The 144,179-nt window shown below is 42.0% G+C and overlaps 1 protein-coding gene across 2 annotated transcripts; it reads right to left on the bottom strand.

The window, feature by feature from the left end:
* Positions 1-30,009: 30,009 nt before the first annotated feature.
* GATA4 (GATA binding protein 4) lies at positions 30,010-123,086 on the bottom strand. 2 transcript variants are annotated; one of them, XM_040427190.1, is made up of 6 exons: positions 123,023-123,086; positions 55,275-56,027; positions 35,612-35,778; positions 33,999-34,212; positions 31,818-31,930; positions 30,010-31,717 (listed from the first exon to the last, which is right to left on the bottom strand). In XM_040427190.1, exons 2-6 carry the CDS (start codon positions 55,792-55,794, stop codon positions 31,565-31,567), a joined length of 1,167 nt encoding a protein of 388 aa, XP_040283124.1. In that variant the 5' UTR covers positions 55,795-56,027; positions 123,023-123,086; the 3' UTR covers positions 30,010-31,564. The 2 variants fall into 2 exon arrangements, with proteins under 2 accessions (XP_040283124.1, XP_040283123.1); XM_040427189.1 differs by lacking the exon at positions 123,023-123,086 and adding an exon at positions 60,397-60,501.
* Between the last annotated feature and the right edge of the window lie 21,093 nt (positions 123,087-144,179).

The following is a 144,179-nucleotide window of genomic DNA, read 5'->3' as shown; positions in this document are numbered from 1 at the left end:
CTTCATGCTTCTTTCCTCCTGATAAGACGCAAAAGTTACTTAAGTCCTTTAGGTCGGGGGACCATGATGTTGACCTGGGGGAGCCCTCTGTCCCACTAGTCGGGCACTTCGTGTCTTTAAAGCGGATGAGACTCTCCTCTCTGTCATGCGCACAGAGTGGAAGAAACCCGAAAGGGGTCCGATTCTAACTAAAGATTCAGAACCATGTTTCCGATGGCTAAATCCTTGGTAGAATCGTGGGGTTCCATTCCCAAGGTGGACATGGCGATTGCCAAACTGTCCAGGCGCACTCTGGGTCCTGCGGACGATGGATCGAGTCTGCAGGATCCCCTTGACAGGAGAGCAGAGTGCACACTCAGGAGAGGTTATACGGCAGCTGCAGCTTCCGCGTCTACGGCCATCGCTGCTACAGAAGTTTCTACCTTCCTCCGGTCTCGATTAAACCAGATCCAGATGGATGTGGATCAGAAGGTGTCTCGGAACGACATTCTGGCGGCTTTCAAGACTGTCAACCTGGCGATGAATTTACTGTCTGATACAGCGCAACAACAGCTGAAGTTGGCGGCCAAAACCATAACCCTGGTGTCAGCGGCCCGCAGGCCTTTGTGGCTTAAGCCTTGGGTCGCTGACAATTCCATGTAGCCTTCCCTTTGAGCCCAACCGTTTGTTCGACTCAGAGTTGGATAAGATTATGGAAGACCTGTCAGATTAAAACGGGAAGAGTCTTCCCCAACAGTCCTTTCGGGGGCGGGGCAGACAAAACCGTGGTGGTAGGTCTGACCAGCAGTCAAGAGCCCGGAAAGACTGGGGAGCGCAGCGAAGAGGTTCGAGGCGCTCTCGTGAAGGAGCCAAGGATAAAAAATCCACCTCCTGACTACAGGCCTCCTCAAGGCTCTTGGACGACTCCCGTGACTCCTGCCATCCTGCCAGAAGACTTCCCCACTCCCCTGCCTCATCTTCCCATCGGAGGTCAACTCTCCCACTTCAAGGACATCTGGATCCGAGAGATTTCAGATCCCTGGGTCCTGAATGTCATGTCAGAGGGGTACTCAATCAATCTTCTTTCTCTGTCTCCGGACAGGTTCATCAGAACCAAACTTCCACAGGCTGCAAGGCAGTCGGTTCTGGAGGCTTACATTCAGGATTACATCCACAAGGGGGCTCTGGAGGAGGTTCCGGCAGGGGAACGGGGCTTAGGGATTTACTCACCAGTGTTTCTGGTTCCCAAGGCGTCAGGGAATCTCCGGATGATTATCGATTTGAGATTCTTCAATCGATACGTAAGGAAAGTAAGGTTCCGTATGGAAAACATCAGGTCAGTGGTTCACGTTCTCAATGCTGGAGATGTGATGGCAACCCTGGACCTCAAGGATGCATATTTGCACATCCCGATTCATCCTGCTTCCAGGAAATATCTCAGGATCGCGGTCCAGGTGTCAGGTATCACCAGACACCTTCAGTTCGTTGCCCTTCCCTTCAGCATTTCTTCTGCCCCTCACACTTTCACCAAGGTGGTAGTTTCTGTGGTGGCGGCTAGCACTCCAAGGACTGACCATCATTCCTTATCTGGACAATTGGCTTTTAAAAGCCTCTTCCTTTGTGGTCCTGACCCACCATCTTCATGTAGCGATTTCCTTTCTGTTCCGCCTAAGGTGGATCATCAACTGGCAGAAGTCGAACGTGAGCCGTCGACTTCAGTAAGATATTTAGGCTTCATAATCGACTCCGTTGGGAGATCTCTCCGGTTGACTCCAGAAAGAAGATCCCGAATACAGAACATGGCAGAATTCCTATCCGTGCCTTGGCGAGTTCCAATTTGGACTCTCATGAAGATGTTGGGGCTCATGTCAGCATCTGCGTACGCAGTCCCTTGGCCTTTATGGCACCTCCGGACGCTGCAGTCGGAGGTTCTCTTCAAATGGAATGGCAGCCCCGCCGGGCTGAACTCCCTGTGCTCCCTGTCTTGGCAAACTCGGCATTCCCTCAGATGGTGGAGCCATCTTTTAGACGGGAAGTCTATGACCCAGCCAACCTGGGTCATATTGACAACAGATGCGTCCCAAGTAGGCTGGGGTGCTCATCTAGACGATTCTCCAGTGCACAGATCCTGGTCTCCTTAGGAGCGGCTCCTCTCATCCAATCTCCGCGAGATTCAAGCTATCCGGCTAGCCCTCCTTCACTTCGCCCCTCAGATCCGGGGCAAAGCGGTGAAAGTCCAGTCAGACAATATGACTGCGGTACTTTAAATAAACTTATCTGCGATCCACATTCGAGGCTCCCTCAATATGATAGCGGATCGGTTGAGCCGCGGTCTTCCAACAGTGGAGTGGTCTTTACATCCGGAGATATTCAAGCAGATAGTCCTTAAAGTGTGGAATGCCAGAGGTGGATCTTATGGCAACAAGGTTCAACGCCAAGATGGAGAGGTTTTGCTCCTTTTACAGGGAGGACAACCCCCTGGCAATAGATGTTCTGTCAATATCCTGGAGGTTCAGGCTGGCTTACATCTTCCCTCCCTTTTCCATGATACTGAGGGTATTGATGAAAATTCGTCAGGATCAGGCCTCGGTAATAGCCATCATACCGTTTTGGCCCAAGAGATCCTGGTTTACCCAGCTCATTCAGATGAGTCGGGGACATTATTGGAGGCTCCACCCACGGCAGACCCTGGTGTCATGGGACATTCACCTCTGCCCAGATCTGCACAGGTTCAACCTGACAGCCTGGAGGTTGATCAGTCCCTTCCCAGAATAGAAGGGCTTTCAGAGTCGGTCCTGAGAACGCAGTCTCATTCAAGAGCAGACTCTACTAAGAGAGCCTACTCACAGATTAGGAGGATATTCTCTTCTTGGTGTTCCTCAAAGGAGGTGGCGTCTGCAGATCCGCCCCTCCCCATCATCCTTCAGTTTCTGCAAGATGGCCGTGACAAAGGCCTTGCTCCATCTACCTTGAGGGGTCAAGTTTCAGCCATTTCAGCTTGTTTCAACAAGTCTTTTTCACAGGACCCGCTCATTAAACGGTTCCTTAAAGGAGCTGAAAGATTAAAGCCTACAGTACTGAAACCCATCCCTCAATGGGATTTATCAGTAGTTCTCAGGGGGTTAGCATCTCCCCCCTTTGAGCCTTTGGAGGAGGTAGATTTCAATTGTTTTTTCTTCTTGCTGTGACTTCGGCCAAGAGGGTCTCTGAGCTTCAAGCTCTATCAGCGCACGAGCCCTATACCATTTTTTTGCAAGACCGGGTCCTTTTAAGATTTCTCCCGTACTTTAGGCCTAAGGTTCCTTCTTTCCAGAATATCAACCAGGTGATATCCCTCCCAGTTCTTTCTAGACCTTCTACCTCCTCCGAGGAACCTGCTATACATCCTTTGGATGTCTCGAGATGCCTCCGGATCTATGTGGATAGATCAAGGAGTTCAGGAAAGATGAAAATCTTCTAATCCTGTTTGCAGGTAAGTTTAAATGCCGTAAGGCGTCTAAACCATCCATCAGTCGATGGATTAAGGAGGCTAATGGGGAATCCTTTGTTTCCCAATCTGTAGACCCTCCGGGGTTTGTAAAAGCCCATTCTACGAGGGCTGTAGCTACTTCTTTTGCTGAGAGGAGTCTTCTTCCGCTCGACATGATTTGTAAATCTGCCTCCTGGAGCTCTGAATCAACATTCATCTCCCATTATAGACTAGATGCCAGATTAGCTGAGTATTCGGACCTTGGGAAGACTATTCTTAGTTCTGTCAGGCATGATGGCCCTCCCTAGGGGTTCTTATTGCTATCTCCCCATCTGTGCTGCTGGTAGGACGTAAGGGAATCGTTAATTTCTAACGATAATTTGTTTTCCCTTAGTCCTAACAGCAGCACACAAATTTCCCACCCTAGTAAGACTAGTTTTTTCTTGCTATAACACAATGGGCTGGAGGTGATTCCCTCTTTTATAGGGGAGGTTTAAGTGTTTGATTATTACTTGGGCTCATTAAAATTCCGCCAGTCCTACCAGTCCATGGGGGGTGGTTAACCCCATCTGTGCTGCTGTTAGGACTAAGGGAAAACAAATTATCGTTAGAAATTAACGATTGTTCTTACCGGTAAATGTTTTTCTTGAAAACCATGACGGCACCCATGCGACTAGGACCTCCCATCTAGGACAGGAAACCTGAAGAGATAAAATGGTTCACACCCCCACCACACCTCAGTGATTCTAATAAACAGACCTCCGGTGGTGTGCCAACCACCAAGAACAAAAAGGTTGAAAACAGAAAACAATACGCAAAGTGGTAAAGAAGAGAACCAATATGGAAACTCCTCAAAAAATTTTTAGGAAAGTAACTCTACCAACTACTATATTTTTTAATTTTTTTATATATAGGGAGAGAAATTTTTGGGGTGCCGTCATGGGTTTCAAGAAAAACAATTACCGGTAAGAGCAATTATTGTTTTCCCCTCACCCATGATGGCACCCATGCGAGAATAAACTATAAGACAAAATTAGGCAGGGACTACAGCTTGTAGCACTTTCCTCCCAAAGGCCGCATCTGAGTCAAGGTGCAGTCTGTAATGTCTAAAAAAGGTATGGGGGGAGCTCCAAGTAGCAGCTCTGCAAATCTGGGCCAGAGAAACATCTGCTCTCTCCGCCCAAGAGGCCTCCATAGCCCTGGTAGAATGAGCCCCAAACTCCATTGGAGGAGGCAGGCCAAGGGAAGAATAGTCAAGGGAAATAGCATTCTTTACACATCTAGCAATAACACTAGTAGAAACCTTGTGGCCCCTATATTTACCCTGAAACTGTATAAGGAGATTCTCATCTATCCTCCAAGATGACGTGGAATCTAGGTAAAACACTAGACATCTTCTGACGTCTAGGCACCTTTAATGTGGATGCCTTAAGATTCCTATCTAGCCCTGCTTGCAAAAATTCTAGGATCCTTGGTATTTCTGGAGATTTAAAGGGGTCTGGGCTATGACCTAGGAAGGTAGAAAAAATATATTTTTTAGAGGTAACCGCCTTCCTACTTTTCAGCAAGGTGAAGACCACTTTGTCAGACAATCCCCTTCTCGACCAGACTTACCTTTCATAATCCACACCGAGAACTTCTGGGCTGGGATGAACTAAAGGACCCTGGTAAAGAAGATCCTCTCTCAATGGCAGAGTCCATGGAGGTTGTACTGCTAACCTCAGAAGACTCGAGTACCAGAACCTCTTTGGCCACTTTGGAGCTATCATAATAACAGCGGCTCCTTCTCTCTCTATTTTCTTCAACACCTGTGAAGGCAAAATGGAGGGAATGCATATCCTAACTCTTGGCTCCAGTCCTGTGCTAACCCGTCCACTGCTAATGGGCTGTCCAAATGATTGAGGGAGAAGAATCTCTCTACCTTCCTGTTGGCTCTTGAGGCAAAATGATCCACTGTACCTTTGGACTATCTGTAAAAAAATGTATTTGTTCAGACACCAGTCTCCCTGTTTTATGGAAACCCGACTGAGGAAGTCTGCTATGACATTCTCCTTCCCCTTCAAATGCACCGCTAAAAGAAAACGTATTCTTTCTTCTGCTATATAAAGATATCCTGGCATAGATGTGGGAAGAGACCTTCATTCCTCCTTCATGGTTTATGTAGGCCACCGCTCTTGAATTGTCCGAATAGAAAATAATCTTCCTGTTTTTTATTTCTGGAAAAGCCAACTTCAGTGCCATCTCTACTGCTTTTAATTCTTTGAAGTTGGAGGATGCTTTCCTCGCATTCAAATCCCACCTCCCTTGCCCATACCTGTTCTGGGAGTGGGCTCCCCAACCCCAAGGGCTGGCATCTGTGGTAATTATAGTCTGGTCTGCAAATGTCCATGGAGCTCCTGCTGATAGATTTTCTGGCACCTTCCACCACAACAGAGAGAGTCTTGTCTTTGAAGAAAGGTAGAAATTTTGATCCAAGGAACAAGGGGAGCCGTCCCACGATCTTAGGATGTCCGCTTGAAGATCTCTGGAGTGGATCTGTGCATAAGGTACTGCTGGAATCGCTGATGTCATCTGCCCGAGCACTGCCATTGCCTCCCTGAAAGAACACTGGTAAGAAAGAAAGACTGACCATACTTGTTCCCTGATCGACTATCTTCTTGGAAAGGGAAAAAAAACTCCTTTGCAGACAGGAGTCTAAGGCCTCTTTCACACTTGCGTTGTCCGGATCCGGCGTGCACTCCACTTGCCGGAATTACACTCCGGATCCGGAAAAACGCAAGTGTACTAAAAGCATTTGAAGACGGAACCGTCTTCAAAATGCTTTCAGTGTTACTATGGCACCCAGGACGCTATTAAAGTCCTAGTTGCCATAGTAGGAGCGGGGGAGCGGTATACTTAAAGTCTGTGCGGCTCCCGGGGCGCTCCAGAATGACGTCAGAGCGCCCCATGCGCATGGATGACGTGTCCAATGCGATCACATGATCCATGCGCTTGGGGCGCCCTGACGTCACTCTGGAGCGCCCGGGGAGCCGCACGGGCGGTAAGTACACTGCTCCCCCGCTCCCCGCTCCACTTTACCATGGCTGCCAGGACTTTAGCGTCCCGGCAGCCATGGTAACCATTCAGAAAAAGCTAAATGTCGGCTCCGGCAATGCGCCGAAACGACGTTTAGCTTAAGGCCGGATCCGGATCAATGCCTTTCAATGGGCATTAATTCCGGATCCGGCCTTGCGGCAAGTGTTCCGGATTTTTTGCCGGAGCAAAAAGCGCAGCATGCTGCGGTATTTTCTCCGGCCAAAAAACGTTCTGTTCCGGAACTGAAGACATCCCGATGCATCCTGAACGGATTTCACTCCATTCAGAATGCATTGGGATAATCCTGATCAGGATTCTTCCGGCATAGAGCCCCGACGACGGAACTCTATGCCGGAAGACAAGAACGCAGGTGTGAAAGAGCCCTAACAGAATTCCCAAAAAAACGCAAACTTAAGAAGGAATTAAATTAGATTTTTTCCAATTTATTATCCATCCTAAGTTCTCTAAAGTGGAGCAGAGGAATTCTATATCTTTTTCTAGCCCCTCTTTTGACTGAGAGACTATAAAGAAATCGTCCAGATAGGGCACCAGAGTAATTCCTGACAGTCTTACAATAGCCGCTAATTCTGCTGCCACTTTGGTGAAGACTCTTGGAACCTAAAATACCCCGAAGGGAAGCGCCCTGTATTGGAGATGCATCAACTTCCCCTGAACCCAGACTGCTGTTCTTAAAAACTTTTGGGAGGAAGAATGGATTGTAACATGATAATACGCATCTTCCAGATCCAGGCTTGCCATCCAGCAATTCTGGAAGAGGAGACTCACAGTAGATTTTATCGTCTCAATGCGAAATTTCTTGTAGACTAGGGATTTGTTTCATTTTTTTAGATTTAAAATAACTCTGAACATTCCATTTGGTTTCTTCACCAAAAACAAAGGGGAATAGAACCCTTTGCCCCTCTCTGTCTTGAGGACTGGACCAACTACTCCCTTGTCTAAGAGAGAAAAAGCTTCTGATTTCAAAGCCTTCCCTTTTTCCTGATTTTTGGCATGAACTGTCTGAGTGAAAAAATCTGGTGGACGAGAAAGGAATTCCAGCCGGAATTACAATTAGGATCCACTTGTTCTGAGAAATGGACCCCCAGGCTGGGAAAAACGGAGACAGTCTTCCTCCCACCTGACTTCTGGCATCATTGCGGTTTGTCTTTTGGTCTATTGTCATGAGGTTTGAAGAAAAAAAAAAAAAGATCTTTTTGGAAATGTTTCCCTTTCTCTTCTATCACTCTGCCTACCCCTTTGTCTTTTAAAACTGGCCTGGGGTTTACGAAAAAAATAAGTTTTCTGGGGAACCAGAAAACCCTTTTTTTATCTTAGGCCCCTTTCACACGGGCGAGATTTATGCGCGGGTGCAATGCGTGAGGTGAACGCATTGCACCTGCACTGAATCCGGACCCATTCATTTCTATGGGGCTGTGCACATGAGCAGTGATTTTCACGCATCACTTGTGCGTTGCGTGAAAATCGCAGCATGCTCCTCTTTGTGCATTTTTCACGTAACGCAGGCCCCATAGAAATGAATGGGGTTGAAAGAAAATCGCAAGCATCCGCAAGCAAGTGCGGATGCGGTGCGATTTTCACGCACGGTTGCTAGATGACGATCGGGATGGGGACCCGATCATTATTATTTTCCGTTATAACATGGTTATAAGGGAAAATAATAGCTTTCTGAATACAGAATGCATAGTAAAATAGGGCTGGAGGGGTTTAAAAAAAATTTTAAATATTTTAACTCACCTTAATGCACTTGTTCGCGTAGGCGGCATCTCTTCTGTCTTCTTTCTTCAGGACCTGGGTAAAGGACCTGTGGTGACGTCACTGCGCTCATCACAGTGATGGATCATGTGAGTGACCATGTGATGAGCTGCGCGAACAAGTGGATTAAGGTGAGTTAAAATATTTTTTATTTTTTTTAAACCCCTCTAACCTTTTTACTATGCATTCTGTATTCAGAATGCTATTATTTTCCCTTATAACCATGTTATAAGTGAAAATAATACAATCTACACAACCTTGAACCCAAACCTGAACTTCTGTGAAGAATGCACCGGGACGCATCTGGACCTAATCCGGACACGCTCGTGTGAAAGAGGCCTTAGGCTCTCTCTAGGATGTCATCAAGAGAGGAACTAAACAACCTAGAACCTTCACATGGGAGAGAGCAAAGTCTAGACTTGGAAGCTTGATCTCCTTTCCACAATTTAAGCCAAATAGCACGCCTTGCTGCGTTTGACATGGCAGCTGCTCTGGCAGAAAAACGGACCACATCAGTAGAAGCGTCTGCAAGGAAATCTGCTGCCTTAAGAAAGGTAGGGAGAGAAGATAGTAAATCCTCTCTAGGGGTTTTGTCTTTAATATGAGACTCTAGTTGATCTAACCAGACCCAAGAGGCGGCAATGGCCGGCCTAAGACTTGTTGGGGCACATTTCCAGGCACATCTAAGATAAACGTCTGCTTTTTTATCTAAAGGATCTCCTAAACAGCCCAAATCATCAAAAGGAAGAGCCGATTTCTTTGCTATTTTAGTTACAGGGGCATACAGTAGCTCTGTCCCATACGCCAGCTACTGACACTTCAAATTGATATTTTCTTTTAACAGAATTCGGTATAAAAAAAATTTGTGTCAGGGTTTTTCCATTCTTTCCTAATAAGTGCTTCCATGTTCTTATGAACGGGAAAAACTCTATGACGTTTAGGGCCGAGACCCTCAAAGACCTGGTCAGCAATAGTTTTAGGCTCTTTTACATCCTCTAATTGCATAGTGGTTTCAAGGCTTGGTATCTTCTGGTGGGAATAGAGCCTTCCCCGCTGAATCCTCATCTGAAGAGAAAAATTCTGAAGATAAGACCTGGCCGGATTCTATTTCCTCGTCCTCCCCAGAAAAATATGAATCAGAGTCCATATTATAGGTACACCTTTCTTGTGTCTTCGGACGGCTCCGTCCGAAGGACTTAATGGAAGACTTGACTTCAGACCGTACCAAGGCTTTAATGCTTTTAGATAAGCTATGGGATTCTTCCATAACTAACTTGTCTATAAAAGTTTGACATAGTGGTTTAACATACTAAATTGATAAAGCTACTCTACATCCTCCACATTCTTTATGTTTAGTTTTGCCGGAAAATTTCTTTGGTGTTTTTGCTACCTACAAAAATAAAGCAAATAACACCCAATGTTATTAGGAGAGGATAAATCTCACCAACTGTAGAGTCAAACTTCCCCACTCCTCACGTCCAATACCGCACTTGTGGGCCTTGAGCGTTCCAAGGGATCGGCGCATCCAGCATCATCTGGTTCGGACATGCCCGTGGAAAACTCCAGATCCTGCACAGCACTGTGTGCTCACCAAGGCTGGCTTTCCCCTCCTGCTGCCGACTTGTAACGCGCATCGGCTCCTTTTAACTCTAGACCCAAATACGGAAAACACAAAGAGGCCGGGTTTGACGAACGGACCTATTTACTCCCAAAATTAATATGGCAAATGTACTGATCCCCTGGGGGACAGAGAGGTGAAACTTAGCATTTAATGTAGGTAATTCTAAAATAAGTGGACACTAGAGGATGAGCCTCTGTAACATACAACATGAAAAAACAGCCCTAGGGGCCTAGACTGAACACACACAAACAGTATGGGAAAGATGGTAGAGATAAACAAGAACGTTCTCACCCGGTTGTAGATGTAGACCAAGGGTTCTCTCAGAGGTGGTTGAGAATGGAGACGGACCTGTATTGGTGGATCACCATACTGGAAGGTACCAAGCGTATGTTCCCCGTTGCGTAGTAGGGTGACGGGGTGGGTTAACCCTAGACAGCCCTAAGTATGGGGCAGGGGCTAGTACGCCCTACCTATCTACAGGAGGAACTTGCCCCGCAAGGGGCGTCCCCGTCCGGATGCCTAACCCTGTAGGGGCGGAATCCCTAATAAACCCTATGAGGGTGCTCCCTACGTGTCACGTTTACAATTCGTGAAGGAAAATCATCAGGGGAGAATTGGAAATAACAAGGTTATGGATGGGGCTTGTATAACCAAAGAAAGGAGATGGTAGAGGAGGGGATGTAAGGGTCAGTAAATGTCAAAAATAGGACATAGGTGTGGAGTCAGTCAGACATAAACACCAAAAATGACCGCAACAAAGACCTCCTGTTTAGGGTATAGGTGCACCAGTGGGTGACATCTATAATGGACAGAAAATGACCACAGGATAGTCAAAATCCAGGGGAGGCTTTCAGCAGAGTATGCTCACCTGTCAGCGTCTTTTAAAGATGCAGGAAATCTCGCCAGTTACCCTGTGCCGCCCCACTTCCGGTCATGTGACTCAGGTAAAAGGAAGTCACATGTGCGGTGGAACGCAGGGAAGTGAGCGTGCGTTCCAGGGAGACGCGGTCCGTGGTGCGCGGCGCCAACGAGTGACGTCACACATCATGCAAGGGATCACATGATCAGAGGGCTGGCCACGGAGCACATCAGGCTCAGGAAAGAACGCCCACCGCCCAGGTACCAGAGTGGGAGCGGTCACTGGTGTGTACAGGGGGCGGGATTAAGCACCAGGCAATAATGTTGTCGCAAATGGATGCGGACCAACATGATTGCGGATGGGGCCCATAGTTAGAGGGATCCCTGGTAACAAATAATCATTGATAGACCAAACTATTAGAGGCAGGCTCTCAGAGGACACCGGCCTCTTAGGCGGGGCATTCCCAAAAGACAATATCTCAGGCTAAGGAGAAATTGTTCAACGAAACGGGAATTCATCAGACAAGCCACTGATTTACGTACCAGGTTTCGCCAGCGCGGCTATCCCGACAGGGTCCTGAGGAGGGCGTTTGAATTTGCCCTGAACTCGGACAGAACATCTCTCCTGACCCCTAAACACTGCACGGTGCCACCTGCAAGTATCATCCGCCCCATCATGACCTTTGATAGGGCTGCAGCTGACATTAGATACATCCTCCAGAAGAATTGGGGCATCCTTCAACTAGACCCAGATTTGAGAGAAGTGGTGGGTGATTACCCACATGTCACCTATCGTCGAGGACGTAGCCTCCGTGACACACTGGTGTCTAGCGAGTTCACGCCCCCTATTCTGTCAGGCTCAACATGGCTCAGATCTGACGTGAAGGGATGCTACAGGTGCAGTGGCTGCATTGCCTGTCCCTATCTAAAATCTGGGAAAGTATTCAGCAGTGCGGCCACAGGCAGGGAATACCGCATACATCATTTTATCAATTGCAAGACCCGCAGTGTCATCTACCTCCTGTCATGCGAGTGTGGCAGGGGGTACGTAGGTAAAACCATACAGGAGCTCCTCAGACGTATCGGGGAACACCTTAGCGACATAGCAAAGGTTAAAGATACCCCTGTCGCCAATCACGTCCACAGTGAACATAACGGTAAAGCCTGCATCTCTGTGATGGGCATTGACCGTATCTTGCCCCCTAAGCGTGGAGGGGATTGGGATCGCGCCATATTGCAGCGAGAACTACGCTGGATTTATTATTTGAAATCCATGGCCCCTATGGGCTTGAATGAACAGCTCAATTTCAGCTGTTTTATTTAGACCCTTTTCTTTTCTTTCTCTTATGCCTCTATTATGCCAGTTATATTTCTCCTGCGGCTGGTGTCCTCTGAGAGCCTGCCTCTAATAGTTTGGTCTATCAATGATTATTTGTTACCAGGGATCCCTCTAACTATGGGCCCCATCCGCAATCATGTTGGTCCGCATCCATTTGCGACAACATTATTGCCTGGTGCTTAATCCCGCCCCCTGTACACACCAGTGACCGCTCCCACTCTGGTACCTGGGCGGTGGGCGTTCTTTCCTAAGCCTGACGTGCTCCGTGGCCAGCCCTCTGATCATGTGATCCCTCGCATGATGTGTGACGTCACTCGTTGGTGCCGCGCACCACGGACTGCGTCTCCCTGGAACGCACGCTCACTTCCCTGCGTTCCACCGCACATGTGACTTCCTTTTACCTGAGTCACATGACCGGAAGTGGGGCGGCACAGGGTAACTGGCGAGATTTCCTGCATCTTTAAAAGACGCTGACAGGTGAGCATACTCTGCTGACAGCCCCCCCTTGGATTTTGACTATCCTGTGGTCATTTTCTGTCTATTATAGATGTCACCCACTGGTGCACCTATACCCTAAACAGGAGGTCTTTGTTGGTCATTTTTGGTGTTTATGTCTGACTGACTCCACACCTATGTCCTATTTTTGACATTTACTGACCCCTACATCCCCTCCTCTACCATCTCCTTTCTTTGGTTATACAAGCCCCATCCATAGCCTTGTTATTTCCAATTCTCCCCTGATGATTTTCCTTCGCAAATTGAAACGTGACACGTAGGGGGCACCCTCATAGGGTTTATTAGGGATTCCGCCCCTACAGGGTTAGGCATCCGGACGGGGACGCCCCTTGCGGGGCAAGTTCCTTGTGTAGATAGGTAGGGCGTACTAGCCCCTGCCCCATACTTAGGGCTGTCTAGGGTTAACCCACCCCATCACCTTACTACGCAACGGGGCACATACGCCTGGTACCTTCCAGTATGGTGATCCACCAATACAGGTCCGTCTCCATTCTCAACCACCTCTGAGAGAACCCTTGGTCTACATCTACAACCGGGTGAGAACGTTCTTGTTTATCTCTACCAACTTTCCCATACTGTTTGTGTGTGTTCAGTCTAGGCCCCTAGGGCTGTTTTTTCATGTTGTATGTTACAGAGGCTCATCCTCTAGTGTCCACTTATTTTAGAATTACCTACATTAAATGCTAAGTTTCACCCCTCTGTCCCCCAGAGGATCAGTACATTTGCTAGACCCAAATACACCTAATCCATGTAAGAATGTGCCCTCCCCCTTCCAGCCAATGACCGCATGCGCAGAGCGCATCAAAAGCCCGTGCCGCCATCTTGGAAGTGGGACGCCGGCCACCGCACCACTATGGACCAGGAGCCACCTGAACACGGCCACAGCAGCTCCCCAGTGAGGCTTGAGAGGAGGCAGGAAGCAGGACAGACTTAGGCAACGGCTTCCAGGGAGACTTATGATAGGTCCCATTACAGTATTGTAGACCCAGACCTTCCCCAGCCCCCAGAGGTGAGAACCAAGTAAGAAAGGAGCAAGAGCTCCTCAGGTACCATATATCCGGAGGACAGGAAACCTGAACTGAGGTGTGGTGGGGGTGTGAACCATTTTATCTCTTCAGGTTTCCTGTCCTGCATGGGAGGTCCTAGTCGCATGGGTGCCATCATGGGTGAGGGGAAAATATATTGTTCTCGGGAAGTAGGTTTGGAGCCTCCTAGGAACATTTCACATGTGTATCTTGTGCTGAACTGGTCCAAGTCAGCAGGTTCAGCCAATATTCATCTATTGTCTATGGCATTAGATTGTCAGATGATTTTTCTCATACATTCTCACTGTACTGCCAGCTTAAAGGGACTTTCTGGGAGATATACACTGATAACCTATACTCGGGACAGGATAGGTCAGCTGTTTGAAAACGTACCAGCACTCTAATTAGCACAGCGGCCTTCTTCAGCTTTTTCCTACAATATGACGCCATCGGTCACATGGCCTAGGCAAAGCTAAGACCCTTTGAAGTGCATGTGACTGAGCTGCCATACCAAGCACAGCCGCTATACAATGTACGGTGCTTGGTTTGCCTACTGTGCCTACCGGTGCCTTCTCAAACAGCTGATCGGCCAGGGTCCCGGGTGGTAGACCCCCATTGATCAGATACTAATGACCTATGCAGCAAAAATGTAATTTGTAATGATACATTTTAGATTAAATTACAAAAGGAATGGAAAATGCAAAATTATCACTAGTTGCTTCACAATGAATATTTTAGGCTCTGTGCCCACTGTGTATAATCCCTGTGTTTGTCAGAAGCTGTCATCGATTCAACACCCGGCCTTCACCGGTTAAATTGACACAATAAAGGGCCCTTTTGGTCTCCGTCGGGCCGGTGTATGTTTGTCTACTGCAGGCATGCTCAACCTGCGGCCCTCCAGCTATTGCAAAAATACAACTCCCAGCATGCCTTAATAGCAGTAGGCTGTCAAGGCATGCTGGGAGTTTTGCAGCAGCTAGAGGGCCGCAGGTTGGGCATCCCTGGTCTACTGTATAAGAAAGCTCAGCAGACTGCACTTTCCTACAGAGTGCGCCTCCGGAAATAATTATTCAGTGTGGTGTACAGTACATTCTTTTACAGTGGGTCATGTGTGACATAATATCGTGACCAGAGTCCAGGGCATTGATCAGAAATCTCTGGCACTCCAGCTGTTCTGAAACTACTACTCTCAGAATTCTCCTTTCACTTCTACGGAGTTACAAGAACAGCAAGTAAGTGTGCATGCTGGGAGTTATAGTTTCACAGTAGCTGGAGTGCTTAAGGCTGCTGATCCCTGGTCTAGGGAATACTTTTTTTCATATTAGGCTTGGTATCTGAAGTATGCTTAACTTGACTACATTAATTAAAACTTGGAGATGCCAGGGAAAGAAGCTTGGCCCACACACATGCAAAGTGTGCATTCTACCACTGAGCTACACCGCTTTGATTATGGTGAATGAATGCCTCCGTCTTTCCTGTTGTTGCCTTGTTACAAGCCCCATGTTCTCTTGAGATTCAGCTCTTGGACAGATGTCCCAATATTTTCCTTTAGAATTTGCAGGTACACTGCGTGCAGAATTATTAGGCAAATGAGTATTTTGACCACATCATCCTCTTTATGCATGTTGTCTTACTCCAAGCTGTATAGGCTCGAAAGCCTACTACCAATTAAGCATATTAGGTGATGTGCATCTCTGTAATGAGAAGGGGTGTGGTCTAATGACATCAACACCCTATATTAGGTGTGCATAATTATTAGGCAACTTCCTTTCCTTTGGCAAAATGGGTCAAAAAAAGGACTTGACAGGCTCAGAAAAGTCAAAAATAGTGAGATATCTTGCAGAGGGATGCAGCACTCTTAAAATTGCAAAGCTTCTGAAGCGTGATCATCGAACAATCAAGCGTTTCATTCAAAATAGTCAACAGGGTCGCAAGAAGCGTGTGGAAAAACCAAGGCGCAAAATAACTGCCCATGAACTGAGAAAAGTCAAGCGTGCAGCTGCCAAGATGCCACTTGCCACCAGTTTGGCCATATTTCAGAGCTGCAACATCACTGGAGTGCCCAAAAGCACAAGGTGTGCAATACTCAGAGACATGGCCAAGGTAAGAAAGGCTGAAAGACGACCACCACTGAACAAGACACACAAGCTGAAATGTCAAGACTGGGCCAAGAAATATCTCAAGACTGATTTTTCTAAGGTTTTATGGACTGATGAAATGAGAGTGAGTCTTGATGGGCCAGATGGATGGGCCCGTGGCTGGATTGGTAAAGGGCAGAGAGCTCCAGTCCGACTCAGACGCCAGCAAGGTGGAGGTGGAGTACTGGTTTGGGCTGGTATCATCAAAGATGAGCTTGTGGGGCCTTTTCGGGTTGAGGATGGAGTCAAGCTCAACTCCCAGTCCTACTGCAAGTTTCTGGAAGACACCTTCTTCAAGCAGTGGTACAGGAAGAAGTCTGCATCCTTCAAGAAAAACATGATTTTCATGCAGGACAATGCTCCATCACACGCGTCCAAGTACTCCACAGCGTGGCTGGCAAGAAAGGGTATAAAAGAAGAAAATCTAATGACATGGCCTCCTTGTTCACCTGATCTGAACCCCATTGAGAACCTGTGGTCCATCATCAAATGTGAGATTTACAAGGAGGGAAAACAGTACACCTCTCTGAACAGTGTCTGGGAGGCTGTGGTTGCTGCTGCACACAATGTTGATGGTGAACAGATCAAAACACTGACAGAATCCATGGATGGCAGGCTTTTGAGTGTCCTTGCAAAGAAAGGTGGCTATATTGGTCACTGATTTGTTTTTGTTTTGTTTTTGAATGTCAGAAATGTATATTTGTGAATGTTGAGATGTTATATTGGTTTCACTGGTAAAAATAAATAATTGAAATGGGTATATATTTGTTTTTTGTTAAGTTGCCTAATAATTATGCACAGTAATAGTCACCTGCACACACAGATATCCCCCTAAAATAGCTAAAACTAAAAACAAACTAAAAACTACTTCCAAAAATATTCAGCTTTGATATTAATGAGTTTTTTGGGTTCATTGAGAACATGGTTGTTGTTCAATAATAAAATTAATCCTCAAAAATACAACTTGCCTAATAATTCTGCACTCCCTGTATAATTCAGTATTCATTGTTCCATGATGGCAAGCTGCCCAGACCGAGATGTAGCAAAACAAGCCCAAACCATGATACTACCACCACTGTATTTGTTACCCAGTGGATGTGGATCCACTGAGTCACTTGAACGGATTTGGCTTGGGGCTACTCTCAAGGGTGTTGTTGTCACGGTGGGGAGTGGGGGGAAAACAAACACTGCACAATGTCTATAAAGACCATGCCACTAGGCCTGGAAGCCAGGATAAGGGAGAAGGTCACCTCCTATGCATCCCTAAATACAATCTCTGACCTCCTGACTGTATGAGCCAACCCTCATGGTGGGAGGGCTCATACCTGGAACCGAGGACCCTAATTCGCCCTGATGATCTCTGATGGTATTGTAAGGAGAAAGAGACAACTGGTTCCTCCAAGACACGGAAGAACCGGAGTCTCCCACAGGCCTAGCAACAAGGAAGGAGCAGAGAGCAAGCATAAACACATAACGGCAGGTAAGAGCCCAGCGCAAACGACACGCACTGGAACAACCACCACTTACCTGACACAACGACTCGGTGGAACAACTACAGCTTGCTGACTTGTGGTTCACCCCTCCGGGAAACCATGGAGCCCACTTCCGCCGGCACAGACAGACAGGGGAAATGTACAACAACCATGCTGGACTACAAACACCAAATAGACCAGACATGGAACACCAAATGACATACAACAAACACCCTGTACATAAATTCACACCAAACATCATAAACAGGTGAGGAAGGTTAAGGGTACACGGGAAAACATCGAGATGATATTGCCTAAGACCTTGATGTTCCACAAGGAGGCCCTCACGGACAGGGGACACATCCAGAGAGGAGCAAAGCTCATACAAAGTCAGACATACCACTAACCTCAAGCTCACAACTCCAGTATAAGAAGGACCATGAGGCCACACCCAGCTCCACCTTGCACACTCCTTTAACCCTAAACAAACCAAAATGGGAAGGAACACCAGCCTTAAAAGGGAAGTGTAAAATCATGCTAACAACACGTTGCCGCCAGCAACAAGCATGCACGGCAAAAGTGTCACGGTCCACTACTACCAGACCATGACAGCCGTGATAGTTGTGTTAGTGCCCCCCCTCCCCCCAGTATTTACACAATACAAGGATCTGGACTATGTTGCAGGGGAAACACCAGACCACTACCTCTCAGAGTAGTCTCTGTTACAGTAACTGCTGTTGGTCAAGAGATACCAGTGCAGAACAGTGAGGGATCAGGAAAAATCGTAGTCAGGGAGATGCCAGGGTCAGGGCAGGCTGAGTACATGCAATCCAGTAAACAGTCGAAGATCAGGGCAGGCAGCTCATGGTCAGTACGGAGATCAGGCATAGGTCAAGTCAAGCAGTTCCAAGTCAAAATCCAGGAAACAGGCAGAGTTCAGTACATGTGCAGACAAATATAAAGCAGCACACTTTAGCAGTAAGTAGTGAACTTAACCACTACAGGACCGCCGTACGCAGGATTGCGTCTTTGCGGCGGCCCTGTTATTCCGAGTGGACGCGCCGGCGCGTCATCTCGCGAGACGCGAGATTTCCTGTGAACGTGCGCACACAGGAACTGCAGGTAATCGAGTGGATCTGCAGCCTGCCAGCGGCGATCATTCGCTGGCAAGCTGTAGATCCGATTTTTTTTAACCCTTTAAAGGTATATTAGACGCTGTTTTGATAACAGCGTCTAATATACCTGCTACCTGGTCCTCTGGTGGTCCCTTTTGCTTGGATCGACCACCAGAGGACACAGGCAGCTCTGTAAAGTAGCATTAAACACCACTACACTACACCCCCCCCTGTCACTTATTAACCCCTTATTAACCCCTGATCACCCCATATAGACTCCCTGATCACCCCCCTGTCACTGATCACCCCCCCTGTCATTGATCACCCCCCTGTAAGGCTCCATTCAGATGTCCGTATGTGTTTTGCGGATCCGCGGATCCACAAAACACATACGGACGTCTGAATGGAGCCTGACAGGGGGGTGATCAATGACAGGGATGATCACCCCATATTAGACTCCCTGATCACCCCCCTGTCATTGATCACCCCCCTGTAAGGCTCCATTCAGACGTCCGTATGTGTTTTGCGGACCTGGCCTGATCTTGTGCGCACACTTGCCTTCAGTCCGCCCCACCGCAGTGCCAGAATTTTTTTTTCTGATCACTGCAAAAACACAGTAAAATCGCTGCGGCGCTATAAAAAGATCACTTTTGAGGGGCATGGCGAGTTCATAGAAGATTTTTTTTTGTCACAAGTTAGCGGAAATTGATTTTTTTTGTTTTTGTTTTTTTGTTTTTTCTTACAAAGTCTCATATTCCACTAACTTGTGACAAAAAATTAATTCTCACATGAACTCACCATACCCCTCACGGAATACAAATGCGTAACATTTTTTAGACATTTATATTCAAGACTTCTTCTCACGCTTTAGGGCCCCTAAAATGCCAGGGCAGTATAAATACCCCACAAGTGACCCCATTTCGGAAAGAAGACACCCCAAGGTATTTCGTGAGGGGCATGGCGAGTTCATGTAAAATTTTATTTTTTGTCACAAGTTAGTGGAATATGAGACTTTGTAAGAGAAAAAAAAAATAAAAAATATCAATTTCCGCTAACTTGTGCCAAAAAAAAAATATTCTAGGAACTCGCCATGCCCCTCACGGAATACCTTGGGGTGTCTTCTTTCAAAAATGGGGTCACTTGTGGAGTATTAATACTGCCCTGGCATTTTAGGGGACCTAAAGCGTGAGAAGTAGTTTGGAATCCAAATGCGTAAAAAATGCCCTGTGAAATCGTAAAGATTCTCATTGGAATTTGGGCCCCTTTGCGCACCTAGGCTGCAAAAAAGTGTCACACATGTGGTATCGCCGTACTCAGGAGAAGTAGGGCAATGTGTTTTGGGGTGTATTTTTACATATACCCATGCTGGGCGAGAGGAATATCTCTGTAAATTGACAACTTAGTATAAAAAAATTTAAAAAGTTGTCATTTACAGAGATATTTCTCTCACCCAGCATGGGTATATGTAAAAATACACCACAAAACACATTGCCCTACTTCTCCTGAGTACGGCAATACCACATGTGTGACACTTTTTTGCAGCCTAGGTGCGTAAAGGGGCCAAAAGTCCAACGAGTACCTTTAGGCTTTACAGGGTTGCTCACAATTTAGCCTTGCCCAAAATGCCAGAACAGTAAACACACCCCACAAATGACCCCATTTCGGAAAGAAGACACCCAAAGGTATTCGCTGAGGGGCATATTGAGTCCATGAAAGATTGAACTTTTTGTCACAAGTTAGCGGAAAGGGAGACTTTGTGAGAAAAAACAAAAAAAATCTATTTCCGCTAACTTGTGCCAAAAAAAAAACAACTTCTATGAACTCGCCATGCCCCTCACGGAATACCTTGGGGTGTCTTCTTTCCAAAATGGGGTCACATGTGGGGTATTTATACTGCCCTGGCATTTTAGGGGCCCTAAAGCGTGAGAAGAAGTCTGGAATCCAAATGTCTAAAAATGCCCTCCTAAAAGGAATTTGGGCCCCTTTGCGCACCTAGGCTGCAAAAAAGTGTCACACATGTGGTATCACCGTACTCAGGAGAAGTTGGGCAATGTGTTTTGGGGTGTCATTTTACATATACCCATGCTGGGTGAGATAAATATATCGGTCAAATGCCAACTTTGTATAAAAAAAATGGGAAAAGTTGTCTTTTAGAGAGATATTTCTCTCACCCAGCATGGGTATATGTAGAAAGACACCCCATAACACATTGCCCAACTTCTCCTGAGTACGGCGATACCACATGTGTGACACTTTTTTGCAGCCTAGGTGGGCAAAGGGGCCCACATTCCAAAGAGCACCTTTAGGATTTCACAGGGCATTTTTTACACATTTTGATTTCAAACTACTTCTCACGCATTAGGGCCCCTAAAATCCCAGGGCAGTATAACTACCCCACAAGTGACCCCATTTTGGAAAGAAGACACCCCAAGGTATTCCGTGAGAAGCATGGCGAGTTCCTAGAATTTTTTATTTTTTGTCACAAGTTAGCGGAAAATGATGATTTTTTATTTATTTTTTTCTTACAAAGTCTCATATTCCACTAACTTGCGACAAAAAATAAAAACTTCCATAAACTCACTATGCCCATCACGAAATACCTTGGGGTGTCTTCTTTCCAAAATGGGGTCACTTCTGGGGTAGTTATACTGCCCTGGCATTTTTGGGGCCCTAATGTGTGAGAAGTAGTTTGAAATCAAAATGTGTAAAAAATGCCCTGTGAAATCCTAAAGGTGCTCTTTGGAATGTGGGCCCCTTTGCCCACCTAGGCTGCAAAAAAGTGTCACACATGTGGTATTTACCCAAACCATTATTTTTTACCCAAAATATTTTTTTTAATCAAAGACATGTAGAACAATAAATTTAGACAAATATTTATATAGAAATGTAGTTTTTTTCAAAAAAATTACAACTGAAAGTGAAAAATGTCTTTTTTTTTTTGCAAAAATTTCGGTAAATTTCGATTAATAACAAAAAAAGTTAAAATGTCAGCAGCAGTGAAATACCACCAAATGAAAGCTCTATTAGTGAGAAGAAAAGGAGGTAAAATTCATTTGGGTGGTAAGTTGCATGACCGAGCAATAAACCGTGAAAGTAGTGTAGTGCAGAATTGTAAAAAGTGGTCTGGTCATTAAGGGTGTTTAAGCTAGGGGGGCTGAGGTGGTTAAAGGGGTTCTCCCACAAAAAAATATTCTACAGTTTTCAAACCAGCATCTGGATATGAATACTTTTGTAATTGCATGTAATTAAAAGTTTTGCATAGCAACTGATTTATTCAATAAAATCTATCTGTATAGCGCCACCTGCTGTTTGTTTTGTTTCTTATTTCTTTGTCCGGCTCACTGACATGGCTGCACATGCTCAGTTCCATCCTTCTGCTGCCTGCTGAGCTGTGATAGGGAGAGCATGGACACGCCCTCTTTGCTGCAGTAGAAAATACCCTCCCCTTGAGCTGCCAGCTTGTTATAAATCTAGCAGATGAATGAATGTGGAGATCTCTGGATCCATGTGAGGTACAGGGCTGGTTCTAGCTTTGTTAGAAAGAGATTGTCATGGACTATATGATGTCTGATTTTCATTTTTTACATTAGTCATGGGATAACCCCTTTAATTACCCTTAAGTACCCCTGAGTGACCAGACATTGGCTGGGAAAGATTAAGGTGTAATCTTCCCTGTTCTTCCCCAATCAATGGCTGGTTACCTAGGATACTTAAAGGGGTTGGCCACTTTCTGGCTACTTGTTACCAATGTGTATGTAAGATGACTATATGGCACTTACTAGTCAACCTTTACTGATATTCTGTGTCATTTGCTGTATTTCATAAGCAATGATGGGGTTGGGTAAATCTTCTGTACTGTTTGCATACAGGTCTTGTCCATAAGATGGCCACTGACGGACAGTCATGTGGCCAGACACATCACTCAGCCTCCTCCATTCAAACACATTGCACATGCACTAAACTCCCAACACTGCAAATGCATATGGTGGGTGCAGTGTATTTGTGTGGAGAAAGCTGAGTAATATGTCTGAAGTTATTTTTGCCTGGTCATATGATCCTCCATCAGCAGCCATTTTATGGACAGGACCTACATGTAGACAGCACAAAAAAACTGCCCTTCAAGGGGTCATACTTTATGAAATATAGAAAATGGCACAGAATATCAACAAAGGCTATATTAGTGCCATATAATCATCTTACAAACAAACTGATCAACAGTAACCAGAAAATGGCCAACCCCATTAAGGCACCCTCCTCTGTGGGAGGGTTCCTGAGCAATAGGTTCCAGTTCGCTAGTTCCTTCTAAGGTGTCCTGCTTCACATTTGTCTACTTGTCTACCTGTGTATGGACTTCTGTCTGTTTCCTGGATTTTAATTCTTTACTGCCTGTCCTGACTCCTGTCTGACCTTGAGCCTCCTGTCCCTGACTATGTTTTTGCCTGATCTCTCTGTGTTCCACAGCAAGAAGCATTGCTGGCAAAAAGCAGCCCTACTGTCTTCAAGTGTAAGAAGATAGCTACTATGGTGGCTGGAAACACTGGGAAAAAGGAGAAGACGACCAGTGGGTCCTGGCCACCAGACTGCAGGAGCCAGGGAGCCGAAGAGTAGCGTGGTGGCCATGACGCCACTGTAACATTGTTTAACTGATGGTATGAGAATTTTATGCTGGAATGCATGATTTCCTTTCTCCAAACATAATACTTTTAATTTAAACCAAAAAGGTCTATTTTGGTCTCATCTGTCTACAAAACATTGTTTCAATAACCTTCTGGCTTGTCCAGGTGATCTTTAGCAGACAAAAAAAAGAGAGCCGCGAGCTTTTTGGAGAGCCGCGACTTTCTCCTTGCAGTTCTGCCATGCGCACCATTGTTGCTCAGTGTCCTCCTGAAAGCAGACGCTTGAATATTAAAATTAGCTAATGTGAGAAAGGCCTTTAGTTACTTAGAGGTGGCCATGGCTTCCTTTGTGACCCTGTGGACTATTTATGGTATATTCAGGCGGAGGATTTTGAGCGCGGGTTTCAAAGCGGATTCAGTATCAAAACCAGATCAAATCTGCACTGAAACTGCCTCCTATTGTTTTCAATGGGAGGCTGTGCCACAGTTCATGTGGCTGTCAGTTTTCAAGACTGTGCCAAAAATGTACACGTTCATTCTTGCCGCGGTCACTGGGCAGACCCCTCATAAAGCTGCAGTGGGAGCCTGCTGTTGGTTTAAATCCATTCAATGGAGCTAAACCTAGAGTGTGTCGACATGAAAACTCACAGCAGAAACCGCAGTACATCCTTTCTTTTGGCATGATTTTTTTTTGTAGTCCGCTCCTGGGGAGGGTAATAATGGTCTTGAATTTTCTCCATTTGTACACAATTTGTCTGACAGATTTTTGGAACCCAAACTCTTTAAAGATTTTTTTGTAACCTTTTCCAGTCTGAAGAGCATCAACAACTCTTCTTCTGAGGTCCTCAGAAATCTCCTTTCTTTATGTCATGATACACTTCCACATATGTGTTGTGAAGATCAGATTTTTATAGATCCCTGTTCTTTAAATAAAACAAGTTGCCCACAAAGGGAATCGTCCTATATGAATACATTTTTTACATAGACATATCCATGTTTCCTGACAATATTCTTCTATGCCTTCTGATCAAGAGATCAGCCTGAGCTGGCTTACATCAGAGAAAACTATGGTAGAAAAATCTGTAATGAAACTACTTATCTCGACCAAAGTGGAGAAATCCTGGGAAAAGTTATAATGCTATAATTAAATTACTATTGAGTTGTAAAATCTGCAGCAAGGAAAGTGGAGGCTGGTAGTAGTTGTACTAACGGGATTCACTCCGGATTCACTCCGGTGATCCCTGGGACATTCAGTGGTAGGAGGGCGCACCATTTCTTCTCTCGGGACACACTCTGTTTATGGGGCCCTGTCTGGTAGTTGAGGTGCCTTTGATGTGAATAGGTTTTGGGGTGCAAGATAAAGTCCTGGAATGTTGCAATACAATGCAGATGTTGGTGAAGACAATGAGGAGGCCAGTAAGGGCCAGGACAATCTTAATAGAAGTTTTAGATATTTTACTCCAAGGTTCTGTGTATAGGAGAGTGGGCAGTTTTGTAGTTTCCTCTGAGTTTCTTTACAGATAAGCATTGGAGCTTTTCTATAAGAGGTTCTGCCTGTCTCTTGCAGCTTTCTTCGCTATCAAATTTTTTCTGTGCAACCATGGAGCGTCCCCTAGATGACAAAATGGGTTCTTTCTCGGGTTGCAGATCAATACCCAGGTAGTTCAATAAGTATTTCTACAGTTCCCACTTCAGGGGCAGAATATAACATGTGATCAGGCTGTTTATTAATTAGGGCAGGATATCTGAAACTTTTAGTCCACCAAATGGCAGCAAAGTCCATAGCCCTAACTGTAGGCTTTGTTTTCAATTTCTTGTATTCTTCAGCACACTCCTTTGTAATACACCCTGTACAATCTCTTTAGTTCAGTTTACTTTTTCCTCGGAGGCTGATTCACTTTTCTGTCTGTTGCTGCACTCTCTCAGACAGCCTATCTGGCACACACAGCCTCCTAGTTAGAGGGGTGGAACCAGCCTTACCCAGATACAGTAACTAAGGGGCTGGCTGTCTAACTCCCTACTTTCCATACACAACCTCCAAGTTATGGCTCATGCACATGACTATACCCTACGGCATTTTGCCGGACAAAATGTACTGTTCTTTATAGAACAGTCCTATCCTAGTCCGTAAAACGGAGCACAGTGTGCTGTCCACATCTTTTGCAGGCCTATTGAAGTGAATGGGTCGGCACCTGACCTGGAAAAAAACAGGATTGGATACAGACAAAAACCACGGTCTACTGCATGAGCCCTTATACAGTGCATAAATACAGTGCATTTACCCTTTGCAGTGGGCTTCCAGGACACTGTACAGTCCCTGACAAAAGTCTTGTCGCTTGTGTACAAATTGACCTGAAGTGCCGCTAAAATATATTTCTAATCAAGATTTTGTTACAAGAAATGGGTCATTTTAATCCCAACAGCTTTTGTAATAATGTTTCAGTGCAAAACGAAACTGACAAAAAGTATTCTAATATTTACAGCTTGGTAAAGCCCATTGAGTCAATTTTTGCCAAGACATAAGAGTTGTCGCCTTGTCATATGAGCTTCACCTGTGACTAATAATGGATCAATTAGGTCTCAGGTGTGTATAAAAAGAACCCCAGTACACTAGACCTTCACATCAACTGCAACTAGACCTCTGCAAACATGCCTAAGATTCACCCGGAGACTAAAGTGTTGATTATCAAAAGGCTGAAGACCAGATCCACTGCTGATGTGGCAGACACCTTCAATGTGTCTCAGCGTCAAGTTCAGAGGATAAAAAAAAGATTTGAAGATACTGAAGACGTTTTGGACATGGCCAGGTCAGGCCGTCCCCGCAAGACAACTGCTCGAGAGGACCGTTTGTTGGCTCGAATATCCAAGGCCAGCCCTTTTTCCACTGCAGCAGAGCTCCACGAGACCTGGTCACCTGAAGTCCCTGTGTCAGCAAGAACAGTTTGTCAGATTCTGTCTCGAAATGGCCTCCATGGTCGAATCAGTGCCCATAAGCCAGCACTAAACAAAAGACAATTGAAAAAACGTGTGGCATTTGCCAAGGGCCACAGCCTGCTAAAAGGATGGACGCTGGAAAAGTGGCAGAAGGTGGATTTTTCAGATGAATCTTCTGTTGAATTACACCACAGTCGCCGCAAATATTGCAGGAGACCTACTGGAACCCGCATGGAGCCGAGATTTACCCAGAAAACAGTGAAGTTTGGTGGAGGCAAAATCATGGTCTGGGGTTACATCCAGTATGGTGGTGTGCGAGGGATCTGCAGGGTGGAAGGCAACATCAATAGTCTAAAATACCAAGAAATCTTAGCTACCTCTTATATTCCCAACCATAAAAAAGGCCAAATTCTGCAGCAGGATGGTGCTCCATCGCATACTTCCATCTCCACATCAAAGTTCTTTAAGGCGAAGAAGATCAAGATGCTCCAGGATTGGAGCATATGTGGTGTAGGATGAAAGAGGAAGCATGGAAGACGAAACCAAAGAATATTGATGAACTCTGGGAGGCATGACTGTTTTCTTTGCTATTCCTGATGACTTCATCAATAAATTGTATGAATCCTTGCCAAACTGCATGGATGCTGTCCTTCAAGCTCATGGAAGTCATACAAGATATAAAATTTTGATCTCACAGCACCACTAATTTGCTGAAATATTTTTGGATTTGCAGTAAAGTTGTTCAATTTCTGTATAGGCGACAAAACTTTTGTCTTGCCAAAATTTGACCTTTCTGTCTTGATTAAATGATAAATCTTTTTTCAGTGAAACTAATTTATTTCAGTGCATTAAACATCATTTGGGAGGGCTTTAGCTTTTCATATGAGCTATTTATAACACCAATTGATTAATTAAAAGTCAGGTTAATAGCAGGAGTTTCTACAAAATAGAGAAGCAACAAGACTTTTGTCAGGGACTGTATATATTGTTCTCAAGAAGATGGTTTGGAGCCTCCTTGAACCAGTCCACAGGTGCTTCCTGGACTCAACTAACACATAGTCTACATTCACATGACAGTAGTGTTTTGCGGTCTGCAATTTGCGGATCCGCAAAACACGGATACCGACCTGTGTGCATTCCACAATTTGCGGACTGCACATGGCCGGCACTATGATAGAAATGCCTATTCTTGACCACAATTGCGGACAGGAATAGATCATGCTCTATCTTTTTTGCGGGAGGCGGGAATGGAACATCAAATGCTGACAGCACATGGTCTTTTGCAGCCCCATTGAATGGGTCCGCATCTGTTCCACAAAATTGCAGAACGGAAACGGACCCAGTCATATGGTCGTGTGAATGAGCTCTTATGCAAATTAGCTCCCCTTCGAAAGGAAGAAAACTTTCTCATATCAGCCATACTAGAGACTCCTCCAAAAGGAAGAGCGACCCATTTGTAGACATCTGTTTTGGCGTTCTTGCTCCCCATCAGTACAGAGTAGGGTATTTGTCAGCTGGATAAGATGTCCTTGGTGCAGCTGGGTGGGAGGTACTGGTTCTCCATGATGCGATCTAGCAATTTCTAGAGACTTACTTCAAGAAATGCTCATAAAACTGTTGTCTGCAGATGCATACAGACACCCATCTGCAGACAACAGTTTTATGAGCATTTCTTGAAGTAAGTCTCTTCCTTTTGGAGTTGTGTGGTTTGGCTGGTAAGAGGTAGTTTAAACATTGTCCTAATAAATATCCAAGGTGACTTGTTAGGTTGATCATTTCACCTTTTCTGTATGCCTCCATGGCTCCTGTTTGATTTCATCCTGCCATGATTCCCTACATATGTTCATTGCAGCAATCTTCAGTTTTACGTAAAGCTGTGTCCACATATCTATAGGGTCTATGGACCTGTATGCACCAACACATATGCCAGATATAATGAAGGCTTAAGAGCATTCCTTTAGGCATATCTGAATTGTCTTCTGGCCCAGTGGCTCAATGAATTGCTGTACTTCAGCAGCACCCTGGCACATATTTGTGATGCCACACCAGTGAGGGAAACCAACAGTATTTTTTTTAATTAAAAGTATTTTACATCTATGGTCCTTTTGCCATACACTACAGGGCATGATTTTAAGTTTCTAACCTCTATTTATGATTATATGCCCCATTGTACCTCAGGGGGTACTACAAATTGTATATTGTTGTGCATTATGTATTTTATTGTTTGCTTCTGTCTGTAGCTGCCAGCAGGGAATGATTGGCAAAGGATGACAAGGAACAGAGCTAACCACTTTGTTCTTCCCATCTTGGAAGCAATTGGCTTGACCTGCTCCCTGTTCCTGAGCAGACACGGAGAGGAGAGGAAGCAACCTGCAGAGCTCCTGCTCCTGATACAGAGAGATTTTCTTCAAGTAAAACCTTGAGACTCCAGACAGCAGTGTGGCCTGCTACCATCAGCATTGATGACACTGCTGCTAGGTGTGGAATTACAGCCAAGACACCCATCACCAAACAACCAGTAGGCCAGGATCACCCAAGTGTCAAATTGCCATAAAATAACCCGCCTCCATATCCTTACTGGTGCTAGAGAAGGTGTGCACTTAAACCCTGCTGCTACTTTATGTATTAAAACTTCTATCTTGCATTTAGTAAAAAAGACTTTGTTACGTTTAACTCTGGCCTCATTCTTCAATACTATATTTCCACTGCACCGATCCATAGAGAGGATAGTCCTGAGGGAGTACACCGTGACACAACACTTCATCAGGGCCCAGCTCCTCAGGGGGTAGCTGCACTATACCCTCACCAATAAATACAATTTTTCTGGACCTTACAGAAAAAAGCAGAGAGCAAAATTGTTTTTTTAGTCTGTTTTATTTTCTGAATTTTGGATGGTTGTTAGAAGTAGTTTGCGACCACTTCATGTTGGAACGTTTACCTGTGTGTTGTTTTTTTATGCCTTTTGTCGCTTTATAAATCAACTCAATAAAGGAAGAGTAAAACTTTTAGTTTCACAAGTTCAATAATAAGAAAAACATTTATCATCATCAGAAACCCTAAAGTCATTGAATTTAAGTTACCTTTATGACATACATTCTCATCAATCATGTACATTGATTTGCAATTGCATGTTTAGAAGATGGTGGAAGTTATGACAGAAGTCACTATTATTCATTACCCTGGAAACCTGGACATTCTTTTTATGACTTCCTGTCCAATCACAATAATGTCAGGGCATGGACAGACAACAAAAAGCACATAGCCAGTCATTACTCCCTGTCTCCTTTCATAGCTGATTATTCCACATGATGGTTGTCTACAGAGAGCCATGACTATGGAAAATTCAAAAAGGAGCTGTTGACATGATTCTAAGAAAATCTGATAATTTGCTAGCAAAATGTTACTATATACAGATTAAGACCCGAAAGGGCTGCCTTCACTAGTGACTACATTCCTCAGGCTGCCATATTGGTGGGACTCTGTCTACCCAGTGCTTAGAGCTGAGGTGAAAGGCGTATTATTTTTTTGAGAATTCTTGCTGTATATATGTAAAACAACAGATATTTTTTAAAGGCAAAATTTATTTCTGGAGTGCTATGAAACTTTAAAGATAATTGTCATGGGCAAAGAACTTTACTATATGTAGAAATGTCTCTGCAGATATCTCAGAATCATGAGTTTTACATTTTGGAATGGGAACCTTCTATGTATCTTTTGTCAGTTCAGTAAGACGTTGGTTAAACCTCATCAAAAGAACACTTCTTGAGAACACCACACCTCATTTAGACCAGATTTTTCTGTGGCTGATTTTCATTTCCCTCTATATTATGCACATATTGACCCTTATTTGAGATGACCTCTCCTTTCCGCATTTCTGGTTGGTTGCATGGAAAAAGATTCAGGGCAGGACCTTGGCAGGACAAATGGCAAGCATGCAAGGATGTTTCCTATATGCCTACACCTGGCTATTCGAATAAGATCATGATCTTATAGAGAGTGGCTAATTAATCACCTGTACACATGATCTGACCATCAACATGGAAGTCTAAACTGCGCTTACGCAGAATGATCAGCTAAATACTAGGAGCAATAAACTAGTAAAATTCAACCTGAGAGATCACATTTTGGCTAAAACTATCTGCCATTGGCATCACAAGTGGTTGATCATGTTGACTTCTGAAAGAATGGTCAGATTGCTGTAATTTAAGTAGAAAACACCCAAAGATAAAGAAGTCTTATGTCCATTCTGTCTTCAAAAGTGTCAAACTCTCTAACAGAAAAACTCATTGCCCTCTGTCTTCCCATCTATTTACATTACCGTGGGTCCCTCAAATCCATTGCATCCTTGCAGTTGGCTAGATGTACCTGGTACTGACACTGGCCATGAACTTTCCCATACGACAGAGTCTATTGTGACTGTTTCTCTTTGTAAAAAGACAAGCCATCAAGTGTACAAAGGAACCAAACATGTTCCGTATCTGATATCCACAAGAATTAGAGGCAGCCACCTTGGTGTGGACTAAGCAAAATTCTATGAGAAATTGATCTTTTCTTCCAAAAAGTTATTCCCACCACTTAATATACAAGCTGCAAGCAATTCCATCCATTTTTTCCAACCTGAATGGAGTGTGGTTATTTGCTCAGATTATGACTGGGATGATCGTCGAATGAGCAAGTCACTACCCTCAAAACAGGGCATCATAACAGTCGATGTGATAAAATGTATGCAAAAGTCATATTTAAATAAACTGCAGAATATAATTCTAGCTTCATTTTACTCAGCATTTTACAAAACTACAGATTGACGAAGCTTAAATAACACTTTTTTTCCAAACTTCACTGTGTGGATCTGATTTTTACAGGGTAATTGGTGGCTTCCTGCATGGATCAGGAAACACAACACTTATGGATTTATTACAAAGTTCTTAAATTTGCGCAAATTTTCATGTTTATAAGACGTGCACCATAACTACTTAAGAACCCACTGGAACGGGAGAGACTAAAATGGAACCAATTCTGCCATTTGCTTGGATGAACGTAAGAACAAGTAACCGATTTACCTCGGAACTGGTTTAAAAAAAAGGCTTACAGCAGTGGTAGCGTTTGGGAGCACCCCCTTCTTGGTGAAGAACAAAATGTCCTTTTCTTATTTAGAATTTCATAAGCACTGATTTCCACAACCATAACGATAGATGCAAATGAAGCTGAAAGATTTCCAGACACTTCCAGTGTTGCTCCTTAATGTACAATGTCCCCCCCCCCCCCCCATCCCCTTCAAAATTTGCTGTCGTTTTTCTAAACGGTTTCTGGCAAGCATGATTTTGGTACGGAGAAACATTGATTTTTCGCCAGCAGCTTTTCTGTCCATTCACATTAAATACCGTCCAATGTATAAAAGTCTTTTGCTATAAGAATAAACATTAAATTACTTTGCTAGAAGTTCCTTTCAATTCTAAAGTAGCTGAAACTCTCTCACTCTCTCTCGAGAGAGCCCAGAATTTTTAACTTTTTTATTTTTCAGCGACATCTCCTCTGGCAGTTTTTATTATGATGTACAATGACCAAATCCTTTGGATGATAAACCGAATGTTCAAGTCATGACTGGAGGTGCAGAAGGCCAGAGGGAGAGTTGAATTAAGCTAAGACCAAGCTATTCCAGGAGTCATTTTTGGAGCTGGCTTGAGGAGATGTGTTGACTGAAGAGTGATAGGATTGAGGAGATAGCTTGAGACCCATCATCGAATGAATAGATGACGCATGACTTGTGATAGTGGATAAAGCTGATGCCTGCAAAAGAAAAAAACACTAGTAGTGAGTACATACCTAAAGAACAAATATTGTCAAGCAGACCATTTTACGCATTAGAGAAGCACCAGCATTGTAGTACCTGAGATATTGCTGAATGTCCATAAGGAGGCGACAGTCCGGGTTCAATTTTTATAGGGCGCATGTCTTCTGTAGTGGTAGTAGATGGAGTGGGGTTCTCAGTGCCGTTTGGTCCTGATATGAAAAGCATAAAAAGCTCTTAAAAACAAATACATCACTAAGAAAAAATGCAAGAAGAAGAGTTAAAACACTTAGGCCTCTTTCACACGGGCGTCACGTTTTGGCTCAGGATGCGTCCCGGGTGCATTGCGGCAAACCCGCGCAAGTAGGTACGCAATTTCAGTCAGTTTTGACTGTGATTGCGTTCCGTTGTTCAGTTTTTATCGCGCGGGTGCAGTGCGTTATGCACGCGCGTGAATTTTTTTTTAATGTGGTACCCAGACCCGAACTTCTTCACTGAAGTTCAGGTTTGGGTTCAAGGTTGTGTAGATGTAATTAACATGGTTATAAGGGAAAATAATAGCATTCTTAATACAGAATGCTTAGTAAAATAGCCCTGAAGGGGTTAAAAAAAAAAATTAACAATAATAATTTAACTCACCTTAATCCACTTGTTCGCGCAGCCCGGCTTCTCTTCTGTCTTATTCTTTGAGGAAAAGGACCTGTGGTGACGTCACTGCGCTCATCACATGATCATGTGATGGACCATGTGATGAGCGCAGTGACGTCACCACAGGTTCTGGTGATGGATCATGTGATGGACCATGTGATGAGCGCAGTGACGTCACCACAGGTCCTTTTCCTCAAAGAAGAAGACAGAAGAGAAGCCGGGCTGCGTGAACAAGTGGATTAAGGTGAGTTACAATTATTTTTTTTTAACCCCTCCAGCCCTATTTTACTAAGCATTCTGTATTAAGAATACTATTATTTTCCCTTATAACTATGTCCCCATCCCGATCGACTCCTAGCAACCGTGCGTGAAAATCGCACCGCATCCGCACTTGCTTGCGATTTTCATGCAGCCCAATTGACTTCTGTGGGGCCTGCGTTTTGCGTGAAGAACGCACAAAATAGAGCATGCTGCGATTTTCACGCAACGCACAAGTGATGCGTGAAAATCACCGCTCGTGTGCACAGCCCCATAGAAATGAATGGGTCCGGATTCAGTGCGGGTGCAATGCGTTCACCTCACGCATCGCATCCGCGCGGAAAACTCGCCCGTGTGAAAGAGGCCTTAGGATCTACTAACCATAGTAATTATGAAAAGGGTGTCCATGCCGCCATCACTAAGATACCAGCTGGATACCAGTCTGGAACAAGATGATGGGAGCTAACACTCAACACCAAATTGTGTATTTCTTGAAATTTTTTTGCTTCCATAATTTTTTCAATGAAGTTTATATGTTAGGAGGACATTGTCATAGACCAAATTATTGAATTCTGAAGTCTGTAAACTGAAAAGGAGGTCCTCTGTTAAGGATTGGATGCAAAGAGCATCACTCTGGAGAATCTGTCTTGTCCTTTATTACCTAGACAACCCATTGACCCTGTGTAATGCTTCATTTCCCCTTTGGGGTCACTGTAGGGAAACTGAACACTTACTACCAGGTTTCCCCACATATCAAAGCTAATCCCTGGGGGTCCTGGCCTGGGGATGCTTTGTGATTAGCTTATTGTCAAGGGACTCTTCTAACAAAGGTCAAAAGTGGAGAAACTCTTAAAATTTTGGTCATATGCTCCACCTTGATAAGTCTCCACCTTGTTTTTCTCCTTTGGTTTGGATTTAGATGTCAGGTTGTTTTATTATATTTTATGAATAATGCCCTTTTTATATACTTTTGAATTGAAGCAACTTTCAAATAATTGTTCTCTGCTACAAGAATGTTTGTACAAAAGTAGATAAATTTGCTGACACTGGTGTCCTTCAAATAACAGGAAATCACCCAAGCACATGGAGATATCTCACAAACAGTGTCAGAAGATCTTAGCTACCTTTTACCATATTTGGTGACAAACTGAGAAAAACATGATTGCTTGCTTCTTAAAAACAGTGCCACACCTGGCCACAGGTTGTATTACAACTTCAGTCAATCCAATGCTAAGCTAGATAGAAACCATGGTCAGACATGGTGCTGTTTCTGGAAGAAAGCAACCATGTTTCTCTAAGGGTGGTCAACCCCTTAAAGTTTATGTATAACACATTTGAGTTTTTAAATGGGGCTCATTTTGGACTTCTTTGTACCTGCTGGAGTTTTAGACTTGCTCAGATTCTTTGGTTTTCGTTTCCTTGTCTGGATGCCCTCCTTCTTCATTGCTAGAGGTCTAGGAACACCATGCAACTTCATATATAGTCCACAGGCGTTACATACAGGCTCTCCCTCTGCATTTCGACGCCACAAGGTTGTAGTGGTTGTATGGCAGTTGGCACAGGAGAGGCCAACACGGCGGGAAGCGGACTGCACAAGAGAAAAGTGAGCATTAATAGTGTCCTTTACTGATTGACCACTAGGTGGAAGGATATGTCAATGATGGACCTGTTGATGGTTCAGCAGCTGTAAAGGTAAAGAATATGATATATTGCGAGCATGCAATCACTTTTCAATTAAAGGGGTTATCCGGGCTTTCAGTATTGAGATCGGCGGAGGTCAGACACCTAGCACCCCCGCTGATCAGCTGCATGGAAAGACGGCGCGCGTCTCTCTTCTTGTTCATCACTGCTATCTATGGCAAAGTAAAATAGTAAAAGCCCTGACAACCCCTCTAAAGTAAATTGGGGCAATTTTAAAATTATTGATAGATCCATGTTATCAATCAAGAATATGTTCCTTGCCATTGAAATGCTCCTTACTACTACAGCTGCCCAACAGCTGTCTCCGATGTATGGCGACCTTTAGGTCCCATTCTCACATTAGAGATTTGGTCAGCATTGTCAAAACCAGAAATGGTTTCTAATGGGCAGATTTATACAGATGCAGCAAATGTTAACACTTAACGCATTGAAGAGCATCTGTCAGCTTGATCAACCCTAGCAAACCAGGCATACTGCCTGATAGGGTTGGTCATTCTGAATGCAAGGACCAATCTTTATTGAGAAAGTCCTACTTTTAAGGGGGTTTTCAGAAATTTTCCTCTGGATAGGTCATCAGTATCTGATCGGTGGGGGTCCAGGGTGTTGCCGATCACCTGTTTGGAGAAGGGATCGGCATTTACAATAGCGCCACAGCCTTCTCTCAGCTCACCAGGGTACATTGTATAGTCGTTGTTCTTGGTTTCGCAGCTCAGTCCAATTCACTTCAATGCGGCTGAGCTGCGTCTATGCCATGTGACCCATGGTCATATGGTCTAGGCAAAGCTATGAGAGGTCTGCGGCGTTACTGCCAGTACTGGTACATTCTCAAACAGCTGATTGGCAGGGGTCCTGGGTTTTGGACCCCCACCTGAAAAATTTATGAACACCCCCTTATAAGTAGGAGATTGCAATCCCAAGTACAGCCACCATCCAATGGACGGCTCTGTGCTTGGTAAGCTGTGAGGAGGCCGTGGAGCTCACCAGAGCCCCGCAGCCTCCTTGAACAGCTGATCAGTGGGAATACTGATAATCGGACCCACACCAGTTACATGTTGATGGCTTATGCTGAGAATAGGCCAACATTATACAAATATTGGAATACCCCATTAAAGTTTGCTGGTAATGTTTAATGTGTTAGGTGTCAAATTAATGTTTGCTACACATGAGAATATTGGCTTCAAAATCCTGATCATATCTGCCATGGGAGGATGGGGCCTTAGAGTGCAGCATCAAAACAACAGTAGAATTTTTTTTTGGACAATTTCGTAGTTCCCTAAAATCCTTACCAGCCTTCGTTGGGGCTTGATCAGCGGGCGGTTGATACCATTCATCTTATGATACAGCCCACATGCATTGCATAGGTAGTGGCCTGTACCATCCCTCCTCCAAAGAGGGGTAGACATTGCTCCACAGTTGACACATTCTCGGCCTTCTGAGAAATCATCGAAAAATTCTGAAGAAAAAAAAGGAAGATTGGAGATTGAATTTTTAAAAAGTGAATAATTGCATCCACATACACAGACTGAATATTAGACAGTACGTTAACATTTCCTCGAGGAATGGACGCCATTATTACGTTCCTTGCCACCGAATATGCTCCTAACAACTTCTATGTGGAAGAGAGTCTCTGTGTAAAGTGATAGCTCCTCAAAAAAGCTGTAAATCACTCATTTATTGCCCTCCGGAGAATACTATGGATAAATATTTAGAATACATCGCTATTAAAACCTGTAGCGAATGAAACGCGTTACACGCTCTGTGCATGAACAGTAATAACAAAACCAAATAAGGTTTAATGGTCCAGCCAGTGCGGCTGGTGACTTTACTGTGTATGTAATAGTCTTTTTTTTTATGTATTTTCTTTCCCTTAGGTTTATACTACAAGGCAGTGCAAAATGCAGTATTATCACCAAGCTACCTTTTTGGTACTTCTCAAGAAGATGATCAGTATCAGATCAGTGGGGGTCCTACATCCGGCACCCCACCTCAGTTGTTCCAGGCAGCTGCTGGCAACTATACAGCCTGAAGCAGAAGGTTCGGTCCACTGTCCAGTAGTCATGCCGTGGTACTGCGGCTCCGATCTCATTCGAGTGAGCAGCAATACCCTAGACAGAGTCTTCCGTCCACTATATAGTTTCCAGCACCGGTGGCTGACCAAAACAGCTGATCGGTGGAGGTTCCAGGTTGCAGACCCGCATCGATCTGATACTGATGGTCTATCCTGAGGATAGGCCATCCATATCTAGGTCCCATAAAACTCCTTTAATTAAAGGGGTTGTTTCTTCATTACAACCAAGATTTTCAGACCACCCTCTCAATAAGCCATGGTGAAGAGCCTCAAAAGGTGGTTCTTTATCTGGTGGACTTGGCCTGTCCAATTTTTGGTCAACCATCTCTGTCTTTTAACCCTTTCGCTACCAGCACCATAATGTGCTAGCATGACGCCGCTCGCGCGTGCAGCTGGCGTCATGGCCGGCAAGTCTCTGCTGTTTCAAACAGCAGAGACCTGCGGCTAATTACCGTAATCGGCAATAATGCCGATCGCGGTAATTAAATGCTTTAGATGCCGTGATCAAGTGAGATCACGGCACCTGAATGCGCAAAAACCTTGATTAGTACTGAAGCCCCGTGCGGCCAATCGGGACTTCAGTACATGCACTGAATGCTCTGAATCTCTATGAAGAAATTCAGAGCATTAATGCTGCAATTCTTATTTTGGCCACCGGATGGCAATGAATGCAAAGAAATTGTCATTTTTTTAAATCGCTTATAGATCAAAATGAAAAATTCTAAAACATCATTTTAAAATGATATTAAAATGATCATAAAAAAATCAAAAAAAGTTTAAAAATATATTTTAAAAAATAAATATATAAAAGTTTCCGTATAATTAAAATAAAAATACCTAAATAACAATAAATATAAACATCCTGGTTATCGACGCGACCAAAAATGCCCATAATATTAAAATTAAAAAATTAAAAAACAATACGGCGAAAGCGGCGAAAGCCATTTTTTCATTGCCTCCCAAAAAAATGAAATAAAATGTGATTCAAAAGTCATGCACACTCCAAAATGGTATCAATAAAAACTATGAATTGTCCCTGCAAAAAATGAGCCCCTAAACAGCTCAGTAGACATAAGTATAAAAAAGTTATAATGTCAGAATATGGTGATGTAAAAAAAAAAATTTACACATAAAGAATGAAGGGCATGGGTCAGATTTGCCGTAAACAAAACGCAGTGGGAACAAAACCCATAAAACGGTGGTTGGTTTGCATTTTTTTTTTTTCAATTCCACCCCATTTGGAATGTTTTTACCGCTTTACCCACTACATTTTATGCCATAATTAATGAACTACAAGTATTACTGGGTGTTTTCCCATAAACCTATACATTAATCTGCTCAGCTCCTCCTGCTCTATAACCTGCTTCCTGCAGCTCAGACACCATGTTTAATGTCATAGGTTCCCTTTAAATATATGATTTTCATTGTAATGGAGGCATAGGGACAAATGATTGCACAAACAATCTTATGTACAAAAAAGACACAATTATTGCAAGTGAAGATCGGCCGCTGGTTTCAGACAATTTATCGCCCTGTACAAATGGACCCTTAGTGGGATTCAATCACCGTTGTACCATAAACACAATGGGAGACATTTAAGACAGACGTATTACATGGCGGTCACAATCTACTGCCATCCTATGCTCCACAATTATGAAGCGGCGCAAATCTCTTAATTATTGTGGTGCTAATATTATGGAAAGCTACACCCTCAAGGAGTTGGAGTAGATTCGATTACACAGCAGTTTACCTGTATAATCTCCCTATGTCCTATTTACAGAGGTCAAAGAGTTAAAATTATATTTGACAATGCCATGGTATATGGTGGAGCAATGTTAATATAGCAGCACAGCACGACGCTAGCTATATGATTCACCACCAAGAAACCAAACATGAAGTGTCCTCTTTCGTAGCCTGACACAGACTGGTAGCAGTTTCTTTGCCTGTACTAACATTTTCTTTGTTAATAGGGCCGAGGATTGAGTCTGCCTCTTGTGAGGATCTTTACGGCTTTCAGCTACTTAACAGGGCTTTAAATCCTGCCATTATGGGATTTTTTGACACGTTCCTCTCCTTCATTCCCTCGCCTCCTCCTCCTCCTCCTCCTGCTATGATTATACAAGCAGCAGACAGGGAAGGAAACTGTTCAATATACTACAAATTGCCTGGACATCTCCCTTGGGTTTTAGAACAATAGGGCCCCGGGGGTCAGTCCACGGCTGCACCAAACCATAAGTGCAACAATTTCCCTTTTAATAGGATCTGAATGCTCTGACGGACAGATCAGCTTTATAAGAGGAAAAGACGGGACATCATTAATCCTGGATTTCATTGTGGCGACATACGGGTCATTTTCCTTCAGCTATTGTTATATGGAGGTCTTGTACTCTACATACACATACAGGAGCGACATATGAATTACATTCTATTGATTCAATGACCGCTTACTTTAAATTTAAGCATAATTTATATTTTTGTCTGTAGTAAAAATTTATAATTTCGATACTCAACGACATTAAATTATTAGGTGTTCTTTCAAAACAGTCAGCAAATAGATTGTGTTCCTGAATCAGTCCAAAGGAAGGTAATCAAGTTTCGAGAAAGGATGGAGACGTTGGGTCAAGTTTGAAGGTGTGGGAATGAGTACAATCCTTTGGACTGTTACTTGTTGAGTACCTAATTTTCCATAGATGTTGTTGTTGGACTGATTATTTGCATTCACAAGGGCGACAAGTGGTACAGAACATGAGTACTACGAGTAAACTGTGGATATATTTTCTCAAGTAAGCTTAAAGTTGAGTTATGATGGCTATTTTTAATCCCTTAGTCACCAAAAATAGTCCTTTTTATGATGGTCACTAAGTGGCCCTAGGCTGGTGCTGTTGCATGGTGCTTCTGTGCAGTGGAGAGCAAGGAAAGATTGGCAGAAGCAGATATCCATGGTGTTTAAGTCCTTGGATGCCGCGGTCAATACCGACCACGGCATGTAAGCAGTTATAGAGGGAGAGAGGACTCCCTCTGTTTCCCATCAGCACCCCACAGATGAAATCGAGGGGTGCCAATGTCTGTTCAGGGCCCCAGGTCTGCCTCCAGTATTTTCCATCAGGTTGTGCCTCTCTGGTGACTGTCAGTATAGCACTGACAGTGTAATGCATTTGTACAGCATAAGCCATACAATGCATTAATATTAAGCGATCAACAGGTCGCCTGTTGCAGTCTCCTTGTGGTACTAGTAAAAGGTTAAAAAAAAAAAAGTTTCTAAAGTTTTATTAAATTTAAAGTTAATTTAAGTTAAAAAATACACCTTTTTTCCAATGGAAAAAAAAAACTTCAATTGAAAAATGGTTATTAAGGCCCAAAACAGACTGGCCACTAAGGATGACCCTTTTTTTAATTAAACCCTTCCTAGCATGTATTAGCACAAACAGGGAGTTGCTACAAAGAATGTTTTTTTTTTCTTGAAGACTGTTTTTGTCTATGTAATTGGGACTTGTGTTGACTGCACATCACCCCAGGTAAATGTGCTGCCAACAATATGTAAATCATACATGTAAAAATGAAAGCCAATCGAATGTTATGTTGTTGATTGGCATTGAAATTGATCTGTTAATTTCAATGGGCGCTGAAAAGTCAGAAGGAACAGCTGAACAACTGGTCAATTATCTATGACCAGCCTGAAGGAGACCCTACACATTAGAAAGAAGTTGGTTTCTCATTGAACAGCAGTAAAACATACAATGATCTGGAGAACAATCGGTTTTAACACCATCATCATACACATTTTAGACCATAATGATACCGGGTGATGGGCGAAAGAACTTTCAGGGAACATACTTTTAAAGAAAGATCTTTTGTCCAACTATCAGTTCAAAATTTCAAACACCACCAACCTTTCCAAACGATTATGGTCGTAATCGGTTGGCAAAAATGATTGTTCATTTCTAAGTTTCACCCAACAAACAAAGGTTTTGGTTGAAATTGAGCCTTCAGCATTAAAGTAATATGTATGAGGATCTTAAGGTTACAGGAGAAGGAAGCAGTGAGCAGCTGCTTCCCCCTACTATATCTGGTGCTTACAAGGGGTCTTTTGAGGCATGTGGTCGCTTTAGAGAGGTTCCCAAACCAAACAACTCCTTTAAGGGTTTTTTAAAGTTTTGGACCATACCAGTATTTCTTGCTTATATAGACCTTTTTAATCATAGACAACCCTTCCAGGAATGAAATAAATTTTGCCTTTGAACATTTCTAACACAGAACAATGAATCAAGCCCGAGGGGATAGAACGTGCTACATTCACTCTTCAACATTGCCCCTCCATGCCCTTAGTGAAAGTATAGTCCATTAAGCCTCTGACAAGCTGTTTGTATACCATAGCCAAGAAAAGTTATATCAACATATCACCTCAGCTAAGTGATCACATCGATGGAATCCTGGAAGTCCTTACAAACAAAGAAGGTACCAACCATTACTTATACACGCAACATCTACCACGTTTCCGAAAGCCATTTGTAAGATGTTTAAAATTCTACTATGTCAGAAGCATTCATCTAGGAGTTCTATTCCACTTTTATCTTAACGTGAATATATTCTGTTTACACTTTGTGAGTGCCCCATCTTCGTCTTGCACCTTTACAAGAACCAAAATTCTTTGTGCCTCCTTACAGAAATAGTTTACTTCCCAGCCATGAATGCTACAATGCCCTGAGAGACAGCCAAACACTTCTCAAAGAAAAAGTTGGGTTTTGGATTTGGATGTGCTGAAGGTCAATCATAAGGATATTGGGTTGAAGGCATCAAAGGAAAATAGTAAAATATTGTTTGTTATCAGTGTTGATCTGAAAGTCAGCCCTCCTTCCTTTTTATCTTCTAAACCAACTTGAGCAACAAGGGAAATATTGGCACCTTTGAACTTTGGTGACAATTAAGAATTTTGATAATACCATGAAGATCGTTCAAAACAAACAGGATTGTTCTTCTTGAAGCACACATTTTGAAATCTGTTTTTAGATTTATCATGAGAAGACCTTACTCGTTGTGAATAACAGTTATGTTGGGAAGAGATGGAGCTAAAAGAGGAAAAAGGCAACTACAAGCATAACCACAAAAGTCATGAACAGGAAGGGTGAAGACCCCTAACCCAAAGACTACATCTCACGATCAGCTGCAACTCGGGATATCACATTAAAACCAATAATACGAAGGGAAAACTACTTCACAAATTCAACAGCTAATCTGTGAAAACTATGGACAGATCATCTCAGTAAAAGATCTTCCCAATTTTCTGACATTTCAGAGAAGGTAAGAGCAACAGAATTTTGTCTTCTTCTGGTAGAGTTATCCCACCTACTTATAAATTTTAGCCTTACAGTCACCATGATCTCCATGATTGGAGCACGTAAACAGGTTTGGGTTTGTCCAGGATTAGGAACCATGGTTGCTTTCTCTCATAAACAGTGCCACACCTGTCCACGGGTTTGATGTGGTATCACAGATCAGTCTCATTCATTGCAATGAAGCATGGATCATTCTTTTAAGAATAACTTCGTAATAAGTTGCCATGGTTACTATAATGTATTATGTAACTTCTTCAGCGGTAATATGGTAAGAGGGCAGGACTCTAAAATCAAAGGTCTTTCTTTGCTCGGGAAAAAATATATATTATTCAGATTTCCTAGTTCTTTATCGCAAATCTCATAGTTGTAAATTAGAGCTACTTTGTTTTCATGGTAGATATCCTTTAAAAAGAGTCCCTCATGTCCTTGCTGTCTCCTTGTCATAATCTCATACTAATTGAGAGCTGTATTGTATATCTGATAAACTATTGGAGCTAGATTGCCAACAGAGACTTTAGATAACCACTTCCCATAGTGTCCTTGCTATCTGGTACCATTCAACAGACTCGTAATACATGTCTGCATATTCACATGCAACAGTGGCCATGTTTACTCAAGGTAAACAGGACATAAAGAGCAAGTATGAAAGAGTTAAGAGAATATTAATGCCTAAGGCCGCGTTCACATCTGCATTATGAACTCTGGCAGTCTGTTCTGGTGAAGGAACAGACAGCCGGAGTTCACTGCATCCGGCATAGCCAAATACCACCATGTGCCACCGGATCCCCATTCACTATAATGGGATCCGTCAGGATCTTTAACTTCAGCAGCAAGCTCATAATATAGTTATTTCAGTCTTCAAAATGTACAGGAAAATTACACAAATTGTCACAATACAGAGACAATGCACATAGTGATGTCATAGTACATCCATAATACACACATTGATATGACAGGACAGGGACAATAAACACACTGATGTCACAGTACAGGGATAATAAACACAGTGATGTCACAGTACAGGGATAATAAACACAGTGATGTCACAGTACAGGGATAATAAACACAGTGATGTCACAGTACAGGGATAATAAACACAGTGATGTAACAGTACAGAGATATAAACACAGTGATGTCACAGTACAGAGATAATAAACACAGTGATGTCACAGTACAGGGATAATACACACAGTGATGTCACAGTACAGGGATAATAAACACAGTGATGTCACAGTACAGGGATAATAAACACAGTGATGTAACAGTACAGAGATATAAAAACAGTGATGTCACAGTACAGAGATAATAAACACAGTGATGTCACAGTACAGAGATAATAAACACAGTGATGTCACAGTACAGGGATAATAAACACAGTGATGTCACAGTACAGGGATAATAAACACAGTGATGTCACAGTACAGAGATAAAAAATACGGTGATGTCACAGTACAGAGATAATAAACACAGTGATGTCACAGTACAGGGACAATAAACACACTGATGTCACAGTACAGGGATAATAAACACAGTGATGTCACAGTACAGCGATAATAAACACAGTGATATCACAGTACAGAGATAATAACCACTGTGATGTCACAGTACAGGGATAATAAACACAGTGATGTCACAGTACAGAGATAATAACCACTGTGATGTCACAGTACAGGGATAATAAACACAGTGATGTCACAGTACAGGGATAATAAACACAGTGATGTCACAGTACAGAGATAATAAACACAGTGATGTCACAGTACAGAGATAATAAACACAGTGATGTCACAGTACAGCGATAATAAACACAGTGATGTCACAGTACAGCGATAATAAACACAGTGATGTCACAGTACAGAGATAATAACCACTGTGATGTCACAGTACAGAGATAATAAACACAGTGATGTCACAGTACAGAGATAATAACCACTGTGATGTCACAGTACAGAGATAATAAACACAGTGATGTCACAGTACAGGGATAATAAACACAGTGATGTCACAGTACAGAGATAATAACCACTGTGATGTCACAGTACAGGGATAATAAACACAGTGATGTCACACTACAGAGATAATAAACACAGTGATGTCACAGTACAGGATAATAACCACAGTGATGTCACAGTACAGGGATAATAAACACAGTGATGTCACAGTACAGGGATAATAACCACAGTGATGTCACAGTACAGGGACAATAAACACACTGATGTCACAGTACAGAGATAATAAACACAGAGATGTCACAGTACAGAGATAAGAAACACAGAGATGTCACAGTACAGGGATAATAAACACAGTGATGTCACAGTAGAGGGATAATAAACACAGTGATGTCACAGTACAGAGATAATAAACACAGAGATGTCACAGTACAGAGATAATAAACACAGAGATGTCACAGTACAGAGATAATAAACACAGTGATGTCACAGTAGAGGGATAATAAACACAATGATGTCACAGTACAGAGATAATAAACACAGTGATGTCACAGTACAGGGATAATAAACACAGTGATGTCACAGTACAGAGATAATAAACACAGTGATGTCACAGTACAGAGATAATAAACACAGTGATGTCACAGTACAAAGATAATGCACATCATGATATCATAGCCGAGGCATAACACACACAAAAGGTTATGATGTACACTGTGATGTCACAGAACAAGAAAGAAAAATATGATGATGTCAGCATGATGTCACAGCACAGGAATAATGAAAAAAGCAACACCCCTTTCCATCACCTATAGCCATCACTACTCCTTATGTATGAGAGGAGAGAGGGCCCCTTAATTGTTGGGCCCCAGGCGTGCTTTGTCACGTACACTGGTAGCTATGTCTATATGCTCCTACATAACTATAGAAACTATGGGGGTCATTTATTAAGACCGGCATTTCTATATAAGTTCGGCACATCCACCGCCGGTCTAAATGTAAGCCAGCTTCCTTGCTGGCTTATATTTAGACCATTTTCTACACCTAAAACAGGCCACCCACCCTTTTTTAGACCTGTCACCGCAAAAACGGGCGTATATCTGATAGTAAATGACCCCCTATCTGTCTGTAGTATTCTACGCGGTGGAATTCTGATGGTAGTATTGATTTCAACCTCAAAAACAGCAGCTTTCCATCTAGCATCTTCAAATCCGACAAGTTCCTAAAAATGTTTACTTGCAGATGTCATGATGTTAGCGGCCCTTTCTTGTAAATCAACATGAATTTATGTTTTCTGTTCTTTTCATGTGATGGTGATTAGACTGGCTACATCATCGTCAATCATGCTCCCTTAATGCCCTGGCTGTAAGATAATGGTTTACCTTATCAGAGTGTATGCAGACGGTAGGTGCCCACACACATTGTGGAGCATTCCTTCATGCCTATTGCGCTGACCAACTCTGCCATCCTATAATATAGCCACAGTAGTGTCGGAATGCTCTATCTGGGCTTTCCAAGGTACTAGAACAAGGCAGCCAATCGGACCAGCAATAATAGGAAGACTGGTTGAGCGACCCGCTGACGAGAGGTGGTTGTCCATTGATAGCCAAGGGAGATAGGGGAATTCTTTAAGGAGGCTGTGATATCTACGGTATATATCAGCAGATTTATTATCTATCTATCCATCTAGCTTCTATATATTATCTATCTGTGATCTATCAATCTCATATCTATCTATCTTTTTATCTATTTATCCATCAAATTAATTTCATATCTATTATCTATCTATTGACTATTTAATATCTATCTACCCATCTAATGTCTATCTGTCATCTATCAATCTCATATCTATCTATTCATCACATCAATTTCATATCTATCTATTTATCTGTCTGTCTATCTATTCATACCATATCTATTGTCTATTTAATATCTATCATCTATATACTATATGTCCATCTATCCATCCATCATGTTCTTTCTATCTATTATCTCTCTCTAATTATCTATCTCACATATGTCTATTTAACTATCTATCTATCGATCTATCGTATGTAACACTTTTTATTATCAAGAAACCAACTAAAGTTATGGTGAACAGAATAACTTTGCCAATGTTAGAAAACACAAAAATCAATGGTGTTGACTTGACTTGGGACTTCTGAAGGTATTAGAAAAAAATACTTCCAGGCGTTTTCCAAATCAATTGGTTGAACCTTTTATCTTAAATGACATCCATTATTAGATAGGCAGAGCGTCAGATAAGAGCCTCATTTAGAAGGGTACAATCACTCTGTGGACAGGTTCAAACTCCCACCTGTCCTGGACAGATCAATGAAACTTCCCTGGCTTTGCCCTCTGAAGTTTTCTGAAACGTTGCAGAGCCGGGCTGAACTTTGAGACTTCTGCGTTTATTTAGCGATTATAATTAACCCACAACGAGTTGCTATCGATCTGCTGTGAATGTGACAGGGCTTCAGGCTAATAAATACACAAGGATAAATAGTGCAGTTCTCTATTGATCGGACAAAGTGTGCAGATAACCTCTTCCCTGCCTAGAAACACTGAATTAGACATGATTGGGCCTGGCGCACAAAATCACGGCCAATTCATGAGAAATGAGTGACTGGACTTACAGCGATCAGAGATGGAGCTCTGGTTCTACATTGTTGAGATTGGGTTTAGTTGGCCAGGATTTTGAAATTGATAGCCTATCCTCAGGATCTGTGGGGGTCAAATACCCCACACCCTCAGTGATCAGCTGTTTCAGGGTAGGACCAGTGCCAGAAGAAGACACTGGAACTAGGCAGCTCCATTCAGTCACTTCAATAAGAGCAGTGCCGCAGTTAGGGTACTCTCACACTAGCGTTTTTGTTTTCCGGTATTGAGTTCCGTCACAGGAGCTCAATACCGGGAAAAAACTGATCAGTTTCCTCCTAATGCATTCTGAATGGAGAGCATTCCGTTCAGGATGCTTTAAGTTCAGTCCCTCTTACGTTTTTTGGAAGGAGAAAATACCGCAGCATGCTGCAGTTTTATCTCCGGCCAAAATACTGATCACTTTACATTTAAGTGTTCGGATCCAGCTTTCCGCAGACCTTTAAAAATGCAAAAGAAATTTATAACGTATACGTTTTTCCGGATGACACCGGAGAGACGTATATGGTATTTCAAAGCATTTGTGAGACGGATCCACATCGGGATCCGTCTCACAAATGCATCTATTTGAGTCCAGGTTGCGACGGAACTGCCGGCCGGAATCCTCTGCCGCAAGTGTGAAAGTACCCTTACCAGCACTGACCTGATAAGCATCGGAATGGGAGTTGCGTGTGAACATTCACATGAATATTGCTTCTTTTATTTTTATTTTTATCCCATTCTAAAGGCACAGTTGCACGTGCCGAGCAGCGGCAGATTGCCAGAAAGGAAGCGTTCTTTGCTCGCTCATTGGAGGTGAAGCTCTGCATTTACATGCATCGATCGCCTCCACAGTATGGAAACGATGGATCACTATTGTGATCACTTGCCCTCATACAGCTGCATTGTTTCTGGGCAGAAGATCACTGTTTAGAGAGCCCGATCTGCTTCCCAGAAAGGCTCATTAAGGTGCTTGCATGAACAACAGGATCAGCTGATGAAGTAGCGTTTTGCTCATTCTTCAAGTCATCTGCTGCACTTTTAAACGGGCATATTGTCGGGAACGAGCTTTCGCAGAAACATTCGTTCCCGATAATCTGTGCCATAATCTTCCTGACTAAATCCACCGTTAAGTCTTTACCAAAAAAATATTTTTTGCTAGACAACCCCTTTAAGCAGCTAACAGGGGATCCATGTCATGCAACGTTGGCACTTCACAACCATCTGTTCCAACATAAAGCATAAAATGTACATTTTTTTCATTGTACATAGAATAGTGCACTTTGCTACTGAATGAGTCTGCACTGAAACCATCAGTGAGGCCATTCCTTGTTATTATAATTGATTTATGGCTCAAGCATTGATAAACAATACATGATAAGGTGCACTCCTTGATCGTATAGGTAGGTGTATACATTCATGAGCTGCTGTGGGAACCCTAAGGTTTGTAGAGTTCAGAATCTCCTCAGATTACTAGTTTACAGACTGGTATCATAACTAATACATTATGTCATTAAGAGTCCTTTTACACAACCGACTCCAGGTCATAATGAGCACTGATCGATGACGAAACTAGTTGAAACCAGCCTTTACACAAACTGATGAAAAGTGCATGGGGCCAAATTATTGTATATTATACCATGCCATAATACACCAGGAAACAAACAACCCAGGGCTTGTTTTCTGTTTTTCATTCCCACCCTTGATGGAAAGTTGTTATTTTTGCCCAATTCTCATAGCGAACTTATCACATAAAGGTTACCAAACGTGAGAACAAATATTAACACCCTAAAATAAGGGAAAATGTATCTAAACTCAAACTTCTTGAATTTATTCTACATTTTTCACACTGAAACCAAAAATGTTTGTGTTGACAAAGACTTTGATGAAGCCCAAGGACAAGAACAATGAGCCTTGACTAATTTAGCCTTAACTTTCCTCAAGAAGAGCAAATGAATGCTTGGAAGAGTTGAACAGTCAACGAAAATGACCAACATCAAGATGGAGATGATCACAGAAACCATTAGGACACCTTTGAGAAATATGAAAACCAAACAATAAGATGGGGCATTCTACACTCTCTAATTTATTCTACATTTTCACGCTAAAACTATAAATATTTGGATTGGCAAAGGCTTTCAAGAAGCCCAAGAACAAGCAAGTGAAGCCATGACTAATTTATGGTTAAAGGAGTATTTCAGTTCTATGAAGTTATCCCCATGGAGATCATGAGAATCGGGGCCCCCTACCCCTTGTTGGCCTCCTGAAATGAACAGAGCAGCCCGGTCTTTCCAGAAGCCCAAGGACAAGCAAGTTAAGCCTTTACTAATTTAATCCTAACTGACTGAAGCAGTAAAAGGCATTATGAGAAGATCCCACTCAAGAACAAGTATGTTTAAAAGAGAGCACATTAGTGTGCTATCGGGCGAACCCGCCCAGACTGGCTGGTGTGGCCGACAGTCTAATGATCATCAGGAGCTCCTGACTTTCCCCAGACAGATGATGTCGAGACTCGGGGGAGAGAAGAATCAAGCAAAGTGAATAATTTTTCACAATGCTTTGGTTCTCCTACAAAATAAGCAGCAGCTTTCTCCCCTCTCCTCCATGAATACACATACATGTTTGGCCGAACCAAACATGTATTTATGTATGGAGGGTCGAGAGGGAGTCAGGAGAGATAGCTATTGAATGTTTATCACAGGCTTTAACGAAATAACAAGAACGACGGGGACAAGATGGCGACAATCACAGAAGCTATGAATATACCTTTATGAGATATGAAGGCCCCCAAAAAAAGATGGGATGTTCTGGAAGAACTCTGTTAATATGGTTGCAAGTCAAATATTAAAAAAAGAAATTTGCTGGATGGTAAACTAAAGTCAAGGAATGGTTTAATTTGGCTTTGGATCCTTTGAGAATTAATGTGGGATAAGGATCAGCAACCTCCCACACTCCAGCTGTTCTGAAACTACAACTCACAGAATCCTCCTTTCACGTCTATAAGAGTGACAAGAACAGCAGAATAAGTGTGCATGCTGGGAGCTGTAGTTTCAGAAGGCAGAAGGTTGAAGATGTATGACATTTATGAAAACTACTTCAGCATCGAATGTTTTAATGTTAAAAAACATCTTAAGGCTTGGACACATGGGTGTGTGCTTGCAGATTTCTAGCTGCAAGTCAGATCCCACCAAACACCAAATCGACTCAATGGAAACTATGGGATTATTTTCGTCAAATGTTCCTTCCAACCTCCCCATGCACATGAAATGGGCTTGGCGGAGCATGTGACTTTCTAAATGGGGAGAGGGGCATAAGCTGCTGACAGACACTTCTGGCGGCGGCTTATCTCTCCTGAGAACAAAACGACTGAGCAAAGTCAGGACTCTCCCATATGCTTCAGATGGTCGGCAGCTCTCCCCCTCCCTCCTTCAAATTAGTGGGTTTGGGCGACATTATTGTCTATGGTTATGTTTAGGTTTTTCATTTGTTACTCTATTGCATTTAATGCACTTTGTGAAATTTTTTATGTCACAGAGACAATTTTTTTATGTCAAGAAACGCTTATTAAAAGCCACATGTTGATTTACCAGACCCACCACACAGCGTCTATTCTCTTGCAAATGGGCCCAGTTTAACATAATTAGATTTAACTGGCATTGTTTGTGGATTGCAACAATACACAACAATTATCCAAATGACCCGAGGTGGCCTCTCTTTACACTTGGCCTGCAGGAGAAGAAAGACATTGATAGAGACTTCAGTAGACTTGTTGTTACAATAAGCTTATATTGTCTCTTCGCCTTTGAAAGAAGGACAACCCGGCCACTTTCACACCCCATTAATCCCCGAGCTGCCAGCATAAAACAATGATTCAAAAGATGTAATTTGCTTAACTGCTCTTGTTCACAGGGCTAAAGCCGGCCATACACAGGAGATACCTGTCAGAAGAACACACCTTCGGCTTACAGCTATCTCTCCAGACACTCTCTACGCATGTCCACTCAGCTCGGAGACCATGCATGTGTCCAGAATGGTGACAAGGGAGAAAGTCTTTGCCAGACACCTCATCTCCCTGACAACAAAAGGATCAGGCATATTGAAATCCAACAGCCCACTCCATATCTTTCCCGACATCAGCTGGGAGTACCTCAAAAAATTATGAGCGTTCAGTCCAACCGAATTTATATGGCCAGCTTAAAAGATGGACGTGATACGAAGATGCCCATACACATTAGAATGAAGGCAGCTGAATGAACATGCCAATAGGTCACCCATTTAATCTGTATGGTGGTGTCCTGACCCTCCATGATGGCAGATCTTAAGAAGACACACTAGCTCAGCCGAGTGTGCATATTTACAAGGAAGCCCATAGGGATATTAGGCTACTTTCACACCAGCATTTTCCGTCATAGGATCGAAGGAAAACGCTTCCGTTTTGTCCCCATTCATTGTCATAGGGGACAAAACTGAACGAAACGGAATGCACTAGAATGCGTTCCGTTTGGTTGCGTTCCCATGACGCACACAAAAGCGCAGCAAGCAGAGTTTTTGTATGCGTCCTGGGATGCGAAGCAAGACAGACCCGTCATGACTCACAATGTATTCAATGGGGACGGACTTGTTTTCTCGGACACAGGGAAATAGAAAACTGATCTGTCCCCCATTGACTTTCAGTGGTGTTCATGACGGATCCGTCTTGGCTATTTTAAAGATAATACAACCGGATCCGTTCATAACAGATTTAGACTGTTGTATTATTATGACGGAAGCATTTTTGCTGATCCATGACTAGTGTGAAAGTAGCCTTAAAGGTATATTTACCAGTGGCTCTGAAATATATCCAGACAAGAGTTTTCAGTTCACAAACTGCTTTTACCCACAGTGCCCAAATGTAATATATTTGTATGTGTGTATATATGTATATATATATATATAATTATAGTAAAAAGTTGTAGTAAAAAAAAAAAAAAAACGGAATAAAAAAAATTAGAAACACCATTGAAACAATTAACATTGTCACAAAAAAATACATCAAGGTGTCAGCCCCTGATATCTATAGCCCGGAGAAAGTTTTGTCTGGGTTACACGCCCTTTGTTAACCTTTTTCGCATTTTGTTTACACTTATTTTGCACACGGCAAGAAAAGAAAAATTGCTTTGTACATTCAGTCAAGACGTCTGCAAGTCTGACCTCCTCTTAGATAGAGATATGCTGTACATGAAGTAAGTGCAAACACAGTAAGTGGCCGAGCGTCATGTGAAGTGTTAAAATAAATTTCTGCCAAGAAAAAAAAATTCAAAAAATAACCATAATGGCTGCGGAATATTTTCATACGTTTGACATTTGATGTTTAAAAAATGTGAAAAAATTGTATGAAAAAAAATATTCTTGATTAGGCCATAAATATTTTATTTTAGATTCTGAAGCTGAATGAAATTATTGTAATTGAATGATTAAAAAAAATATTTTTTTTTAAAAAATGTCGCTATTTGATATGGCAAAATCCCAGCAAATTTTTTATTTTTGAAAAAAACAGGAAATTTGATGCAATCAAACACTAGTAAAATATGCTCACATAAAAGCGTATGGAGTGCATACGGTGCCTCCGATTTCCTGCATTGTAGGTGTCTACATACAACATTTAATGAATGCTATATGGCGTCACATGGACTATTGTATGACTGGAGCCGTACAGGTCCTTCTATTCAATTTCTGTGCCATGTGCAAGAGGTCCTAGGCTGAATTTTTTGTTCAAAAATGCTGCATTAGTAACTGCTGTATAATAGCAGTAAAAATTAAACTCATCTCCTAAACGTTCTAACTTACGGAACAAATCTCCATGGGACCGAAATCGAATGTGTTGATTATCAACATTTACGAATTTCACCGACATCTGTAAGTCTATGATGATTTTCACTTACGGTATTTCTCTATTTAATTCTCGATTTGTGCTATTATGACCTTAGATTGCGAGCCCCATCGGGGACAGTGTGATGATAATATCCGTAAAGCGCTGCAGAATATGTCAGCGAGTATAATAAATTATTACGGTTGCAGTTATTTTATACTGGTTGCAGTTACACATAATGACAGATAGGTGGCACCGTTGCAGTTGTCAGATCCTCCATTATATAAACCTATGACGTCTCCTCTCCTGCTCACTTGAAGACAGGCTGATGAAGAAGGGTCTTTTATGGGGGGGGGGGCATCTTGGGGGGATCATTAAACCCCTAGATTGTCAACATGAGTAAGTAACCCAAACAGCCGGGGCTACACTGTGTAATAGTGCAGCCATTAAACAGAATGGGGTCACTCTGCGACCACCGCCCCGGAATCGCCCGAAAAAACTGCAGCGTTGCCATAGTAGTTAATTTTATATCATTACATAATGATGTATATATATAATAATATCTAAATGTATAGAGGCCAGAGATTAGGGAAGGTGAAAGTGTCCTTTGTCAGCATGAACTTTACCCAACAATGGAGCTACCGGGGGCTTGTAACACATCACTTACATGGGGGAGGGGGTAAACTTTCACTTGGATCCTTGTACAAACTCCTAACCACAAGTGTATAGCCCCCAGCCTGGAAATGGAAGACAGTACTATAGGTCATCTACGTATAAGGCCATGGTCACATATAGCTGGCCATCCGGTGTAGTACAGAAATGACAGCGGATGTCACATAGCGCCAGACAGAAAAACATAGCACACAGCATTTATCTGACCGTCAATATCAGGCTGCGGACGACGGACTGGACACAGGTCAGATATGTCCGGCAAAAAAAAAAAAGATAGCAAGACACAACTGATATAGGCCTCCTGCACACGACCGTATAGCTTTTTCAGTGTTTTGCGGTCCGTTTTTCACGGATCCGTTGTTCCGTTTTTTGTTTCCGTTGTGTTTCCATTTCTGTTCCGTTTTTTCGTTTGGCATATACAGTATACAGTAATTACATAGATAAAATTGGGCTGGGCATAACATTTTTAATATATTGTTCAGCAAAAAACGGAAGACATACGGATGCATTTCCGTATGTGTTCCGTTTTTTTTGCGGACCCATTGACTTGAATGGAGCCACGGAACGTGATTTGCGGGCAATAATAGGACATGTTCTATCTTTAAACAGAACGGAAATACGGAATGCATACGGAGTACATTCCGGTTTTTTGGCGGAACCATTGGAATGAATGGTGCCGTATACGGACTGTATACGGAACGCAAAAAACGGGCAGTAAACGGGGGGGGGGGGGGGGGAAACGGTTGTGTGCAGGAGGCCTTATTGTGCAAGCCCGGCCTAAATTGTCATATATGCCCTCAGTTTAATTTCATTACTTTGATATTTTGCATCCCATTCATCAGGGATCATTTATGTATAGAATAATCACACAAATGATAAAAATTGCTGCCTATATATTAATAGAGATTAGTAAATGGAAAGAAATGCAGGGTAACGGCCATGGTTTAGTAGATATACAGAAGAACACACAGTCACATATTTTTCTAGCAAACACAATTGGCAACGTATGAACGTAACGTATTGACGACATAAGTTTTCGATCTATTTTAAATCACTAAATAGTAAGAAACGATATAAACATGTCATAATAAACTGTAGATATAATAAAGCGAATAAATATCAGCTTACATAAACGTGCTGTCAAAATAGGTATAGTAATAAAATAAAGAAAACATGTTTTAAAAATATAAACTGTATGTATATTATATAGAGAGAGACCGTTTCCAAGGCAGTAAACTGGTTCACAGACCAGTAAGTCCATTGACCCCTCTAAAATAGTATGATTATTATAGATTAGCATTAATCATCAGTAAATGATTAATTAAATAATATTACTAATAGAGGGCAACATCTGCATGGAGTTTGTATGTTGTCCCCGTGTTTGCGTAGGTTTCCTCCGGGTTCTCCGGTTTCCTCCCACACTCCAAAGACCTTAGATTGTGAGCCCCATTGGGGACAGTGTGATGCTAATGTCTGTAAAGCGCTGCGGAATATAGTAGCGCCATATAAGTGCATAAAATAAATAAAAATAAATAAATAAATAGCTAGATAATATAATATTTTATAGATAGATAGATAATAGATAGATATAAGATAGATAATAGATTATTTTATATATAGATAATAGATAGATATAAGATAGATAGATAATAGATAGATATGAGATAGATTATTGTATAGGATAGATATAAGATCCCTAATAGATAGATCTCCTGTAACATCCTCCTCTGTGGCCTTCCATCTAGCACTCTCGCACCCCTCCAATCTATCTTCAACTCTGCTGCCCGACTAATCCACCTCTCACCCTGTTTCTCCTCTGCCTCTCCCCTCTGCCAATCCCTTCACTGGCTCCACATTACCCAGCAAATTCTGTTCAAAATACTATATCTTATATCTCGGACCTGCTTTCCAGATACATCCCCGCAAGTAATCCCCTATACTCTGGAAATCGCTAACCCAGCACATCGGACTCTCCCCCAACCTCCAAGAGTAACCTGAAAACCCAACTTTCCAGGAGAGCCTACCATCTGCAATAAGCATGCTGCCAGCATACAACCGGATTTTACTCTCATCTACTGTGTTTTCCCCCTTCCCTTGTAGATTGTAAGCTCTGGCGGGCAGGGTCCTCTCCCCCTCCTTACCAGTCTGTTACTAAGGTCATGTATATTGTACTTGTGTTGTATTATATCATGTATGTGTAACCCCTTCTTAGATGTACAGTGCCATGGAGTTAAAGGCTTTCAAATAAATGATAATATATATATAAGATATATATGAGATAGATAATAGATAGATAGATAATAGATAGATATGAGATAGATAGATATGAGCTAGATACTATAAATATTAGATAGATCTTATACATGTACATAATTCCTCATTTCTGCTGATCCTCAGGTTGATTAAACATGCATATGATATATAAGAGAAGTAGGCACTTACCTATGTTGGGGTGTCTTGGGGTTCCGGGTCCCCCCCTGTTCTGCAGGTTGTGCAGCATGGAGCTGTCGAATGGAGAAGTAGTCCAGGCAGCACCCATGTCCTGGGTGACATAGGCAGGGTAGGGGCTAGAGTAGGTGGCACTGAGACCTCGGCCATATTGCTCTCTTCCATTGCTGGTGATGGCCAGGGGGCTGCTGTAGGAGACTTCTCTGGAAGAGGCTGCAGTGATAGGGGGACTGGAAGAGAAGGCAAAGCGAGGTGACACAGGCTGGTGAGGGGTGGTAGGGTTGTAAGCTGAGCTCTCTGCACCTGCCTGTGCCCACATGTTATGGCCTGACACTGGACTCCCTTGCTGAGCGTGACCACTAGATTGGAGATAAGGAAGGCTGGGGATCATGGAGGACACCCTGGTGGTTGGGACATAGACAGGAGAGGTAGCAGCAGCACTGTGCATGAAGCCCCCAGCCCCTTCATATGATGGGGGTCCATGATTAGCACCCATTGCAAGACTTTGGTACATCCTTCAAGATGGTTCCAAATTCCTAAAGATGTTCTCTAAGCCCCTTGATCCAAGATGTGTCCACCTCAATTTCTAGTCTAGATCTCCTGCTCCTCTGAAGGCCTCAAAGATAAGTCCAATCACCAATGCAGAAGGTTATATCCTTGCAGAGCCATCCCCTTCATCCTCTATCTTCTGTGTCCAAGTTTATTGTGAGGAGACCCCTCCCCTGGTGGGGTATTTATACCTCACACCTACAAGTCAGAAAAGAGAAAAGAATGAGCCACCACATGAAGACATAATGAGGTTAAACAGGGGTCTCTGCAGGTGACAGACACCATTGTTAGGAGTCTACCTGTCCCACCACCTCCCCCCAGACCTTTATTTTGTTAGTGCTCCCCCAACACAAGACTTAAATCACATCAGATCCCAAATATAATCAGATTAATCAGGGAGAAAACACAGTCAGCTCACAATGGGACAAGAGTCTGCAGAGGGCCAAACTGTCTATTGTGGAGCCCTGAATGATTGTCACCAGCAGTGAGAGAAATGCCACACAAAATGCGCTCTAATTATTATTATTATTTTTTATTATTATTATTTATTTTAATTTTCTTTTTTTATTATGTGATCCAGATAAACCTCTCACAAAATGTGGGGTTCTAGTAAGTCTGAAAGTGTCACCAACCATAGAATTAGAATAGGTGTAGTAGTATAAAATTAATTAAATACTGGATGCAATGATAATAAAAAATTATAAAAATAATAATAATATCATCCTAAGTAACAATAATATTTACTATAATACCCCAACAAAATAATATCATTAACTACTAAATAATTCAACAATAATACTGAATGTAATGATAATTAAAAAAAATATATAATATAACAATAATCCTAAATAACAATAATATATACCGTACACTTAATATAATACTACAACAAAATAATATCATTAAATACTAATACAACAATAAAAAAAAAATGAATAATAATGTAAAGCTACTTTGAATAATATCATTAACTACCACATAATAAAACAGCATAACACAGCAATAATACTTAATAATTTGAATATACTATTCATTAAAAAAATATATATAATTGAACAAAAATAAAAATAAAATAGTACAATGTATCAATAACTATACCAATGCTACTAAATAAAATAGTATAATGCTAAATAACTAAAATAATTATTATAATAATAATAATATTCTACTACATAAAAACAATTTTAAAGAAAAACGAATAAAAGTGCAGTAATATTATAGTGGATTTCTGTTAGCATTGATATAATACTGCTACTAATAATATGTATTACAATTTGACAGCTTGAATATTTTAATGATGATAATACTAAACAATATCAATAATAGAGCTACAATCGTGCAAATAATAAATGTGGCAGCAATAATATCTCTATTACTCCTGTTAAAAAGCAATAACAAATCAGCGCTAAAAAACAAACAAAAACAAGCAAATAATAAATAGTGGGGGTTTTACAGCTTCATGTCAGTAGCCTGGGGATACAGCATTTACTGATCACACGCGGGCTGTATATACATACATTTAGGGCATATACTGTATATACATACATTTACGGCATATATATATATATACACACATACTGTATACATCTAAGCACAGTGTATATATCTATTTCTTGTTGGAGGGACTGGAGAGCTATTGAGGACAATTACAGGATGACACAAATGAATGGGATGATTGGAGGCAGCAGTGATAGAGCAGATTGATGAGGTCTCTACACTGAGAAGAAGCAGAAGCCAAAGGATTTTACGCCCCCCCCCCCCCCCCCAAAAAAAAAAAAAAAAACATTCGAGCTCTACAGGGTCTCACTTCCTTCTTCATAGGGTCCACGTGTAATATGTGAGATGTATATTCTACAGGATTACACTACACACGTGTAATATACAGTACTAGAAGTGTATATTCTACAGGATTACACTATAAACATGTAATAATAATATATGAGACATGTATATTCTATAGGTTTACACTACACACATGTAATATACAGTAGGAGACCTGTATATTCTACAGGGTTAATATGAGATTATGTATATTCTATCTACAGGATTACACTACACACGTGTAATATATGAGACACGTATATTCTACAGGATTACACTGTAAACATGTAATATACAGTAGGAGACCTGTATTGTACAGGGTTAATATCTGAGACATGTATATTCTATAGGTTTACACTACACACATGTAATATACAGTAGGAGACCTGTATATTCTACAGGGTTAATATATGAGACATACAGGATTACACTACACACGTGTAATATCTGAGACACGTATATTCTACAGGATTACACTGTAAACATGTAATATACAGTAGGAGACCTGTATATTGTACAGGGTTAATATCTGAGACATGTATATTCTATAGGTTTACACTACACACATGTAATATACAGTAGGAGACCTGTATATTCTACAGGGTTAATATATGAGACATGTATATTCTATCTGCAGGATTACACTACACACGTGTAATATCTGAGACATGTATATTCTACAGGATTACACTGTAAACATGTAATACACAGTAGGAGATCTGTATATTCTACAGGGTTAATATAGGAGACATACAGGATTACACTACACACGTGTAATATATGAGACATGTATATTCTACAGGATTACACTGTAAACATGTAATAATATACAGTAGGAGATCTGTATATTCTACAGGGTTAATATCTGAGACATGTATACTCCACAGGGTTACACTAGACGTATACACGGGTGACACAGGAGGGACTCCCCAGTCTATGTGCAAATGAAAACTTTATATTACTACAAAGCGGTGAAGCAGAAATTCATTGTAAATGTCGTATTGTCATTAATATTATCATTCATCATCATTATAAATATATTTTTAGGAGAATGGACCTAAAAAATAATTCGGAAGCTAGAGAGGAGAATACAATATGACACGTGTTCATTTGTTTCATTATTATTATTAATATTATTCAACGTGTTTTAGGCATTTCCTGGTGCGTTTTTATTATAATTCTATTATCATTATTATTATGTATTTACTTATATTTTGCTGAATGTATTTAATTACACTTTATGTTATTAGTAATATTATTATTTATTTTACATTTATTTGGTATCTATATATTTACCTATATACCCACATAATAAAATCTCTAATAATTATACAATAATATACCAGTTTATATTCAAGACGAATTGTGTTGTTATTATTATTACTACTACAATTTTTAGAAGTGTTCATTATTTATTTAATTATACTTTATTGAATCTATTTCATTTCTCTATCAATATAATTTTATTTATTTATTTATATTATATAAATACAAAATGTTATTTATTATTTTGCGGCTGTCTATATATATATATAAACACACACGCGCTGTATATACAGACATATAATAAAATAATATCTAATAATAATGATACAATAGTATCACAACAAATAATAATAATAATAATAATAATGTCATTCTACTAGTTTTGAATGCTGACCGGTCCCACCACTGAGAAGACCCCTCCACCCGGCGCTCACACAAGGTCCCGGTGGATTGTCTGTTTTGGAGAGGACAGGGGTGACTATTAAACTCCACTTGGCCGAGGTTACAGTGAGGGATCTGATAGGAGTTATCTTGGATTATTCAGTCCTGACACTTGTTACCTGGACCCCCTCCACTGTGTGTGACAGATAAGAGCAGATAGTGGAGGGGCAGAGGTGGCCATCTATTAGGTGGTAAACTACAACTCCCAGCAGGCCTGGAGACACTGGGGGCACCTTCCCTGATGCCATTGCCACGTACTGAAGGATAGGACAAGATATATGGCATTAGTGAACCCAGATGTTTCACCCCCTGCCATCAATCACTCTACAAACATCAGGCACCCCGACCTTGTACTACATGAGCAGATACTAAAGCCTCTGTGCCACCATGCCACCCTAATAAATAATGGGTGCTCTGTACCTCTTCTACCACCATACCACTAATAATTTTTGCTCTTCACCCCTTGTGCCACCCTTACATACAATGTGTGCTCTTCACCCCTTGTGCCACCATTATATATAATCTGTACTCTTCACCCCTTGTGCCACCATTATATATAATCTGTACTCTTCACCCCTTGTGCCACCATTATATATAATCTGTACTGTTCACCCCTTGTGCCACCATTATATATAATCTGTACTGTTCACCCCTTGTGCTACCATTATATATAATCTGTACTCTTCACCCCTTGTGCCACCATTATATATAATCTGTACTGTTCACCCCTTGTGCCACCATTATATATAATCTGTACTGTTCACTCCTTGTGCCACCCTTACATACAATTTGTGCTCTTCACCCCTTGTGCCACCCTTATATATAAATTAGGCTCTTCGCCCCCTTTGCCACCATTGTGACATTTCTGCGACACCCAGTGACACTGGAGAACTTTTGCCATGTCTGTGCCCGTCACTGGGCATTCACTGTTTCACTTTGCACCCACCTGTATCACTGTGAACCCCCTCTCCCTTCCATTAGACAGTCCTGTGGTCCCCCCTTTCTATCTGCCATTAGCAGGACCCCCCAGATGACCAACCTTCAGACAGCTGGAGGCTCCTCTCCCAGTGCAGCAGCAGCAGTGGATCCCACCCTGCACACACAGTCTCCGAGCCTGGCCCTCTCTGCCTGTCTCCTGCACTCTCTCTGCACTCCTGGTGACTGCCTCCTTCTCACTATCACGTGGGATTACAATATCTATTTCACCATCAGCAGGCGCCAGGCTTCAGCCCTGTGCAAAACACAGCAGCCAAAGTCCAAAGCTTCCAGCACTGGAAACTCAAATATGTATCTAAGCTCAAATATGTATCTCTGTGTCCATGGGGGGGGGGGGGGGGGGGGGGGGGGGGGTCCTGCCTGGGACTTCACATCCCCAGGATTTCCTCCATAGATTTCTGGGGTAAATGCTACAGCACCCAGTAGAGAGGCAGGAGAGACAATGTCAGGCCTGAATGAGTGCACCTATTATAAAGCCATTACCTCTTGCCAGGCTCCTGTAATGACTTCATAGAGATGTCACTTGGGGCTCCCAGACAACCTATTGGACATGCCACTTACCTCTCTGCCATGATAGAGAATAGCACTTCTTATTTGACTTGGGCAAATAGATCTTATTTATGGGAGTTCATTATGGCAGGAATCTGCTGCTCCCTGTTATCTCCCAGCTCAGTTAATTAACCTACAATGATAATAGTAATGGCTTCAGAGTGCTGGGGCAGGAGGCCAGAACTGCTCAGGTACACACCGAGGCCCCATTCATTGTACCCAGGTGAGCTTCCTCCAATCAGCACAGTCAGGGGGGGTCACGTGGCTGCTGGGGGCCCTGGTGTCCATAGTGTCTAATGGTAGACATCATATCGAGGAACTAGTGTAACATTAAAGAAAGACATGATTATTAGAGGTAAGTATATAGATATGAGATAGATAGATAATTGATAGATAAATAGGAGATAGATGATAGATAGATAGATAGATAGATAGATAGATAGATAGATAGGAGATAGATAAATGATAGACACATAGATATATATATATATATATATATATATATATATATATATATATATATATATATGATTGATAGATAGATATTATTTAGTCATGACAATAAAGCTGGTTTTATTTAATAGATGATAGATAGCTTAGATACATAGATATAAGACAAGAAGATATATTTTAAATATGTAGCTAAGAATTAGATAGACAGACAGAGGCAGGACTCCAAAATAGAAGAAAGGGTGGTGCCTCGTTTTTGCCTTTTGGATACCTATAGGGTTTACAGTCTTGGATGGACTGCACCCATCTCTTCTCTGACAATGCTGAAGTTGCCTTCTTTTTATAGATAGATGTGAAACAGAGAGACAGAAAAATAGATATGAGATACATAGATAGATTATATATAGATAGATATATAGATAGATAATAGATAGATATGAGATAGATAGATAGATAGATAGATAATAGATAGATAGATAGATAGATAGATAGATAATAGATAGATAGATAATAGATAGATAATAGATAGATAGATAATAGATAGATAGATAATAGATAGATAATAGATAGATAATAGATAATAGATAGATAATAGATAGATAATAGATAATAGATAGATAATAGATAGATAATAGATAGATAGATAATAGATAGATAATAGATAGATAGATAATAGATAGATAGATAATATATAATAGATAATAGATAATAGATAGATAATAGATAGATGATAGATAGATAGATAGATAGATAGATATTAGATAGATAGATAGATAATAGATAGATAATAGATAGATAGATAGATAGATAGATAGATAATAGATAATAGATAATAGATAATAGATAATAGATATATAGATAGATAATAGATAGATAATAGATAATAGATAATAGATAGATAGATAGATAGATAGATGATAGATAATAGATAGATAATAGATAGATAGATAGATAATAGATAGATAATAGATAATAGATAGATAATAGATAATAGATAATAGATAGATAGATAGATAGATAATAGATAGATAATAGATAGATAGATAGATAGATAATAGATAATAGATAGATAATAGATAGATAGATAATAAATATATAGATAGATAATAGATAGATAGATAGATAGATAATAGATAATAGATAGATAATAGATAGATAATAGATAGATAGATAATAGATAATAGATAGATAATAGATAGATAATAGATATATAGATAGATAGGAGATAGATTATTATTCAACTATACAAAAAAAAAGAGAAAACAATACAGGTTAAGGCCTCATGTACACGACCGTTGTTGTGTTCCATGTCCGTTTTTCCGTTTTCCGTGATTTTCTGCGGACCCATTAACTTTCAATAGGTCCATTGAAAACTCAGAAAGTGCACCATTTGTCATCCGCGTCCGTGATCCGTGTTTCCAGTCCGTCAAAAATATATGACCTGTCCTATTTTTTTCATGGACAACGGTTCGCGGACCCATTCAAGTCAATGGTTCCGTGAAAAAACACGGAGGCACACAAGATTGTCATCCGCGTCCGTGATCCGTGTCCGTTTTTTTCCTATAATTTTCAAGGAAAACTTGATTTAGATTTTTTTTTCACTTTTCATGTCTGGTGATCCTCCAAAAGTCAAGGAAGACACACGGAAACAAAAACGGATCACGAAACAACGGAACCCCGTTTTGCGGACCGTGAAAAAATACTGTTGTGTGCATGAGGCCTAAAATACATTAGATAAATTCTACGTAGTCTACCCACTAAGGCCTATTTCACACTACAGTATGTCGATTTCAGTGTTTTGCGTTCCGATTTTCACGGATCCGTTTTTTTGTTTCCGTTGCGTTTCCGTTTCGGTTCCGTTTTTCCGTTCCGTTTTTCCGTATGGCATATACAGTATACAGTAATTACATAGAGAAAATTGGGCTGGGCATAACATTTTCAATAGATGGTTCCGCAAAAAACGGAACGGATACGGAAGACATACGGATGCATTTTCGTATGCATTCCATTTTTTTTGCGGACCCATTGACTTTAATGGAGCCACGGAACGTGATTTGCGGCCAAATATAGGACATGTTCTATCTTTCAACGGAAATACGGAAACGGAATGCATACGGAGTACATTCGGGTTTTTTTTTTGCGGACCCATTGAAATGAATGGTTCCGTATACAGATCGTATACGCAATGCAAAAAACGGCCCGCAAAACGGAAACAAAAAACGGTAGTGTGAAAGAGGCCTAAAGGTTATACAGAGCTGTGTGTACGGGGATATACTGTATATAATCTGCAGAGCTGTGTGTACGGGGATATACTGTATATGATCTGCAGAGCTCTGTGTACAGGTATATACTGTATATAATCTACAGAACTGTGTGTACGGGGATATACTGTATATAATCTGCAGAGCTGTGTGTACAGCTATATACTGTATATACTCTGCAGAGCTGTGTGTACAGGGATATACTGTATATACTCTGCAGAGCTGTGTGTACGGGGATATACTGTATATGATCTGCAGAGCTGTGTGTACGGGGATATACTGTATATGATCTGCAGAGCTCTGTGTACAGGGATATACTGTATATAATCTGCAGAGCTGTGTGTACAGCTATATACTGTATATACTCTGCAGAGCTGTGTGTACGGGGATATACTGTATATGATCTGCAGAGCTGTGTGTACAGGGATATACTGTATATAATCTGCAGAGCTGTGTGTACAGCTATATACTGTATATAATCTGCAGAGCTGTGTGTACGGGGATATACTGTATATGATCTGCAGAGCTGTGTGTACAGGGATATACTGTGTATGATCTGCTGAGCTGTGTGTACAGGGATATACTGTATATAATCTGCAGAGCTGTGTGTACAGGGATATACTGTGTATTATCTGCAGAGCTGAATGTACAGGGATATACTGTATATGATCTGCAGAGCTATGTGTACCAAGATATACTGTATATGTTCTGCAGAGCTCTGTGAACAGGGGTATACAGTATATATGTTCTGCAGAGCTGTGTGTAAAGGGATATACTGTGTATGATCTGCAGAGCTGTGTGTACAGGGATATACTGTATATGATCTGCAGAGCTGTGTGTTAAGGGATATACTGTGTATGATCTGCAGAGCTGTGTGTACTGGGATATACTGTATATAATCTGCAGAGCAGTGTGTTCAGGGATATACTGTATATAATCTGCAGAACTGTGTGTACAGGGATATACTGGGCATAATCTGCAGAGCTGTGTGTACAGGGATATACTGTATATGTTCTGCAGAGCTGTGTGTACAGGGATATACTGTATATGATATGCAGAGCTGTGTGTGCAGGGATATACTGTATATAATTTGCAGATCTGTGTGTACAGGGATATACTGTATATGATCTGCAGAGCTGTGTGTACAGGGATATACTGTATATGATCTGCAGAGCTGTGTGTACAGGGATATACTGTATATAATCTTCAGAGCTGTGTGTACAGGGATATACTGTATATTTTTTTCAGAGCTCTGTGTACAGGGATATACTGTATATAATCTGCAGAGCTGTGTGTACAGGGATATACTGTATATGTTCTGCAGAGCTGTGTGTACAGGGATATACTGTATATAATCTGCAGAGCTGTGTGTACAGGGATATACTGTATATGTTCTGCAGAGCTGTGTGTACAGGGATATACTGTATATAATCTGCAGAGCTGTGTGTACAGGGATATACTGTATATGTTCTGCGGAGCTGTTTGTACAGGGAAATACTGTATATGATCTGAAGAGCTGTGTGTACAGGGATATACTGTGTATGATCTGCAGAGCTGTGTGTACAGGGATATACTGTATATGATCTGCAGAGCTGTATATACAGGGATATACTGTATATAATATGCAGATCTGTGTGTACAGGGATATAATGTATATGTTCTGCAGAGCTGTGTACAGGGATATACTGTATATAATCTGCAGAGCTTTTTGTACAGGGATATACTGTATATGTTCTGCAGAGCTGTGTATACAGGGATATACTGTATATAATCTGCAGAGCTGTGTGTACAGGGATATACTGTATATAATCTGCAGAGCTGTGTGTACAGCGATATACTGTATATGTTCTGCAGAGCTGTGTGTACAGGAATATACTGTATATAATCTGCAGAGCTGTGTGTACATGGATATACTGTATATGTTCTGCAGAGCTGTGTGTACAGGGATATACTGTATATGTTCTGCAGAGCTGTGTGTACAGGGATATACTGTATATGTTCTGCAGAGCTGTGTGTACAGGGATATACTGTATATTTTCTTCAGAGCTGTGTGTACAGGGATATACTGTATATAATCTGCAGAGCTGTGTGTACAGGGATATACTGTATATAATCTGCAGAGCTGTGTGTACAGGGATATACTGTATATAATCTGCAGAGCTGTGTGTACAGGGATATACTGTATATAATCTGCAGACCTGTGTGTACAGGGATATACTGTATATGTCCTGCATAGCTGTATGTACAGGGATATACTTTATATGCTCTGCAGAGCTGTGTGTACAGTAATATGCTGTATATAATCTGCAAAGCTGTGTGTACAGGGATATACTATATATTATCTGCAGAGCTGTGTGTACGTTGATATACTGTATATGTTCTGCAAAGCTGTATGTGCAGGGATATACTGTATATGTTCTGCAGAGCTGTGTGTGCAGGGATATACTGTATATGATCTGCAGAGCTGTGTGTACAGGGATATACTGTATATAATCTGCAGAGCTGTGTGTACAGGAATATACTGTATATAATCTGTAGAGCTGTGTGTACAGGGATATACTGTATATAATCTACAGAACTGTGTGTACAGGGATATACTGTATATGATCTGCAGAGCTGTGTGTACAGGGATATACTGTATATAATCTGCAGAGCTGTGTGTACAGGGATATACTGTATATAATCTACAGAACTGTGTGTACAGGGATATACTGTATATGATCTGCAGAGCTGTGTGTACAGGGATATACTGTATATAATTTGCAGAGCTGTGTGTACAGGGATATACTGTATATAATCTACAGAACTGTGTGTACAGGGATATACTGTATATGATCTGCAGAGCTGTGTGTACAGGGATATACTGTATATGATCTGCAGAGCTGTGTGTACAGGGATATACTGTATATAATCTGCAGAGCTGTGTGTACAGGGATATACTGTATATAATCTGCAGAGCTGTGTGTACAGGGATATACTGTATATAATCTGCTGAGCTGTGTGTACAGGGATATACTGTATATAATCTGCAGAGCTGTGTGTACAGGAATATACTGTGTATTATCTGCAGAGCTGTGTGTACAGGTATATACTGTATATGATCTGCAGAGCTGTGTGTACAGGTATATACTGTATATAATCTGCAGAGCTGTGTGTACAGGGATATACTGTATATGATCTGCAGAGCTGTGTGTACAGGGATATACTGTATATAATCTGCAGAGCTGTGTGTACAGGGATATACTGTGCATAATCTGCAGAGCTGTGTGTACAGGTATATACTGTATATAATCTGCAGAGCTGTGTGTTCAGGGATATACTGTATATAATCTGCAGAGCTGTGTGTACAGGGATATACTGTATATGATCTGCAGAGCTGTGTGTACAGGGATATAGTGTATATAATCTGCAGAGCTGTGTGTACAGGGATATACTGTATATAATTTGCAGATCTGTGTGTACAGGGATATACTGTATATGATCTGCAGAGCTGTGTGTACAGGGATATACTGTATATGATCTGCAGAGCTGTGTGTACAGGGATATACTGTATATAATCTTCAGAGCTGTGTGTACAGGGATATACTGTATATTTTCTTCAGAGCTCTGTGTACAGGGATATACTGTATATAATCTGCAGAGCTGTGTGTACAGGGATATACTGTATATGATCTGCAGAGCTGTGTGTACAGGGATATACTGTATATAATCTTCAGAGCTGTGTGTACAGGGATATACTGTATATTTTTTTCAGAGCTCTGTGTACAGGGATATACTGTATATAATCTGCAGAGCTGTGTGTACAGGGATATACTGTATATGTTCTGCAGAGCTGTGTGTACAGGGATATACTGTATATAATCTGCAGAGCTGTGTGTACAGGGATATACTGTATATGTTCTGCAGAGCTGTGTGTACAGGGATATACTGTATATAATCTGCAGAGCTGTGTGTACAGGGATATACTGTATATGTTCTGCGGAGCTGTTTGTACAGGAAAATACTGTATATGATCTGAAGAGCTGTGTGTACAGGGATATACTGTGTATGATCTGCAGAGCTGTGTGTACAGGGATATACTGTATATGATCTGCAGAGCTGTATATACAGGGATATACTGTATATAATATGCAGATCTGTGTGTACAGGGATATAATGTATATGTTCTGCAGAGCTGTGTACAGGGATATACTGTATATAATCTGCAGAGCTTTTTGTACAGGGATATACTGTATATGTTCTGCAGAGCTGTGTATACAGGGATATACTGTATATAATCTGCAGAGCTGTGTGTACAGGGATATACTGTATATAATCTGCAGAGCTGTGTGTACAGCGATATACTGTATATGTTCTGCAGAGCTGTGTGTACAGGAATATACTGTATATAATCTGCAGAGCTGTGTGTACATGGATATACTGTATATGTTCTGCAGAGCTGTGTGTACAGGGATATACTGTATATGTTCTGCAGAGCTGTGTGTACAGGGATATACTGTATATGTTCTGCAGAGCTGTGTGTACAGGGATATACTGTATATTTTCTTCAGAGCTGTGTGTACAGGGATATACTGTATATAATCTGCAGAGCTGTGTGTACAGGGATATACTGTATATAATCTGCAGAGCTGTGTGTACAGGGATATACTGTATATAATCTGCAGAGCTGTGTGTACAGGGATATACTGTATATAATCTGCAGACCTGTGTGTACAGGGATATACTGTATATGTCCTGCATAGCTGTATGTACAGGGATATACTTTATATGCTCTGCAGAGCTGTGTGTACAGTAATATGCTGTATATAATCTGCAAAGCTGTGTGTACAGGGATATACTATATATTATCTGCAGAGCTGTGTGTACGTTGATATACTGTATATGTTCTGCAAAGCTGTATGTGCAGGGATATACTGTATATGTTCTGCAGAGCTGTGTGTGCAGGGATATACTGTATATGATCTGCAGAGCTGTGTGTACAGGGATATACTGTATATAATCTGCAGAGCTGTGTGTACAGGAATATACTGTATATAATCTGTAGAGCTGTGTGTACAGGGATATACTGTATATAATCTACAGAACTGTGTGTACAGGGATATACTGTATATGATCTGCAGAGCTGTGTGTACAGGGATATACTGTATATAATCTGCAGAGCTGTGTGTACAGGGATATACTGTATATAATCTACAGAACTGTGTGTACAGGGATATACTGTATATGATCTGCAGAGCTGTGTGTACAGGGATATACTGTATATAATTTGCAGAGCTGTGTGTACAGGGATATACTGTATATAATCTACAGAACTGTGTGTACAGTGATATACTGTATATGATCTGCAGAGCTGTGTGTACAGGGATATACTGTATATGATCTGCAGAGCTGTGTGTACAGGGATATACTGTATATAATCTGCAGAGCTGTGTGTACAGGGATATACTGTATATAATCTGCAGAGCTGTGTGTACAGGGATATACTGTATATAATCTGCTGAGCTGTGTGTACAGGGATATACTGTATATAATCTGCAGAGCTGTGTGTACAGGAATATACTGTGTATTATCTGCAGAGCTGTGTGTACAGGTATATACTGTATATGATCTGCAGAGCTGTGTGTACAGGTATATACTGTATATAATCTGCAGAGCTGTGTGTACAGGGATATACTGTATATGATCTGCAGAGCTGTGTGTACAGGGATATACTGTATATAATCTGCAGAGCTGTGTGTACAGGGATATACTGTGCATAATCTGCAGAGCTGTGTGTACAGGTATATACTGTATATAATCTGCAGAGCTGTGTGTTCAGGGATATACTGTATATAATCTGCAGAGCTGTGTGTACAGGGATATACTGTATATGATCTGCAGAGCTGTGTGTACAGGGATATAGTGTATATAATCTGCAGAGCTGTGTGTACAGGGATATACTGTATATAATTTGCAGATCTGTGTGTACAGGGATATACTGTATATGATCTGCAGAGCTGTGTGTACAGGGATATACTGTATATGATCTGCAGAGCTGTGTGTACAGGGATATACTGTATATAATCTTCAGAGCTGTGTGTACAGGGATATACTGTATATTTTCTTCAGAGCTCTGTGTACAGGGATATACTGTATATAATCTGCAGAGCTGTGTGTACAGGGATATACTGTATATGTTCTGCAGAGCTGTGTGTACAGGGATATACTGTATATAATCTGCAGAGCTGTGTGTACAGGGATATACTGTATATGTTCTGCAGAGCTGTGTGTACAGGGATATACTGTATATTTTCTTCAGAGCTCTGTGTACAGGGATATACTGTATATGATCTGCAGAGCTGTGTGTACAGGGATATACTGTATATGTTCTGCAGAGCTGTGTGTACAGGGATATACTGTATATAATCTGCAGAGCTGTGTGTACAGGGATATACTGTATATGTTCTGCAGAGCTGTGTGTACAGGGATATACTGTATATTTTCTTCAGAGCTCTGTGTACAGGGATATACTGTATATAATCTGCAGAGCTGTGTGTACAGGGATATACTGTATATGTTCTGCGGAGCTGTTTGTACAGGGAAATACTGTATATGATCTGAAGAGCTGTGTGTACAGGGATATACTGTGTATGATCTGCAGAGCTGTGTGTACAGGGATATACTGTATATGATCTGCAGAGCTGTATATACAGGGATATACTGTATATAATATGCAGATCTGTGTGTACAGGGATATAATGTATATGTTCTGCAGAGCTGTGTACAGGGATATACTGTATATAATCTGCCGAGCTTTTTGTACAGGGATATACTGTATATGTTCTGCAGAGCTGTGTATACAGGGATATACTGTATATAATCTGCAGAGCTGTGTGTACAGGGATATACTGTATATAATCTGCAGAGCTGTGTGTACAGTGATATACTGTATATGTTCTGCAGAGCTGTGTGTACAGGAATATACTGTATATAATCTGCAGAGCTGTGTGTACATGGATATACTGTATATGTTCTGCAGAGCTGTGTGTACAGGGATATACTGTATATGTTCTGCAGAGCTGTGTGTACAGGGATATACTGTATATGTTCTGCAGAGCTGTGTGTACAGGGATATACTGTATATTTTCTTCAGAGCTGTGTGTGCAGGGATATACTGTATATAATCTGCAGAGCTGTGTGTACAGGGATATACTGTATATAATCTGCAGAGCTGTGTGTACAGGGATATACTGTATATAATCTGCAGAGCTGTGTGTACAGGGATATACTGTATATAATCTGCAGAGCTGTGTGTACAGGGATATACTGTATATAATCTGCAGACCTGTGTGTACAGGGATATACTGTATATGTCCTGCATAGCTGTATGTACAGGGATATACTTTATATGCTCTGCAGAGCTGTGTGTACAGTAATATGCTGTATATAATCTGCAAAGCTGTGTGAACAGGGATATACTATATATTATCTGCAGAGCTGTGTGTACGTTGATATACTGTATATGTTCTGCAAAGCTGTATGTGCAGGGATATACTGTATATGTTCTGCAGAGCTGTGTGTGCAGGGATATACTGTATATGATCTGCAGAGCTGTGTGTACAGGGATATACTGTATGTAATCTGCAGAGCTGTGTGTACAGGAATATACTGTATATAATCTGTAGAGCTGTGTGTACAGGGATATACTGTATATGATCTGCAGAGCTGTGTGTACAGGGATATACTGTATATAATCTGTAGAGCTGTGTGTACAGGGATATACTGTATATAATCTACAGAACTGTGTGTACAGGGATATACTGTATATGATCTGCAGAGCTGTGTGTACAGGGATATACTGTATATAATCTGCAGAGCTGTGTGTACAGGGATATACTGTATATAATCTACAGAACTGTGTGTACAGGGATATACTGTATATGATCTGCAGAGCTGTGTGTACAGGGATATAGTGTATATAATCTGCAGAGCTGTGTGTACAGGTATATACTGTATATAATCTGCAGAGCTGTGTGTACAGGGATATACTGTATATAATCTGCAGAGCTGTGTGTACAGGGATATACTGTATATAATCTGCAGAGCTGTGTGTACAGGAATATACTGTATATAATCTACAGAACTGTGTGTACAGGGATATACTGTATATAATCTACAGAACTGTGTGTACAGGGATATACTGTATATAATTTGCAGAGCTGTGTGTACAGGGATATACTGTATATAATCTACAGAACTGTGTGTACAGGGATATACTGTATATAATCTGCAGAGCTGTGTGTACAGGGATATACTGTATATAATCTGTAGAGCTGTGTGTACAGGGATATACTGTATATAATCTACAGAACTGTGTGTACAGGGATATACTGTATATGATCTGCAGAGCTGTGTGTACAGGGATATACTGTATATAATCTGCAGAGCTGTGTGTACAGGGATATACTGTATATAATCTACAGAACTGTGTGTACAGGGATATACTGTATATGATCTGCAGAGCTGTGTGTACAGGGATATACTGTATATAATTTGCAGAGCTGTGTGTACAGGGATATACTGTATATAATCTACAGAACTGTGTGTACAGTGATATACTGTATATGATCTGCAGAGCTGTGTGTACAGGGATATACTGTATATGATCTGCAGAGCTGTGTGTACAGGGATATACTGTATATAATCTGCAGAGCTGTGTGTACAGGGATATACTGTATATAATCTGCAGAGCTGTGTGTACAGGGATATACTGTATATGATCTGCAGAGCTGTGTGTACAGGTATATACTGTATATAATCTGCAGAGCTGTGTGTACAGGGATATACTGTATATGATCTGCAGAGCTGTGTGTACAGGGATATACTGTATATAATCTGCAGAGCTGTGTGTACAGGGATATACTGTGCATAATCTGCAGAGCTGTGTGTACAGGGATATACTGTATATAATCTGCAGAGCTGTGTGTACAGGTATATACTGTATATAATCTGCAGAGCTGTGTGTACAGGAATATACTGTATATAATCTGCAGAGCTGTGTGTACAGGGATATACTGTATATAATCTGCAGAGCTGTGTGTACAGGGATATACTGTATATGATCTGCAGAGCTGTGTGTACAGGGATATAGTGTATATAATCTGCAGAGCTGTGTGTACAGGGATATACTGTATATAATCTGCAGAGCTGTGTGTACAGGGATATACTGTATATAATCTGCAGAGCTGTGTGTACAGGGATATACTGTATATAATCTGCAGAGCTGTGTGTACAGGGATATACTGTATATAATCTGCAGAGCTGTGTGTACAGGGATATACTGTATATAATCTGCAGAGCTGTGTGTACAGGGATATACTGTATATAATCTGCAGAGCTGTGTGTACAGGAATATACTGTATATAATCTACAGAACTGTGTGTACAGGGATATACTGTATATAATCTACAGAACTGTGTGTACAGGGATATACTGTATATAATCTGCAGAGCTTTGTGTACAGGGATATACTGTATATAATCTGCAGAGCTGTGTGTACAGGGATATACTGTATATGATCTGCAGAGCTGTGTGTACAGGGATATACTGTATATAATCTGCAGAGCTGTGTGTACAGGGATATACTGTGCATAATCTGCAGAACTGTGTGTACAGGGATATACTGTATATAATCTGCAGAGCTGTGTGTACAGGAATATACTGTATATAATCTGCAGAGCTGTGTGTACAGGGATATACTGTATATAATCTGCAGAACTGTGTGTACAGGGATATACTGTATATAATCTGCAGAGCTGTGTGTACAGGGATATACTGTATATAATCTACAGAACTGTGTGTACAGGGATATACTGTATATGATCTGCAGAGCTGTGTGTACAGGGATATACTGTATATAATCTGCAGAATTGTGTGTACAGGGATATACTGTATATGTTCTGCAGAGCTGTGTGTACAGGGATATACTGTATATAATCTGCAGAGCTGTGTGTACAGGAATATACTGTATATGATCTGCAGAGCTGTGTGTACAGGGATATACTGTATATAATCTGCAGAGCTGTGTGTACAGGTATATACTGTATATAATCTGCAGAGCTGTGTGTACAGGGATATACTGTATATAATCTGCAGAGCTGTGTGTACAGGGATATACTGTATATAATCTGCAGAACTGTGTGTACAGGGATATACTGTATATAATCTGCAGAGCTGTGTGTACAGGGATATACTGTATATAATCTGCAGAACTGTGTGTACAGGGATATACTGTATATAATCTGCAGAGCTGTGTGTACAGGGATATACTGTATATAATCTGCAGAGCTGTGTGTACAGGGATATACTGTATATAATCTGCAGAGCTGTGTGTACAGGAATATACTGTATATAATCTACAGAACTGTGTGTACAGGGATATACTGTATATAATCTACAGAACTGTGTGTACAGGGATATACTGTATATAATCTGCAGAGCTGTGTGTACAGGGATATACTGTATATAATCTGCAGAACTGTGTGTACAGGGATATACTGTATATAATCTGCAGAGCTGTGTGTACAGGGATATACTGTATATAATCTACAGAACTGTGTGTACAGGGATATACTGTATATGATCTGCAGAGCTGTGTGTACAGGGATATACTGTATATAATTTGCAGAGCTGTGTGTACAGGGATATACTGTATATAATCTACAGAACTGTGTGTACAGTGATATACTGTATATGATCTGCAGAGCTGTGTGTACAGGGATATACTGTATATGATCTGCAGAGCTGTGTGTACAGGGATATACTGTATATAATCTGCAGAGCTGTGTGTACAGGGATATACTGTATATAATCTGCAGAGCTGTGTGTACAGGGATATACTGTATATGATCTGCAGAGCTGTGTGTACAGGTATATACTGTATATGATCTGCAGAGCTGTGTGTACAGGGATATACTGTATATAATCTGCAGAGCTGTGTGTACAGGGATATACTGTGCATAATCTGCAGAGCTGTGTGTACAGGGATATACTGTATATAATCTGCAGAGCTGTGTGTACAGGTATATACTGTATATAATCTGCAGAGCTGTGTGTACAGGGATATAGTGTATATAATCTGCAGAGCTGTGTGTACAGGGATATACTGTATATAATCTGCAGAGCTGTGTGTACAGGGATATACTGTATATAATCTGCAGAGCTGTGTGTACAGGGATATACTGTATATAATCTGCAGAGCTGTGTGTACAGGGATATACTGTATATAATCTACAGAGCTGTGTGTACAGGGATATACTGTATATAATCTGCAGAGCTGTGTGTACAGGGATATACTGTATATACTCTGCAGAGCTGTGTGTACAGGGATATACTGTATATAATCTGCAGAGCTGTGTGTACAGGGATATACTGTATATAATCTGCAGAGCTGTGTGTACAGGGATATACTGTATATAATCTGCAGAGCTGTGTGTACAGGAATATACTGTATATAATCTACAGAACTGTGTGTACAGGGATATACTGTATATAATCTACAGAACTGTGTGTACAGGGATATACTGTATATAATCTGCAGAGCTTTGTGTACAGGGATATACTGTATATAATCTGCAGAGCTGTGTGTACAGGGATATACTGTATATGATCTGCAGAGCTGTGTGTACAGGGATATACTGTATATAATCTGCAGAGCTGTGTGTACAGGGATATACTGTGCATAATCTGCAGAACTGTGTGTACAGGGATATACTGTATATAATCTGCAGAGCTGTGTGTACAGGAATATACTGTATATAATCTGCAGAGCTGTGTGTACAGGGATATACTGTATATAATCTGCAGAACTGTGTGTACAGGGATATACTGTATATAATCTGCAGAGCTGTGTGTACAGGGATATACTGTATATAATCTGCAGAGCTGTGTGTACAGGGATATACTGTATATAATCTGCAAAGCTGTGTGTACAGGGATATACTGTATATAATCTACAGAACTGTGTGTACAGGGATATACTGTATATAATCTGCAGAACTGTGTGTACAGGGATATACTGTATATAATCTGCAGAGCTGTGTGTACAGGGATATACTGTATATAATCTACAGAACTGTGTGTACAGGGATATACTGTATATGATCTGCAGAGCTGTGTGTACAGGGATATACTGTATATAATCTGCAGAATTGTGTGTACAGGGATATACTGTATATGTTCTGCAGAGCTGTGTGTACAGGGATATACTGTATATAATCTGCAGAGCTGTGTGTACAGGAATATACTGTATATGATCTGCAGAGCTGTGTGTACAGGGATATACTGTATATAATCTGCAGAGCTGTGTGTACAGGTATATACTGTATATAATCTGCAGAGCTGTGTGTACAGGGATATACTGTATATAATCTGCAGAGCTGTGTGTACAGGGATATACTGTATATAATCTGCAGAACTGTGTGTACAGGGATATACTGTATATAATCTGCAGAGCTGTGTGTACAGGGATATACTATATATAATCTGCAGAACTGTGTGTACAGGGATATACTGTATATAATCTGCAGAGCTGTGTGTACAGGGATATACTGTATATAATCTGCAGAGCTGTGTGTACAGGGATATACTGTATATAATCTGCAGAGCTGTGTGTACAGGAATATACTGTATATAATCTACAGAACTGTGTGTACAGGGATATACTGTATATAATCTACAGAACTGTGTGTACAGGGATATACTGTATATAATCTGCAGAGCTGTGTGTACAGGGATATACTGTATATAATCTGCAGAACTGTGTGTACAGGGATATACTGTATATAATCTGCAGAGCTGTGTGTACAGGGATATACTGTATATAATCTACAGAACTGTGTGTACAGGGATATACTGTATATGATCTGCAGAGCTGTGTGTACAGGGATATACTGTATATAATTTGCAGAGCTGTGTGTACAGGGATATACTGTATATAATCTACAGAACTGTGTGTACAGTGATATACTGTATATGATCTGCAGAGCTGTGTGTACAGGGATATACTGTATATGATCTGCAGAGCTGTGTGTACAGGGATATACTGTATATAATCTGCAGAGCTGTGTGTACAGGGATATACTGTATATAATCTGCAGAGCTGTGTGTACAGGGATATACTGTATATGATCTGCAGAGCTGTGTGTACAGGTATATACTGTATATGATCTGCAGAGCTGTGTGTACAGGGATATACTGTATATAATCTGCAGAGCTGTGTGTACAGGGATATACTGTGCATAATCTGCAGAGCTGTGTGTACAGGGATATACTGTATATAATCTGCAGAGCTGTGTGTACAGGTATATACTGTATATAATCTGCAGAGCTGTGTGTACAGGAATATACTGTATATAATCTGCAGAGCTGTGTGTACAGGGATATACTGTATATAATCTGCAGAGCTGTGTGTACAGGGATATACTGTATATGATCTGCAGAGCTGTGTGTACAGGGATATAGTGTATATAATCTGCAGAGCTGTGTGTACAGGGATATACTGTATATAATCTGCAGAGCTGTGTGTACAGGGATATACTGTATATAATCTGCAGAGCTGTGTGTACAGGGATATACTGTATATAATCTGCAGAGCTGTGTGTACAGGGATATACTGTATATAATCTACAGAGCTGTGTGTACAGGGATATACTGTATATAATCTGCAGAGCTGTGTGTACAGGGATATACTGTATATACTCTGCAGAGCTGTGTGTACAGGGATATACTGTATATAATCTGCAGAGCTGTGTGTACAGGGATATACTGTATATAATCTGCAGAGCTGTGTGTACAGGGATATACTGTATATAATCTGCAGAGCTGTGTGTACAGGAATATACTGTATATAATCTACAGAACTGTGTGTACAGGGATATACTGTATATAATCTACAGAACTGTGTGTACAGGGATATACTGTATATAATCTGCAGAGCTTTGTGTACAGGGATATACTGTATATAATCTGCAGAGCTGTGTGTACAGGGATATACTGTATATGATCTGCAGAGCTGTGTGTACAGGGATATACTGTATATAATCTGCAGAGCTGTGTGTACAGGGATATACTGTGCATAATCTGCAGAACTGTGTGTACAGGGATATACTGTATATAATCTGCAGAGCTGTGTGTACAGGAATATACTGTATATAATCTGCAGAGCTGTGTGTACAGGGATATACTGTATATAATCTGCAGAACTGTGTGTACAGGGATATACTGTATATAATCTGCAGAGCTGTGTGTACAGGTATATACTGTATATGATCTGCAGAACTGTGTGTACAGGGATATACTGTATATGATCTGCAGAGCTGTGTGTACAGGAATATACTGTATATGATCTGCAGAGCTGTGTGTACAGGGATATACTGTATATAATCTGCAGAGCTGTGTGTACAGGGATATACTGTATATAATCTACAGAACTGTGTGTACAGGGATATACTGTATATAATCTGCAGAGCTGTGTGTACAGGGATATACTGTATATAATCTGCAGAGCTGTGTGTACAGGTATATACTGTATATAATCTGCAGAGCTGTGTGTACAGGGATATACTGTATATAATCTGCAGAACTGTGTGTACAGGGATATACTGTATATAATCTGCAGAGCTGTGTGTACAGGGATATACTGTATATAATCTGCAGAACTGTGTGTACAGGGATATACTGTATATAATCTGCAGAGCTGTGTGTACAGGGATATACTGTATATAATCTGCAGAGCTGTGTGTACAGGGATATACTGTATATAATCTGCAGAGCTGTGTGTACAGGGATATACTGTATATAATCTGCAGAGCTGTGTGTACAGGAATATACTGTATATAATCTGCAGAGCTGTGTGTACAGGAATATACTGTATATGATCTGCAGAGCTGTGTGTACAGGGATATACTGTATATGATCTGCAGAGCTGTGTGTACAGGGATATACTGTATATAATCTGCAGAGCTGTGTGTACAGGGATATACTGTATATAATCTGCAGAGCTGTGTGTACAGGGATATACTGTATATAATCTGCAGAGCTTTGTGTACAGGTATTTACGGTATTTAACATAAGGCAGTCAGGTGCTAGATTTTGAAGAATACCTGAAGGATAACCAAAGATGATGAGGGTAGTAGTGATAGGAGAAGAGGGCCTGGTGGAAATAAGTATCTTCACCTGACAAATTCTTATGTAGAAAGTTTCTGGGACTCAGTTCTATTCATCTGAATGAAACCTGCAGAAATCCTTGTGCTTTCGGCCAAAAGATGAATGGAATTGGTTTTCTGCATAAAAACCGCCACGTGTGAAGGCAGCCTTACACAGCAGTGTTACTGGCTGCGGTATCATAACTCCCAGCCTAGGAGTGGATCCTGACAACAATGACCAACACTGAGCAATGAGCTGTGGGGTGTCAGTATTTATCTCGTCATAAGCCAAATGCTGGGAGTTGTATTTGAAGTGCAGCTAGGGAGTTGCAGATCACACCATCTCCCCGGGCTGTGTGTGAATAGGGGCCTGTGTGATGAGACGGTATTTTACACACTTCTGTGGGTGTCCTGATGTTTTACTGAGGTATTAATTATTACTAATATATTACAACCTAAAATATCTATATCTATGCGATTATTCTACCGACACATGAAACCAAGGAGATATCTGACATGTCTGCAGAGGTGTAATAACACATATACCACACTGTATACCGGGGGGAGCATGGGATATTCTCAGAGAAAGATCGCAGGTCTTCTACCTGTCTGCTGTGTGTGCACAGTCCCCTATGGCGAAAACGCCTCTCATATCTTATGTCTCTAGGGTAGAAAATGTCCAAAATACTAATCTAATACTTGTGTACATGTAATATGTGTATGCATGTATCCACAAAATCCTACAATACCCGGGTATATATATATATATATATATATATATATATATATATAATATGTGTGTATGTATCTACAAAATACTACAGTACCCGGGTGTATGTATAAAATACGTGTGTGTATTTATCTACACTATACTACAATACCCGGGTATATATATAATATGTGTGTGTATGTGTCTGCAAAATACTACAATACCCGGGTGTATGTATATAATATGTGTGTGTATTTATATACAAAATACTACAATACCCGGATATATATATATTATTTAATATGTGTATGCATGTATCTACAAAATACTATAATACCTGGGTATGTATATTATATTATATTATATATATATATATATATATATATATATATAATATGTGTGTATGAATATCTACAATATACTACAATACCCAGGTGTATGTATATAATATGTTTGTGTATGTGTGTATATACAAAATACTACAATACCCGGGTGTATGTATATAATATGTGTGTATTTATATACAAAATACTACAATACCCAGATATATGTGTATACATGTATCTACTAAATACTATAATACCTGGGTATGTATAATGTATAATATATATATATATATATATATATATATATATATAATATGTGTGTATGAATATTTACAATATTCTAAAATACCCAGGTGTATGTATATAATATGTTTGTGTATGTGTGTATATATAGAAAATACTACAATACCTGGGTGTATAGATATATAATATGTGTGTAATTATCTACAATATACTACAATACCGGAGTGTATGTGTGTAATATGTGTGTGTATGTGTCTGCAAAATACTACAATACCGGGTATATTTATAATATGTGTATGTACAATACTACAGTATATATATATATATATATATATATATATATATATATATATATATAATTTTTGTCTGTATGAAAATCTACGAAATACTAATACCTATATATATATATTTATAACATTTAAATAGACATCAAATAATCAAAATTATTTCTAACTAAAAAATCTAAATGTAAGTTATATATATGTGTATATAGAGAGATAAAATGTGTTATTCTGAAAACAGACAGAAAACAAAAAAACACATAAATGTTATTTTTTTCTAACATATGTATATATAATCATAGAAATGGAAAAAATGTAGACACCAAATATATTTATAACTAAAAATTATTATAACTAAAAATGTATGTCGGTGAATATATTTATCTAATGTATTTATTTATGTATTTGTAGGTACAGTTTTCTATGTCTGAGGTTTATTCCCAGGAGATCACTTCTTCCCTCACTGGTCAGTGTAATGTGCGGGGCGCTCTGTGTATGAGGGGCCTCTCCGTGGACACATGTGTGCGGGGCGCTCTGTGTATGAGGGGCCTCTCCGTGGACACATGTGTGCGGGGCGCTCTGTGTATGAGGGGCCTCTCCGTGGACACATGTGTGCGGGGCGCTCTGTGTATGAGGGGCCTCTCCGTGGACACATGTGTGCGGGGCGCTCTGTGTATGAGGGGCCTCTCCGTGGACACACGTGTGCGGGGCGCTCTGTGTATGAGGGGCCTCTCCGTGGACACACGTGTGCGGGGCGCTCTGTGTATGAGGGGCCTCTCCGTGGACACGTGTGCGGGGCGCTCTGTGTATGAGGGGCCTCTCCGTGGACACATGTGTGAGGGGCGCTATGTGTATGAGGGGCCTCTCCGTGGACACATGTGTGCGGGGCGCTCTGTGTATGAGGGGCCTCTCCGTGGACACACGTGTGCGGGGCGCTCTGTGTATGAGGGGCCTCTCCGTGGACACATGTGTGCGGGGCGCTCTGTGTATGAGGGGCCTCTCCGTGGACACACGTGTGCGGGGCGCTCTGTGTATGAGGGGCCTCTCCGTGGACACATGTGTGAGGGGCGCTATGTGTATGAGGGGCCTCTCCGTGGACACATGTGTGCGGGGCGCTCTGTGTATGAGGGGCCTCTCCGTGGACACATGTGTGCGGGGCGCTCTGTGTATGAGGGGCCTCTCCGTGGACACACGTGTGCGGGGCGCTCTGTGTATGAGGGGCCTCTCCGTGGACACACGTGTGCGGGGCGCTCTGTGTATGAGGGGCCTCTCCGTGGACACATGTGTGCGGGGCGCTCTGTGTATGAGGGGCCTCTCCGTGGACACACGTGTGCGGGGCGCTCTGTGTATGAGGGGCCTCTCCGTGGACACACGTGTGCGGGGCGCTCTGTGTATGAGGGGCCTCTCCGTGGACACACGTGTGCGGGGCTGCTGTCAGGCGGTATTGATGAGCTGTCTGAGGGCCGGGGGTCGCTGTGTTGGGGGGTCTTCCTGCAGCCTCTGTCAGACTCTCAGGCGCTGAGGTGACAGCTCTGGACTCAGGAAAGAGACAGCAGAAGACCCCCGACAGGAGCCCAGACTATCTGACCGCTGACCTCCTGCACAGCGGTTATCACACCGACATATCGTGACATCCATGTCTGTGCTATTAATCTGTCTGCGGCGGAATCCCGGGAATACTGGAGAAATCCCGGAGATGATCCCCCAGAACATGTCCGGGGGGTCCAGGTACAGAACCTCTCGGACTCTCGGCCAATATAGAAATGGTGCAGAGAATCTACCGTCACATATCACATGTAGGGGCCAGAGACGGGAAAGATCAGTATAATAATATCATCAGAAATATCCGGAGTATTCCCCGAGCTACACAGGGGAGGACGGCAATGTATGGGGGAAGGGCAGAATACAATACTACAATAATGTATATATATATATATGTGTGATTGTAAATATCTATCTCCCTCTTTCTCAGATCTATCTATTATCTATCTATCTATTATCTATCTATCTATTGTCTATCTATCTATTATCTATCTATTATCTATCTATCTATCTATTATCTATCTATCTATCTATCTATCTATTATCTATTATCTATCTATCTATCTATCTATCTATCTATCTATCTATTATCTATCTATCTATTATCTATCTATTATCTATCTATCTATTATCTATCTATCTATCTATCTATCTATCTATCTATCTATTATCTCTCTATCTATCTATTATCTATCTATTATCTATCTATTATCTATCTATTATCTATCTATCTATTATCTATCTATTATCTATCTATCTATCTATCTATCTATTATCTATTATCTATCTATCTATCTATCTATCTATCTATCTATCTATCTATCTATCTATCTATTATCTATCTATCTATTATCTATCTATTATCTATCTATCTATTATCTATCTATCTATCTATCTATCTATCTATCTATTATCTCTCTATCTATCTATTATCTATCTATTATCTATCTATTATCTATCTATTATCTATCTATCTATTATCTATCTATTATCTATTATCTATCTATTATCTATCTATTATCTATTATCTATTATCTATCTATCTTTATTTCATCTATCATCTATCTATATCTATTTTAATATCTATCTCCTATCTAATATCTCTCCATCTATCCATCTTGTTATATTATGTTAGAACACAGTGTGATCTAGTATTATTGCTCCTCATCTCAGTAGAACAGAACAGAGCTGATGATGTAGAATTGGCCTCATTGTCAGACTCCCTGTGGGAGGAGAATCCTCATCAGTTCTGTGAAGTCCTGTAGTAAACATGTCTGCTGGAGCCACTCCTGCCTGGCAGTGCCACCCCTGCTAATGGGTGATTTATAGTGAGGTGCGGGGGCACCAGGCTGGGTACACCTGCCTCTTACTACAGTCTGCTCTGTCACAGACATGGAATTAAAAATTACACATGGTATTGCCACTCACTGCTTATAATAAGCCCCCTGCACCATCCGCTATACTAATAACTTATATATGGAAGTCATCTACATAATACATTGTAAATGCATCAATTATATTTATCCTGAATTAGAGCTGAAATCCCTCCGTGTTCCCTCCTCAGCCTGCAAGTTCTGATGATTTACCTTCTTGGAACTGCAACCTGTATTATATCAGCTGTTAAATGTAACTCAGGATCAGTATAGGATAAGTAATGTATGTACACAGTGACTCCACCAGCAGAATAGTGAGTGCAGCTCTGGAGTATAATACAGGATGTAACTCAGGATCAGTACAGGATAAGTAATGTAATGTATGTACACAGTGACTGCACCAGCAGAATAGTGAGTGCAGCTCTGAAGTATAATACAGGATGTAACTCAGGATCAGTACAGGATAAGAAATGTAATGTATGTACACAGTGACTCCACCAGCAGAATAGTGAGTGCAGCTCTGGAGTATAATACAGGATGTAACTCAGGATCAGTACAGGATAAGTAATGTAATGTATGTACACAGTGACTGCACCAGCAGAATAGTGAGTGCAGCTCTGGAGTATAATACAGGATGTAACTCAGGATCAGTACAGGATAAGTAATGTAATGTATGTACACAGTGACTCCACCAGCAGAATAGTGAGTGCAGCTCTGGAGTATAATACAGGATGTAACTCAGGATAAGTAATGTAATGTATGTACACAGTGACTCCACCAGCAGAATAGTGAGTGCAGCTCTGGAGTATAATACAGGATGTAACTCAGGATCGGTACAGGATAAGTAATGTAATGTATGTACACAGTGACTCCACCAGCAGAATAGTGAGTCCAGCTCTGGAGTATAATACAGGATGTAACTCAGGATCAGTACAGGATAAGTAATGTATGTACACAGTGACTGCACCAGCAGAATAGTGAGTACAGCTCTGGAGTATAATACAGGATGTAACTCAGGATCGGTACAGGATAAGTAATGTAATGTATGTACACAGTGACTGCACTAGCAGAATAGTGAGTGCAGCTCTGGAGTATAATACAGGATGTAACTCAGGATCAGTACAGGATAAGTAATGTATGTACACAGTGACTGCACCAGCAGAATAGTGAGTGCAGCTCTGGAGTATAATACAGGATGTAACTCAGGTTCAGTACAGGATAAGTAATGTATGTACACAGTGACTGCACCAGCAGAATAGTGAGTGCAGCTCTGGAGTATAATACAGGATGTAACTCAGGATCAGTACAGGATAAGTAATGTAATGTATGTACACAGTGACTGCACCAGCAGAATAGTGAGTGCAGCTCTGGAGTATAATACAGGATGTAACTCAGGTTCAGTACAGGATAAGTAATGTATGTACACAGTGACTGCACCAGCAGAATAGTGAGTGCAGCTCTGGAGTATAATACAGGATGTAACTCAGGATCAGTACAGGATAAGTAATGTAATGTATGTACACAGTGACTCCACCAGCAGAATAGTGAGTGCAGCTCTGGAGTATAATACAGGATGTAACTCAGGATCAGTACAGGATAAGTAATGTAATGTATGTACACAGTGACTGCACCAGCAGAATAGTGAGTGCAGCTCTGGAGTATAATACAGGATGTAACTCAGGATCAGTACAGGATAAGTAATGTATGTACACAGTGACTGCACCAGCAGAATAGTGAGTGCAGCTCTGGAGTATAATACAGGATGTAACTCAGGTTCAGTACAGGATAAGTAATGTATGTACACAGTGACTGCACCAGCAGAATAGTGAGTGCAGCTCTGGAGTATAATACAGGATGTAACTCAGGATCAGTACAGGATAAGTAATGTAATGTATGTACACAGTGACTCCACCAGCAGAATAGTGAGTGCAGCTCTGGAGTATAATACAGGATGTAACTCAGGATCAGTACAGGATAAGTAATGTAATGTATGTACACAGTGACTCCACCAGCAGAATAGTGAGTGCAGCTCTGGAGTATAATACAGGATGTAACTCAGGATAAGTACAGGATAAGTAATGTAATGTATGTACACAGTGACTCCACCAGCAGAATAGTGAGTGCAGCTCTGGAGTATAATACAGGATGTAACTCAGGATCAGTACAGGATAAGTAATGTAATGTATGTACACAGTGACTCCACCAGCAGAATAGTGAGTGCAGCTCTGGAGTATAATACAGGATGTAACTCAGGATCAGTACAGGATAAGTAATGTAATGTATGTACACAGTGACTCCACCAGCAGAATAGTGAGTGCAGCTCTGGAGTATAATACAGGATGTAACTCAGGTTCAGTACAGGATAAGTAATGTATGTACACAGTGACTGCACCAGCAGAATAGTGAGTGCAGCTCTGGAGTATAATACAGGATGTAACTCAGGATCAGTACAGGATAAGTAATGTATGTACACAGTGACTCCACCAGCAGAACAGTAATAAGAAATAGTTGTAGAGCAGCACAAGATGGACCTTCTGACCTGTTTGGAATGCACCAGCCGTGATGGAGCAACCAATCCAACGCCGTCCCATAAGTATAAATGGATAACAGAAGATATCACAGCAGCATATCCAGTGTGACTTTTATTGGGGACCAGAGTACACACACAAGTATGACGTTTCGGCTACGCAGTAGCCTTTCTCAAGTATGAGAGAAAGGCTACTGCGTAGCCGAAACGTCGTACTTGTGTGTGTACTCTGGTCCCCAATAAAAGTCACACTGGATATGCTGCTGTGATATCTTCTGTTATCCATTTGCACCAGCAGAACAGTGAGTGCAGCTCTGGAGTATAATACATGATATTACTCTGCATTAGTACAGGATAAGTAATGTAATGTATGTACACAGTGACTGCACCAGCAGAACAGTGAGTGCAGCTCTGGAGTATAATACATGATATTACTCTGCATTAGTACAGGATAAGTGATGTCATATTTAAACTCAGAAAATGAGTACTGATGAAACGTTGCTCTTCGGTTCAGCTCTATTCTGGGGTGCTGTGACTAGCTGTTGCATCACTGTTCACTTTGCTTCCCAATACGTGTTTATTACGGTGCATGCAATGACGGAATCACATAGTATATGATGTCATTGGCTTCCCATGTATAAACTTCACTCTAGGTCCCAGATTCCTCGCCCCTCTGCAGTATATAGCGCACACATCTCATTAAGACCATAGCTGCTACTTGTGGTGGTAAAACCATCTGGAGCTTCACAGGACTCCACGGTGTAGTCTCTCCTCCTGGTAAACAATGTGAGATCCTGGGTGAATGGCCGGCTGCTGCTGACAGGAGGACATGGCCTGTGACGGCCTCTCCAGCACATTGTCTTATGGGTGACTTGATATCTCAGGGTTTTCCTCTTCTATAAACAGTCCCTGGCCTTTTCCTTTCAAGTGTCTCTTGCACAAATAAACAGAGCCTTGCACTGGCAGCCTAAGTGCCGGCTTGGCATCCATCCCTTAATACTTTATTTCCATGTGGAGCCAAATGGACTACTCAGCAAAGCTCCACAATCTTTACAGTAAGGGGAAGAGTTGGTCAACAGGGAACAGCAGTCATTTGCATCTATGATGGCTCCACTCATCCGAAAGTTGTTCTTTTCTTGAGCTCCTCGTCCACCTGCATGCTCAGATCAGCTGAGCGTGCATGTGAGGAGTAAACCTCTGCTGGACTACTCAGGCGGCTTATCTCTCATGGAAACAAAGGACCAGGTATGTCCAACACCAACATGCCTGATTCTTCTTACCCCGAATTCTGCCATGGAGGCAGGAGGAGGGTACTGGACACCCCCATACACATCAGATGACGAGCCGGCCCTGCTGAAGTCATCAGGCTCCGCCGTCATTCACCTGATGTCTATTGGTAAATGCAGGCGCCTGGTTTTTGGAATTTCCTACGACCAAGAGTCATGTTTTCCACGTCTTGCTCTGATGAGGGCTACAAAGACTGAAACTGGTTGTAAAGATTTAGGGCTCATGCTGTTGGTCGGCCGTACCCGTATTGCTGCCTGCAAACAGTGAGTCCGCAATATGCGGGCGCTGGCCGTGTGCACCCCGCATCACGGATGTGGACCCATTCATTCCAATGGGTCCGCAATCCGGAAAGTTGGTGCGGAATGGAGGCGGTATTTTTTTTGCGGTGCGGTCGGATCACGGACCCATTCAAGTTGAATGTGTCTGCATCCGTCTGCGGCAGCCGCGCGGATGGTGCCCGTGCATTGGTTGCTTTAATCCCTTTCACTTTTTCTCCCTCCTTTTTTTTGGTTGGAAATTTCTACCTATGTGCAAAAATATCCATTGAATGTTTGTGAGCCCTATATATTTTTTTTCCATTCAAATATCAACATATCCAAACAACCCCCTACCTTAAAGGGGTATTCCCATCTCAGACAATGGGGGGGCATATCGCTGGATATGCACCCATTGCCTGACAGGTGCAAGTCCCACCTCTGGGACCCACACCTACACCGAGAACGGAGCGTGGAAGGTGGTGGCCAAGCTCTGTCCCCATAGAAGTGAACGGGAGCGCGCCGCGCTTTTGAGACCACCACTCCCATTCATTTCTATGGGCCCGACGGAAATAGCCATAGCCATGAATGGAGGGTGGCTGCACATGCACAGTGCGCCCTCCACAACTTTCACGGATCCGATCTTGATGTGGGTCACAAAGGTTCAAAGTGTGATTTGATATCCCTTGACATATGAGCAATAAACAATTTATAATACTCACTGATGTAGCATATTCTGCAGCACTTTTCAAGATATTAGCATCACTCTGCCCCCTGTGTCTTTGGAGTCCCACACAAACACAGCGAGAACATACAAACTCCATGCAGATGTTGTCCTTGGTCAGATTTGAAACTAGGAGCCCAGCGCTGCAAGCCACCAGTGCTAACCACCGAGCCACCAGTGCTAACCACCGAGCCACCACGCTGCAACAATAACCATTTCTCAAAGAAAATTTTCGTTAGTTTTTCTTTATCTGTAGATCCAGTCCATTCCATATAAGATGAGCCCAGTAGGAATGTGTTCACTCCTACTGACTTTTGTTATGATCCTAAAGGTTTTCTAAATATTTTTTTTAGGGTTTGTACCTATGACACTGTCTGTCCTGTTGAAGGTGCTCTTAGAGGCTAATTTTTCTCAGTAATGCGGACACAAATGAACATGGGACCAACACAGATGTCTTCAGCTGCCAAGTGCACATGCAACGGGTCAGACAGTGTCAGATACAAAACTGCTGATAGATGCCTTTTAAATACATTGAGGCCAAGGTCGATTTGTAGAGTCAGATCATTGTTTATAAAGACTGCATGGATGCTACGATTCAGAATGGAGTGGTCATCACTATACGTGGGGCTTAAACATTTGTGTACCCTTTCTGACAATATTTTACCTAAAACTTCATAAGATTTTCACACCTAAAGTCCTAAAAGTTCACAAAGAACCAAATTAAACAAATTAACATGTGAGAAAGGCCTTTAGTTGCTGAGAGGTTACCTTTGTGACCTCAAGGACTATTACACGCCTTGCTTTTGGCATGATCTCTGTTGGTTGACCACGCCCGGGCAGGGTAATAATGGTCTTGAATTTCCTCCATATGTACACAATCTGTCTGAATGTGGGTTGGCCATTTGAGATGGTCTTGTAACCTTTTCCAGCCTGATGAGCATCAACATCTCTTCTTCTGAGGTCCTCAGAAATCTCCTTTGTTCTTGCCATGACACAAAACCCACAAACAAATTGTGGAGAACAGACTTTGACAGAAATAATGTTCTTTAAATAAAACAGGTCACACCTGATTGTCATCCCATTGATTAAAAACTCCTGATTCTAATTTCACCTTTAAAATGATCTGCTAATCCTAAAGGGTCACATACTTTTGCCACTCTCAGACATGGGATATTGGATCATTTTTCTCAATAAATAACTGACCAAGTGTAATGTTTCGACTCGCTTTTTTAATTTGGTTATCTTCAGCTAGTTTTAGGACTTGGGTGAAAATCTGATGTAGGTTTCGGACAAATGTAAGCAGAAAAGTGGAAGATTTTGAAGGGTTTACAAACTTTCAAGCACTACTGTGGATGGGGGAGCGTGTACTATAGTTTTAAATAAACAGCTATGCACCCAGTACGCTGAAGGATCGGAGGGATGTCCTGCAGGCGCCCCCTAATACCGATCCAGGCAGGAGGATCTTTAAATTTAGACAATGAGAGAAGGATTGTAGCTTCCTTAGCAGCACAGGGAGAGCCAGATAGCTAGATACAGTAATTAACAATATAGCAAGCAACACTGCTGCAAGAGATACATAGTGGCATTTCATCTATAAGTGGGGAATATTGGCTTCTACCTCACAGGGTTTTGTTTCCTTCCTCTGGATCAACTTGCAGGATAACAGGCCGAACTGGATGGACAAAATGTCTTTTTTCGGCCTTATGTACTATGTTACTATGTTAGGGCTCTTTCACACTTGCGTTATTGTCTTCCGGCATAGAGTTCCGTCGTCGGGACTCTATGCCGGAAGAATACTGATCAGGATTATCCTAATGCATTCTGAATGGAGAGTAATCCGTTCAGGATGCATCAGGATGTCTTCAGTTCCGGTACGGAACGTTTTTTGGCCGGAGAAAATACCGCAGCATGCTGCGCTTTTTGCTCCGGCCAAAAATCCTGAGGACTTGCCGCAAGGCCGGATCCGGGATCAATGCCCATTGAAAGGCATTGATCCGGATCCGGCCTTAAGCTAAACGTCGTTTCGGCGCATTACCGGATCCGACGTTTAGCTTTTTCTGAATGGTTACCATGGCTGCCGGGACGCTAAAGTCCTGACAGCCATGGTAAGTGTAGCGGGGAGCGGGGGAGCAGTATACTTACCGTCCGTGCGGCTCCCCGGGCGCTCCAGAGTGACGTCAGGGCGCCCCAAGCGCATGGATCACGTGATCACATGGATCACGTCATCCATGCGCATGGGGCGCTCTGACGTCATTCTGGAGCGCCCGGGGAGCCGCACGGACTGTAAGTATACTGCTCCCCCGCTCCCCACTACTACTATGGCAACCAGGACTTTAATAGCGTCCTGGGTGCCATAGTAACACTGAAAGCATTTGGAAGACGGTTCCGTCTTCAAATGCTTTCAGTACACTTGCGTTGTTACGGATCCGGCGGGCACCTCCGGCAACGGAAGTGCATGCCGGATCCCAACAACGCAAGTGTGAAAGAGGCCTTAGATACAACTATGTAGCTATTGTAGTGATAAGCAATGCAGTCTAGTGTAAGGGTATGAATAAAATACCCTCACTATATATCATTAATAAAACATACAGGCATAACTAGGTGCGGGCTGAAACTTTTAATTCACTTGAGCACTTTTTGGTTCATATTTTACTAATAGAAAAATAAAGGTTATATTTTAAAGAGTTATATTTAAGGCTAAAAACAGAATTTTGATAGCCTGCGGCTATTGGAACCATTGCATTGGCCAAAAATAGCAAGAACATTTTGAGGTAAGGCAGGTGGAACTGCACGGTGACTTTGCATGACAGATGCTCAACATCTGGACAGTCCATAAGAATCAGTCAAGTGCGTTAGTTAATTTTGCATGCCGTTTCATTTCTAGATGCAACCAAAATTTTATCTCAAAAAGTTTCAAAAAGTTGTCCAACTTTTTTATTTTTTATTTTTTTAAATATGTCAGCTAATATTAGCCCAGAGAGTGGGGATTAGATGGTGGCCATGCAGAGGGTTAGGGTAAAGCTTTGTCCTGGTCAGTATGGAAAGGGCTCTATGCGCACAACTAATAGAGGTGAAGGGTATATGTTAATTCTCTCAAGGACGGCCAGTTTTGGGAGAACTTAGCACTCACATTCCAGAGTTGTGACAAGTGACAACTCTGACACTGAACAGCCACACGGTCTGTGAGACACAAGGCAGATGTGACAGACACTGAGTCATACGAAAAGTCAAAATGTAATTTGCTTAACACAACATGTTGTATTATACCCACGGGCCCGCTGCCAGTGAGAAGCATGATGGGAGGGACATCTCGCATTAGAAGGCTTTAGATTAAACCACTTAGGTTCTTCTATTAGACACATTAAATAAAAGGACACAAGATGGGACACTGCATCATACAGGACATGGATAGTTTATGCTCGACAGCTGTAAATTAACATCTATATAATAGTCTGGATTTCCCCTTAAAGGTGATTTTCTACCCAAAACATAAAATTGGCCATATATTGGTACATCTAATGTTAGAACCATAACCAAAACGTTTGGTGATTGAGTTTCTTTTCCTTACAGAGATATTGGCATTTTTCTATTCAGCTGTGGCAGCCATATTTGCAAAAGTGACAGCAGGAAGTGAAGCCATATTGTTGTCACTTTTGAATTAGCTTCTCATAAACGGCTACTTTGTGTAACGGTCACGTCCACACACACACAGGGGGAAGGGTAGTGACCACTGCGCTCCACCCTCACCCCTGGCCCTGCCTACTTGCCTCACGAGTCCTGATGACAGGGGACAACTGGACGACAGTCCCTAACCTAGGATACGTGCAGGGAAGACAGACAAGACAAAATACGGAACATGAACGGACCGGGTCAGAACCAAGAAAGCTACGCAGTACAAAGGGTTAAGCAAAGAATGGTCAGGAGAAGCCGGGGTCAAATACCAGGAGAGCAGAGAAGTACAAGAGGAGTCCTAAGAGAGTAGTCAGGTGGGAGCCGAGGTAACAATACCAGGACGGATGCGCAGTACAGGAGGAGCAGGCAAAGGATGGTCAGGGAACAGGATCAGGTAAGTATTCAGTAGTCCAACAAATAGCCAGGAACCTAGAAATTAACAGGCAACCTGTAGCCAGCAGGCTGCCTGTATTTATAGTGGGGAGTGAGGGTCATGTGACGTGATCAGCGTCACATGACCGACAGACCAACCAGTCGAGCACCGAGTGATCAGCTCGGCGCTCAAGGCAGACTAGGAGCAGGGAGCCACCCAGCTAGTAAAGCTGCCCTGGGAATGAGGTCAAACACAGATCCTCATTCCCAAAGCTAAGCAACAGGTCTGCGGGAAATAGGGGACCGAGTGCACCTTCGGAACCCCGTGACACTTTGTTTCTGATTGAACACACAGACAGAATGGTAATTGAGCACCTGTTTCTGAGAAGCTAATCCAAAGGTGAGGAGCAACATGGCTACACTCCCCTGTTGTCACTTTTCAAAAAAAAAAAATGGCCACCTCAAGTGAAAAGAAAAAAATGTCAGTATCTCTGTAGGTAAGAAGAAAAATAATTATGAAACATTGGCATCTGATCCAATTTCTGATATATGGTCAATGTTATATTTGTGGATGGAAATACCCTTTAATTGTAAGTTACCCCTAAATCCTACTGTTGTCTTCTGCTAGAGAAGAAAGGTGGAGGTAACAGCATAGTGCATAACACCTTTCCTTTCCAACATCTGTACCTGGGGTAGAAATGGACTGAGTTGGAACCTATCTTTCTAAGGTAGGTGCATATTTGATTAGATGGACCACCACTGATTTCCAACACGATGAGGCCTTGGTGCTTTGTAAATTGGCAAAAAAAAAAAATCCATCAGCGCTGGTGTGACATTTCTTCTCTGGGATTTTGTCAGAGTAGACTAGCTTCTAAGTCGAGTTTTGCTAGCATGGAGTGTGGCCCTTTAAGACTTAGGCCTCATGCGCACGACCGTTGTTTTGGTCCGCATCCGAGCCGCAGTTTTGCCGGCTCGGATGCGGACCCATTCACTTCAATAGGGCCGCAAAAGACAGCGCTCCGTTGCTCCGTTACGTAGCCCCGCAAAAAAACATATAACATGTCCTATTCTTGTCCGTTTTGTGGACAAGAATTTTTTTTTTCAAAGGGCTGCCTGTTCCGTTTCGCAAATTGCGGAAGGCACGCGGGTGGCTTCCGTGTTTTGTGGATCCGCAATTTGCGGACCGCAAAAAACGGAAGGGTCGTGTGCATGAGGCCTTAAAGGGATAGTCAAAGAGAGAAAGGACAGCCCCATAACAATGCTGCACTTTTTGAATATCTAACAAAAAGGTTCTCCCATATAGGAAGACAAGAGCTCATGTATCTGGTATGTCATGGCTATCAGCCCCTCGCTGCCAGGAATCTAATAGAACAAGTTGATCTCAGGAAGTCTCACTGGTTTATTTTGTATCTATTCATCGGAAATTAGGATAACAAAGCCTCATTACAGCGCACACAACTCTTCATCTGTATCTCATATCTTGTCAGTATGAATATCAGATATGTGTTGGCTCTGGAATCGTATAGTTAACTTTGGAGATGCGGGATAATATACAGCAGACGTAGGATAATATACAGGGGGCGTGATATAATGTATAGGGGATGTGGCATAATGTACAAGAGATGTAAGATAATGTACAGGATAAGTGATATAATATACAAGAGATGTGATATAATATACAAGAGATGTGATATAATATACAGGAGATGTGATATAATATACAGGAGATGTGATATAATATACAGGGGGCGTGATATAATGTATAGGGGATGTGGCATAATGTACAAGAGATGTAAGATAATGTACAGGAGATGTGATATAATGTACAGGATAAGTGATATAATGTATAGGATATGTGGGATAATGTACAGGAGATGTGATATAATATACAGGAGATGTGATATAATATACAGGAGATGTGATATAATGTACAGGAGATGTGATATAATGTACAGGAGATGTGATATAATATACAGGAGATGTGATATAATGTACAGGAGATGTGATATAATATACAGGAGATGTGATATAATGTACAGGAGATGTGATATAATGTACAGGAGATGTGATATAATGTATAAAATATGTGTGATAATATACAGGAGACGAGTGATAATATACAGGAGATGTGATATAATGTATAGGAGATGTGATATAATGTATAGGATATGTGATATAATGTACAGGAGATGTGATATAATATACAGGAGATGTGATATAATGTACAGGAGATGTGATATAATGTATAGGATATGTGATATAATGTATAGGAGATGTGATATAATGTACAGGAGATGCGGCATAATATGTAGATGTGTGATAACATAAAGGAGATGTGTGATATTATATAGGTGTGTGATAATATACTGGAGATGTGGGGCATTGTATGTAGGTGGCAGATATCTCAGAGATGCTGCAGGACATCTTCCTGGAGAGGTGGGATATCGCCCTGTATTACTGGGGACTTCCATCCGCTGTATTGGATTATATAAATTGCATTATTAGTTTTATCATCACAGGAGGACACGTCTCCCTCCTCCTTTTCTTATCACATATTATATGTCATGTCTTCTGAAAGAGGCTTTGGTTCCTCATTTTGCACATTAACCTTAGACCCTATTGATCCGCATCCATCATTCCGGAGACAGGATAAAGTGCACACTTTATTAGGCTATTGATTGGGATATATTTACAGAGTGCGCTATATATTCTATGAGACCAGTCCATGGCGGATAACTTTTCTTCCATTTATGGTTTCCTATCCTAAGGGTGTGCCACAACATGCCAGCCACGGGCACACACATGTCCTGCCATCCCTACAGTGTTACTACTACTAGTATCAGCATTGCCGTTATGTGCGTATTAGGTACATATGCCATATATACAGAGTCTAAACACCGCCACTTGCATAGGACGAGTGTGAAGTCAGCAACCTCCCTATACTGTAGCCTGCAGGATCACAAAGGGGGTCATGAGCTGGAACACCCACTGACATAGGGTCAAGAACGATTACCGATGGGATCCAATGTTAGGGCAGGTTTACACCAAGGTTGGCAATTCCATTATTACTTTTCATTATAACGGAAAATAACGGAACCGTAAGACGGAATTCAAAACGCAGACCTTTAGAAGCATTCCCTTGTGGCGCATGCTCCAAGCAGTGTCGCAATTGCAGGACTGCGCATGCGCCAATACAGTGCCAGGTAGCAGCACATGAGCGGCTGCTGCTCCAGTAGTGGAAGCACTTTTTTTTGCGGAGAGGACGTAGACTCATTCATTTCAATGTGTCCGCAAAAAATGCGGACAGCACACCGTGTGCTATCCGCATCCTCATGTCCGTTCCGTAGCCTCGCAAAAAAAAAAAATAACATGTCCTATTCTTGTCCGTTTTAGGCATTGTTACAATGGATCCGCAAAAAAAAAAACGGATGGCATACGGATATCATCCGTTTTTTTTTTGCAGATCCGCAATTTTGGACCGCAAAACTCATATGGTCGTGTGCATGTAGCCTTACTGTGGTATTTTTTTAGGGTACGATCACACGGTCAGGGTTCCTGGCTCAGTTCTGGAATCAGGAGTGGATCAGAAAAGTAAAAAGAAAAAGTATAAAGAAAAAGTATAAAAAACAGATACAATTTTTAATTTTTTTTGGGGGTTTTGGCTTCCAAAACTGCATCAAGTGACTTAAATACTCACCGTGTGGCCGTACCTTTAAGGCTACATTCACACCATAAAAAAACTCCGAAACGGACCGTTTTTAACAAACTTTTTTCACTGCCACCTTTCTGAGAGATAAACATTAAAAACTGTCCAAACTTCAAATGTATGGGGGCTGCTGGTTTGTGAACACAGACTAAAGCCTCACTCATACGTCCGTGCTTAAATCCGTAAAAAGGTGGTCAGTGATGCCTGTGAATCTGCCTGTGAGGGATCCGTGTGTCCGTTTTCTGCTGTCCGTGTGTCATCCGTGTTTCATTGACCTTGCACAGCAGAAAAATTGTTTTCAAAGTATCACTTCCTAATGAACCGTGAAACACGGATGACATCCGTGGTTTTCACGAACCCATAGACTATAATGGGCGTGATGGATCCGTGAACACGGACAAAATAGAGCGCGCATCCGTGCTAAAATCATGGACGGTGGTAAAAAACTGACGTGTGAATAAACACATTAAAATGAATGGGGACGTGTGCTGTCGGTGGAGAACACTGACGTGTGAATGAGGCTTAAATACCACATTTAAAATTTTTTGACGTCTGTTATTCACTCGCCATAAAAAAAACAGCCGCGTGAATAATCCCATAGACGACCATTGTTATTAAAACGGATGTGTGACACCTGTTAAATAAACGACTGCGGTTTAAATGTAGTCCTACTAAGGTCATTTATTATTATTATTTTTTTTATTTACTGCGATCCATAGGGAGAATGTTCCTGAAGGGAATGCTGGGTGTAATCCTATCCTGCCCATCCTAAGGGCACATTCACACCACCGCGTGATACCGGAACCGTGTGTCCACATTTTGCATACAAATGTCTTCCGTTTTTTACGGTCCGCAAAAAAATGGAAGAAAAAAAAAAAGATGGAGAGCATAAAAAAGAACTATTAAAGCCTTCAAAAATACGAAAAACGGATCCGCAATTTGCGGATCCATTGACTTGACTGGGGCTGCGGACCGATCTGTGCGGACAATAGTAGGACAATTTTGCGGACTAGAAATGCGGACACACGGATGCGGACAACATACTGAATGCGGTCCGCACATTTTATTCACCCATAGAAATGAATGGATTCGCATCTATTCCGCAAAATGCGGAACGGATGCGGATAAAATTATACGGTCGTGTGAATGTACCCAGAACAGAAAGGGAACCTTGATCCATCCATTCTGCTGTGTTCTCCATATTACACCACACAACCTGCACCTACTACACAGGTCAGAGTAATAGTCTGTGTGTAATTATAGAAAAATATAATATATTTACAAAATATAGCTTAAAATAATCGTAAAGGTAATCAAGGAATTGTATTATTATTGTCACCATTTATTATACCAAATGCTAATAATAAAATATTATTCTATGAATATTACTGCTCTAGTAATAACATTGAAGGAAGAACTACAGCTTATGTTTTACCTTTCTATAAATATTACTATTATGTTAAATGTTAATATAGTAAATAATTGAAAACTGTTCTCTGTAAATGTTAAGAATCACTCAGAAAGATTATTAGAATTGTTTTAAATAATAATAATAATAATAATAATACTTATTATGCTTTAGACTTTTATTATTATTATTATTATTCTGTAATTACTGCAATGTCCCCCCCCCCCTATTAATTCTTTGATTCTAAAAGATTATTCGAATATTCTACAAAAAAATACTTCTTTTTATATGAATTAATTTGAATGAATACTGTATAATATAAATATTACGTTGTGACTGTGTTCAAATCGGCACCATGAAATGCATAATGTATTCCAGAAAATGGCTTCATGTATTAGGACTAGAAAAACAACTAGTAATAAAACCGGCAAATCTAATTCATAAAATGCTACTGTTACTTTCTTGGATTTAGGTTAAATCGTCTGATTTCATAGCAAATAATTTTAGCAATGTGATTTCCTGACAAATTTCGTTTTCAACACACATAAGCTATAAGCACGACTGCTAGTGATAAAATACTACTGCAATTACTAATACTACTATTACTGCTATTAATTCTTCTATCACGAGTAATACTATAACTACTGCTACTACTTCCAGCACTACTACTAGGAGACTACACAACTACTTCCAGTAATAAACATAGTTCTGCTACTAATTCTAATATTAAAGGTATTGTTACTAGTATTACATCTACTAATTCTAACAACAAAACTGGAAGAAATACTACTCAGTTATTCCTATTACTACTAATATTAAAAACTACTACTTCACCTACTACTACTATTTGTACTCTTAATTATAACAATACTATTAATACTACTACATCTAATAGTAATGCGAATATTAAACGTAATAATACCACTATGTTACACCTACTAATAATACTAAACTAACTACTACTAATATTAATCTAATAATAATACTTCTACTACTATTATTATTATGAGTAATTTTCCTAGTAGAACACGTCCACCATTACTCCTGCTAGTAATAATAGTATATAATAATGTCCCAGTATTCCTCCCCTTCTACCTGTCGGATAACCATCTGTTCAGGGAAATGTCGCTAATATCGGGAATTCTCAGCGCCGGTAAAGGAGGTAATAATGCGGGGCCCTTGAGGTGGGAGAGCGGGGCCCCGACACCTGTGTTCCGTTCCCAGACACCGACCAGTGGACACATAATACAGACAGTAACATTTACCCGATACATGGAAGCCGCATCCGACACCTGTGCAGATACAGTGTATGGGGGTATATGTATATAGTGTGCTGTCAGGTATGTATACTGGGGGGTATATGTATATAGTGTGCTGTCAGGTATGTATACTGGGGGTGTATATGTATATAGTGTGCTGTCAGGTATGTATGCTGGGGGTGTATATGTATTATATAGTGTGCTGTCAGGTATGTATGCTGGGGGTGTATATGTATTATATAGTGTGCTGTCAGGTATGTATACTGGGGGTGTATATGTATATAGTGTGCTGTCAGGTATATATGCTGGGGATGTATATGTATTATATAGTGTTCTGTCAGGTATATATGCTGGGGGTGTATATGTATTATATATTGTGCTGTCAGGTATGTACACTGGGGGTGTATATGTATATAGTGTGCTGTCAGGTATGTATACTGGGGGGTATATGTATATAGTGTGCTGTCAGGTATGTATACTGGGGGTGTATATGTATATAGTGTGCTGTCAGGTATGTATACTGGGGGTGTATATGTATTATATAGTGTGCTGTCAGGTATGTATGCTGGGGGTGTATATGTATTATATAGTGTGCTGTCAGGTATGTATGCTGGGGGTGTATATGTATTATATAGTGTGCTGTCAGGTATGTATACTGGGGGTGTATATGTATATAGTGTGCTGTCAGGTATATATGCTGGGGATGTATATGTATTATATAGTGTTCTGTCAGGTATATATGCTGGGGGTGTATATGTATTATATATTGTGCTGTCAGGTATGTACACTGGGGGTGTATATGTATATAGTGTGCTGTCAGGTATGTATACTGGGGGTGTATATGTATATAGTGTGCTGTCAGGTATATATGCTGGGGATGTATATGTATTATATAGTGTTCTGTCAGGTATGTATGCTGGGGTGTATATGTATTATATAGTGTGCTGTCAGGTATGTATACTGGGGGTGTATATGTATTATATAGTGTGCTGTCAGGTATGTATACTGGGGGGGTATATGTATATAGTGTGCTGTCAGGTATGTATACTGGGGTGTATATGTATTATATAGTGTGCTGTCAGGTATGTATGCTGGGGGGGGTATATGTATATAGTGTGCTGTCAGGTATGTATACTGGGGGGTATATGTATATAGTGTGCTGTCAGGTATGTATACTGGGGGTGTATATGTATATAGTGTGCTGTCAGGTATGTATACTGGGGGTGTATATGTATTATATAGTGTGCTGTCAGGTATGTATGCTGGGGGTGTATATGTATTATATAGTGTGCTGTCAGGTATGTATGCTGGGGGTGTATATGTATATAGTGTGCTGTCAGGTATATATGCTGGGGATGTATATGTATTATATAGTGTTCTGTCAGGTATATATGCTGGGGGTGTATATGTATTATATATTGTGCTGTCAGGTATGTATGCTGGGGGTGTATATGTATTATATATTGTGCTGTCAGGTATGTATGCTGGGGGTGTATATGTATATAGTGTGCTGTCAGGTATATATGTTGGGGATGTATATGTATTATATAGTGTGCTGTCAGGTATGTATACTGGGGATGTATATGTATTATATAGTGTGCTGTCAGGTATGTATGCTGGGGGTGTATATGTATATAGTGTGCTGTCAGGTATATATGCTGGGGATGTATATGTATTATATAGTGTGCTGTCAGGTATATATGCTGGGGATGTATATGTATTATATAGTGTGCTGTCAGGTATGTATGCTGGGGATGTATATGTATTATATAGTGTGCTGTCAGGTATGTATACTGGGGGTGTATATGTATTATATAGTGTGCTGTCAGGTATGTATGCTTGGGGTGTATATGTATTATATAGTGTGCTGTCAGGTATGTATGCTGGGGGTGTATATGTATATAGTGTGCTGTCAGGTATATATGCTGGGGATGTATATGTATTATATAGTGTTCTGTCAGGTATATATGCTGGGGGTGTATATGTATTATATATTGTGCTGTCAGGTATGTACACTGGGGGTGTATATGTATTATATATTGTGCTGTCAGGTATGTATGCTGGGGGTGTATATGTATATAGTGTGCTGTCAGGTATGTATACTGGGGATGTATATGTATTATATAGTGTGCTGTCAGGTATGTATACTGGGGGTGTATATGTATTATATAGTGTGCTGTCAGGTATGTATACTGGGGGTGTATATGTATATAGTGTGCTGTCAGGTATGTATACTGGGGTGTATATGTATTATATATTGTGCTGTCAGGTATGTATACTGGGGGGTATGTATTATATAGTGTGCTGTCAGGTATGCATACTGGGGGTGTATATGTATTATATAGTGTGCAGTCAGGTATGTATGCTGGGGGTGTATATGTATATAGTGTGCTGTCAGGTATGTATGCTGGGGGTATGTATTATATAGTGTTCTGTCAGGTATATATGCTGGGGATGTATATGTATTATATAGTGTGCTGTCAGGTATGTATGCTGGGGTGTATATGTATTATATAGTGTGCTGTCAGGTATGTATGCTGGGGGTGTATATGTATATAGTGTGCTGTCAGGTATATATGCTGGGGATGTATATGTATTATATAGTGTGCTGTCAGGTATGTATGCTGGGGATGTATATGTATTATATAGTGTGCTGTCAGGTATGTATACTGGGGTGTATATGTATTATATAGTGTGCTGTCAGGTATGTATACTGGGGTGTATATGTATTATATATTGTGCTGTCAGGTATGTATGCTGGGGATTTATATATATTTATATAGTGTGCTGTCAGGTATGTATGCTGGGGGGGTATGTATTATATAGTGTTCTGTCAGGTATATATGCTGGGGATGTATATGTATTATATAGTGTGCTGTCAGGTATATATGCTGGGGGTGTATATGTATTATATAGTGTGCTGTCAGGTATGTATGCTGGGGGTGTATATGTATTATATAGTTTGCTGTCAGGTATGTATGCTGGGGGTGTATATGTATTATATATTGTGCTGTCAGGTATGTATGCTGGGGGTGTATATGTATTATATATTGTGCTGTCAGGTATGTATACTGGGGGTGTATATGTATTATATATTGTGCTGACAGGTATGTATACTGGGGGTGTATATGTATTATATAGTGTGCTGTCAGGTATGTATACTGGGGGTGTATATGTATTATACAGTGTGCTGTCAGGTATGTATACTGGGGGTGTATATGTAGTATATAGTGTGCTGTCAGGTATGTATGCTCTGGGTGTATATGTATATAGTGTGCTGTCAGGTATGTATACTGGGGGTGTATATGTATTATATATTGTGCTGTCAGGTATGTATACTGGGGGTGTATATGTAGTATATAGTGTGCTGTCAGGTATGTATGCTCTGGGTGTATATGTATATAGTGTGCTGTCAGGTATGTATACTGGGGGTGTATATGTATTATATATTGTGCTGTCAGGTCAACGTGTGGTGTTGTGTGCATGTGGTGGCAGTGTCTCGGCCTGCTGGCTGTTCCCCAGGACATGGTTGCCACCTATGCCGTTGCCGGTGGTAACAGGTGCAGTGGAATGCTTGTTTGTGCTTTTCCCTTTATGTGGCTTCACTACCCTGTCTGGACTTGGAAGGGATAATTCCCTCTCCGTTGTGTGTCTGTGTGGGTGTGGCCACTTGGGCTATTTAGCCTCTGCTGAGACCTGAAGCTGAGGGGTACTCCAGCCTTGCTTTAAGCTGGAGGCATCCTCCTGGTCTCTTATACCATCTGCCAGTGAGGGCCACCCTTGTGGTCATAGATATTATGTCACGATGTTACTTTATGTGTGTGTGGTGTCTATTCTTACTGCAGCTATGGATCTGGGTTCCTGTGTGTTTTTGTGTGTGTGCTGTGTCCTTTCTATGTTTGGTGTGGACGTCAGCATTTGAGCACGGGATCCAGTCAGTGTGTTTGTGGCAGGTAGGGGTGGAAGTGGTTTTACTCACCTGCCATATCCATAGGCTGTTTATGTTTCCTCTTCCTTGCAGTTTGGCCAGTTTAGACTCCTGTTCGTCCGTGTCAAGGAGGAACAGGTTGTCTTACACAGCTCCTAGTTCAGGGATCCCTTGAGGGCTAGTAGGGACCCGAGGTTCCTGAGTATGAGTCCTCCTACCTTCAGGGTTGGCTCATACAGCTAGGAGTCAGGGTCAGATTTAGGGATGCGTTAGGAGGTGACCTGCTCCCTAATTCTGTTGTCCTGGCCTAGCAGCTACCCTTTCCTATGACACCGCGCAGCTGAGGGTTTCCCCCACTCTCAGCCGTGACAGAGGTATAATGAGATATATGGAGATGAACTGAGGCTACATAATGAGGTATATGGAGCTATACTGTATCTGTATAATGAGGTATATGGCGGTTTACTGAGTCTATACAATGAGGTATATGGAGGTATACTGAGGCTGTATATGGAGGTATACTGAGGCTATATAATGAGGTATATGGAGGTATACTGAGGCTGTATATGGAGGTATGCTGAGGCTGTATATGGAGGTATACTGTGTAATGAGCCCTATTGTGCTATATGGAGGAGCACTGAGGTGTATACTGAGGTGTAATGAAGCTATGTACTGAGGTATGTTAATGTAACCCTGTGACTGGATATTGTAATATAATGAGGTACATGGAGGTACAGTGAGGATATATTATGAGGTATATGGATGCATACTGAGGCGATATATGGAGGTATACTGAGGTCTATAATGAGGTATATGGAGGTATACTGAGGCTATATCATGAGGTATATTGAGCTATACTAAGGCTATATATTGAGGTATATGGAGGTATACTGGGGCTATATAATGAGGTATATGAAGGTATACTGAGGGTATATAATGAGGTATATGAAGGTATACTGAGGGCATATAATGAGGTATATGGAGGTATACTTAGGTTATATAATGAGGTATACTGAGGCTATATATTGAGGTATATGGAGGTATACTGAGAGTATATAATGAGGTATATGGAGGTATTCTGAGGCTATATAATGAGGTATATTGAGGTATACTGAGGCTATATATTGAGGTATATGGAGGTATACTGGGGCTATATAATGAGGTATATGAGGGTATATAATGAGATATATGAAGGTATACTGAGGGCATATAATGAGGTATATGGAGGTATACTTAGGTTATATAATGAGGTATACTGAGACTATATATTGAGGTATATGGAGGTATACTGAGAGTATATAATGAGGTATATGGAGGTATTCTGAGGCTATATAATGAGGTATATGGAGGTATACTGAGGCTATATAATGAGGTATATTGAGGTATACTGAGGCTATATATTGAGGTATATGGAGGTATACTGGGGTAAATAATGAGGTATATGGAGGTATACTGAGGGTATTTAATGAGGTATATGGAGGTATACTTAGGGTATATAATGAGGTATATGGAGGTATACTGAGGCTATATATTGAGGTATATGAAGGTATACTGGGGGTATATAATGAGGTATATGGAGGTATACTGAGGGTATATAATGAGGTATATGGAGGTATACTGAGGCTATATAATGAGGTATATGGAGGTATACTGAGGGTATATAATGAGGTATATGGAGGTATACTGGGGCTATATAATGAGGTATATGGAGGTATACTGGGGCTATATAATGAGGTATATGGAGGTATACTGAGGGTATATAATGAGGTATATGGAGGTATACTGAGGGTATATAATGAGGTATATGGAGGTATACTGGGGCTATATAATGAGGTATATGGAGGTATACTGAGGCTATATAATGAGGTATATGGAGGTATACTGAGGCTATATAATGAGGTATATGGAGGTATACTGGGGCTATATAATGAGGTATATGGAGGTATACTGAGGCTATATAATGAGGTATATGGAGGTATACTGAGGCTATATAATGAGGTATATGGAGGTATACTGGGGCTATATAATGAGGTATATGGAGGTATACTGAGGCTATATAATGGAATCGCTAATCGAGTCTCTAAACGAGCAAGTTGCAACACTGAGAGGCATTGACAATTTGCAAAAGAGTTTGCTTCTCACCGAGCAAGCACTCTTTGGGGTAGATGAGGGAGAGGGTGACAGAGAGGAGGCTGAGGAAAGTGAGGTAGCTAGCTGGGTAACAGTTAGAAAGCGGGGTAGAGGGAAGAGTGCCAGGGAGGCTAGCCCTGATCTGACACACCCCAACAAGTTTGCACGTTTGGCAAATGAGGGGCATATCAGTCCAGGGACGGCACTGCCGCAGACGGACACTTCCTCTGCCAGTCAGGGGAATGTCAGCTCCGGTAAGCAGGGGACCAGGAGAGCAGGGCAGGCTGGAAAGGTGCTGGTAGTGGGAGACTCAATTATTAGGGGAACAGATAGGGAAATCTGTCACAAAGACCGTGATCGCCGAACAGTGTGCTGTCTTCCTGGCGCTAGAGTTCGACACATCGCGGATCGGGTTGACAGATTACTGGGAGGGGCTGGAGAAGATCCAGCGGTCATGGTCCATATCGGAACCGATGACAAAGTTAGGGGTAGGTGGAGAGTCCTTAAAAATGATTTCAGGGATTTAGGTCAAAAGCTTAGGGCAAGGACTTCAAAGGTAGTATTTTCCGAAATACTACCTGTACCACGAGCCACACAAGAAAGGCAGCGGGAGATTAGGGAAATTAACAAGTGGCTCAAGAACTGGTGTAGGAAGGAGGGGTTTGGGTTCCTGGAGAACTGGGCCGACTTCTCTGTCGGCTACAGGCTCTATCGTAGGGACGGTCTGCACCTCAATGGGGAAGGGGTAGCTGTGCTGGGGAGAAAGATGGCTAGAAGGTTGGAGGAGTGTTTAAACTAGGGACTGGGGGGGAGGGTAATTACACTATAGGAGGGGAAGATAGTGCAGATAGAGACCGGGGGCAAGGTAATAAGAATGGGGGAGGAATGGAAGGAGGGACTAGAACAGTTCAGAAGGAAAGGTGTAGGGTAAAAAATATACATAAACCTCTCATATGTATGTATACTAATGCCAGAAGCCTGACTAATAAAATTGGTGAACTGGAATTAGTGATGTGTGAGGAGGACTATGACATAGTGGGAATAACTGAGACATGGCTGGATGATAGCTATGACTGGGCAGTTAATGTACAGGGTTACAGTCTGTTTAGAAAGGATCGTCAAAACCGGAGAGGGGGAGGGGTTTGCCTTTATGTAAAGTCCTGTCTAAAGCCCACAGTCCGAGAAGATATAAGTGAGGGACATGAACATGTGGAGTCACTGTGGGTAGAGATACATGGAGCTAAAAGCAATAATAAATTACTAATAGGAGTTTACTATAAACCACCGAATATACCAGAGTCCACAGAAAATCTACTACTAAATTAGATAGACAAGGCGGCAAATCATAATGAGGTGGTTATTATGGGGGACTTCAACTACCCAGATATAGACTGGGAAACGGAAACTTGTATATCTCATAAAGGAAACAGATTCTTGGCAATAACCAAAGACAATTACCTATCCCAACTGGTTCAGGACCCGACTAGAGGGACGGCCATACTGGACTTAGTATTAACCAATAGACCTGACAGAACAACAGATGTGTAGGTTGGGGGACACCTGGGAAATAGTGACCATAAAGTAATAACCTTCCAATTATCATTCAAACGAGCGTTTCTACAGGGAGGAACAAAAATACCAAACTTCAAAAAAGCTAAATTTAGCCAACTAAGAGAGGCCATCGGCCTAACTAACTGGGACAAAGTCCTCAAAAATAAAAATACAGCCACAAAATGGGACATCTTTAAAAACATCCTAAAATCTCATTGTGAGAGGTACATACCGTATGGGAATAAAAGGTTAAGGAACAAAAAGAAACCAATGTGGATAAACAGAACTGTAAAGAAAGCAATAAATGACAAAAAGAAATCATATAAAACACTAAAACAGGAGGGTAGCACGGAAGCACTGAAAAACTATAAGGAAAAAAAACAGAACATGTAAAAAACAAATAAAAGCGGCCAAACTAGAGACCGAGAGATTAATTGCCAAAGAGAGTAAAACTAACCCTAAAATGTTCTTCAATTATATAAATGTTAAAAAGTATAAATCCGAAGGTGTCGGCCCTTTAAAGAGTAATGAGGGGGGAGTCGCAGAGAGCGACGAGGAGAAAGCAAAGCTGTTAAATATTGTTTTCTCCAATGTATTCACTGAGGAAAATAAACTGTCAGATGAAATGCTGAATGTTGAAATAAATTCCCCATTAAAAGTGTCCTGTCTGACCCAGGAAGAAGTACAACAGCGACTTAAAAATATCAAAATAGACAAATCGCCAGGACCGGATGGCATACACCCCCGTATCCTAAGGGAATTAAGTAATGTCATAGCCAGACCCTTATTTCTGATATTTGCGGACTCTATACTGACAGGGAATGTCCCACAGGATTGGCGCATGGCAAATGTGGTGCCAATATTCAAAAAGGGTCCAAAAACAGAGCCTGGAAACTATAGGCCGGTAAGTTTAACATCTGTTGTGGGTAAACTGTTTGAAGGTTTTCTGAGAGATGCTATATTAGAGCATCTCAACGGAAATAAGCAAATAACGCCATATCAGCATGGCTTCGTGAGGGATCGGTCATGTCAGACTAATTTAATCAGTTTCTATGAGGAGGTAAGTTCTAGACTTGACAGCGGCGAATCAATGGATGTCGTGTATCTGGACTTCTCCAAAGCATTTGACACTGTACCTCATAAAAGGTTAGTATATAAAATGAGAATGCTCGGACTGGGAGAAAACATCTGTATGTGGGTAAGTAACTGGCTGAGTGATAGAAAACAGAGGGTGGTTATTAACGGTACACACTCAGATTGGGTCACTGTCACTAGTGGGGTACCTCAGGGGTCAGTATTGGGCCCTATTCTCTTTAATATATTTATTAATGATCTTGTAGAAGGCTTGCATAGTAAAGTATAAATTTTCGCAGATGACACTAAACTGTGTAAAGTAATTAACACTGAAGAGGACAGTATACTACTACAGATGGATCTGGATAGATTGGAGGCTTGGGCAGATAAGTGGCAGATGAGGTTTAACACTGATAAATGTAAGGTTATGCACATAGGAAGGAATAATGCAAGTCACCCGTACATACTAAATGGTAAAACACTCGGTAACACTGACATGGAAAAGGATCTAGGAATTTTAATAAACAGCAAACTTAGGCTACTTTCACACCTGCGTTCGGGTGTCCGCTCGTGCGCTCCGTTTGAAGGGGCTCACGAGCGGCCCCGAACGCATCCGTCTGGCCCCAATGCATTCTCAGTGGAGGCAGATCCACTGAGAATGCATCCGCCTGCCAGCGCTCAGCCTCCGCTCCGCTCAGTGAGCGGACACCTGAACGCTGCTTGCAGCGTTCGGGTGTCCGCCTGGCCGTGCGGAGGCGAGCGGATCCGTCCACACTTACAATGTAAGTCAATGGGGACGGATCCGCTTGAAGATGACACCATATGGCTCAATCTTCAAGCGGATCCGTTCCCCATTGACTTTCAATGTAAAGTCTGAACGGATCCGCTCAGGCTACTTTCATACTTAGAAAATTTTCTAAGTTTTAATGCAGACGGATCCGTTCTGAACGGATGCGAACGTCTGCATTATCGGAGCGGATCCGTCTGATGAAACATCAGACGGATCCGCTCCGAACGCTAGTGTGAAAGTAGCCTAAGCTGCAAAAAACAGTGTCAGGCAGCTGCTGCCAAGGCCAATAAGATAATGGGTTGCATCAGAAGGGGCATAGATGCCTGTGAGGAGAACATAGTCCTACTACTTTACAAATCACTAGTCAGACCACACATGGAGTACTGTGTACAGTTCTGGGCTCCTGTGAACAAGGCAGACATAGCAGAGCTGGAGAGGGTCCAGAGGAGGGCAACTAAAGTAATAACTGGAATGGGTGGACTACAGTACCCTGAAAGATTATCAAAATTAGGGTTATTCAACTTTAGAAAAAAGACGACTGAGGGGAGATCTAATTACTATGTATAAATATATCAGGGGTCAGTACAGAGATCACTCCCATCATCTATTTATCCCCAGGACTGTGACTGTGACGAGGGGACATCCTCTGCGTCTGGAGGAAAGAAGGTTTGTACACAAACATAGAAGAGGATTCTTTACGGTAAGAGCAGTGAGACTATGGAACTCTCTGCCTGAGGAGGTGGTGATGGTGAGTACAATAAAGGAATTCAAGAGGGGCCTGGATGTATTTCTGGAGTGTAATAATATTACAGGCTATAGCTACTAGAGAGGGGTCGTTGATCCAGGGAGTTATTCTGATTGGAATCGGGAAGGAATTTTTTATTCCCCTAAAGTGAGGAAAATTGGCTTCTACATCACAGGGTTTTTTTGCCTTCCTCTGGGTCAACTTGCAGGATAACAGGCCGAACTGGATGGACAGATGTCTTTTTTCGGCCTTATGTACTATGTTACTATGTTACTATGTTACTAGGTATATGGAGGTATACTGAAGGTCTATATTATTATATTGGGGTACTGCTTATTGAGGTGTACTAAGGTTAGATAATGAGGTATGTTGAGGCAGAATGAGGGCTGATGATACACGGGGGTACACATAGGCTGGATATGGGGGCATATTGGATATTTAGGTAGAATAGTGAATTTTGAGGCTTTATAATGTGGTACATTGAGGTATACAGGGGCTGAATATTGGGGTTCACTGAGATTCCATTGACATCATTGGTGGGGACACTCGATCCCCCATAGTACCAGCAGATATTCCCACATGGATGTAACAGTGAGGGGAGTAGACCACCATAATCCAGCGTCCAGTATAGTCTAGTGTAGTATAGAAAAATCCTCTGCACGAGTTGAGGCACCGCAGGGTCCCAGGGGTATGTTTTTACTAAGGTCTAGGGCCGCGCCCAGTCTTGCTTTGATGCAGATTTGGGCTGTATTCACAGGCAGCAGATTTGTTGCAGAGAGTTCAGTGACTGATAATCAGTTCCATCCACCTTGGGCTCGCTTTGCACACAGCGCCGTACATTGTTTAGTGGCCGTGCTTGGTATTGCATCTCAGTCCACTTGAATGGGACTAAGCTGCACAAAGGCCACATTACTGATGTGACGTCACAGGGCGAGGAAGAGGCCGCAGTGCCCCCCCGATCGCCGATCGGGCTGTGTATGTTCAATTTCCAATAATTTGCTATAGACGTTCAAGTAACATCTGACCTACAAAAACACAGTAAAAAAATGCCAAAAAGTCTCCGCAAAACGTAACGTGTCACTCCACCCACAAAGGGGACGCCGCAGGAAGCCCGTGTTAATTCCGTCTTTTTATTTTTTTTACATTATAATGGTTGCATTTACATTTCTGTTTTGCATTTCCGTGTCCGTTTGGCGTCCGTAGAAAAATACGTCTGTTTGGATCCGTGTTTGGTCCACGTGTCCTTTTTTTTGCCCTCCGTGTGTCATCCGTCATCCATGGACACTGCCCAGCTGAAAATTTATTTACAAAGCACCTTCTATCAGTGGTCAGTGAAAAACGGACCAAACACGGATGCCATCCATGTTGTGTCCGCGATTTTCACGAACCCATAGACTGATTGGTCCACATCACAGTCAGCAAAGTTTTTTGCGGACCCATTGAAATGAATGGTTCCGCGTATGGTCCGCAAAAATAAATAAATGGAACAGACACAGAAAGAAAATACGTTCATGTGTATGAGCCCTAATACTCACGTTTTTTTTAATGCACCGCATGTTCCTATGGATCCATCTTGGCGCCGTGTTTAGCCTATAGAAGCCAATGGGTTGAATCTAAAAACATATTTTCTGTACTGACCTAGATTTACATCCAGATTTCAGGAAAATTCAGAGAAAAGAAAAAAATAACTTAAAAACCCCTTTAACAAAATAAAGGAACAAAAAAAAACGGATCATTTAGAGGAAAATGAAACAAAACGTAAAACGACGATCCGAATCTGATCCGTATTTTCATATGCACATGTAAAGGAGCCCTAAAGCTGTCAGGATCTGCTGGGATCTGTAGTTCCTACGCGCTCGGAGAATAAGTGGCCTGTATTGGCTCCATGTCTGAATTGTGGCCTATAGCTGCCATGATCTGCTGGAAGTAGTAGTCCCACCACAGCCTGTGCGCCGAGACTGGGGCTTGTAGTTCCACCACAGTCTGTGAGCCCTATCTGCTGCATCGCTGCTGGGACGTGTAGTTCGCCAGCAGCCTGGGGCTGTGTGTAATGAGTCAGCCCTGGGCTGTGGACACACAGGTGCCTCATGGAAGTGTTTGGTGACTTGTAGGCGTTTTCCAGTAATTAAAAGCTCGTTAGTCTGTTTCTTTTCATCAGGGTGACACGTTTGGGCTGAATATCCCGGCCTCAGACTGACGCCTGGAGGTTTACAGTTCCTGCAGATAGAGAGCAGAGGCCGATAATCAGATCCTCCGCCTGCCAAACCTCCATCTCCAGACACTGGCCGCCATACATTGTGCACAGGACGTATGCATCCGTGTCACATCCACGTACAGCCATGACACATATGTGTACTGTGTGCCCTCCTTCTCAGGACATAGACATCCATGTCACATCCATGTACAGCCATGACACATATGTGTACTGTGTGCCCTCCTTCTCAGGACATATACATACATGTCACATCCACGTACAGCCATGACACATATGTGTACTGTGTGCACCGCTTCTCAGGACATATACATACATGTCACATCCATGTACAGCCATGACACGTGTACTGTGTGCCCTCCTTCTCAGGACATATACATCCATGTCACATCCATGTACAGCCATGACATATGTGTACTGTGTGCACCCCTTCTCAGGACATATACATACATGTATATGTCCATAATTATTACATGCCCAAAATAATACATCCATGTAACATCCATATACAGCCATGATACATGTATGTCTATTGTGTGCACTCCTTCTCAGGACATATACATACATGCGACATCCACGTACAGCCATGACACATATGTGTACTGTGTGCACCCCTTCTCAGGACATATACATACATGTGATCTCCATGTACAGCCATGACACATATGTGTACTGTGTGCACCCCTTCTCAGGACATATACATACATGTCACATCCATGTACAGCCATGACCCATATGTGTACTGTGTGCTCTCCTTCTCAGGACATATACATACATGTATATGTCCATAATTATTACATGCCCAAAATAATACATCCATTTAACATCCATATACAGCCATGATACATGTATGTATTTTGTGTGCACTCCTTCTCAGGACATATACATCCATGTCACCTCCATGTACAGCCATGACACGTGTACTGTGTGCCCTCCTTCTCAGGACATATACATCCATGTCACATCCATGTACAGCCATGACCCATATGTGTACTGTGTGCCCTCCTTCTCAGGACATATACATCCATGTCACATCCATGTACAGCCATGACATATGTGTACTGTGTGCTCTCCTTCTCAGGACATATACATACATGTATATGTCCATAATTATTACATGCCCAAAATAATACATCCATTTAACATCCATATACAGCCATGATACATGTATGTATTTTGTGTGCACTCCTTCTCAGGACATATACATACATGTATATGTCCATAATTATTACATGCCCAAAATAATACATCCATGTAACATCCATATACAGCCATGATACATGTATGTCTTTTGTGTGCACTCCTTCTCAGGACATATACATCCATGTCACCTCCATGTACAGCCATGACACATATGTGTGTATTTGATCTCAGGAAGGACATATACACCATGTAAGATCCATGTACAGCCATGATACATATGTATTGTGTGCATTCCTTCTCAGGACATCCAGGAAACATATGTGTGCATTGTCTACATTGCTTCTCAGAACATATATATCCATGCAGTGTCGGACTGGGGTCCCTAGGGCCCACCAGTAAAATCTATATTGGGGGCCCACCGTACGGATACATTCATATATTACCTGCTACCAGATGATTAAATATGGGGTCCCTGCAGCAACTTTGAGAAGGTAGGTCCTGGGGAGAAGAGGACACTGGTGGCTTTCCTCTACCCCTAGATACATACGTATGTATTGTGTACATTGCTTCTCAGGACATAGACATCCATGTACAGCCATGAAACATAGAAGTGTATTGCGCCATATACATCTATCACCTGAACACACACAGCTATAAAGCCCCTGAAGGTGAGCTGTAAGATCAGGCACACTGGAGCACTGCCGCCCCTTTAACCAGCTGATCAGCAGCCCCCCTCCCAATCTCATATTTGTGGCCTATTTATTCTAAAGGAGCCGGGAAATCACTGTAATAATAAAAACGTAGAACGCAAAGATCTGCAACTTCCTCCGATGCTTTAGTTGCTCGCCAATTTCCAGATCTCTGCTTGCTTACATCCAAAGGCTGAAACGTACGCAGCTCTGCTGCACCTCAAAGCAGAGGCCCATGCAGTGCAGACAATCCTCTGTCAGCTGCGCACATCTCTCTCCTCTCCTGAGAGTTTGTTACAGTGTGTCGGCGCAGATAAACTGCACAAGCCCTAGAGAGCCCTGCCTGTTCAGGATTGTTTAGATTGGATACAGTTGAAGCAAACCCTCAGCTCAGATACGTATTACGTGTGCGCAAGTTTGAGCGCAAACATGACATTGCCATTCACCGACAGCAAGCAGAGATCTCTGCAACGGAAATACTAAATAAATTAGAAAGTTGCAAATCTTTGCCCCTTTAATAACATGATTTCACACTCTGTGTATTGAACCTGTAGGCTGTGTCTTCACCGGATCAACTTGGGTCCAAAGATGTCGTGTGGCCAGTCAGTCAACCGAGGTGAGACCTCAAGAACTTCTTAAAGGGGGTTGTGCCATGACAAATACATTTTTCAAACCAGCGCCTGAATCTGAATACTTTTGTAAAAATTTTAGTATAGCCACTGAGCTAATAAAAAAAATGTATCAGTATAGCGCCACCTGCTGTTTGTTCTTTTCCTTATTTATCCGTCCAAATCACTGAACTGGTCGCACGCGCTCAGTTTAAATCTTCAGCTGCCACCAGCCATGTCTTCTGTCAGAAGCTGTGACAGTTACAGGGAAAGAGCTGCAGCAGAAAGGACACGCCCCTACGAGCTGCCAGCCTGAAATAAATGTAGCCGAACACTTGATGTCATAGATCTCTGGATCTATTTGAGGTACAGGGCTGGTTCTAGCTTTGTTAGAAAGAGATTGTTATGTACTATTTGATGTCTGATTATTTTTTGGGGGAATATCCCCTTTAAATGAAGTGTTTTTGTAGCTATAGGAGGTATGGGTGAACATACCTTCAGTGCAACCTGTACAGCTGCACAGGAGTCCTATAGGAAAGGGGCCCAAACTGCAATAAAAAAAAAAAGGGCAGCAAGGTTCCCTTTGCTCAGAATTACTGATTTAGGGCTCCTGCACATGACCCAATCAATTTTTGTGGTTCGCAAATCACAGATCCTGGCCGAGATCCTGCCGCCATTTTTTTCCCCCTCCTGCATAAATGTCCTATCCTTGTCCACAAAACAGACAAGAATAGGACATGTTCAATTGTTTTGCGGGGCCACGGAACGGGTGTGCTGTCCACATGTTTTGTGGCCCCAATTGAGATGAATGGGTCCACATCTTATCCACAAAAAATGCGGATTGGATGGGAACCAAAACTACGGCCGTGTGCATGAACCCTAACTGATCCATCAGATGAAGGATCTACTAGAGGGTCAAAGCAGGGGCGAATTGGCCATAGACCCTACAGGGGCCCCCCCAAGTTCTCCTCACTGCAGCTGACCAAGTACATAATGAGCTCTTAGTGGTAAATAACGCTGTCAGACTCAGGTACTCATGTACCCGGCCAGCGACCACACATGTCCTCCTGAATTCAACTGCTGCGACCCACACCTTACCTAAGCCCCCAACTGGAGGAGGAGGACAGAAGATGGTAGCTATTGATGGCCACCACAGAGGGACAGCTTTTGGGGCAGTATACTGTGCTACACTGTGGCATTTGGTTCTGCTGGGGTGGTATTTTGCCCTATGGTATTGTTGACCCCGCCTACTTGTGTTGCCCCGCTATCTGTTAATTTGGACCCCCCTACAACATGGAGCCACTTTTAGGGTTTTTTCCAGGGCCACTTTAAGTTCCCAATCCGTCCCTGGGTCAAAGTAATAAGCACTATGATGAGCCCCTCACTTTTTCTAAGTTCTCTGAAACAACATGGGGCCCACATGCTATTCGTGCACAGGGGCCCCTCTACTGTCTATGTCTGTCGCTGATAAGAAGTAAAGAAGTAGCAGCTGAACCCAGACCCAAAAGCCCCTCTCATGAGAAGACACTAGTATAATAAATGGGGCATGGCAGGTGGGGCCCTGTTTTCGATATCGCATTGGGGCCCAAAAACTTCAAGCTCTGATGAAGGGACTAATGAGTCTGAACTTTGATGTAGAAGATGACGGGGCTGGATCCATTCCTCTCCCTGACACATGCGCAGATGAGATTGATTGAGCAGTTTACTCATGCGCCAGAGAGGAAATAGTTCTGGCCCCATCCACAGCGGAAGTGACATCCCTTGTATGGTCCAGGCCAGAAACCTGGTAAAGGACATCACATTGACGGATGCAAGATGTTCAGTAGAGGAGAGTCACATGACCGGGTTCCCGAAAGGCCGATCCACGCAACTTCGGAACGATATGTATATTACAAACTTTCTTCCACAGGTGTGTTCTGTGCCACTAAGGTGGCTTAGTGAAAGGTGCTGGGTCCCAGAAAAACCCCTTTAAAAATACTTGGGCAACCCCTTTAAGGATGAAAACGGTCTTTCTAGTGCCATCTATAGGCAGAAAGGAATAAGGGCTCATGCACACGACTATTTTTTCCCCCCGTTTACGTATGCATTCCGTTTCCGTATTTCCGTTGAAAGATAGAAAATGTCCTATTATTGCCCGCAAATCACGTTCCGTGGCTTCATTCAAGTCAATGGGTCCGCAAAAAAAAACACATACAGAAATGCATCCATATGTCTTCTGTATCCGTTCCGTTTTTGCGGAACCATCTATTGAAAATGTTATGCCCAGCCCAATTTTATCTATGTAATTACTGTATAGTGTATATGCCATACGGAAAAATGGAATAGAGACGGAAACACAACGGAAAAAAATGGGACAACGGATCCGTGAAAAACGGCCCGCAAAACACTGAAAAAGCCATACGGTCGTGTGAAAGAAGCCTAAGAGAGATGGGTTTTCATTTTTTTCGGAGACGAGCTCATTTGAGAGCATGGCAGACAGGTCTGCAATAAAAAATACCCAAATTTTTTGGGAAGCCATAGCAACCAATCACAGCTCAGCTATCATTTCTTATAGTGTTCTTGGAGAATGAAAGAAGCATAGTGATTGGTTGCCATGGGCAGCCATAGAAACCAATCACAACACAGATTTATTGTAGTGCTTTCTGAAAATAAAAGCTGTGCTGTAATTGGTTACAGCAAATTAGGGACCAATAGAGGCCGCTCCCAAACATGCATAAGTCCCACCCATTTTCAGCCTGAATTTGCAGGGAATGTCTTTGAAAATTAGGGATAGTCCCTGTAAACTTGGGACTGTTGGTAACTATGCTTTTGTCACTGAACCGGCCCCCTCATCTGAGGAGTTGTCATGGCAGCCTTGTAAAGGCCACTTGGCCTACCATCAGTGGCAGGGTGTAATAGAATGATGCTGCAGGCACAATACACAGCAACACAGAAATATTAAAAAAGAGATAAAAAAAGGTCATATGTACAAAAAACAAGCACTCATTTATCTGTTGTATTTATGCAAAAGTTTTATTTTATTTTGTAAAAGTAGTATAATATAAAAAGTAGTAAAATATAAAAAAAAAATACCTACCGGTATATACATTTGGTGTTGTAATACTATATCCTTTAATTAATGGTAGTATTAAAAATATAACGTCCATCAAAAAGTCCTCATACAGGTATGTCAAAAAGAATCAAGTTTTGGATTTTGGAAAGTGTGAAAGAAAATTAAAAAAAAAATTGAAAATGCGAAAACTGGTTATCAGTGAAGCATAGACTTCTTCCGTAGAAGATGGTTTGTCCTACTGCCCAATAGTGTTGATCCAGAGAAAGTAAAAAAAAAACCCCATAAACTGCAAGTTGGTGAAATATGAAATACTCGCTCCTCAGAACAACCCCTTGTAAGCTGTTGGTTCAGCTTCAGAAACCATCTGGTTGGCCACCCATTTCATATCACCCACACATATATGTAAATGCGGTGGCCTACAGCAACTGCTGGGTATCAAGGCCTAGGTGGCCTTCTCACAGCAGGTCAGCACACTCTGATGACATCATCGCACCTATTGGAGGATGCTCCAATCAGCCTCTCTCTCTCGTCTGAAATAGCAGGTAACAGAGAACACTACATGCACAGCAAATGAAGACACAGAAGACTCAAAGGGGTTGTCCCACTGGTCTCTGCTTCTAGGTCTGGTCTCATCAGGAAAGGTTAGCTCCACCAATCATTGGTTGAGGTGGGTGACCATGGCTGCCAGTGACTAGCTGAGCAGGCATCTCCAGGAGCAATGGGGAATCGTTCAGGGTGTTTCCTTTCTTTTATTTTTTAACCCCTGGACATGCCCTTTAAGAAGTAACTGATGTTGCTATAGAGGAGGCATTTATTTTAACAAGTCACCTTTTACGAGTAGGGGGGCACTTATTTCTACTACTGGAATAAGAGTCGTAGTAGTATATACAAGGCTGTTCTGTGTATCTGCACTGCTTGCGACTGTGATGAACTCTCTGTTTAGGTGAAGGGCAGGTTAAGGGATTTGCTGCTGTAAGACTTGACGTATTACTTGTTAACTCTTCAATAAGCTCCTTAAGACACTTTAAGTACAAATAAAACATGCAAAGGGTAATTGTACCCAATCCTGGCTGCTCGTGACGCTTTTATTTACACATAAAACCATTATGAATGATTTGAGAGATGAAGCAGAGTCGTTAAGCGCTCACCGATGAATGAGGAGATATTACTCATCTGCTTGGAGGAGGATTTTTTGTCTAGGGTCTTCCTCCCTTCCTCTTCCCAGACCATACTAAGTCATAATCTCCATCTGACAGAGGTTTACAGCTGGATTTCAGGGAAATATGTTGTAGGGTTTTATGTTAGTTGTGGTTTCAGTCATCTTAAGTGGTTTTAAAGTGGTTCATCTCAATTGCATGGACAATATTGACAGACAGAGGACATTTCATACCACCATAGTAATAATATGTTCGGTTCTTAATCATAGCTAGGATTTCCTGCAACCCTGTGCCCCTACACCTTAGATGGATGAACATTTGGCCAACAGTTGCACCATCCCATACACATGCATGCTGAGTTTGGCCAAGTCTGAGCTCGCTCTAAATAGGAAGAGGGGAATACGGCACTGCCAGACACCTCTGAAAGTGGATTATCTTCATGAGAACACCGGATCTCTTTGTTGACATCCAACATGCCAAATCCTTCTTTCCACTGACATCTGCCATTTAGCTTGGGTTCACATCTGCTCTGTGAACTCCGGCAGTCTGCTCCGGTGGAGGAGCAGACTGTCGGAGTTCACCGTGTCCGGCACAGCCGGATCCCCATTCGCTGTAATGGGATCCGGGGGTAATCTGGCCACTTTCCAACTTTTGGCTGGATAAAAAATGTTGTGTGTAGCATTTTTTGTCTGGCTTAAAGCGGACACTGGATACAGTGACCGGATTATAGTGCTGGAGCCACAACGCAGATGTAAACCCAGCCAAAGGTAGTCAGGAGGTCCTCATTTGCATAAATGGTCAGTTGGTCCCACCGAGATTGGTCCCAAAGTTCATCTAATGTGTATGGTCACCATTGATACCCTGTTTTTTGTTGCTGAGCCTTCTCTCCAGCTTTGCCCCTGGCTGAATGTCTAACATAGGTTGATAGGACACTACTTCTCTCGGGTTAGCTTGTGAAAATCAAAGGCCTCTGGGTCAAAAATAATGATGTAGCATCTTGTGAAATACCAGCTGAATGAGTCTCAAAGGCTATCTAAGGGGTGAAAATGACGTTAGATGGGGCACAATAATGACCCATGTCTTATGGGTGGAACAGAAAGACCCCATGGGGATGCATGACCCCTAAGCAGCGACTTACCATTCTCTTTACATTTAATCAGGACAACCACCAGGTCTGAGAAGAGTTGCAGTCTTCTTCAGCCATGGTTTCCTGTGAACAAGATAATAGTGCCCACTATAGTTCCAGCCCTGGTGTTTTCAACTAAGAATGTTGGTTGCAGATGGCGTTTAACCAGCTGGTGTATTCTTTTGGCCTTGTGGTTTGCCTTCTCTCTAGAGGTCAAAAGTCAAAAAAGTGTGTGCTTCCTGTTTTAAGATCAGATACTATGCATATTTTAAGTAGATGTTTCATAGCAAGGCAATGGAAGGTTCAGTAAAGCTTAGACGCCTCCGTTCACTGGTTTCTGGTTGTACTTTCTTGGACCCCTTTTGGTAGGTACTAATCACTATTAATAGGGAATATCCTCACAAAACCAGCCATTTTAGAGATGCTCTGACCTAGTTGTTTACACATGACAATCTAGCCAATGTGAGAGTCGCTGAGTTCCTTAGGCCTGTATTACACCAACAGATTATCTGACCAATTTCTGTCCCATGAGACCAATAGTTGGAGTGTGTAACAAAAGATCTGTGTGAAAATCTTTCAGATAATTTGTTGGTGTAATACAGGCCTTAAGGAGGATTTAGATGGGCCGTCTGAGCGACTGATTGTCGGGAAGGAAGCGTTCCTTTCCGACCGTTGGCTACTCGTTCAGTGATGGAGACCGTGCATTTACATGCAGCGATCTCCTTTACTGTATGAGGACGGGGGATCACTATAGCGATCCCTGGTCCTCATACAGAATCATGGCTTCGAGTAGCAGATAGTTGTTTAGACAGCAAGATCTGCTCCTCAGAAGCCATGATCGGTGGTGCCTGCATGAGCAACAGGACCACCCAATGAACAGCGGCACATTTAGACGGCCAGATGATCGGGAACAACCGTTTGCAGGAACAGTCGTTCCCGATAATCTGACAATTATTGGTGTGTCCAAATGCACCTTTGGCTTGCCCAAAGATCAGTTCACATCATCAGCATGCTTAGAAAGTGTAAAACTGTCCCTACACACAGATATGGCTTATTAACTTAAGTGTATTTTATCTCAATTTTCCCTTCCTTTTTCTTTATCAAAAATGGGCAGGGATCCCAACGAGAAGGGTGGGGAGAAGGGAAACGCATCCCAAAGTAAAGGCCAAGAGGTCCACTTTCAGAAAATGAATACTATAATGCGGCTTCTTTGTATCTCTGTCCTTTGGCCCTGCTGATATGATGTAGCTGTAGCACATATTAGTAGCATTATGTAATATGTGGTGTAAAAATTCATGTTTCAGTCAGAATTCATTGCTTACTACTATTATGCCAAAACTGTTATGTCTAAATGGCATTTAACCCATTATCGCCATAGATAGTTGTTCAGTTGTTAGTTACCCCCCCTCCATTAGCATACAAGCTGAGTGAGTCGGTTATTTTAAAGGTGGATTTAGAAGGGCAGGTAATCTGGCAGATTGTAGGGAAAGAACGTTCCTGCGAACGCTCGTTCCCTACAATCTGCCCGTCTAAATGTGCCGTCGACGATCGGTAGTGTAGGCACAAAAATGATCTTTTCTGGTCAAAACAGTGATATGCTGCCCAGAAACAATGCAGGTGTATCGCAATAGCAATCCCTCGTCCTGATACTGTGGAGGAGATTGCTGTATGTAAATGCAGCACTTCACCTCCACTTAACGAGCAGCCATCTGTCGGGAAGCAGCGCTTCCTTCCCAAGAATCTGCTGCTCATCTGCCCGTGTAAATCCACCTTAAGCGTACATCCACATGGTATGAAATTAGTAGCAGTAATACAGATGAGATTGTAAAAATTGTTTACAACATTTTGAAATTTATGTATCCACTTTTTTTGTGGATTTTTCCTATTGGCTTTAATGGGAAAGGTAAAACCCAATAAATACACCTCAAAATTGGCAAATGATTTCAAACCTTTTGATTATTTTTTTTCTTCACAGGAAAATCCACAATGGCAAATATTCAACAAATCTGTACAATTTAATGTGGATTTGTTGCTGCAGATTTCTCTGCCGATTTTGACCAAGAATATGCAGAAATTTCACCTAAATATATATTTTAGCGTGTTTCAAAAACATAATCTCGTACTTTCTTATGCTAGCAGTTATCAAAATGGGCTCCTCCTTATGACGCCAGATTTTGGTCTTTTTATATCACTTTGGACAACCCTTGTGAGTCCTCAACCGGATCTTGCCCCCCAGTGACAAAATAAATGGGACTGGATTGGAAGCCCTCTCTTCAAGGACTCCATAACAGTCACATGGATGGTCTGCCTCCATGGGATGTGTTGATTGGATTAATTTTTTATTTGCGACCATAATGATTGATCTTTGACACTATTTAGTTTTTCAACTGTGAAGAATTTTTTGTCTCTTCCAACATAAACTTAAGCCACAACTATTTGAGTTCCCTTTCTTTTTATGTACCATGTAGATGGTAAGATCTTTTAGATGAAATATTTTCCAGTGGTCAGAACCGTCTGATGATCATCTAAGGTCTACAAGGATCACGGCTCATATCAATTATATGCAACCAATTGTAACGAATTCAATAAAAAATCCACCAAAAACTTCTCATGCTAAAGGAAATTTTACTTGAATGTCAAGGAACCTCCCCTGGTGGAACTTGTCAGTTCACAAATATTGAACCAGAGATACATGGAAGGGTGAAGGACACCTGAACTTTCCTTAACGGTAACTTAACAGGTCCTGATATCTGCATTATCTCTTATTTGTTCTGTACTCTACAGTTGTGAGCTAATAAACACTTCTGATTAAAACTACCATTCATTAATTATTATTTTCTAATATTATAATACATTTTTTATGCCTTTTCTGTGCAAAAAGGTACCACATTTTGAAATTTTGGAAAGAAATGCGACAGTATGTTTTAAAATATATGAGTTGGTAATGTATCATAAGTAATTAAAAGTAAAATTAAAATTAAAAAATGTAATTTTTTTCACTTTACTTGTTTTTTTTAATCACAATAAACATTTGAAATAATGCTGACTAAATAATATTACATGGTTATATGAAAATAATCATACAGTGGGAATATGAAATACTCAAAAACCATAGTAATGATATTATTATATTGTCATCATCATCATCATTACCATATTATTATTATTATTATTGTTGTTATTATTATTATTTTTTGCAGCTATTGTTCATTTTATATTAAATTATTATGTTATCATTATATTATTATTATTATACTATTATATTATTATATTTTTATTATTGTCATTTTTATATTAGACTAATACATTAGCATTATATAATTATACCATTACATTTAATTATTATTTATGCTGTTATTGTTCTTGTTATATTAATTTATTGTATAGTCATTATATTACTAGACTATTATGGTTACTATTATATTATACTAATACATTAGCATATTATTATTATACCATTACACTTAATTATTATTATTATTTTGTTGTTATTGATTGACAGTTAAGTTTTTTACTAGTATTATATTCATTTATGTTCTAATGCAGTCTTCAAATTCTTTAGTATTAGTTTTATTTTTCGTTACTGTATCCTTTGTTCTTTGTTGAAGCAGAAAAATTTTTCTTTCTTGGATACAATTAAAACATTAAATTCATTGAGTATATTAATGTAATATAATTAAGTCTATATTTTGAATCCTGTTCTTACATTGTATACAAATGTATAATAATATAATTTATGACATTTATAAAAAACAAATGAACAAAAAAAAAACAGCAGAACCAAACAATTCTAACCAATCTCAAGATTTCTTCAATAGCTGAATACTTTTGAAAATGTCACTTTCAGCAATGAAAATTTAGTATATTTTATATTACATTTCAAGAAGAAATAGTACATTTTTGAAAACAATTTTAAATTTTTTTTTCTTGTTCACATGAGAAAAAAACCAGGAGAAGCACAATTGAAATTACTTTTCAACACATATATAATTAATCATGATAATACTATTTCATAGTAACATGTTAGATCTAGAAATTCACCTCTGAGAGTTCGAAGAGGCTTTTTTTGTTAATGTTTTCTTAGCTATTTTTATATAATTTAAGACTATTTTTTTAAATGTTTTATCACAGCTTTAGAAATGCTTTACTGGTACTATTTCTTTTCTTTTATATTCTTTTGTCTTATTTATATTATTATTTTTATTATATATATATATTTTTATAATTCTACCTCCTCCCCGTAAAATGGCTGCTTGTCACTGTTTGCCCGGCATAATTTTTCAAAAACAACCACAATAACCATTTTCATACAGAAAAGAAAAGACAAAGTGCACAATACCTTTGACTGCGGGGACAAATATTCACACGGTGCTGGGGTCTGCTTGCTCCTGAGTGGCAACATATGGAAGTTGAGAAAGCAAACTCCCAGCCCTGAGCTCTTTCCCTTGGAATTTGATAACATTAAAATAGATAAGAGAGTGGTTTATTAACCTCCAAGCTTCTAGGGGGTTTCACAAAACTGCTCTGCGTTACCAGCCTTTTATTCACTAACTCTTTATTCATCCTAGTAAGGTTTTTTTTCAATTTTTTCTTTTGAGATTTTAAGCCCGCTTTGGAGGTACAGAATTAAGGCGGGCTTACATGGGGCGAGCTAAAGCCGATTGTTAGGAAGAAAGCGTTTCCTCCTGACATTCAGCTGCTCGTTTATTGAAGGAGACCACGCGGTTACATGCAGCGGTCACCTCCACAGTATGATCGCTATTACGATCACTCGTCCTCATAGAGCTGCACTGTCTTTGGGCAGATGATCGCTGTTTAAACTGCACAATCTGCTGCCCAGAAACGATCATTTATGTGCCTGCATGAACGACAGGATCACCTGATGAAGGAGCTTTTTGCTTGTTGTGATCAGCGGCACATTAAGGCTCCATTCACACGTCCACAACGTGTTTTGCGGATACACGGAGCAGCGGATCCGCAAAACACGGAAAGCGGCAATGCTGACCGCAAATTGCCGGCACTAATAGAATATGCCTGTTCTTGTCCGCAATTGTGGACAAGAATAGGACATGTTCTATTTTTTTGCGGAACGGAAGTGCGGACCCGGAAGTGTGGATCCGCAATTCCGTGTCCGGGCAGCACATCATGCTGCCCCATAGGAATGAATGGGTCCGCAATTCTGTTCCGCAAAATGCAGAACGGAATTGCGGACGTGTGAATGGAGCCTTAGACGGGTAGATTGTGAGGAACGGTGTCCGCTGCGGACAGTGACATTACCTGCACTACATCTCCTGTATAACGTGTGCGCATCCTAAAAATATCTGTGACATCCAGTGTACTTTTTCTGTAGACGGTGTCCGCTGCGGATAGTGAGATTAGCTGCGCCACATCTCCTGTACAACGTTTGCGCATCCTAAAAATATCTGTGACATCTAGCGTACTTTTTCCGTAGACTGTGTCCGCTGCAGACAGTGACATTACCTGCACTACATCTCCTGTATAACGTTTGCGCATCCTAAAAATATCTGTGACATCCAGTGTACTTTTTCCATAGACGCTGCAGACAGCGGCATTACCTGCACTACATCTCCTGTATAACGTGTGCGCATACTGAAAAAATATCTGTGACATCCAGTGTACTTTTTCCGTAGACACTGCAGACAGCGGCATTATCTGCGCTACATCTCCTGTATAACGTGTGCGCATACTGAAAAAATATCTGTGACATCCAGTGTACTTTTTCCGTAGACGGTGTCTGCTGCGGACAGTTACATTACCTGGGGTACATCTCCAGTGTGAAGTGTGCGCATCATAAATATCAGTGATATTCCCTGTAATTTTTTATTAGCCGCTGGTGACAGCGACATTACCTGCGCTACATCTCCTGTATAACGTTTGCGCATCATAAATATCAGTGACATTCAGTCTAATTTTTTCGCTGCTGGTGACAGCCACATAAAGAAAGGAGACTTTAGCCAATGTATTCCTGTTAGGAACTCATCGGATCCTTTTTGCACCATCGTCAAGGTATCTCAGTGTGGCATGGGTTCCTACTTACAATCAATATAGATGGAAGCGTTCATTGCAGGAGCACAGGGAGCTCCTGCGCTCTGTCTCTCCCGCACTGAATGATGAAGCAGGAAGACTTCTCCCCGCTGCACCATTCAGCCTGCAGACACAGATCGCGCTACCGGCCTGTGTGGGCGCAGCCTGCAGCCCGGAAATCTGCATAAGCTCCACCCACACAGTGCTGCAGAGCGATCTGTGTCTGTAAGGGATAGAGGACGGTGAGCTTCAGGAACGGGACAAGGTGAGTAGGTACTGTGTTTTCTTTTATTTAACAGAAGGCATTTCTACCATGCTGGGGGCACAGAGGGTATTTCTACCATGGATGGGGCACAGAGGGCAAAATTACTACAAAGGGGGCACAGAGGGCATTATTACTACTACAAAGGGGGCACAGAGGGCAATACTACTACAAATGGGGCACAGAGGGCAATAGTACTACAAAGGGCATTACTAGTATTAGGGGGGCACAATGGGCATTACTAATATGGAGGGGGAAACAATGGGCATTACTACTATAAATGGGATACAATGGGCATTATAACTATGAAGTGGGCACAATGGGCATTACTACTATGAAGGTGCACAATGGGAATTACTACTGTGAAGGGAGCACAGATGGCATTACTACTGTAAAGGAGGCACAGAGAGCATTACTCTTGTAAAGTGGGTCGGCACAACTGTTATAGGGCACTGAGTGGGCGTTATTACTATGAAGGGGCACAGAGGGCATCATTAGTGTTATGGGGGCACAGTGAGGGCATAAATACTCTGAAGGGGCACAGAGAGGGCATTACAACTGTGAAGGGGGCACAGATAGGGCATTACTACTTTGAAATGGGCACAGAGAGGGCATAACTACTGTGAGGGAGGCACAAAAAGGGCATTACAACTGTAAAGCGGGCACAATGAAGGGATAAGTACTTTAAAGGGGCACAATGTGGGCATAACTACTGTGAAAGTTGTACAGTGAAGGCATAACTACCTTGAAGGGGCACAATATGGGCATAACTACCATGAGAGGGCACATATCTGGACAAAACTACTGTGAAGGTTGTACAATGAGGGCAATACTACTGTAAGGGGGAACAATTATTTTAAAGTATTGGTGGGGGGTGCCAGAGAAAGGACTCGCTCCGGGTGCCAAACACCCTAGGCACACCACTGGTTGTATCTTAGAACCTCTCAGACCGTGTTCACACACCGTAGATAGTCTAATGGTAGGAACCAATGCCACACTGAGATACCTTGACGGTGGTGCAAAAGGGCTCTGATGTGTTCCTGACAGGAATACATTGGCTAAAGTCTCAGCTCTTAACATCAGTTTGAGGGATTAGCCAGTGTTGTCAGTTGCATATAATTGTGGTGCACCTTTCGCAGTGATTTATGTATTTTTATATTCACATCCACACATTATCCCATCTTGTGTAAGATGCTTTTGTGGTGCATGTGGTCTGCTGCCGACATCCTCCATTGTATGCATTTATGCTGGGGATTGCCGTTAGCAACGGATCACATGCGGAGGAATTGCTCCCCCGGTTCATCTCCTGCACAACGTTTGCACATCCCAAGTAGCTGTGATATTCCCTGTAATTTTTTATTAGCCGCTGGTGACAGCAGCGACATTACCTGTGCTACATCTCCTGCGCATCCTAAATATCAGTGACATTCAGTTTAATTTATTTGCGCATACACTTACAGAGGGGTAGGGATCCACAGCACCGCAACAGGCTGGTAGAGGCAGTGGGGTGGCAAAAGGGAGAAGGCGGGCCGCACCAAACAGGCCCACAACTGTTCCCCCGAGCACCACCTTGCGGCAATCTCCCTTGCCAAGGGGTAGGTGTTCCGCAGTCTGGCGCTTTTTTGAGGAAAGTGCGGACGATAAAAGAATTGTCATTTTCAGCCTGTGCCGTACCAAAATGAGCAGGGGCATGAACACTAGCAACCTCGCCACCACCAACATGATCTGCCACATGGCATCAAGGCACCCTCATAGGCCAAACGCCTGGGTTCACAATCAGTGTCTGTGGGTCACACCACTGCCTCCTCTTCCTCTGTGTTACGTGCTGGGCAATTCCCTGTCCAAGATGCAGGCCCGGATACCTCCCGCCCTGCTCCTGGACCTTCACAAGCACCATCAGCTAGCAGATCCACTTCTGTGTCCCAGTGCAGTGTACAGATGTCCATACCCCAGGCCTTAGAACGAAAGCGCAAATACCCGACCACCCACCCACAGGCGATAGCACTAAATGTGCACCTTTCCAAATTGCTGGCACTGGAAATGTTGCCATTTAGGCTTGTGGACACTGAGGCTTTCCGCCCCAGTCCCCAGCCGCCACTATTTTTCCCGGTGTGCCATCCCCGCCTTACACCAGCATGTGTCCCGTAACATCACCCGTGCCCTGACCAACGCAGTTATTGGGAAGGTCCACTTAACGACTGACACATGGACAAGTGCTTGTGGCCAGGGGTGCTACATTTCCCTGACCGCACACTGGGTGAACGTTGTTGAGGCCGGGAGCGAGTCGTACCCTGGGATGGCACAGGTGCTATCGACGCCAAGGATTGCGGGCCCTACTTTCATCAGGATTTCCGCCACCACCTAAATTAATGGCTGCAACCCCCTTTTCTCCTCCTCCACCTCCACCTCCTCCTCCACTTCCACCTCTGAATTATCATCTTGCAGCACCAGTCAACCATCAGTCAGTAGCTGGAAGCAGTGTAGCATTGCAGTGGGGAAGCGGCAACAGGCAGAGCTGAAACTAATATGTTTAGGTGACAAACAGCACACCGCCGCAGAGCTATGGCAGGGTATAAGGGACCAGACTGAGCTGTGGCTCTCGCCACTCAACCTAGAACCAGGCATGGTTGTGTTTGATAATGGCCGTAACTTGGTGGCAGCTTTGGAGCTCGGCAAGCTCACACACATCCCATGCCTAGCCCACGTATTCAACTTAGTGGTTCAGCGGTTTCTCAAAACCTACCCTAATTTGCCTGAGCTACTGGTGAAGGTGCGCCGCGTGTGTGCCCATTTCCGCAAGTCATTGACAGCTTCAGCTGGTCTGTCAATGCTGCAGCAGCGCTTTAACTTGCCAGCTCACCGGCTGTTGTGCGACGTGCGTACGCGCTGGAACTCGACATTCCACATGTTGGCCAGGCTTTGTGAGCAGCAGAGGCCAGTAGTGGAATACCAGCTGCAACATGGTCGTCGCCTTTCCAGTCAATGAGTGGGCACGGATGTCTGACCTCTGTGAGGTTTTACGCAACTTTGAGGAATCAACACAGATGGTGAGCGGCGATAATGCTACTATCCCGCTTCTGTGTCTACACAAACTCTCGCTGTTCACAATGAAGAAGGACGCTTTGCATGGGGAAGAGGTGGAAATGGGGGAAGACAGTACACAGGGTAATAGCCAGACCACCCTCAGTAAGTCTTCTCAGCACGAATTGGATGATGAGGAGGAGCAGGAGATGGTTGCCTCCGCTACAGAGGGTAGTACCCACAGCAGGTTTATTCCATCTGTTCAGCGTGGATGGGCTGAAGGGGAGGAAGAGAATGAGGAGATTGAGAGTCATCCTCCTGATGAGGACAGCGAAGTCTTGTCTGTTGGGACTCTGGCACACATGGCTGACTTTATGCCAGCATTTTGTCTGAGCGGGTATTTAGTGCTGCTGGGGGCATAATAACTGATAAGCGCATCCGACTGTCAACTGAAAATGCTGATAGGCATCACTGGGCCCCATAGCAGGAATCTAAATTGGGCCCCCATTCCCCTTTTATAGTCCCTCCTTTTGTTCCATGAACTATTCTTGCTGCTGCGTTTTATAATTTATGCCATCAGGGCCGGATTGGGATTACAAAACAGCCTTGGCACACAAAAGAGGTATAATAGATGCAGTGTGTACAGATGTATAGTGTATACAGCAGTGTACTGATATGTGAGGTACGCGGTATAATAGGTGCAGTGTGTACAGGTATATAGTATATTCCCTAGTGTTCTGATATGTGAGGTACAGGGTATAATATATGCAGTGTGTACAGGTATATAGAATATACAGCAGTGTGCTGATATGTGAGGTACGGGGTATAATATATGCAGTGTATACAGGTATACAGTATATACAGTAGTGTAATATGTGAGGTACGAGGTATAATAGATGCAGTGTGTACAGGTATATAGTAAATACAGCAGTGTATTGACACCTCATACCTCACATATCAGTACACCGCTGTATATACTATATATCTGTACACACTGCATCTATTATACCTCGTACCTCACATATCAGTACACTGCTGTATATACTATATATCTGTACACACTGCATCTATTATACCTCATACCTCACATATCAGTACACCAGCTGTGTATACTATATACCTGTACACATTGCTTCTATTATACCTTGTACCTCACATATCAGTGCACTGCGATATATACTATATATCTGTACATATTGCATGTATAATAATAATAATACTGTATAATATATGCAGTGTGTGTGTGTGTATGTGTGTATATATATATATATATATATATATATACACACACACACAGAGCAGTGTATTGATGTGACACATAGAAGGTATAATACTGTAGATGCAGTGTTTACAGAGATATGTGGTCAGTTATACATTATGGTCACTGTGTGTGAGGTACACGAGGTAGTGGTCACTGTAACTGTCTGAAGTATTATACATGAGTGATCAATGAGTAGAAACAGGGCATGGAGGGGGGGTAAATGATGAGAAGTGGAGGACCTCCTCTTACCTCTCGATTCCAGTCTGTATGGATCAATGCAGAGCTGCTTGTGAACTTCTAATACTTGCTGTTAGGGGTTGAAGGACCTGTGATGATGTCATCACAGGTCCTGGCAGATATACCTTTGAAACCTAGGAACTACACCATTTTTGGTGCAGTTCCTTTGCTAGATTCTGCAGGACCTGTGATGTTGAAGATGATGTCATCACAGGTCCTGGCAGATGCACTGTTCTAACCTGGGAACTACACTTTACACCGTGCAGTTCCCTTACAGGACCTCTGATGACATCATCAAAGGTCCTTTAGCTTTAGAAAGATAAACAGGAGCAATTAGGGGGTGGGGCCTCTCCTCCACTTTGGGCCCCTCTTTCTCACGGGCCCCATAGCAGCTGCGTGGTCTGCCTATATGGTAGGTACGCCACTGGCTGATTCTTATCAAAATTAACAAGGCCTGGATTGCCCCTGACTTCTCTACTCCACCAGAGGAAAGCAGCTGAACATAAAGGCACTTTAAATGTGGCTTTTATGGTGTATTGAATACACTGTATTCCCATGCACCCCTTCCACCACAGAAAAGGGTATATACAGTTGCAAGAAAAAGTATGTGAACCCTTTGGAATGATATGGATTTCTGCACAAATTGGTCATAAAATGTGATCTGATCTTCATGTAAGTCACAACAATAGACAATCACAGTCTGCTTAAACTAATAACACACAAAGAATTAAATGTTACCATGTTTTTATTGAACACACCATGTAAACATTCACAGTGCAGGTGGAAAAAGTATGTGAATCCCTAGACTAATGACATCTCCAAGAGCTAATTGGAGTGAGGTGTCAGCCAACTGGAGTCCAATCAATGAGATGAGATTGGAGGTGTTGGTTACAGCTGCCCTGCCCTATAAAAACACACACCAGTTCTGGGTCTGCTTTTCACAAGAAGCATTGCCTGATGTGAATGATGCCTCGCAGAAAGGAGCTCTCAGAAGACCTACGATTAAGAATTGTTGACTTGCATAAAGCTGGAAAGGGTTATCAAAGTATCTCCAAAAGCCTTGCTGTTCATTAGTCCACGGTAAGACAAATTGTAAATGAAGAAAGTTCAGCACTGCTGCTACTCTCCCTAGGAGTGGCCGTCCTGTAAAGATGACTGCAAGAGCACAGCGCAGACTGCTCAATGAGGTGAAGAAGAATCCTAGAGTGTCAGCTAAAGACTTACAAAAGTCTCTGGCATATGCTAACATCCCTGTTAGCAAATCTACGATACGTAAAACACTAAACAAGAATGGATTTCATGGGAGGATACCACAGAGGAAGCCACTGCTGTCCAAAAAAAACCATTGCTGCACGTTTACAGTTTGCACAAGAGCACCTGGATGTTCCACAGCAGTACTGGCAAAATATTCTGTGGACAGATGAAACCAAAGTTGAGTTGCTTGGAAGAAACACACAACACTATGTGTGGAGAAAAAGAGGTACAGCACACCAACATCAAAACCTCATCCCAAATGTGAAGTATGGTGGTGGGGGCATCATGGTTTGGGGCTGCTTTGCTGCATCAGGGCCTGGAGGGATTGCTATCATCGAAGGAAAAATGAATTCCAAGGTTTATAAAGACATTTTGCAGGTGAACTTAAGGCCATCTGTCCACCAGCTGAAGCTCAACAGAAGATGGGTGTTGCAACAGGACAACGACCTAAAGCATAGAAGTAAATGAACAACAGAATGGCTTAAACAGAAGAAAATACTCCTTCTGGAGTGACCCAGTCAGAGTCCTGACCTCAACCCGATTGAGATGCTGTGGCATGACCTCAAGAAAGCGATTCACACCAGACATCCCAAGAATATTGCTGAACTGAAACAGTTCTGTAAAGAGGAATGGTCAAGAATTACTCCTGACCGTTGTGCACGTCTGATCTGCAACTACAGGAAACGTTTGGTTGAAGTTATTGCTGCCAAAGGAGGTTCAACTAGTTATTAAATCCAAGGGTTCACATACTTTTTCCACCTGCACTGTAAATGTTTACATGGTGTGTTCAATAAAAACATGGTAACATTTAATTATTTGTGTGTTATTAGTTTAAGCAGACTGTGATTGTCTATTGTTGTGACTTACATGAAGATCAGATCACATTTTATGACCAATTTGTGCAGAAATCCATATCATTCCAAAGGGTTCACATACTTTTTCTTGCAACTGTAGTTCAATTTTCCTTTTCTCGTCCACCTCCTCCATCATATCAACATGCTTATTAGGCTGCCCTCACTCCTAATGTTTTAGAGGGTCAGATCAGCAGCAGGCCCTCAACCATCATTTTTTCAATGGTCAGCTCAGCAGCAGGCCCTCAACCATAATTTTTCGATGGTCAGCTCAGCAGCAGGCACTCGCCCCTAATGTTTTAGAGAGTCAGCTCAGCAGCAGACCCTCACCCCTAATGTTTTATATGGTCAGCTCAGCAGCAGGCCCTTGCCATAATTTCTTCCATGGTCAGCTCAGCAGCAGGCCCTCGCTCATAATGTTTTAGATGGTCAGATCAGCAGCAGGCACTAGCCGCTAATGTTTTAGAGAGTCAGCTCAGCAGCAGGCCCTCACCTATAATGTTTTAGATGGTCAGCTCAGCAGCAGACCCTCACCCATAATGTTTTAGATGGTCAGGTCGGCAGCAGGCCATCGCCCCTAATGTTTTAGAAGGTCAGCTCAGCAGCAGGCCCTCAACCATAATTTTTTCAATGGTCAGCTCAGCTGCAGGCCCTCAACCATAATTTTTTCGATGGTCAGATCAGCAGCAGGCACTCGCCCCTAATGTTTTAGAGTCAGCTCAGCAGCAGACCCTCAACCATCATTTTTTCCATAGTCAGCTCAGCAGCAGGCCCTCACCCCTAATGTTTTAGATGGTCAGATCAGCAGCAGGCAATCGCCCCTAATGTTTTAGATGGTCGGATCAGCAGCAGGCCCTCGCCCCTAATGTTTTTGAGGGTCACCAACAGGCCATCAATCATAATTTTTCAAGGGTGTGTATGATGCCCTCCTTTATGTGTAATAAATGGTGTATTACAGCTCCGGTTCCTTGTAATTTGTGGCAGCCCTTTCACTTAGTGCATAGGCTTTATGAGTGTAGGAGTCCCACTACCTGAACAATTGTACCACAATGTGAATGAGGCTCTCCTTTATGTGATATACAGGTTGTATCGGAGTGCCTCTTCCTTGTAATTTTTTGCAGCACTTGCACTTTATATCCAAGTAAATATACAGGAAAGAATGTTTTCTAACAATTTTTTCTCTAAAATCGATTTTATCTTCGGTTTTGTGCGTATTATTGTCAGTCTGTAAAATTGGTGTACTACTCGGACAACATGGTTCCTAGCAGCAACCTGGGAGTCCAAGATGCATCCAGACATCATCCCCATGCTGTTCCCGAACCATATCAGTGGTGTTTCCATCAGTTTCAGACCTTTTCCTATGAACCAGACACCCTCCCCTCTTGAGAGCAGGGGGTGCCTGGTTTAATGCTCGGGTTTTCCCATTGACTTACATTGTGCTCGGGTGCTCAGTAGAGCACCCGAGCATCCCGAGGTGTTCTATTAGATCAACACTATTCCTCACCAGTGAGGGGATGTCAATCAAGAGGCAGGTGGGCACTTTTTCATCTATGGCAAGGTTTCTCAACTCCGGTCCTTGGGACCCACCTGCCGGTCAGGATTTGAGAATATCCCACAGAATGAATACCTGTGGTAAGTCCTGATGAATGGACACTAATTATATCACCTGCTCAATACTAAGGAAATCCTGAAAACATGACTGGTAGGTGGGTCCAGAGGACCGGAGTTGAGAAACCCTGCCATAAATGAAAGAGTGCCCACCTGTCTCTTGATTGACAGGACACGTGCTACTTTCACATTAGCGTTTTTTGCAGATCCGTCATGGATCTGCAAAAACGCTTCCGTTACAATAATACAACCGCATGCATCCGTCATGAACGGCTCTGGTTGTATAATGTCTTCTATAGCCATGACGGATCCGTCATGAACACCATTGAAAGTACGTTTTCTATTGTGTCAGATTGTGTCAGAGAAAATGGATCTGTCCCCATTGACTTACTTTGTGTGTCAGGACGGATCCGTCTTGCTCCGCACCACATGGTGGACAGAAAAACGCTACAGGCAGAGTTTTGGTGTCCGCCTCCAGAGCGGAATGGTGACTGAACGGAGGCAAACTGATGCATTCTGAGCGGATCCTTTTCTATTCAGAATGCATTAGGGCAAAACTGATCCCATGACGGATCTCAGAAACGGAAAGCCAAAACGCTAGTGTGAAAGTAGCCTTAGGATAGGCCATCAATAGCAGATCAGCGGGGTTCTGCCACCACCACCAGTCAGTTGCTTGGTGTAGCTACAGAGCACTGTTAGTGGAGGGAGGTTGCTACTACAGCCCTGCTCCCATTCAAGCTACACTTAACAGCTAATTGACGGGGTGCAGGGTGCCAGACACCGGCTGATTAGCTAGTGATGGCCTATCATGAGGAAAGGCCATGACTTAAAAAATACTGGACAACCCCTTTCACTGGTCATGCCTTGTATATCCCAGAAGAGGGTGAAACCCAAGTCCAGAATTAGGCTCGGACTGGCTCACAGGGGAACAGGTGGGCCCCTGAGCAAGGGAGGGCCCTAGTCCCCCACCCCTTGCACAAATAGCACACTAGACTGATGTAGAGATAGGCTGGCCTGGCTGAGATGCTATACATTGCCTATGTTCCTATGAAAAACTGGGTAAACAATGTAACAAAGTACATAGTTAATTATCATAGATGCATCAGGTGGCTGAGAAGATGTCTAGGTATCAGAGTTTAAGGGTACTTTCACACTAGCGTTAAAGTTTTCCGGTATTGAGTTCCGTCCTAGGGGCTCAATACCAGAAAAAAAATGCTTCAGTTTTGTCCCAATGCATTCTGAATGGAAAGCAATCCGTTCAGTATGCATCAGGATGTTTTCAGTTCAGTCCCTTTTACGGTATTTGGATGGAGAAAATACCGCAGTATGCTGAGGTATTTCCTCCGGCTAAAATTCCGGAACACTTGCCGGATTGCCGGCATTAATTTCCATTGCAGTGTTCCGGAAAACCAAATCCGGTTTCCCAGTCGGACCTTTAAATCTGTGAAAAAGATAAATTCCTGATCCGTTTTTCCGGAGAGACGGATCCGGTATTCCAATGCATTTGTCAGATGGATCCGCATCTGGATCCGGAAACAAATGATATCCTTTTGCATATGGATTTCCAGATACGGCAACGGAACTGCCTGCCGGATTCTTCTAACGCTAGTGTGAAAGTACCCGAACCTGTATCCTCTTTCCCCAGGGATCTGACTTCTCAAGGTCATTGCAGGGGCCCCCATAATCAATCATCTTGTAGCATGTTGCTGCTTCAGCGGGCCCCCTGAATGAATTTTTACTGGTGGGCCCTAGGCATCCCAGTCCGACACTGTTGGGAATGTTTTACTGGTGATAAGCTTTAAGACAAGGCTCACATCTGCAGCAGAGGTTTCGGCAGGAGTCACCATAGCAGATTTGCAAATTTGCCATTGTGAAAGGGCCCTAGGATGCTTGTAGTTTATAATCCTTCTAGCTTTGAAAAAGCACCCGGTCAGAACGCGGGTAGACCTTTTGGATACCATGGCAGTGCCCAAGGGCCCATAGCTTCTCGGCCGAATTCCGGTTTCAGTTTGTGGCCTGTAAACAGAAAGGAAAGTGCTGTTTCATTGTAATGTTTTGACCTCACACACACAGCCATTATATGGCTCCATACAAGCTTTGATTTTTTGGGAGTCAGAATACAGCACCTAAAAAGTTTATGAAGCCATATTGTTTTTGTGTAATTTGTAGCATGTTCCATTATATGTCATATTATGGAGGTAATCTCCCTTAGAACGTTTCCCTCTATGCCCATTTACCTCATTAAGGCTATGTTCACATCTTCGATCCGGCAGAGAACAGCTCACTGTTCCCCACTGGACTCCATAGACTATAATTGGATCTGGACAAAAACTATTGGTTCCATGCAGTTTTTGTGTTGCCGAAACCCGACAATCAATCAAGAAAGCGGCTAGAACCCCACCGGATCCCTTTATAGTTTATGGGATATGATTGTGATATCGGGCAATGCCGGATCCGGTGAAGTCTGGCAGGCTGTTCTCTGGCGGATCAGCCTGTCTGATCAGGTTAACAGAGATGTGAACGTAGCCTAACACACCTAATGGCACCTAATGGCGGTACGCAGAGTGGCTACAGCTCTGTGTTGTGGAGACACAGGGACTCCATTGGCACCATAAAGTCACAGTCCTTGGCACATTTGTCCTTTGGACCTCTGTGCATCTTCACAGATGGAATCCTTACCTTGCATTCCAACCATGCGCCAGTAGACAACAGTTATGGCGACACTGACCACCACCAATCCTTAGACACAAAATGCTACCTCTAGATAGAAATTTCTGTCTCCATTGAGTACCAGGTTAATCAGCCAGTCATCTTGGCCAGTCCATAACAATAAGCATCACAAACCCCTCTACACTAGAGCGAGCATCTCCCTAGCATAGAGATCTAGTGGTGTCACCAGCTGGTGGGGCACTGGTTTCTAAGCCACCAACCAAACTGGATGCTGCATTAAAAACAATTCATAGCAACTAGAATGAAAACAGTCATCATGTATATCATAGACGAGGAACCGAAATAGAACTTTTACTTCACTGGGGTCAGGCCTGGCCCTAACAAGCCCATTATCAAAATAATAGTAACATGACCCACAAGTTCATTGAAATTGTCTGAGGCTTCTTTCTATAAACTCGTACCGTCCAGAACTGTACAGTTCATGTGAAATGTTTACTCTTCTTAGTTGGAGATAGTTAGATCACTAAACTCTGAAGAGATCTGGCCAGCATCTCTAAGATCCGAGAAAATCTTGACAACTTCATACTTGCATCGCCTTGTTGGACATTTCTGACAGCACTGGTCTTTTCCAGCAGCAGATCATGTTAATTATAACCATAAACAGGTCACATAAACCTTTGTTAAAGGGTTTGCCCCATCTCGACAAGTGCATCTTAGGCTTACTATGGACCTCCAATAACTGTTTCGACCAAACAGCAATGTCTCCTAATCCCTTCTTAAAAATATATCCTTGGCTGGAATGAGTATGAATGTTCTCCTCAAGAACAAAAGTATTGGGCAAGTTGAAATCCAATATGACCGATACTTATCTCGCCTGGCATCTGGCATTGAAGGAGAGTTGGGAGGCCTCCTCACAGCTTACCATGCACAGTGCCATACATCGTATAGTGGCCATGCTTGGTATTGCAGCTCTGCCCCATTCACTTGAATGAGACTGAGGTGCTCTTAGGCCACATGACCAATGAACGTGACATCACTGGCCTAGGAAGAGGCTACGAAGGTCACCGGAGTGTCGGTAGGGGTGCCAGGAATCAGACGTTCTGAGGATAGGTTGTCAATATCAAACTCTCGGAAAACCTCTTTATTAGGAAGAAATGAATAAACGACTGCTAGACATCTCTACTGCCATCTTATCTCTCTGGAAACACAGAATTGACTTGATGAAATACAACATGCCTTACTCTTCTTTTGCCTGTCATCTGCTGTTGGGGGTGAGTTGCGGCACCATCGGTATGAGACACCACGATTTGCCCGATCGTTTGCTCGCTCATCGGGTAATCGGCAGCAGTATTACACTGCCAGATGATCGCTAACGAGCGTTCATACAAACCCTCGTTAGCGATCATTATTTCAGTAATCCGGCAGTGTAATAGGGCCTTACCTTGCACTTCTTATATGATCTAGATAATTGCGGTGTCTCCTTCATTTTCAGATTGTTTTATTCTTATGCCCACTATCGGCTTCACACCTACTGGGCAGATAAAGGCTTCACAAAACCATGTGAGTGATCAGCAGATAACCCGACTATCACAGCAGGTAACACCCAGGTACAACACAGCACTGTTGACATACACTTTACTTATCAGCCCAATCTTCTGTGCAATCAAACCCCAGAAGGTATGTGATTGACGCCATTACATTCTGACTCCTAATCAAAGAGCGGGCATGGCCAAATTTAATATGCACTTCTTCTTATCTGGATCCTGGCTACAGGTTCAGTGTGAGGTAAGAGAAGGTAGAATGAGGTGGCCAGACACCTTAGGTGGCTGTCAGTCAAACACTCATTGGCTGACAGCGATTCCTCCCAACGATCCCGTATACATGCATGCTACGCTTGGCCATGTTTTGGGAAAGGATAATAAACCAGTGAGAAGAACCAGTAGAAGAACTGTAGCTAGGGGTTGCAAAAGTAACAGTCACACCCTGGCCCTGATACACAAGACCCAAATGCCCCTCTACTACATAAGGAGACACCAGTGTTAACAGTGAAACATAGTAGATAGGGGACTATGTTACATATTTTTATTTTGCTTGAATAATGGTCATTCTTTAGATTCACAAAGAATGACCTGGTTGGAGTTCTTCTGCCATTGATCAGTGACTTAAGATGCCCTTACATCTTCAGTAGCTGTCACCTGAACCCTTGTGCTGCTGACAACTATCTTTCCCGACTCCCCCATCTATACTCGCTCAGTTCAGCCAAGCACGTGAAATGAACAGAGCGGCCGATCGGGCATGTGCATTAATTTCTATGGGAGCTACGGAGATAGCCAAGTACAGCTCCTGACCGGCAGCACCTTTCATTTCGTCGAGCTCCATGGGGTACAGGACCAGCGGTAGGACCCCCACCGACCTAATAGTTATCTCCTATACTGTGGATAGGGGATAACTTTATATAACTAGAACACCCCAAATGTCTTTTATGAACTTATGAGGGACACAAAGTAAAAAATGGAAAGAAAACAAAAAAAAGAATGCCACCACTATACTTAGGCGTCTAGTCAGGAAGAGGGTAAGATGGTCCCGTCTTGAACTGGTTATGGGTTAAAGGGGTTATCCAATAGTAGAAATAACCCCCCCCCCCCCAAAATGACCAGGTCGCTAGCATCACCCGCGATGCTAGGAAGGCTGGTCACCATCACGGCCTGCGATTGGCTGCTTAACCTGTCGCTGGATGTTTAGATACGCGCGACTGAGAGATGCAGTGGTGGCTGTTCAGCGATCAAGACGGATGTGGGTTCCAGGGACCAGGTAAGTATCGTCTATAGGAGGGGCCTGGGCATTGTGTGTGTGTGTGTGGGGGGGGGTATTTCTATTATTGGATAACCTCTTTAAGACTAAAAAGAGAATTGAAAAGTGATTAAAAATACAGAATGGTACAACGACCAAACTCAATAATGGAAAGCTCTAATCCTTATCTTATGGTCATGTAGACTGATGAAAATGGAAAAAATTAAGAGACCATACCAATTTTTCTTTAACCAGCATCTCTACATGTATGGCAGCCATTCCATTCCAGTGTTCGTTAAATTCCATCTCAAGCACTTATACTTGTTAAAGTGCTGATTAGGTTATCACCCAAATCAAATCATATTTAACAAACAATGGTATAGAAACCACTCCTGTGGTCATCACTATTCAATTGTTATAGAACCAGCTAGATGGCAAAGGCAGTGCTAGTAGTACCTGAAAAATAAGTGTAATCCAAAAATAACTACGGACCATACCAAAAGAGTTGAAAAGAAACATTGTTAGTGAGGAGAAGAAGGGTTCAATTCTGCGTTTCTAGCTCTGACTGAGGGATACAGTGAGCGTCAGGTTGCTTCCATCCTTAAAATTTCAAAGAAAGCAATTTATAAGAACAAGATCAAGTAGCGGACATCGGGAACAACAAAGCTACAGACTGGCAGACGGCAGAAAGGACTCTCTACTGACCGGCATGACCGCCACCTCATTCGAATCTCACTTAACAATCGTAGGATGAGTTCGAGTGACCTACAAAAAGATTGGCAAGTAGGAGCTGGGGGAAAATGCACAGCGAGGATGGTTGGAAACAGACTTCTAGAGGCTAAAGTTGTGCAAAGCTGGAAAAAAGCCCCTCATTAATGAGAAGCGAAGAAGAGCTAGGCTAAAGTTTGCAAAAGACAATAAAAAATTAATGGTAGAGGACTTGGTCATCTTCTCTGATGAGTCAAATTTTTTGCTTTGCCCAACACCCGGTCATGCAGTGGTTAGCTGGAGACTTGGAGAGGCCTACAAGCCACAGTGTCTTGCACCCACTGTGAAGGTTAGTACAGGATCGTTGATGATGTGGGGGTGTTTCAGCTGGAATTGGGCAGATTTGTCTTTGTGAAGGACACATGAATCAAGCTACATACAAAGTTATCCTAGAAGAAAACTTGCTTCCTTCTGCTTTGACAATGTTCTCCAACTCTGACGACTGTTTTTTTTTTTTAGCAGGACAGTGCCCCATGTCACACAGCCAGTTCTAGCGAGGTGTGAATGAAGGACCACCAGATCAAGACTCTGTCATGACGATCCCTAATCTCCAGACCTGAACCCCAATGAAAACCTCTGGAATGTGATCAAGAGGAAGATGGATGATCATAAGCCATCAAAGAAAGCATATTTGTTTGAATTTCAGTGCCAGGCGTGCCATATAGTTACCCAACAGCAACTTGAAAGAGTGGTGGAAAGCATACCAAGACGTATGAAAGATGGGATTAAAAAAAATCAGGGTTATTCCCTGAAATACTGATTTTTGGACTCCACCTAAGTTGAAATAATACTGTGTTATTAAAAATGATTATGAACTTGTTCTCTAAGCATTATTTGAGGTCTGATATTACTATAACTGTTTTGTTATTTTGACCAGTAGTCATTTCCTAAAAAATGCTCTGAAATACAATATTTTATCTGAAATTTGGGAGAAATGTTGTCAGTAGTTTATAGAATAAAACAAAACTGCTCATTTTAGTCAAATATATACCCATAAATTGTAAAACTAGAGAAACAGATAATTTTGTAACAGCCTCTTAATTTGTTCCAAGCTTCTTGCTTGTCCTTCTGTGTAGACTTCCTCATCTCATCCTTTTCCGTTCCTCTGACTTCAAGGTGATATGTGCTTCTACGACAAAACAGAAAGAAAAGCCTTATCTGCCGCAGAGTCTTCATCTCTACCTGGGGACAAGTTAAGTATCAGCCGTCCTGTGGGACTGACGTACGGGGGCTATTTCTGGTAATCCCAATTTGTATGGCTGCAAATGTACATCATCCTAACGAGAACCTTATTAGGAATGTCATAAACTTTTTTTAACCTTGTCATTGCTAACCGACAGAAAACAGATACCATCCCAAAAATACTAACAGACAGCACTTAGATAAAAAGCTGCAATAGATCCAAAGTAAGATTGAAAGGAATATTGTGACTTGTCTACTTTAGTACGAAGCATGTTAAAACTATAATCGTATTAAAAAAAACTTATTTTTTTGCCTTGATTCCTTTTTGTGTTTAAATGGATTGTCTCATGAAGATAACCGTTGCCCATTTGTCCATAGGGAACATGGACGTCGTAAAGTTGGTGATCAGGACCATCCCCTATGAGTCAGAATGGAGAGGCACTCTGTGAAACTCCCATCCTGGTGGATTTGGGCCGTAGGTTAACAAGAGGCAAAAGTTTTATTGGGAATGTTGTGTCTCGACCACAACAAAAACATTGAGCATCGCAAAGCTTTAAGATTGTCATTCTATCCTCCAAGTAGTCCACAAAACGCCACAACCGATTTTCACAAAACAGGTAGCATTTTAATTACCAGGATCAACCCTAACAAAAAGTATTACTGGTTTAAAAGGTTGGATTCTTCTGGTTATATTATTGCTGGTTAAACCATCATTTCGGTGGGGGCCTACAATTTAATGTATATGTGATGACACTTCGGGGAGCAGCTTATCCAGGAGCGGACTGGGAAGTTACAGTGTCCGTGGAAAAAAAAGACAACACCAAATGACATTTCACATTAAAAGTATAGAGAGTTGTTGATTTGGCAGATAAGGTCCTGGATAAAGCAGTTGACGTTTTAATCTCCGTCTTACTAGGCATGTGTGTCTTCTTCATCAGAAGATTTGCATTGGTAAGTTTAGACACAATCACATAACTAGTGTATAATTTGTTGCTTGTAGCTTCTGGAATTAAAGAAACCTATGAGTGAGAAAGACCTACATCCAAGGCACCTCTCCATTAAAGACCAGGAATGGTTCACTCTTGAGGCCATTCAGGCTAGTTTTTAAGGGGTACAAAACTGAACAATTGCCTAGGGCCCCATTTCCTACTGGTTCCCAAAGACTGAACCCGACTGGGAACTTAAAGTGGCCATGGAAAAAAAAAGTGGCCTCATGTTGTAGGTAGGTCCAATGTAACAGAAGGTGAGCCAACACAACTAAGTAGGTCCAACAGAAGTAGGTGGGGCCAACAATACCATAGTGCAGCACAAAATACCACCGTAGCAGAAGCAAATACCACAGTGCAGCCAAAAATACTGCCTCAGCAGAACTAAATAACACAGTACCATCAGTAAAGTACCAAATGCTCCTAAATTAATTAATGCCTAGAGCATCAGATCACTGTGTACCCGGCCAGCAGCCATGAGGAGGGCTTGGGCATCAAAAGTGCCACGGTGAGCAAAAATGTACAAGTTTACATCTGCCAAATGTATTAAAATGGTGCAGGTGACATAAACTGTTGGCATTCACTTCCCCTTTCCCTTCCGTATGCTACATCATGGCTGATGTTCTTTTCCACTACTATTATGCCCTAAAAGATGGCACCAAACTTTTGTAAATCTGTAGCATTTAAAGGGGCTTTCCAAGACTTTTATAGTGATGACCTATCCTCTGGATAGGTCACCAGTATCTGATCAGTGGGGGCACAACCACCGGGACCCCCATCGATCAGCTCCATTGGCCATGTGACCAATAAATGTGACGTCACATGAATTAGGCCAAGCTGTGAGAATGCCATGGTGCTACTGAGAGCTCTGGTGCCTTCTCAAAGAGCTGATCGTGGGGGTTCCTGGTGTCGAACCCCCACTAATCAAATACTGCACCAGTATAAAATTCTCAGAAAACCCACTCAGTGCAGAACAGATACACTGGAGGAGAACAAAGCATAAGAATTGCACCAATAGACAGTAGACTATGCAATATTGAACAACCCTGGGATATACTTGGAAAACGTTTACACCCATCACCAGGATCAATCTTACTACACTAGGGGTTTATCCTGCTGATAAAAATCTTACCGATCTTGTGAAAATTGGTTGCGGCGTTCCCGAGAAACAAGGACTTTTTATTCTTTATGCAAATTATGGCTTCAGTGCCTTGAGGGACGTGACCAGCACCGGGAAAGCTAAGGAGCTGAGGTTCACCAAGGGGCTAGGCCCCAACCCTCAGTGCACTGAAGTCCTCATTTAAAAAAATAATGAAAAATGTTTTTCTCGGGAATGCCGTAACCGATTTTCACAAGACAACCCCTGGTGTAATACGGTTGATCCTGGTCACCGGTTTAAAAGTTTTCCAAGCACATCACAGAATTGTATCATGTCGTGTATTTAACTGTTTCGGTACAGTTCTGTCGCTTTGTTCAGCAGATCCCCTTCAATGGATCATATCTGTGCGCAGTGGCCCTTTAAGCTCTTATCTGCTACGTTGTAGCTTCTCTACGAAGTGAAACACGACCTTGCTCCCTGCAATGAAGGTTTGAAGCATTTGCAGGAAGCCCTTGAATGCGGGTGTCTACCTGGCAGTCACAAGCGTGTTACATGTGCGTGCAGCTTCTTATCAGCACCTCCTTTTTTCGTTGGCAGACCTTCTACTCCAGGAGATGTTGATTGTAGGATCTAAAAATAACTTCTCCTGCACAGATGTCCTGACAATGCGACGGTTCCCTCAGCTCTGCCGCTTTTATGTATGCCACGGGGACTGGGAATAGGGTACGGCTACACGCGTCGTCCAACCAGGGATCGCAGTGTGCTAGGGCTGCCATAGTAAATGAATGGGGATGCAGGACAACTCGCATGATTTCTGCGACCGCGACACGCTAATTCCAGCAGTGTTGGTTTTTGAGATTCCCGTTTTGCAGTTGCAGCAAATGTGCGAGTCGCGTTACAGCCCCATTCATTCCTATGGTAACCCTCCTACACCGCATGTCACGTGTTACAAAATCACCGGGTAGCCGTATCCTAAAGGCTCTGAATGAAGTCTGTGGGCTACATAGAATAATTCTATTAAGGTGAATTTCTGCGCCTGAATTCCATTTTTATTGCTTTTTAGGCCCACAATTCTGTGCTAACTCCCTGACATATATGTTATAGTCATTAGAGCTCCATTTTCCAGATGCAGAGCTCCAATTCCCTTGCATAGACATAGCAAGAAATGGTAAAACTGTACATGTCTGCAGCCACCACTAGGAGGAGCTCAGGGGCTTACTGCATGCTCATTATAAACTGACTACTAAAGAAGTATACAGTAAGCTCCTGTGCTCCCTCTAGTGGTGACTGTAGGCAGCTAGAATTTTATTGCTTCATGCTTTAACTATGCAGAGGATTTGGAGCTCTGTATCAGGAAAATTGAGCACAGATGTTTAGAACTAAGACAACGTGGTGTTACAGGGACACCTCCATCAATTTTTATTTTATCACATATTGACAAACTATAAGTGAATATTTTTTT

Source organism: Bufo bufo, chromosome 4 (assembly GCF_905171765.1).
Source record: "Bufo bufo chromosome 4, aBufBuf1.1, whole genome shotgun sequence".
In the NCBI taxonomy this organism is placed as follows: domain Eukaryota; kingdom Metazoa; phylum Chordata; class Amphibia; order Anura; family Bufonidae; genus Bufo; species Bufo bufo.
Note: the sequence above shows the minus strand (reverse complement) of the source record. Positions and strands in the feature narration are given on the sequence as shown.

Coding starts and splice junctions, on each gene's coding strand:
- GATA4 (XM_040427190.1), bottom strand. CDS start 55,794: ATGTACCAAAGTCTTGCAATGGGTGCTAATCATGGACCCCCATCATAT. Junction 35,779..55,274: donor CCCAAGACACCCCAACATAG/GTAAGTGCCTAC, acceptor TTTTTTCTTCAG/AATTTTTCGATGATTTCTCA. Junction 31,931..33,998: donor CAAGTCTAAAACTCCAGCAG/GTACAAAGAAGT, acceptor TTTTCATATCAG/GACCAAACGGCACTGAGAAC.